The sequence below is a fragment of the Camelus bactrianus genome, chromosome 7, assembly GCF_048773025.1.
Source record: "Camelus bactrianus isolate YW-2024 breed Bactrian camel chromosome 7, ASM4877302v1, whole genome shotgun sequence".
NCBI classification, from domain to species: domain Eukaryota; kingdom Metazoa; phylum Chordata; class Mammalia; order Artiodactyla; family Camelidae; genus Camelus; species Camelus bactrianus.
This window is the reverse complement of record NC_133545.1, coordinates 13,885,068-14,024,157: the sequence shown is the minus strand read 5'-3', so window position 1 is coordinate 14,024,157 and position 139,090 is coordinate 13,885,068. Positions and strand designations below refer to the sequence as shown.

General features: G+C 36.9%; 1 protein-coding gene and 1 long non-coding RNA gene across 2 annotated transcripts; one reads left to right on the top strand and one right to left on the bottom strand.

The window, feature by feature from the left end:
- The first annotated feature begins 23,040 nt into the window (after positions 1-23,040).
- Positions 23,041-56,889, top strand: AKR1D1 (aldo-keto reductase family 1 member D1). Its single transcript, XM_010947490.3, has 9 exons — positions 23,041-23,199; positions 34,945-35,112; positions 36,389-36,505; positions 39,924-40,001; positions 43,532-43,654; positions 50,602-50,711; positions 51,436-51,601; positions 54,544-54,626; positions 55,539-56,889. Exons 1-9 carry the CDS (start codon positions 23,107-23,109, stop codon positions 55,579-55,581), a joined length of 981 nt encoding a protein of 326 aa, XP_010945792.2. The 5' UTR covers positions 23,041-23,106; the 3' UTR covers positions 55,582-56,889.
- Positions 56,890-57,019: 130 nt separating this feature from the next.
- LOC141578126 (uncharacterized) lies at positions 57,020-75,916 on the bottom strand. The gene is made up of 3 exons (XR_012508065.1): positions 65,210-75,916; positions 63,752-63,861; positions 57,020-63,210 (listed from the first exon to the last, which is right to left on the bottom strand). It is a non-coding gene; the product is annotated as an uncharacterized LOC141578126 (long non-coding RNA).
- Between the last annotated feature and the right edge of the window lie 63,174 nt (positions 75,917-139,090).

Genomic DNA, 139,090 nt, shown 5'->3' with positions numbered 1-139,090 from the left:
GACGTACGTTTATCGTATGAGAGCTGAAACGAGGTTGGAGCATGGCCTTGCTCAGCCTCACCAGAAACTTGCACACCAGGTGACTCAGATTTTCCACCACTGTGCAGCTCCATGAATGACCATGAAAATGCCATATTGATTTTGGGCTTATAAATAAATTTTAGCAAATAGGAAAATTCTCAAATACAGAATCCATGAATGATGAGAATTGATGGTATCTGTACTTTATTCTTTTAAATTACTCAGCAATATTCTGTTGTCTGTATATAGCACTATTTGTTTATCCATTCACCTATACATGGAATTTGGGATTGTTTTCTATTTAGGGCTTCTATGAATTAAGCTTTATGAACATTCTTCTACAAACTGTTTTGTGAAAATATTCATTTCTCTAGATAGCGTGTACCTTGGTGTGAAATTACTGTATATGTTCAGCTTTATTAGAAACTTTTTGTTTCCCAAAGTGGTTTACCATTTTATACTCTCATCAGCAACATGAGAGTTTCACTTGCTCCACATCTTCACCAACACCTGCTTTTGATAGTTTAAAATTGTATTCTGGTGGGTGTGTTCTGGTGATTTTAATTTGCATTTCCCCAGTGATGAATGATGTTGCATACCTTTTCATATACTTACTGACCATTTGGATATATTTCTTTGTGAAGAACTTTTTCAAGTCTTTTGTCTATTTTTAGTTGGGGTGTTTATCTTTTGTATTACTGCTTTATAGGAATTCTTCGTATATTCTACATGTAACTTCTTTGTCAAGGACTCGTATGTAGTATGTATTACAGTTACGTATTTACAATATATATAGTGTAATTATTTTCTCCCAGTGTGTGGTTTGTCTTCACTTACTTAATGGTGAGTGAGTTGTGATGAGCTGAAGTTTAAAATTTTAATTAAGTCCAACTTGTCGATTTTTCATTTATGGTTAGTGCTTTTTGTGTTCTGTCTAGGAACATTTTGCTTACCCCTAGTAATGGAGTCATTCTCCTATTTCTTCCAGAAGCTTTACTATTCTACATTTCACATTTAGGTCTATAATCCATCTGAAAATAAGTTTTTGTATAAAGTGAGGTAGGAATCAAGACTGACTTTTTTTCATATGGATATCCAATTACTCTAGTAGTGAATGAGTCTCCTTCTTGTGTAGAAGCTTGTGTTGTGCAAAATATGTGTATACTCACAGAAGATTTGCTTCTGTTCCAAAGTCTTCACCATGACTCCAAGCTACCACTATCTCCACTTGAGGGAGCTATTTTTGTTTCTAGTTTGTGGTTCCAGTGTTTCTCTTTCAAAATTTTTTCCTCAATTTGCATCTTACAGTCAAGGAATAATAGGATATCTGTGTCAAGCAATATACATTTTAGTTCTGTTGGCTTTTGAACATCCTAGACAGGACATCTTACTCTTTGTTGTTTTCTGAGGCTCTTTTTTCCTTATAGTACTGAGAATTGTGAATTTTGTTCTGTGTAGCTGCTATTTACTGAATTTCATTAAGGTGTGCTATTCCATTGTGTGAATATACCACAAATCATGTGTCTGTCTGTCATCGGCATTTGACTCTTTCCAGTGGTTTTCCTATTATGTATATACTTTTGTGAATATTCTTATTCATGTCTCCTAGCACATATGTGATCCTTCTACCTATTTAAACAACATGGAATTGCTAAAGAGAACAGTATGTAATGTTCCACTGTAGTAAAAATTGTAGAGAGAAACTTCCGGTTTCCAGTCTAGCATGTAAGGAGCCTAGAAGCCATCATTTCTATCCACACAAGAAAAAGTTTAACACATTGAAAATCAGCTCTTCTTAGAGCCTTCAAAGAATTGAAGTAACAGGGCAAACTGCTGTCCCCCAAATTGGGGAGATAGGCAGGTACAGACAACCACAAATGATCAGGGTAAAAACTTACACAGGATCCAGTACTGGGGAAGGAAAACCTAAACTGTAACTAATGAATTGCTGGATGGTCACTGTGGATAAGTTTGAGAATTAAAAACTCAAGGCTGGAGAGGAGTCTTAGGGGAATCCTCACACGTTTGTGAATTTTACCTCCAGAAGTTCAACCATGTTCTCCTACTGAAGATCAGAGGAAAATCTTCTCATGCTTCTGGCAGGGCAAAGGATAAAGTAGCCTGTTCTTCTTAGCAAGGCCTGATATCAGAAGAAACTATTTTATCAGAGCCTAATGACCAAGGTTTTACCAGAGTCTAACTGACCCAGGGAAAGGGAGAGACCCAACTCCAGCCCCCTCTAACCTTCCTGTCTCACCCAAGGAGGAGGAGGACTGAAAAGTACTTGTGAAGGTCAAATCCCAAGGGCACAGGCTCACTAAAACATAGAGACCTAATCATACGATTACAGATAGCATCTCTCCCCCAACACCTCATCCCCACATCAGTGAGGCTCCTGTATAATAATAACATTACGACTCCAAGAACTACAAGCCTCAGACCTTATTTAAGAAGACATATCTAGGGAACCCAAAAGACAGTATGTGAGGCAATTGATGAAGACACCAAAGAAATTTTAGCACCTGACAATTACAGGTAAAAAAATAGCAAGTGCATTCTGATCCCTAGCCAGATAAACCTAAAACCTCACTCTACAGGCCTGTTTACTTCAGTTCCTTTAGCCCAGCACATCATGTCTGGTTTTCAACAACAAATAATTACAAGGCATGCTAAAGACAAAAGACACACATTGAAGAGAGAGAGCATGCATCAGACCCAGATTCAGATATGGCAGAGATGTTGTAATGATCAAACTGGAAGTTTAAAACAACTATGGTTAGCATGCGAAAGGCTCTAGAGGAAAAAGTGGGAAAGAAGAAGAACAGGTGGATAATGTAAGCAGAGAAAGGGTGTTGAGAGTTTAGCTGAACTACTCCATAGTATCACTGCATCCAGTTTGTGTGGTCAAGCACACTGCAGGAGCTTTGAACTGACACTAGCCCCTCCTATGAGTGCATGCCTTAAGTAATAGCCTGCAGAATCACAAGTAAATTGAGTTCCTGATACGACTTCCCCAAACACCCTTGTAACAAGCACTTTCCCCTGCCTCTCAGTGCTTTCCCTTTGGTTGCCCCTTAGGTAGGATCCCTGTGGAGCTTACCAAATCTTGCTCTTTTAGGTCTGAATTGACCAATTTGGCCTTAGTCTGGGAACCCCAAAGCACTTCACTTACAGACCCTAATAAAAACGTGTGTCCCAGGTCCTGCCCTGCTGTCTTTACCTGCACCCTGCCTTGACCTCCCCATGTAGCCCCACTTCCCAAGGTGTGCCCCCTTGAGGTGTGCTGTGTTCCTCCTCCAAGGACCTGTGAGTAATAAACTTCTCTGTTTCACTTTTCCTTTTGGGATTTTGTGGAACCATGCATGTCTCACTCTCTCACATGCTGGGGCACGACTTAACAAATACTAATTTAACGAAGACACAACATACAGAAATTCAAAAATTAAAGAATCAAAGGAAATGCTAGAACTCAAAAACACTAACAGAAATGAAAAAATGCCTTAGATGGGTTCATCAATAGACTGGACACAGGTAAAGGAAACTCACTGAGCTTCAAGAAATGTCAATAGAAACTTTCAAAACTAAAACACAAAGTGGAAAAAAGAAGAAAACAGAATATTCAGAAACTGTAGAACAGTTACAGAAAGTGTAACACATGTATAATAAAAATACCAGAAGGAGACGAGATAAAGGAGCAGAAGAAATATTTGAAGCAATAATGTTTAATGTTTGTCTATCTCAAAGTTAATGATAGGCAACTAATTGTATACCCAGGAAGCAAAGTGGACATCAAGCAAGATATCAAAAAACTATGCTTAGGCATATCATATTCTAACTGCATAATATCAAGGACAAACAGAAAATCTCGAAACAAGCCAATGGCAAGGGGAGAAGAGGAAACCTACTTATAGAAAAGCAAGGGTAAGAATTGGACTTCTCTACAGAAACTATATAAATGAGAAGAGAACGAAGTGAAATATTGAAAGTATTGAAAGAAATAAAATACTAACCTAGAATTCTGTATCCAGTGAAGTTATCCTTCAAAAATGAAGGTGAAATAAAGACTTTCTCAGACAAACAAAAATTGAGAGTATTTGTCACCAGTAGACCTGCTTTGCAAGAAATGTTAAATTCTTCAAAAAGAAGGAAAATTATATAGGTCAGGGACTCAGAGCTACAGAAAAAAAAGAAGAGTGTTAGAGAAGGAATAAATGAAAAAATATCATGCTTAGTGAAAGACAACTACTGTGTGATTTCACTTATATGTAGAATCTAAAAAAGAAAACGAATGTATATAGCAAAACAGGAACAGACTCACAGATATAGTGAACAGTTGGAATTTAATTTAAAAAACACAATAACATTTACACTAGCAAAAAATGAAATACGTAAATATATATTTTTTAAAATGTGCAAGATCTATATGAGGGAAAACTATAAAACTGATTAATGAAATCAAAGGTCTAAATAAATAGAGATTTCAAGTACATAGGCAGAAAGACTCAATATTATCAAAATGTCAATTCTTCCCAACTTAATCTGTAGATTCAACACAATCCCAGTCAAAATCCTGGCAAGTTACTTTGTGGATATGGATATCCACAAACTAAATTTTATATGGAAAGGCAAAAGATCCAGAATAGCCAACACAACATTGAAAGAGAAGAAAAAAGTTAGAGGAAAGACCCAGAGTTGCCAACATAATATTGAAAGAGAGAAACAAAATTAGATGACTGCCACTATCTGACTTCAAGACTTACTCTAAAGCTACAGTAATGATGACAGTGTGGTATGAGCAAAAGAACAGACAAATAAATCAATGGAACAGAATAGAGAGCCCTGAGGTGACCCACATAGATTCAGTCAACTGATCTTTGACTTTTGACAAAGAAGCAAAGGCAATTCAGTAGAGAAAGGAGGACAAAACAAGCCTCAACAAATTTAAAAGGATAGAAATTATTTCAAGCATCTTTTCTGACCACAACAGCATTAAACTAGAAATCAATCACAGAAGGAGAAATTTAATGCAATTCCTATCAAAATATCCATGACAGTTTTCACAGAATTAGAACAAATTGCCAAAGCAATTTTGAGAAGAAAATAACAAAGCTGGCTGTATCACCCTCTGAGATCTCAGGCTATACTACAAAGCTACAGTCATCAAAACAGCATGGTACTAGCACAAAAATAGACACATAGATCAATAGAACATAATAGTGAGCCTAGAAATAAACCCATGCACCTATGATCAATTAATCTATGAACAAAAGAGGCAAGAATATACAATAGAGGAAAAATAATCTCTTCAACAAATGGTGCTGGGAAAACTGGACAGCTACATGTAAAACAATATGATTAGAAAATTCCCTTGCAGCATATACAAATAAATTCAAAATAGATTAAAGATATAAATCTGAGAACTGAAACCATAAAACTCCTAGAAGAGAATATAGGCAGAACACTCTGACAAATCATAGCAATTTTTTTTGGATCTGTTTCCTAAGGCAAGAAAAATAAAAGGAAAAAATAAACAAATGAGACCTAATTAACCTTAAAAGCTTTTGCACAGGAAAGGAGACCATTGACAAAATGAAGACAACCTATGGATGTGAGAAACTATTTGCAAATGACACAACCAACATGAGGTTAATATCCAAAATGTATAAATAGCTCATACTACTCAATACCAAAGAAACAAACACTCTAATCAAAAAATGGACAGAAGACCTGAATAGACATTTTTTCAAAAAGACTTACAGATGGCTAACAGGGACATGGAAAGATGCTCAACATCGCTAATTATTAGAGAAATGCAAATCGAAACAGTATCACCTCACACCCGTCAGAATGACTGTCATCAAAAGGTCTGCAAATAACAAATGTTGGAGAGGATGTGAAGAAAAGGAAACCCTTGTACACTGCTGGTAATGTAAACTGATGCAGCCACTATGGAAAACAATATGGATGTTCCCCCAAAACTAAAAATAGAACTGCCATAAGACCCAGCAATTCCACTCCTGGGTATATAGCCCACTATACAAAAACACTAATTTGAAAAGATATGTGCACCCCAATGTTCATAGCTGCACTATTTACAATAGCCAATACATGGAAGCAACCTAAATGTCCATCAACAGATAACTGGATTAAGAGGATGTAGTGTGTGTGTGTGTGTGTGTGTGTGTATACTCAGAATATTACTCAGCCATAAAAAAGAATGAAATTCTGCCATTTGCAGCAGATGTGGATGGACCTAGAGAATATTATGAGTAGTGAAATAAGTCAAAGACAAATGATATCAGTTATATGTGGAATCTAAAAAATAATACAAATGAACGTATATGCAAAACAGAGAAAGACTTATAGAAAACAAACTCTGGTTACTAGAGGGGAGAAGGATGGGGAAAGGGACAAAAAAGGAGTATGGGGTTATAGATACAAACTACTATGTATAAAATAGATAATCAACAAGCATATGCTGTACAGCACAGGGAATTATAGCCATGATCTTGTAATAGCATATAATGGAGTATAATCTGTGTTACCCTGTTAATGTTGCAGTATCTTTTCAAAGTTTATTCCAACTCTGCAATTCTAGGCTTTGTTATACAGAGGCTAGACCATCTATGTAAACTGAATTTCAACAAACCCTTTTTTCAGCCTGTGTTATATTATAGAAATAAATGCCAGTCATTAAGGATACAGAGTTTTCCAGACCATGTACCTCACCTCTAAGAGCTCGTTTCTAAGAAAGACACACACACACACACACACACACACACACTTATATATATATAATATATATATATATATATAATGAGTTGTAGTGGGTCATATTCGATAATGCATTTCCTTTTTCTTCTACAAAATTGCATTATTCAGCAGAGTTTATAGAAAATCTGCAAATTTACATTTAATCAGCTCCTTAACCCTTGGCCCCAGAGTCCTGGATTTACCCCCGGATCAATGCCATATATACTTAATAAACCTCATATAAAGCCAAAACAAAGGTAAATGCCCAGCTTTTCACAAGACGGGGTACAGATGCCAGCAACCACTGGAAGAAGAAAGAAATAGACTAAAATAACTCAATCATTGTAGCTAAAGCCAGGAAAGAGAAAGAAGAGTGGAAAGAAGGAAGTGGGAGGGAAAGAAAGACATGAGTTCCCCAGAATCAACCATTGGGTAAGTCTAAATAATCACTAACTAAAGATCAACACAAATTCATGGGGAGTGTCTAGCTAGTTGTATAGATGCTTAGAGAACAAACCTGTTACTTCTTAGTACCCAACAAGACAGCAACAGAAATTGCCCTATTCCCTGGAGGACTGTGTTGATTTCATTGGTGATAGATCGATTACACTGGATCCCTTCTAACAAAAAGGGGACAGTATTTGTCCTCACTGAAGTTGACACCTGCACAGATATGCCTTCCTTGCTCACAACATTTCTTCCAGAATATAAATATTTACAGAATCTTCATGTATTTTAATTACTTACCAAATAACAATTCCTCTGACCAAAGATCACATTTATTGGCAAAGAAAGTATATCAATAGATTTATGTCCATACAAGTCATGGTCCAGAAGCAGCTGGCTTATAAAACTGGAATAGACTACTGAAGACTCAGCCATGGGGCCAAGAAAACAGTCCTTGTCACGTGGTTCTTCTGAGTTTTTGCTAATATTTTGCCAACATGACTAAATTATGTGGCAAAAACTTTGTGCACACATACTTTTGTCTTTGCCAGTGTGTCTATGAATAGATCCTAGAACAAAGATTGCCAGATCAATGAGTAAACGTGTATGTGATTTACTAGATATTGCCAAATTTCCCTCCATAGGAGTGTACTATCTTGCATTCCCATTATTGAAGTGTGAGAGTGCCTGCTTCCACATAGCCTCTCCAATGGGGCAGATTTTTTCCAGTCTGATATGTGAAAAATAATTTCTCAGTTTAGTTTTAATTTGCATGTCTCTTGTTGTGAGAGAGGTTGAACGACTTTTAACATATTGAAGGGCCATTTTAAATTCTTTTAATCTGATTATGCAATGATTTGAGTAATGTGTTGGTGCTCTTCTCCATTTTTTTAGGAGCTGCTCATTAGTTAGCAACAACAATCCTGATGAATGTCCCAAATATATGACACACACACAGTTTTATTATTTTTGTCTTTGAATTTTGAACAGAGTTAGGAAATTTTTCTTCTATATTTGTAAGGTCACTTTTTTTTTCTTTTAACATTTTAAGACTAGCTCTCCTCATTTCTATTCTTGGAATGTTGTCCTGGCTATTCTTATTTGGATGTTTTTCCGTAAGATTTTTATAATCAACTTGTCCAGCTCCAGACCAAAAAAAATCATGACATTTTTGTTGTGCATGTATTAAACTTATAAACTAATTTAGGGTAAAATAGATGTACTTGTTTTAGTTTCCTTGAACTTATTTTGTAATATCAGTTTACACGTTTCAAATGTGGAGTGATCACAGTTTTATCTGGTCTGACTTTTGTATACGTTAGTATGTTATGCACTTCACTTTCACCTTTTCTTGTTTCCTTTCAACTTCTTTATTTGGGGTTTGAGTGCAGTCCTTTTCTGTTGTGCATATTTAAAGAAGATGTGTTTTCTTGTATTTTTGTCTGAGAAGGATTTTTGTATTTTATATATTTGTAGAGGGTGGGATAAGCCAGAATAGTTTTTCTAACTTTGCTGCTGTGGGGCTTCTGTTGTTACCATCAAGAATCCAAAAATATGACCTCCCCATGAAACCACTTCTACGGTTTTAAGATTTGCTTTCCTCTGGGCCCATTCTACCAGTAGCTGAAACTTTTTGCTCCCTTGCTCTTAGTATTTCTGCTCTACTCCCAATAGTCTTTTTCTCAAAACGTGTTTCTGTCGCTATTGCAGTGAGTTTTTCTTGCATATATCTGAGGTCCTTAAAAGAATTAGGCCACCTCAAGACTTGCTGGTCTTCCTGCAGCCCTTATGGGTACTAATAGGCTTTGTGCTCACCTGCATATGGATCCTCAGTTTCTCAATTTCACTGGTTATTTTCAGATCTGCTTCCTGAGCATTCCATTCAGATTTAGGTCCTCTCTTTGATGACTCAAGAGTTTTGGGGGAATTTCTGTGTTCTGCAGCTCTCTGGACATCAGAACTTCTCTGTCCACAACTTCTACAGAAGCTAAATCTGAGTTACAGAGGACCCTGCTTTTTCAGGTCATATAGCCCCACCCACTGGTATTCTAGGTTTCATGGAGGTTACTTTGTCACCAATTTCATTGTAGTTGTCTGTTGTCTTTTTTATCTTTCCCTCCTAGTTACTCTCTCTCTAGTCTGAAGGGCATTTGGAGAGATTCAAATACTAAACTGCCATGGTGGTCTTAGTCTTTCTAGAAGTCTCCCATAAAATGTTGAGTAAAGTGGCTAAAAAATTTCCAGAGCCCTGGATTACATAACGAGTGATCACTTATATGAGTGCATCACTCAAAATAAATTTACCTTTACCCCTAAATTTTGGCACCCAATTTAAGGATGGGACTACTCTCCACAAATATTCTGTTACACTGTAATTTTCAAAACATTGAAAATCTGCTGCATGTAAATAAAATATGAACAAATATCAAAGGTTTATTTCACCTATTAATAAGAACAGAACAGATGAAATGGTAAAGCTGGTTCCGAGAGGATTTTACAAACAAGTTTATATAATCCAATAGGAAAGGTGTTTTAAAAGTTTAGGGAAAAAAAAGTCTCTGGGTTAGGTACAAAACTGGTTAATGTATCACAGAGCAGTACAACCACAACTTTGGGGATTATCTTTCCTAACAGATGGAAGTCTACAGTTAATGTGTAAATTCAATGAGTAGATTTTTTTCAAGTAGCAAAGAGCCATCGAGAATTAAATAATCCTTGGAGAAACTTGTTAAACAGTACCTCCATATGATTTCCAAGTTTTAGGTAACTTTTCTTAATGCCTGGTGAAATTGTCAGGCTGCATTATCAGAATCAGCTGCATAAACATCACTTTTGCAATCATGTAGAATTACTTTTTGCCCTTGCTCTACCTGGAAATAAACCTGGAAGAAATTTTTGCTTATGGGTAACATCATACATAATGGGTTACTTCATATATAATGCAAATATATATTGTGAATCTTCCAAACCTTGTTCACATTTATATTGTCTACTAAAAAAGTTCCTGATTTGTTTTTGATCAAATTTCCTATATTTCGCATTTCTCTCCATATAAGTCACACTCTGTATAAGTATACACTTCCTTCTGGTCCATGTAGCAGTGAGAAGGGCTGGATCCTGGGAATGCCTGAATCATGGAGTACAAACACCACCAGGACATTACCATCACTTGTCATTGCTTTTCTTTGTTTGTCCGTTACATTCTCTCAGATTATCTTCTTCTTCATGGCAGTGACTCTGATTGACCCTGCCTACTTTATGTGCCTACCCTCTGAACCAGTTGACACTGGCCAGGAAGTAGGAAAGATACTATGATTAGCAGCCTCTATACTAACCACAGGACTAGACTAAGTAAAGAAGCAATTTTTAAAATGATGGAGGGAAGATTGCCTCCAGAAGATGGCAGGAGTGCTAGGCAGACAAAATACTAGATGCCCACCAGAAGTGGTCAGTCACATAATATTGACAAGTGATTTTATTATTGTTTCTTAGGCTTTGATGTAGAGGCAGTCCTTACAGGCTTAACAGTAGATATAGAAAAATACAAATATCAAAACAGGATAATAAGTATAATTTGTCAAATGAATTGTTGCACATGATTAAGATTTTAAACTCAATATAATAAGCATTTATTTAATATACTTATAAATTAATTATATATTAAGACTAAAATTAAAACCTTCACATGTATCATATACTTGTATATTTATATATCTTTGTATGTCTTAATACTTCCACATAAATACTTACATATTAATAAATCTGTTATAACAAACTATTGTATGAATAGTTAACTCATCAGTAATAGAATATTACATGATCCAAAGGAGAAAATTACAATTTGGGTTGTCTTTCTGTAAAATGACTCAGTTTTTTTGTGCCATAGTACCAAATAACTTTTCTTCAATTAAAAAATGCCTTTTTTATTGTCACAGTATTCTGTTAGCCCTCACTAATTCTGGCATGCTCTTAAATAATTTTAACAAGAAGTTCCTCATTGCTTAAAAGAGTTAAAAGTCTCTACTAATTATTGTTTCTGGTTGTGATGTCCTTTAAAAATAGTGCCTGGACAAAATAAAACATTCCATATAACTTGTGCTTGCCTCTAGAGACTTATGTCTTACGTTTATAACTTTTCTCCTCTGAACATTCTTGAGTTTGCCTTTCCAAAATTTAGACCCCAAATTCAGAAAAATAAAACAACATGGACGTCAGAATTGATCTACAGACACAATGGAAAAACTACCTTTATCTCTGGATCTCGTGGATGACATTTTTGACTCTTGGCCAAAAAAGGGCCAGTTTTATGGTCTGTTAGTTAAACAATAAAACTCCCCTGGAAATCAACTTTCCCCCAAGACCCATCTCTTTACTGATAGTGTGCAACTGACCCAGCCAGTTAAGTTAGCTGGCCAGAGTCAAACACCCATGCTGGGAATTTCAGTTTTGAGTTCCAGGCTAGGATGACACCTCACCTAGATCTTGGTGGTTCAACCAGGACACATGACTCTGTGTGTGAACATGTACCCTGGGAGGCCACCTCTCTGACCTGTCATTCTTGCCTGCTTTATTTGCTTGCTCTATCCTTTACCTCTAAATCAGAGCATCTCCTAACTCAGCTCTGTGGGGCCTCATGAATCCTTTCAAATGTCCCAAATTGGGAAAACTTTTCAAGTAAAATGTCTTTGGATGAATAAACTATCACTGAATTTCCTGGAAAGACCACTATGTACCACAAAAAATTATTTTTAAAGTAGGTAAAAATAATCAGGTTTCGTTGGCATTCTTCAAATTTTCATTAAGTTAAAACAATTGTACAAATTTTTTTGTTTATGAAATTTAAGATGAAAATAGGGGAAGCCTGCAAAAGTCAAAATAAAAAGTTATCTTCGCACGTTAATTATGTATAAATGACATATATTAATATGCATACATATCAATAATTATATACTTTTCAAGTTAAAAAAAAAACCTATGCTTAAGTAAAGGACTGGTAAAATAACTGTGTATTAAAAGATTTACCCCTCCTGGATTTTAGACTTAAATTTTCTTGTCAATTGGAAACAATTATAATACATTTTATGGGATAAATTAAAGGTCCTGGAGACAGGTTATTGTCCTCATCACTTCTCTGACACATATCACACTACCTACCCATAGCTGTAGCATTTTGAACCCAACAATTTTCCTTCCATGCCTAAGCAAGAAAAAGCCCTTGATTATTTAACCTGTGTTAGGAAATTACTCATGCCTTATCCAGACTTTTGAATATCCCCTTTGCGCTAATGTCTGTTGATCTGTTGATCTGAATTGGCCAAATGCTTAAATCCAGAACTGCCTGGAGCGTGATATCAATCCTTGGCAACACTAAGGGACGTATGAGTAAAGGTTCTGTAACCATTGATCTGTGAGTTATCTCGGGACAGATGTACCTTCCTGTCAACAACATTCAGTATTAATAATTGGATTTACAATTTGTAACTGGTTTGAGTAGAGTTGCCATGTCAGTTTGGTCATGTGGCTGGAATATGCCTGGGCCACCAGCTCACCTGGAATAGGCTTTGGACTTCCTGGCTCCAAGGTGCTTTATACACATGGCAGTGGAGGTTCAAAACCTGAAGACAAAGTATATCCTGAGCAACCCAGCGGAAGAAGAGTAAGGAAGACTGCACCTGAGATCTCTGGACCCCTCCCAATGCATATCCTTCTCCTGCTATTATTGCTATAATATATAATATGTGTAGTTATAATGTTGCTATATTTGTTGCCTGTAACATAAGTACAAATTGAGTCTTGTGAATCCTTTCAGTAATCAATCAAATATAATAATGCACTGTTTAGTAACCCTAATTTAATTTTGTTCCTTAGTAGTTCATACTTAAACACAAAAACTAGAGGTTGTCAAGCAAGTTATGCACCCAGATTCAAATTCACTCTTGGCATATGAGCCTTTTCTAGAAGAAAATTCACTTCAAATAACAGTTATCTGGGCCAGCCTGCCAGTTAGCATGAAATCAAAGAGCAAATATTGATCCAGTCATTATATTCTAGTATATTTTGATCATTCTTTGCTTATTTTTAAGGTAGATTAAGAATTTTTCTTGCCAGACTATTATTAAGACTAATGGGAATATCTTGAGATGTGGAATTTTAGTCTCTGAGAACTTTGACAATTTTTAGTTTCAGACTTCCTTGGTTTCTCTATATTTTTGTAAAGATTAAAGATAAGGACAATGAAATTTTTGAGTAAAAGGCAAAACCTTTCAAAGACCTTTAATAACAGTCTGGCTCTCCCTTTATGAGTCAATAACAGCCCACTTTGTGCATTTAGAAATTTCACTCTGGTCATATTCTTTGCCTTACTGCAAGCTGGTATGAGTAAATACTACTATTCTTATCATTAAACAGGTATGAGTGGCTTTTCCAAATTAACCACAGAAGCAATCTCTGAATGACCTGAAATCTGAAGATTGCGTCTTCTGGAAAAGAAAACAAAGGGAGATTTGCCTTGAACACCAACAAACAGGACCTTACCAGGTACTGTTGATAATTAATACAGTAGTAAAACTGTAATGTAGTGACCTTTGGATTCATATTTTCAATTAAAAAACAAACATCATTTTCTCTAAATCACTGGACTTCCATTTCATTAGTAGACCTCAAGCAGAGAGTCCTTTGAACTCTCCCAGAAGTGAATAATCTCCCCAAATAACAGTTGACTCAAAACCCTCAGCTGCAATTAATGATTACATGAAGTAGACAGTTTCTGCTCAGATCTCTGGAAGAAGATTCATTTTCAGAGAGCTCAACACTCTTTTTCTTTGGGTTTGTTTTTCTACTCATCTTGTCTAATAGCATACATTGAAGCTCCCTGGCAACTGATTAAAGGGTTCTCAGTATGCTCTTCTACAATTTCATTTCCTTCCTTCTAAATCCCTAGTCTTTTTGTGTCATTTAGAAGAGACAAAACATTCTCACGCATTTTTCTCAGACTATAGTCACTGCTGTAAATCTAACTGGTAGGTCAATACCCACTTGACCCTGCTGAAAAAAAAAAAGTGGTAAGTGTTTTAAAAAACATTTTCAGAATAGCTTTCCTTATGCAGATTTCTTCTGGTACTAAAAATTCCTCTCATGTTATGAATTCCAACCTTCAACCTTGTAAAAATTGGACATCCACATCAATCATTAAGCCCTGCTGACCAAACTCTGTTTACTGAGAAACAGAAGCCACCCTCACTGCAGTGGTCAGTTTGTTCTCTTCAGAATCACTATATCCTGTTTTACAGGTATTGTTTAACTTGACTTAAAATATGTCTGCCTATAGGGCCCAGTGATTGGTCCACTCCTATTAAGATAGGCAATATTTATATTCTCCATAGAGTGTGTGACCCCCACGAGTACAATTTCTTATGTGGATACTACCACCAGAGGCCCATCATACCAGTTTAAATTCATCACCCAGGGTATTTACAGTCACATAGAATAGCCCTTGATTTCTTCTTGACCAACCAAGAGTTTATGCCAGAAAAAACATACCATGATGCAAACGCACAAGGGCTAGAATAGAGCTAGCTGGATTTTTAAGCACACTTTTGAGACCTGGGTTTAGTCATCTAGGCCCCTTGATAGTTTCATACAAAACTAATAGTAATTTTTTTCCGGTAACTGCCTGAATTGCAGTTGGTCAGTACATCCTATCTAGACTCTTAAATGCAGCTGTGTAGCCACTTTCACATCGCGTGATTCAACAATTCATTCTGCAATGGAGAGACCAACTCTCGTCCAGCTTAGCGGTAACATTCCCTAGATAATCTAATCAGAAGAATACTGACAATGGGAAAGACCTGAACATCAAAGATTAGTATTGCATAGCCTGACTGTCTGTCCTTGCCCAAAAGTGGGGACTGAAAAAGGAAAAAAAAGTAGCCCTATTATACCTATCAGCAGGCAGCTAGTCTAGTTTCTACCACTAGGCAATACTTTCTTCTACATGATAAACATAGTAATTTCACAGATTATCAGCATCAAATGAGGACTCTTCATGACCATGATGGAATAAGAAAAAACTAAGTCCACTCCATTATTATGCATGAGTAAAGACACTAGGCAGCCACAAAAATTACCAAATATCTCATCTCTGGCTAATGAGTGGCTGCTACTTTTCCTCTTTTGGCAACTCTGGCCATGTTCTGTTCCTTCTGCCTCCTAGATAAAAGTTGTTAAAGTACTTAATCACTATATTGTCCTTGCTTTATGAAGGTGTGCACACACCACACCAGCATCCTCAAGCTGCACACCCACACACCAGTATCCTCAAGCCTTACCCTCAAATATACCCTAATATATGCCCAATTTCTACAATGAGCCTTTTCTTCCTAAAGCATCCCATGCTTCCCCACAGACTTCAAGTATTCTTGCTGCAGGAAGCTTATAAAACTAACTTTATTTGTTTACAGGGATGTTACTAGTAATGATTAACCAAATGGGACCATGTAAATCACCTGTCATAGGATAAACTCAAGAAATTTTTATTACCATTTTTGTTGTTATAATTATTATTTTTTTCCAGCTCTCCTCAAATTTTACTTTCTTTTTTTTTTTAACATTTTTTATTGATTTATAATCATTTTACAATGTTGTGTCAAATTCCAGTGTTCAGCACAATTTTTCAGTTATACCTGAACATATATATATTCATTGTCACATTTTTTTCTCTGTGAGCTACCATAAGATCTTGTGTATTTCCCTGTGCTTTACAGTATAATCTTGTTCATCTATTCTACAATTTTAAAATCCCGTCTATCCCTTCCCACCCTCCCTTGGCAACCACAAGTTTGTATTCTATGTCTATGAGTCTATTTCTGTTTTGTATTTATGCTTTGTTTTTTTGTTTTTGTTTTTTAGATTCCACATATGAGTGATCTCATATGGTATTTCTCTTTCTTTTTCTGGCTTACTTCACTTAGAATGACATTCTCTAGGAGCATCATGTTGCTGCAAATGGCATTATGTTGTTGGTTTTTATGGCTGAATAGTATTCCATTGTATAAATATACCACATCTTCTTTATCCAGTCATCCGTTGATGGACATTTAGGCTGTTTCCATGTCTTGGCTATTGTAAATAATGCTGCTATGAACATTGGGGTGCAGGTGTCATCCTGAAGTAGGGTTCCTTCTGGATATAAGCCCAAGAACGGGATTCCTGGGTCATACGGTAGTCTATTCCTAGTCTTTTGAGGAATCTCCATACTGTTTTCCATAGTGGCTGCACCAAACTGCATTCCCACCAGCAGTGTAGGAGGGTTCCCCTTTCTCCACAGCCTCTCCAGCATTTGTCATTTGTGGATTTTTGAATGATGGCCATTCTGACTGGTGTGAGGTGATACCTCATTGTAGTTTTGATTTGCATTTCTCTGATAATTAGTGATATTGAGCATTTTTTCATGTGCTTATTGATCATTTGTATGTCTTCCTTGGAGAATTGCTTGTTCAGGTCTTTTGCCCATTATAATTATTAAAGATATTAGCTAGCCAGTACAGATCAAATCAACTTTTACCTCTAATATGATCAAAAGTAAGGATTTTTCTATTAACAGACTATAGAGATAATAGTATCTAGTTGGCATTATAAGTACATTATATATGTGGAGGTCTCAACTTATTTTCACTTAACTACGATTTGTTTGAGTTAGTCATTTGCACAATCTCTTTAAAATACTTTTTGTGGCTGATTGATTTGTCAATTCTAATACAGTTCCATTAGATGACTAAAGGACATTAGACAAGAGCATGGACTCCGGAGTTAGACTGACAGTTCTGCCAATTCTTGAGCAGTTTTGACAAGTAACTTCTCTTGACCTCAAGACTCTTTCTATAATAATATTACGAACTACATTAGTTTCCATGGACTGCCATAACAGATTACCACAAACTGAGTGGCTTAAAACAAAAGAAATATATTCTTTCACATTTATGGAGTTTAAAAATCCAAAGTTAAGGTATCAGCATGGCTGTACTCCCCTGAAGGCTCTAGGTAAAAATCCACTTTTTCCTCTTCCTAGGTTCTGTTTTTTTGCCAGAAATCTTTGGTATTCTTTGACTTGTGGGTGTATATTCCAATCTTTGCATCTATTATCACATGACATTCTTTCCTAGGTGTCATGAGCTTTTGGGTGAACATGAGCTTTGGGGAGATTCTATACAACTCAGTACACCCACCACATAAAATTATGAAAATTAAATGAGATAATTCATGTAAAGGACATAGTGAATACTCTAAAATAATCATATTATTGTGACCATTAAAATTATTTCTGAATTTATATCAGCAAAGCAATTTACTGAATGAAAATGAGTTATTTTAAGTTAGGTCAATTTATTTTGAAAGTATCAATATATAAAGAGTAACTTCAGCCATTTCTCACAAGAAAACAATCCAAATACAAATTCACATCAATTTAGTCAACATGTATAATAAATTTAAAATTAAATTTAGAAATAGGTGACGGTTTTAGCTCCAGGTAAAATGGAGTAAGCATATTCTACCCTGACCTCCCACTGAATACAGCTATAAAACATGAACTAGTATATGGGGAAGTTATTTCAGGACTCTGAAAAGTAAATAGCAGCAGGTGGATTGGAAAAGAAGACTAGAAATCAGGTGCCACTGGGTCCTCTCAGTATCCCCTGCCAACCAGGGTGCAGACAAAGAGAACCTCAGGAGAAGGCTTCTAGTTCTGGCTTGAGAGGGAAACTCATAATACTTAGGAAATCTGAAAATTCCCCAGTTTTTGGCCTCTTTTTTTCCCCCTTTATTATCCTATCCTAGTTTCTATGAAATTCCATGGTAGGAACACAGGCCAGCAGGAGCCAAAACTGTGCAGAAAGGAAACCTTCCTCTCTTTTCAGTGGAATTGCAGGTCCGCAAGAATGGATCCAACCTCTGTTGCTTTTATACTGTCTCTATATTCTCTTGTCACATGGCCCTAGATTCAGGTGCTGCTGTGGAAGCACACAATAGAGTAGCAGGGTAATCAAAGCTTTCTAGATGGAGGACCAAAAAGAGAGCATTAAGGAACTAGAAAGTAACAAAGAAATTGCAGTGAGAGAGGGATTTGGGGAAGCGACCCCGTAAAGTTGTTTATGAACTACTCTGGGCTCACCCCTGAACTGTGTATGCTTGGATCTAATACTATTCAGTTTACCATACACTTTGGGAAATGAACTACCAGGTAGACCACTGCCTAGGTCTCAGATTTACCATCAGGTAGTGTATATGCAAGATAAATCCAAAGATCACTGCAAAATCTGAGAACAGAACAGTAGTGGAACCACAGTGCACAGAAAGAAGGAAAACCTTGTGGTCTCTCTACCTTCCTCTATCCCTCCTTCCCTCCCTCCCTTTCTTTTCCCCACCATGTGAAAATACAGCAAGAAAATGATTACCTGCAAGCCAGGATGAGAGCTCTCATCAGGAACTCAATTGTTAGTAAGTACCTCTGTTATCCTAAAAGATAAAGACCTTAGTTCTTGTCATACCCGAAAGACAAGTTTGCAGTCAGGAGATGGTGCGTTGTATAGTGAAAGATTTTAAAAGATTTAGTTAAAGGAAAGGAAAAGTACACCCCCAAGTATGGGAAGTGGGCTGATCCAAGGGAGGAAAAAATGATGGATTTTGTCTCCCCTTTCTCTTACACCCTCACTTAGATGTGGTCTTTTGATTGATTGATGGCTCTTATCCCTGGAATGCTTAGTCATGTTTGGGCCCTTTGCACATGTCCTTACCCACAGTGTATACAGAAAAACCCATGGTTGGTGGTGGGGTGGGGTCCTAAAGCACAATGTTAATTATAATACAATGAGCATTGGGTTGTGTCCTGGTAAGTCCTTTCTGCTACCGGGCATTCGTGTCTGTCGGAAGTAAAGTCCCTTCATGCTGGAGGTGGGCATAACACCATCTTCCAGGCCCTCCCCCTCTCCTCTACCTATCTGCCCAGTGTCCCCACTTACCTAACTACCTTATACCTTGATTGTGGATTTCTCAGTCTCCAGAACTGTGAGCAATAAATGGCTGTTGTTTAGGCCACACAGTCTATGGTATTTTGGTATAGGAACTCAAGCTGACTAAAACATCCAGGAAAAAACTTTTTAAAGTAAACAGAAAAAGAAACAAGATAGGAATCAGAACAGTAAACTAGAAAAAAAAATCACAGAACAAGGCAGTTGTGGAGGGATTGAGAAATAAAAATAGAATAAGACATACAGAAAACAAATAGCAAAATTGCAGAAGTAAATCCTTTCTTATCAATAATTACTTGAATTGTAAATGGATTAAACTCTCCAATTGAAAAGAAAAGATTGGAAGAATAGATGTTTAAAATGATACAAATATATGTTGTCTAAAAGAGACTCACTTTAGATCCAAGGACACAAGTAATTTGAAAGAAAAAGGGTGAAAAGAAATTCCATGCAACAAAAAACAAAAAACAAAAAAATGCCAAAAGAGACCTAGAATGGCTATACTGATACCAGGCAACATGGACTTGGAAGGCAGTAATTGTTAAAAGAAACAAAGACATTATGTGTTGACAAAAAGGTCAATATAACAAGATACCAATTATGAACATATATGCCTCTAACAAAATGTCCACAAAGTATTTGAAGCAAAAACTGACATAATTGAAAGGAGAAATAGATAGTTTTATAGTAGCAGTTGGAAACTTCAATATCCCACTCTCCAAGGAATAGATAAAACAACTAGACAGAAGATCAGTTTAAAAATAGAGGACTTGAATGATGAACCAACTAGATCTAAAACACACCTAGAGAACATCCTACTCAAAATAGCAGATTACATATTTTTCTCAAGTGCACATGGAATATCCTCCACAATAGACAGTATGTCAGACAACAAAAACAAATCAAGTCTCAATAAATTCAAAATGATTGAAGTCATAAAAAATCAATCCTATTTCTATGTATTAGCAATGTGTAGTTGGAAACAGGATTTTTAAAATGCCATTTACAATAGCTTTAAAAAATAAATTATTTATACATGTACTTGGGTATAAATCTAACAAAACAAATATAGGATGTGTATTTCGAAAACTTTAAAATGCTAAAGACCTAAATAAATGGAAAGAAATACTGTGTTCATGGATTCAAAGACTCAATGTAGTAAAGATACGAAATTGATCTATAGATTTAAGTCAATTAAAAATTTATTTATTTAATTATTTTTTTAAATGGAGGTATTGGGGATTGAACCTAGGACCTCGCGCATGCTAAGCATGCACTCTATCACTGAGCTATACCTTCCCCCCTGACCTTTGACTTTTAACAGTGGTGCAAAAGAAATTCAGTGAAGAAAGCAAAATTTTTTCAGCTAATGGAACTGGAATAATAGGATACACTTTGGTAAAACAGGACAAAGCACCTTTACCTAAATATGCTAGATTATATAAAAATTTACTCAAAATAGATTATTGGTTTAAATGGAAAACATGAAACTATATGAAACTTTTAGGAAAAAATAGAGTAAAACTTCTGTGACCTAGGGTTAGACAAAAAGTTCTTTGACATGAAACTCAAAATACAGGACAAACAAAATTAGAATCTTAATCAAAATTAAAATCTTTTGCTGCATGGGAGACAGTCAAGAGAATGAAAAGACAAGCTACATACAGGAGAAAAAAATTTTCAAGCCATATATTCAGTAAAGAACATGTATCAAGAATTTACCAAGAAATCTCAAAAGTCAACACTAAGAAGACAAACAAGTCCATTAAAAAATGGGCAAAAGACTTGAACAGGCACTTCACCAGGAAGAGACAGAGATAGCAAATAAGGCATGAAAAATTTTGAAAGTCATTAGCCACAATGCAAATTAAAATTAACAATGTATGACAAACCTATCAGGATGACTAAAATTAAAAAAATACTGACAATACCAAGTGCTGTCAAAGATGCAGAACAATAGCAATTTACATGCATTGCTAATAGGGATCAAAATGATATAATCATTCTGAAAAGCAGTTTGGTAGCTTCCTACCAAAGTTAAACACACCACATGACCCAGCAATCTCACTCCTGGGTATTTAGCCAAGAGAAATGAAAACTAATGTTCTTACAAAAACCTGTACACAGATATTTACAGAGCTCTATTTACAGTCATCAAAAACAGAAAACAAACAAATGTCCTTCAAAGAGAGAAACAATCTGTATATATGTGTGTGTGTGTGTATGTATATATATATAATGTACATATACATATATATATATATATATATATATATATATATATATATATATATATATATATATATATATATATATATTACTACTCAGCGATGAAAGATGAATAAGCTTTTGATACAGGCAACAGCCTGGATGAATTTCAAAGGCATTATGCTCAGTGAGAGAAGCTAGTCTCAGAAGATCACATACTGTATAATTCAATTCATATGATATTCTCAAGATATAAAACTATAGCAGTGGAAGACAGACAGTGATTTTTAGGGGTTGGTAGTAGGGGAGGGTATGATTATTAAGAGATACCATGAAAGAATTCTTTGGGTTATATAGTTTTTCAGTATCCCAATTGTGACAAATCTGTATGTGTGCTAAAATTCATAGTGCTAAATACCAAAATAGTCAATAATAAGAAAAACAAACATATACAGCCAACATCTTGGCACACAAAGGTACACAATAAATGTTGTACTGATTTACAACTGATGTTGAAGTCCACTACTGCCCATATTCCACCCTGTCTAGTTATAATTACTGTGTCCACTGTCTGATCACATATATGTAAGCAAGAATGAGTATCCTGGAGAAAAGTCAATTAGAGACAAACTTCAGGTCCCTTTCACTGTCATGGACACAGTTATCTTTAAGGTCACAACGTTTGGAACACTCATTTTTCACACAGCACAATCCTTTGGAGGAAGACTGATAAATATGTGCTAATTGTTTCACTAACTGCTACTTCTTTCCTTTTTCTTAACAATCTCTAGAATCTTCCCAGGTGGGATTAGCTCCAACTCCAAATTTAGAAATGGATTCCAATTATCTCAAGGCAATCAGTCCTTTATTTCCTTTGACTCCTGTGATTGACTTAGTGGTTGGATCCATGGACCAGAAAAGGCAGTCAAGGCCCCAAAGACCCTATATCTGGATTACTGTGTGAGCTGTGAAGTAAAATCCCTTTTTTGTTTGATTTGAACCTGGAACCATGTCACTCCAAGGACTGGTTACCATCTTTCAGTGATAAGAGGGGAGTCTGCTGAGAGAGCAAGGAAGCAGAGAAATGAACTGGACAGTGAGAAACTTGTTTCTGGCCATAGCATTTTTTCCTCTAGTCCAGTTTCCCACTTAACTAGGTGATAATAATTCCAGACTCCTTCCCAGTCCTGCTAGCTCAGAATCTCTAAGGAAGACCCAGGAAACTAGTCTTAACCTGAAGCAAGCCCTAATGTTGGAATTTTCGGGAATATAGACCAATAAATTTCCTTTATTATTTAAGAGAATTTGAGATAGTTCTGTTACTTGCCAACAAAAGCATTCCAGTTGATAGAAGCCGGCTAGATTTGTTTCCTTTTATTTTCTAAAAATCATTTCTTTGCAGAGAAGTAAGCATAAGAGCTCAATGGGTTACTATTTTCATGCCTCTGAGAAGTTCAAAGGACAACTTCAGTCAGGATTTCTAGAACAACCTGAAAAGAAAAAAAAAAAAAACTTCCCTCCACTGCTCCTCCCTCTGCTCCTCCCTCTGGCCCTCCTTTCTTTAATTAAATATGTATTAGGACAAGTTTTCAAAAAGGCTTTTCTGTGGTGGTCAGAATCATTTCTAGAACTTTGAAACCGTAGACTCTCTAAGATGTACCTCAGTGCTGCAAATCATCGCATACCTCTAAGTGATGGAAACAGCATTCCTATCATTGGACTTGGTACCTACTCAGAACCTAAATTGGTAAGCTTATCGTTCTCTCCCTCTTTTTTTTTTTTTTATTAACACATTCCTAAAGGATAAGCTGTAATTCATTTTGAATGGATTTCATTGATTTACTTTTTGTAATAATGAATGCAGCTTGCAAGGACTGCTATTTGGCTTAATGAGTATTGACTCAAAGTTTAAACTAGATCAGTTAATTATCTTAAAGTATCTTGGCTTAAAGAATGGGACTTTTCTGCTTCCTTTTCTAAAATTCAGCTGAATGCTGATTATTAGATTGAACTGATGCACATGAAATTTCTGAGTTTATGGTTTGTGATTTTTTTAAGTTCATATTTGAGATTTTTTAGTTCAGTCTAACAAACATTTAGTGAAAACCTACTATGTATGAAGCACTAGGCTATAGAAGCTTCAAATATGAAGAGAATGTATCTCCGCTGTCTACAGATCAAAAATCGAATAGAGAAGACAGATTCTTTAATAACTAATCATAGAACAGTGAAGAGTAAATGCTGTCCGAGAATCTGAAAACATAGGAAAGGGAATAAACTTGACCATGAGGACTGAAGTGTGTTTCCATTAAAACACAGAAAAGATTCTACTTGTAAGAAAAGTATCTCTCTGCTTTCTGCGTTGCAATTCGACATTTAATGCTGATTGCCAGAAAAAATGGTGGTATCTAGAAATGCTACTGAAATTTGAATGATCATGTATAAATGAACTGTGTAAAGCTGAGTCTGAATTAGTTAGAGAAAGAGAGCTGAGACAGGAATTTTAGTCAGAAAGAGAAGCATAGAGGCATAAGAATATGAATCTGATTATGTCACACCTCTGCTTAGTTATTTCAGTAGCTCCCTATCAGTTATAGGGTAGAGGCCACACTCCTTACTTGCACATTGGGCCTTAATGGTTCAGTCAAGACTTGTCAGTCCAGCAGCATCTACCACCATGCCTCCATCTCTATGTATAAAACATAGCTACCTGGGTTCCTTGAACATCTCTCCCATCTCCGTGTCTTTGGTTGTGCTGCCCTCTACCTGGAACACCCTTTCTCCTGATTTGTCCACTTGGCTAATTTTTATTAAACCTTCAAGACAACTCAAGGATACCTCTCCCTAGAAACTCATCTCCCAGCCACCACAACTTGCCCCTCCTTCATGTTCAGCTCTATTGTAGCCCCTTGTGCTCAATTCTATAGTGGCATTTATCACACTGTATTGTAACCATTGTTTCTCTGCTATCTTACCCACAAGATGTGAAATCCATTAGGAAAGAGACCATGTCTTATTCAGCTCCATATTCTCAGTATAGTGTCTGGTATGTGATGGGTCTGGTATGTGATGGGTGTTCAGCTAATGCTTGTCAAATGAGTGAATGAGTTTGTGAAAGGAGATGTGTGTGTATCTATATCTATATCTATATCTATATCTATATCTATATCTATGTGCACGAGAGGATATGGAGATGTAAATGGATACAATAATAATAGCTAAAATTTTCTTAACCATATGCCAGGATCTCTTTGTAAGTACTTTATAGTACATGCATTTTCTAATTTAATCCTCACAACATTATGAAAGAGATATCACTTTACCCCATTTTACAGATGAGAAAACTGAGGCATGGAAAGATTGAATGCCCCAAATTTATAATGCTAAGAAAGAGAGCTGGGATTTGAACCAATGTAGTTTGGGCCAAGATCCTATCCTGTGAATATATTGCCTGTTATAAATATGTGTCATGTCAATGAAGCTGCATGTTTCTGACTACAACTTTCTATATGTATTTCTATATATGAAAGTATCTAGGAATATATATCCAGAAAGTATCTAGGATGGATGGATGGATAGATTAGATACATAGACAGATAGATAGGCAGACAGACAGATAGAATGATAGATCTAGAGTGTGAATCTGATTATGTCACACCTCCGATTAATTCTTTCAATGGCTCCCTGTCAATTATATGGTTCCTTACTTGCATCTCTCTCTCTCCTGAAACTCAGTGGGGCTCAAAGTGCTGCATGTACCAATAAATATTATTAAATGCTTATTATGTGTCTAGTAATAGTAAATGCTACAGGTTGGAGACTTTCAAAAGCAGTCTTGTGTCATTTCCCGAAAAGAGTTGTAACTCACTTCAGAAGATAAGACATACACCAATTAGAGAATGTGGCATTAAAGGAATACTGTTAGAAATGAAGATTGTGCATGCACTAACCACATTTGTGATCAGAAATACGGAGTTAATGGTATGTCTCCCCAAATCAGACTCTAATGTGAAGAAAAATACCCACCATGGAGGATTTAGGGAAGGCAGACCTGGGTCGAGGGGGAGATGGGGAGCAGGGAGGGTAGAGTACCTCGGAGCACTCAGTGCTTTCTGATCCAAGCCACACAATTGACAACTCTCTCACCATCTGATGAGACAGACACTGGGAGGACCTGTGCTCAAGTCAGTCACGGTGAAATTAAAGTACCAAATTAGATTTAACTTCAAAATCTTGGTCCTAGAAGTGCAACCTGATGCCAAAATTTGGTCTTCTCTCCGTGGTGTGCCTGAGATTCTTCTCAAAACCTTTCATTCCTCAAGAGCTAGCACAACAGGCTGAGTAACTGGTGAACTGGAATTCCCTTGCGTGTTGTGTGTATTATCAAGCCAGTCCATATTTGTCCTGGGATCCTGTTCCATTTTGATACAGAAGTTAGAGTGCACAGGGTGCCAGGGGAAGATTTAGGTTTGTCTTCATAGGGAGGTGGGGTGGGAGCAGAGGTGGAAGGCTAAGATAGGATAAGGGAGACTAACCTGACCCTGCCCTCCGACTTCTGCCCTGTTTAGACTCTGTTGTAACACGTAGCAATAGGAACTGTGGGACAGCAGCTGGGAAGAACATTATTGTGGGGCTGTGTGAGGCTAACAAGCCCAGCTTCTCCTAACTTACAAAGGGTTTCTTTCTCTTAATATGCCCAATTTTCTTATAAAGCTGCTTCATACCTGTGGAGTCAAGGGAATTTGAGGTGGAACCAACATTTAGTAGCACCAAGCTCTCTGTGTATTTCCTCACTTGATTATCACTAACGAAAACTAAAATGTACAAATTGTATGTGTGACATTTCCCTATGATAGCTTCCCAGAATGTTTTCATTACAGGGAAAATAGTCTATGATAGCCTTCCACCAGATTTCCCTTCTTCCTGTCTCTCTCCCTACCCTATAGCTACATCTGAGAAAGCTAATAAGTGAGAATTTTGAACCTTGTTCCTTGTTTCTGATTTGATAGAAATTAATTTACTTTCTATGCATATCAGCCCATGAGTTAATAACTGATATTTATCAAAAACTTCAAGTAAAACTCAAGAATGTTACCAGGTGTGCAGATGACACAAATCCAGGTAAATATTTTGGAAAATGGGCAATAATTCATATATTCATTATTTGCCTACCATATGTGAGGCATTTTTCTGGTTAACACAGAGATTGAAACAATGGGCTAGAAACAAGGGATTTAAAATCTGTAAGTGGAGTGACTGAAGGCAGAAAAAATAAACATATGTGTTAACTAAAATATGAAGAAAAGCTGACGTGCCTGAAGAGAGAGAACTTTAGTTCAAAGATGAAAGTAACAATGAACAAATCCAGTCATGGGGTAGATCAGAAACTTCAGGCTATGGGGAAGGAGTGGCCTAGGAGGGTAGAATGGGGTTGTAATGGATCCAGTATTCCCTCCTGGGTGGCCCTGGTTGAGATTTCTGTAGCTGCAAACAGTTTTCACACTCTGAAGAGTGAGCCAAAGGCTTTGCATATGAGGGCAAAGGAGAGGTAAAGTCCAGGCTCTTGGTGAGTACCTAGGAGGAGCCTGAAGCATCAAGTTCATTCTGTCCCTAAGCTGGAGGAGGCGGGGGCACAAGGCTTTGGACCCCTTCTCAGGCATGTGCCATCTTTTAAATATTCCTTGGTTTTTCCTCAATGCCCATTTAATCCCCCTCCTCCTCTCTAACCAGGGAACCTTGCTTCACCTGGAGAAGGCAAAGCCTTGTTCTTACACCAAGTATTTTTTTTAATCTGCTTTTAATCTGAGGACAGGATGTTAAAGAACAGTAATTATTTAATGACACGTTAAAACATGATAAAGGAATCTTTATTCAAAGGGGAAACTGTTGTGATTGGTATAAGGGACCACTGATGGAATTTTGCAGTCAGGGAGAGAGACTGGTTTCAACTCTGAATACATGGGCAAGTGGGAATTCATAACCAAGGAGCAGGGTCTGAGTCAGTAGGTAGAAAATTACTAAGTAATTCTGGCTAAACCGACTTAACAGGATTCTTGTTGAAGACAGGGCTGGGCAACTAGGCATCATCTAGGTCACCATGGACGATGAGAAACCCGATTTGATAGCGAGAGTGGTCAGGTGTGGAGGGTGAGAGGTTGTGGTTAAACTGACTTAGCAGGATTCTTGCTAAGCTTGGACAGAGCAGAAATGAGCATGAAAGTCCGTGTTGGAAAAGAGTTCAAAGGAGCCTGATTAGAATTTGGTCACTGAAAGAATCTTTGTCAGGGTTGAGGGTGGTCTCACAATCTGCCTAAAGGGACCAGGGACTAGGTAGAAAGCATAAATACGTGGTCCTGGAGAGCCAAGTCTACTTCTCAGTTTTGTTCTGCTTTCCCCTTTTGATAGTACATATTAGAGCAAGAAAAGCTTTATTTTCTTCTTTGCTACAAGCAAAAAGAAAACACATGGAACCTTCACCCAGGAGACTATTGCCGATCAAAGACACAGTAAGCAGAGTACTGGCGATTCCACTCCCCATGCTAAATGAGGATAGCCGTTTCATCACGACAGCCAGTTGTCATACGTAAACCAAAGTCCAGTGTGGCCTGATCTTCTCACATTTTTCAGAGACTACTGTGAAGTAATTAATAATTTTTAAGTGATGGCAATTCATTTATATTTTTGTAAAATGCTATATGGGCTAAATATTTTAAGGGTCAAGGAACAAAGAAAATATTTCAGCTAATATTTGTTTTTCACTTTTAGTAGAGTATCTCCTGAGTTCTTTGCAGTACCTGTGACCCCTTCACACTCACACTCTTGTCAAGGAAACCTTGGCTTTTAGAAATCAAATATCAAGAACTGACTTCTGCATTTTGCTATGTCATTCCTCTCCAGAGGAATTAATGCTGCACATCAAGCTGCACAAAATGGTTTGGTGGTGGGGGTAGGTGGTAACAAAAAAATACCAGGAAGAAGAACGTAGGTTCATATTTTAAAACCATTAACCTGACAAAGTTAAAATGAATTAAAATGAAAAGAGACGGAATACATAGAGGTCAAGTGAGAAGAGTTCTGTAATAAATCAGGCAAAAAATAACAAGAACTTGAAACTGGTTAGTGGCTACAAGGAAAATAATTTGGATGGAGCCTAAAAGGAAATAACTTGGCTAAAGGCTACAAATCACTGGGGTAGACTCTACAAAGCTTAGCAAGCAATTGGATCCAGACAAAGGAGAACGAATGGTAGATCCAAGACCAAAAAATAATGTTTCAGGCCCACGTTACTATGTTCTTTGGATCTAAGGTTTTGAATTTATTTTAGTCACTTATCTTTTATTTTTGATCTACTTCCTTATTTTTTTTAATATTTAAATTTTAAAAGTATACAGAGGGATGAACACTTTTATTAAAGCTAAAATCTGAGTAACGACCAGCTAGACCCAAAGTTAGAATGTATCAAACCCCAGAAACCCACCATGTGTGCTTACTAGTCCAAAACCCTCCCTCCCTCCAGCAGTAATTGGTCTCTTAACTTTTACAGCAATTATATTTTTGCTTTTTTCTAATGGTTTCACAACTTGAACATGCATTTCTAACAATATAGTTCAATTTTTAAAGTCTATTTCGAGGATGTTTTCCCCCAGTTTTATTGAGATACAATTGACATATAGCACTGTGTAAGTTTAAGGTGTACAACACAGTGTTTTGACTTACATCATGAAATGATTACCACAGTAGGTTTAGTGAACATCCATCATCTCATATAAAAGCAATATAAAAGATATATAGATATAGAAAAAAATTTTTTCTTGTGATGAAAACTTAGGATTTACTCTCTTAACAACATTCATTTATAATGTACAGCAGTGCTAATTACCTTCATCATGTTGTACTTTACATCCCTAATACTTACTTTCTTATAACTGAAAGTTTGTACCTTTTGACTACCTTCATCTAAGTCCCCCTCCCCTCACCACTCTTGCCTCTAGTAGCCACAAATCTTGCCTCTTTTTCTATGAGTTTGTTCGTTTTTGTGTCATTGACCCACAACACTATGTTAGTTCCTGTGTTAAGGGACCAGGGTCTTACACCCTTGTATCATCCATAGAGGGAATGGATGTGAGTAATCAGCAGCCAGCACTCCTGACAGTTGAGGAAATGAGTGCTTCTCTGCTGTGGGATACACCATGACATTCACTACAGTCTATCCCTGGTGCCGACTGGACCTATTGGCTTTGTGTGCTAAGCTCGCCCCTGGGAAAATCTCGTCGAGAATTCTGTTTGGTCTCTTTCCTGGAAAAAATTTTAGAGGTAGCTCAGCAGAATGAGTACAAGCTTCTGCCACTAAAGCTGTCTTCAAGTTGCAACTTATACGTATCGTCTCCCTCTGAGACTACCCATCCTAGATTTCCCACACCCTTAGCCAGTATCTCCGCTGGTCTGGGTGGCTTACATAATATTATGTCCTAGATCTTCATCTCAGAGTTGTGTGAGTCCCTGGTCAACTTACCCTTTTCAGGTCATTTACTCAGTTCACTGTCCATTAACTATCAAAATTGGAAAGGGGTATATCATTAGATGGCCTAGGTGCCAAACATTTCCTTCCCTGTCCTATTGTGTAACTCTGGAGGAGCCCTGCCACCTCCAATTACAAAACTCACTTACCCCTGCCAGTATGGCAGATTTTTTCCTTGAATGCTGAACTCTGGAAATAAGGAGCCTAGTTTCCCCCTGGGAACTAGGACCTTTAGATCACAGGGCCTAAAATTCAGGGATGGGAAGCACACATGTTCAAATTGGGTCAACGGGAATGATGCTAAGCCTAGTGGGTTTTCAGATTCATGTGTTCTACTTATTGGTATACAACACCATGTAATGGTTGTTGACCTAGTGTGTATGCTGCATCCTGGAGGATGGCCCCTCATTTTCATAGGACTCCACCATCTCTTAAGTGGAGAAAAGGTGCCGTTGCCCAGTTCAGGAAACATAATTATTTTACTGAGATTGTTCTTAATTATGAAGTCAAATTTTTTGCATTTTAGATTCTCCTATCATATCACTTATTTGAGTCTCCAGACATAGTATTCTATTTGATCTTTCTGATCTTTTCCTAAAATGGAATTTCCCAATGAATCTGTCAGAATTTATATAGAATTTGCTTTTGCTACATTTAAAGTGTACAAAGAATTATTTTTCTCATGTCCACATTTCCAAATAGTTCCTCTATATTGATTAGAATTAAGTCCAAAATAGTAATTCACCTCATTGCTGATTTGGCCATCTAAGAGAATATTTTTAGCAAGTAAAGAGTATACTAGCTTTTTTAAAGAAAAAGCTCTTTAATAATAACTGAATAATTGAAGACTTTCACTACTTAACTTTATTACTATAATCTTTATTAAATAAAGCATCATCCATATATTACTCAGGCTGACAGTCAATACCAACTTCTTTCTGCCTTAGCCTTTGTCTTTTTTCCTTTCTTTATCCTAAATGCTCTCTCCCCTATGCTTTTTTTCTTGAGTTAACTTTGGAAAATACAGTCTGGGGCTGTATTTTCTGGGGCTCTTCCCCTTGTATTAAATTTATTTATTGGGGTATTTTTTTGGTTTGGTTTTTTAAAAATGGAGGTACTAGGGATTGAACCTAGGACCTTGTGCATACTAAATGTGCATTATCACTGAGCTATATCCACCTGGCCAAATTTATTTTAGCTCTGTACTTAAACTACCAGTTCCAGTCCACAAAATCTCAGTGATATTTCTGAGGTATATTTACTATCTCATATTGAGCTTTATTCTTTTCATTAGTACTATGTATACACCAGAGAAAGAAAACAGTATTTTAATTTTTCCTTTGTAAATTTCTTTTTTTATTCTCTTGTTGCTTTTTAATTTTTTTTTTTCAGTTTTTACACTGAAGTGTAATCAGTTTATAATGTATCAATTTCTGGTGTAACTCATAATGTTTCAGTCATACATATACATACATATGTTCCTTTTCATATTCTTTTTCATTATAGTTGACTACAAGATATTGAATATAGTTCCCTGTGACATACAGTATAAACTTGTTGTTTATCTATTTTATATATAGTAGTTAGTATCTGCAAATCTCGAACTCCCAATTTATCCCTTCCCACCCTCTTCCCCTACTCCCCCCAGTAACCATGTTTGTTTCCTATGTCTGTGAGTCCCCTGTAAATTTCCCCAACCCTTCTCTTTCCACTGTGCTTTTGTTGTCACACTTGTCATCCATAACATCTCATTTTACAATTTAGGGGGTTTTGCTTCAGTTTCTGTTCAAGCCTTATTGATCGTGTTAAGTAACCAAAGAGGTATTTCTGACATTCCTGGAAAGTGTGTCTCCCTTTCCCAGCTTTTTCACATTTGTGACTATGAATCCTATTTTCTAATACCATCTGTATAGCCATTCGGTTCATTTTTCATATCCTCTTATCTACTCAGTAGTAATGACTTTGAACTGAAATAGGGGAATACAATACAGTTTATGCTCCCAACACTCTATTTCCAGCCCAGGACTATAAAGTTCACTAGAAATACAAGAGGTTTCTTGTCTCGTTCATTCTACAACAAATCAATAGATACCTGACATGATTTTGTCAAGCATTTGGTTAGAACACAAAATATAGAAGCAAGCACAAGTAATTTTCAACATTTGTGAATGAGATGGGAATGATCATCATCTGAATATGAAGTCCATAAAAATCTACAAATAGAATCAAACCTCTCCCCAATATACAACCTAAAAGATGATTTGTGATTTTTATATGATGAGACTAGTTATCCTGATAAAAATCTCCATCAATTCTTCCATTTCTCATTAAGGAAAAAATGTAACTAAAATGAGGAACACACTTGTACATTTAAGTGTCATCATAACTAAAGAACAATAATTTATGTGCAGTTTGAAAACTGGAAAACTTACACCTCAAGTATAAGGAATCTGTCTGGTGTTTTGGTTCTGTTGATGTTCGGGGTCAGGATATTCTCATTCTTATGCTTCGTGTAGGTTAATGAAATGAACAAAGCTTTGGCTGCAAAATCTGATTAAAAAAATTTATTTTGAAAAATGTAACATGCTCCTGGCAATCTTTTTCCCGCCCAGCTTTACTGAGATAGAATTGACATACAAGAAACTGCACATATTTAAGTATACAATTTTATGAATTTGACAAGTATACACTTGTGAAGCCATCACCATAATCAAGATGGTGAATCTATCCATCACCACAGAAATTTCTTTGTACTCCCTTGTAATCCCTCCTGTCTCTCATGCCTGCATTCTCTACCCCTACCCAAGGCAATCACTGATCTGTTTCTGTTAGTATACATTAGTTTTCATTTTCTAGCATTTCACACAAATAGATTCATAAAGTATTTATTCTTTTTTGGTCTGGCTTCTTGTATAATTATTTTGATATTCATCCATGTTTCTGTGTGTATCTTTTTTATCACTGAGTATTATTCCATTCCATGGATATATCTAACTTTGCTTACCCAAACCTTTGATTTATAATTGAGCCACCTTCAAGGAACTTGTGCCCTCCTATAACAAGGCTACCATGAAATCTCTTGTCACTGGTAAAATTGATAAAGTTACAATTCTTTTTCTTTTTTGAAGTATAGTTGATTTACCATGATTGTTTCAGGTATACAGCAAAGTGATTCAGATACACACACACACACACACACATATATTTTTAGATTCTTTTCCATTACATGTTATTACACATTACATGTTATTACAAAATTGAATATAGTTCCCTGTACTATACAGTAGGTCCTTGTTGTTTATCTATTTTATTTTAACCTTTTTAAAATTGAAGTATAGTCGGTTTACAATGTTGTGTCAATTTCAGGTGCAGAGCATAATGTTTCAGTCATACATATACATATGTATATTACTTTTCATTGTTTATCTATTTTATATATAGTAATGTTTATCTGTTAATCCCAAACTCTTAATTTATCCTTCCCCTGCCCTTTCTCCTTTGGTAACCGTTGATTGTTTTCTATGTCATGGGTCTGTTTTTGGTTCGTAAATAAAATTTGTATCATTTTTTTTTCAGATTCCACATATAAGTGACGTCATATGACATTTGTCTTTCTCTGTCTGACTTACTTGACTTAATATGATAATCTTTAGGTTCATCCATGTTGGTGTATATGACATTATTTCAATCTTTTATATGGCTGAGTAATATTCCATTGTGTGTGTGTGTGTGTGTGTGTGTGTGTGTGTGTGTGTATTTGTTTTTTTTCTTTATCCAGTCATCTGTCAATGGACATTTATGTTGTTTCTATGTCTCAGATATTGTAAATAGTGCTGCTATGAACATTGGGGTGCATTAAAATTAGAGTTTTCTTTGGATATATGCCAAGGAGTGGGTTTGATGGATCACAGGGTAACTCTATTTTTAGCTTTTTGAAGAACCTCCATACTATTTTCCATAGTGGCTACACCAATTTACATTCCCACCAACAGTGTAGGTGGGTTTCCTTTTCTCCAGGCCCTCTCCAGTATTTATTATTTGTAGAGTTTTTAATGATGGCCATTCTGACTGGTATGAGGTGATACTTCATTGTAGTTTTGATTTGCATTTCTCTAATAATTAGTGATATTGAGCATCTTTTCATGTGCCTGTTGGCCAACTGTCTGTCTTCTTTGGAGAAATGTCTATTTAGGTCTTCCACCCATTTTTTGATTTTTTAAAAAGAAATTAAGCTGTATGAGCTATTTGTATATTTTGGAAATTAGTCCCTGGTCAGTCTCATCATTTGCAAATATTTTCTCCCATTCAGTAGGTTGTCTTTTCATTTTGTTTATGGTTTCCTTTGCTGTGCAAAAGCTTTTAAGTTTAATTAGGTCCCATTTGTTTATTTTTGCTTTCATTTCCATTACTCTAGGAGCTGCTTTGAAAAAAATATTGCTGCAATTTATATCCAAGAGTATTCTGCCTATGTTTTCCTCTAGGAGTTTTATAGTATCCAGTCTTACATTTAGGTCTTTAATCCATTTTGAGTTTATTTTTAAATATGATCTTAGAGAATGCTCTAAGATCAAGTTATATTTCTGAATCCTCAAAACTAAGGGCAAACCTGGGATGGATGAATCTCCCGTTGAGGGTGGGAAGCTCCCTAGGAGGTCTCTTTCTTGTCCTCAGATACCATCTTCCAATCACAACAGCATAGAATTGGGAATTTGTCATTTTCACTATAAAATGATGTAGGTGCCAAGTGTCCTGATTAAGAATGATTAGGAGGAGAGGGTATAGCTCAGTGGTAAAGCATGTGCTTAGCATGCCCAAAGTCCTGGGTTCAATCCCCAGTTCTTCCATTAAATAAACAAATAAATCTAATTACTCCCCCCCCCAAAAAACCCCAAGTATAAAAATTTTTTAAAAGAATGATTAAACTAAAGGAAAGACCCATTTTCTCTTCTCTCTTACCCCAACCTGTCATTTTAGACCCCTAAGGGGACCTGTGCAACATCAGTGAAAACTGCCATCGATGTGGGGTACCGACACTTTGATGGGGCCTACGTCTATCACAACGAACATGAAGTGGGAGAGGCCATCAGGGAGAAGATAGCAGAAGGAAAGGTGCGGAGGGAGGATGTTTTCTACTGTGGAAAGGTGAGCTCTTCTCTTCACCCGCCTTCTACTTACATACTTGGTGGATGTAACATCACTTTTCTCTGATACAGAATGTTGAACTCACCAAGAAGAGTGAGTTCTTAACTGACAAATTCCTCACTCTTGCCAAGAATCCAAGGACTAATTAGCCCCTTGAAAGTTAGGGCAAAGCTCTTTCCTCATACATGGGCGTTGATTTAAGTCAACATGGGAAGAGCCAAGTCTACAAAGCAGAAAAATTGAGGAATGGAGGGAAGTGGGGAGGTGGTTCATATGACAGAAGCATTTGCCATAACTTTCTTTAAGGGGGGCAGCCTTCTTTTTCTTTTGTATATGCCTTTAAGGTGTACAATGCATTATTTTGATACATTATATATTGCAAAATGATTACCATCCTGGTGTTAACTTACACCTTCATCACATTACATAATTGCCAGTTCTTTTTTTGTGATAAAACCATTTAAGATTTATTCTCTTAGCAACTTTTAAGTATATAATACAGTATTGTTAACTATAATCACCATGCTGTTTATGAGAGCTCCAGAACTTATAACTGGAAGTTTGTACCCTTTGACTAACATCTCCCTTTTTTTATTTGTGAATATCTGTTTTAATTGTTGATTTTTGTTGGAGGACTTGAGGCTGGAGTCCCCTATACCACCGTTTTGGTGACATCATCTGTTCCACGAGAGATTAATTCTTTAGTAAGAATTCGCAGAATTTTCCTGGGAAATGAGGAAATGGACCCAATGAAAACAAAGGATTAGTGAAAAGGAATTTAGACCTTTACAGTAATTTAAAATTTCACCAGCTTCTGCATCACCTGTCACAATGTGAAGGACCCAGTGAAGTCAACGCACACAAACATACTTCTTGCTCAGACGAAGCACACCTTTCATCCATGACGTGAAAATAAAATGCCAGGTCAGAACCACTAGTCAGATACGTGTTTCCTAATTACATACTGAGGAAAAATGAAAGTGCTGAGGGTCGATTAGAGGACGACTTTGTTGCTGAATTAGCTACTCTGTGGTTCAGGTGGATCTTTAAGTCTCTGGTACTATATTCAGATAAAGTTATACTCTGGGTGATACACTCAAGAGTTTTATCAGCTCAGTCTATACTCAGATGATACTGCAGCATAAACATATATTTGTGAAATGAAATGAGTGAATAAAATGTGTATGAGTATATATAAGGAATAAAGAGCTGCATTACTGTAAAAAAAAAAAAATAGTGTGGATGTTAGTTAACTATCTCCTTTTTACTCTTTCAGCTGTGGGCTACAAATCACATCCCAGAGATGGTCCGCCCAACTCTGGAGAGGACGCTCAAGGTCCTTCAGCTAGATTATGTGGATCTTTACATCATTGAAATACCCATGGCTTTTAAGGTGAGTTCACATGCCTAAAGGTTAAGCCTCTGCTCTTAGGCAACCATGAGCCGACAGCTTTGTGCATGAAGCTAGTTCATTACTTAACATCGTAGAATGTTATGGTGCTTTTGTTACCTTAGATTAGATAGTACTGACCTAGCTCAACAGATGCCCAGAAAGTTATGTATAGCCGACTCAGGCCTGGAACCCAAGTTTTTTGATTGATAATCCAATTCACTTTCTGTTGTATCATGTCTTTACAACTACACTTTAAATGCTCTCTATCAAACCAACATGCAGTCTCCTAACTGCTGTCCACATTTCAGTTGTCCAGTATCCAGACACACCCTTCTTCCCACTCACACAGTCACAAAAACATCCCTGGTCAGTGTAATGCAAAATACTAAATATGACTGAAAACTTACCCTCCACCCTCTCTGAAGGAGAAGAACCCAAAGAATAGTCAGGGCTTTGAAGCCAGCTCCAACATCAGGACTTCGATGTGATATCTGTTCTTTTAGTTCAAATCAATGTTCTCAATCCGTGGACTCTGTTAATTTAACCGCCACCAACACACCTAGTATACACGGCTGAAGAGCAGTAACCGCTTTAAAATTTCATTGAGGGAAGGAGAGATTGAAAACAAAGTTGGCCACCTGTCCATGACATAAATCAGATCCTGCTGGACAGGAAGAACGAGGACTCTGTGCTGCTGCAGTGGCCAGAACTTCTTTACATGGCCAAACTGGCTGCTCCTATTCTGTTCTGTGGAAGCACCTTCTTTATTGACTTGCCTCTATGGTCACATCCAAGATGTGACCTTAGCAGTTATGTATCCCAATAACTTCATTTCACAGAAGAGAAAGTTGAGACCACAAGTAATGAACTAGCTAACTCAGGTTTAAAAAAGTCCATCCAAACTGGGACTAGATCCTGAGTCCCCTAATGCCCACCCCGTACTTGTTCTCTTACACTGCACTGCCCCCGCCTTATCCCCACAAGCCTAATAATCCCAATACTCTGTGGACTACAGCGATTTTTGGATTTCAGGCTCTTGGGATTATGACCTCAGCCCTTCCCCTCACTCAGCTAACTTCAATTCTTGTTTAAATAGCAGATTTCTAAGATGAGTCTTACAGATTTGGAAAGAACCTGTATTTAAAAGTAAGAAAATGAAATTTACTTCTCTGTGGCTGACTAATGACTTGTAAAATCTTTTTGGAGAAGGTAAATTGAGAAATTCTATTTCTGTTCTTAAATAGGATCAAGGTTTAAGGACATAGGTAAGGTAAAACTTTTAACAGTGAGAAATTTCACATAATGACATTACCTCCCAACTGAACCTGTAATTCATATAATTGAGAAATCAATCTTTGAAACCAAAATATCACATGCTTTTTTGACTCATGATTTTTTTTAAAGAAAAACCTTTTTTGCTAAAATATTTTAGCACTTTATTATTTTTTAAACGCCAAGTTAACAAGCAGACACAATTTCAGGACAACAAAATACACAAAAAATGACATTTTAAAAAGGTGAAGTTATGCTGAACAGGAATGAGAGTCAATAGCATGGATTTTTAGAGGGTTGAATTATTCTGCTGATAATGCCTTATAGTCAGGAGCAGGAAAGAAGGAAAAAGACAATGCGCTTATCCAGATGAAGGGATTAGTAAAAAATAAGCACAGTGGAAGCTTAAGGGGACTTCACAGATGTATCTAAAATGGGTTCAGGTTTGATAAAGACCTCATTAAAATTTGGGGGAGTGAACACTTTTTAACGAAATTCATGACAGAGGCATAAAGCCATTTCAGAACAGAAGTAAAATTAGGAAATACAAAAGGCAAGAAATAAGGAGGAAGACTGGCTGGAGTGGAAGTAAGGGTCATAGATGTTGAGAAGGTTAAAGGGTTTAAAAATCAGAAACAGGCAGGGTAGTTAATATGAATGATTACATGGCTTTGAGGAGAAAGGAGTCCTTTTCCTGCTCTCAGTGAAACAGGAGAAGATTAAGATGAAATTATCTCTGCCAAAAAGGGCATAGAGAAAGTGTATCACTAGGTGAAAGTTTCATGTAGGTAAGATGGCAGAGGGAAAAATTAGGGGAAAAGTTAAAGAATATAGTGGATTTTGTCCAGTTGCTTGATTTTCAACAACAACAATAATCCTATTATCAAGGTCTGCAAAAATTTCTATGCTGCCAACCAAATCCAGTAGACACATTGTCCTCATATTGCTTGATCTCTTTCAGCACAGTTAACTACTACCTCCTTCTTTAAACATTCCCATCTTGTGAATTCCGTGATCTTACCCTCTCTTGATTCTGTGGCAGCTTCTTCTCTGCCAAATTCCATGTTATGCCCAGCACTCTGGCCTCAGTATTCTTATCTTACTGAGCCACACTCTCTGTCTAGGTGATTTCATCTAGTTGCGTGGGTTCAATGCCATTTTATATGCCAAGGACTCTCACATTTTATCTTCATCCATGACTTCTCTCTTAGCCACTCTCTGAGACGTCTCTGTTCATCTTAAATATCCGCTTGACTGTCTAATGGTCATTTCAAACTCAAAATATCCAATACAAAACTCTCAATTCCTTGACCAACCTCAGGAAATGATCACCACCATCCACCCAAGGAACCTAAGAATCATCTTTTATTTCTCTCCATCCCATTTCCAAGTCCATAAGAGATGTGTCCCATTTTTAAATGTAGCAAAAAAGGAGAAATCTGAAAGAGTATTCCATACCATAGTCAGTAGTCATTGAGAAAGTATCACCCAAAAGTTAGAGAAGGAGGTTTGACACTTAGTGTGTGAAGTAGAAAAGGCCCAAAAAGAAAAGAAAAGAACCAGAGACAGTTAGCCAGATCTGAGAAGTAACATGCTGTACATTTCCCTTATACTTAGGGAGCATTCACTGCATCAGCTATACTTTTCTTAGCTGAAGAATTTCCTCCTCTCACCCTTAGTGGTGACTTTTAGTTTATTATAAGAGTAAGAAACTTGCTGTTCTCAACTTTGGTAAGGATAGACTATAAAAACACTGAGTCTAAAAGTCCTAATTCTCAACTTTCACTTTTTAAAATGAGTAATCTTGTCATCAAAAGAAAACTTCATGGCTTAACAACAACAATAATCTATTAATAAGTAAAGGAATAATGAGGTAATGAGACTGATATGTTATATATGTTGGACAAATGTATTTCTGGGTAGTTCCATAGAGGAGGAAAAAAAATCTATTCCTCTCTCTCCCTCCCTCTCTCTCTCTCTGTATCTATCTATCTTGAATTGTTTCCCCAGGGCCAGGGTATATTGGAATATTGACACTGAAATTCCATCATTTCAATCCCTGGATATAAATAAAATGAATTACACTTGTTTTTTGGTTTGTTTGTTTGTTTGTTTGGGGTTTTTTGTTTTGTTTTTTTTTTTGCAGCCTGGAGATGAGATCTTTCCTAAAGATGAAAATGGCAAATGGTTATATAGCAAGTCAGATCTATGTGCCACTTGGGAGGTAAGTTCAAGTGGGCCTCTTATCTTAAAACACTACGTTTAAAAATTGTGATCTGATTGTTCTTGTTCGATTTATGGAGAATTCCAACCTTTACTCCCAATGAAAAATAATAGTCAAAACAGGTATTTCTAACCATGAGCAAAGATGTATAAAATATCCATCTTCTGGGTGCTGAGAAATGTTTGATTTTGTTTTGATGGAAGAGAAGAATGCCAAAGATAAGAGAGAGGTGTGGGAGGAAAAAGAAAGTAAAGGAAATAAGTTCTACTGTAACAGTAAATAAAAATATGTAAATGAGACAAACTCACAAATTTTTAAAGTTTCTCAAATCAAATTTTAAAAAATCAATAATATGTCTAAAAGAAACAAACTTAAGACAAAATAATACACAAAAAAACAGAAAAATAATTCTGGTTCCACTTCTGAACAAACTATGGGCTCCTTCCCCAAGATCACAGAGTGGGAAATTAGGGGAAAATCATGAGAAAACCCTTATAGATTCATAGTTGGGGGTAGGGGGTGTTAATAGATATTTTGAACTGGTTTATGAGGTAATATGGTAGCTTTCACCTAAAGTAGAAGGCAGCCCAGGAACCAGTAAGATGATAATATAGGAGAGGAACTGTTGAAGTTCTTTATACTCTTTCTATTCTCCTATTGTAGCCTTGGTACAGATACTGTCTGCTCCACACTTGGGACTCATGTTCAGATGTCTTTTAGGAAACTAAAATCCTGCACTTACGAGAAGTTGGGAAAAACATAAGTTACTACCTGAGCTCTGGCAGTAGTTCCCTTGCCTCTCCCAATCCAAACTCCAAAAGCTGGAAATTATACTCTAATGATTATCTCTTTCTAATAGAATTCCCCCCATATAGGTAACAGCTGAAAATCTGAACTGTGGATTGTTTTGAGGGTGAGGAGGCACTAACTGGGTTTTCTGGTGCCTGGCGCTCTCTACTTGAAAGACCATAAACTCACTCCTGACCTCACTGGAGCTGACTGGGACTGCCTGACAGTATAGCCAATATGCTTGGGAGAAAATGAGTTCAGAGCCCAAAATAACAAGGCATTTATCTCACAAAGAAACAACATATCTCAATTACCCATCCCAGCATAAACAGAACAGAGGCTGAAGAACTTTTTAATTAGCTAATTAATATATTAAAGGAAGTTAAAAAATATATATTAGCAATATGAAATAAAAACAAGAAAACAGTTTTAAAAGCAGGCAAAAATAATAATTAGGAAAAATAAAAAATGCAATAGATGGGATAAAAATAGAATGGATACAGATAAGGAAAAAAATTTAAGCTTGAAAGATCAGATTGAGGAAGTCTTCCAATAAGAAGGAAAGGACAAGAAAAAATTTTTAAATATGAAATATGTGGGTGGGGAATAGCTCAGTGGTAGAGTGCATGCCTACCATGCACCAGGTCCTGGGTGCAATCCCCAGTACTTCCATCAAAAAAACTTAAAAGTTAAAATATGAAAAGCTGAGAGATATAAATGATAAAATTAGAATTTCCAGTATCCATACAACAGGAGTCTTAGAAAAAAAGTAAGAAGAAATAAGAAAAAGAGGCAATAATTGAAGGGAAAAAATCCCCGAAATATTGAAAAGGTGTGGATTACCAATAAAGAAACCCATACTTAGGTGCTTTATAGTGAAACTTCAAAATATCAACATAAAAAGAAAATTAAAACTTCCAGAGTATAGTAAACAAGCCAATAAAGAAGACAAAATGAAATAATAAAAAATAATTAATCCAGGGAAAGGCAGGAAAGTAAGAAAAGGGGGAAAATGAATAGACGGGGAAAATAGAAAATAAATAGCAAGGTGGGACATTTAAATTCATTGGCATCAATAATCACAGTGTATGTAAATAGTCTAAACAACCCAGTCAAAATGCAGAGGTTGTCAGAATGGATAAAAAGCAAAACCCCACTATATTTTATATACAAGAAACTCATTTTAAATAATAAGACACAAATAGGTTGAAAGTAAAAGATTTTTAAAAAGTAAAAGGCTAGAATAAGATGTACTAGGCTGATAGTGGTCAGAAGAAAGCTGGAGTAGTTATTTTAGTATCAACAAAAACTTCAGAGCAGAGAGTATTATCAGAGATAAAGTTTGTTTTATAATAAAGGGGTCAATCCTCAACAGCTATGCATCTAATAACAGAACTCCAAAATACATGAACCAAAACTAAGAGAACTGAAAAGAGAAAAGAATAATCCACAATTATAGTCAGAGATTTCAAAATCTCTCTCTCAATGATTGAGATAATAAGTAGACAGAAAATCTGTACAATATAGATTTAAACATTATCAAACAACTTGACCTAATTGATATTTATAGAATACTTTGCCAAAATATAACAGAATGCTATTTTTAAGTACATATAGAACAATTCACAAAATAGTTCATTTTCTGAGATACAAAACAAATCTCAATACATTTAAAATATTCTTTATGCAAAGCAGGCTATCTAATGAAATTGAAATTAAATTTGAAGTTAATAACAAAAACTTATCTGAAAAATCATTAAATATTTGAAGACTAAGAAACATATATGTAAATAACCCATAAGATATAGAAGAAATAACAAAATCCGTATCTATATATAATCTATTTACTAGCAATACATAATTAGAAGTTGAATTTTTTAAAAACAGTATTAAATATTTAGAGATAAATTTAATAAAATATGTGCAAGACTTATATAGCAAAAACTACAATATTCCGCTGAGAGAATTTTTTTTAATCTAAATAAATGGAGAGCTATATCATGTTCTTTGATGGAAAGACTGAATACAGATAAGTTGTTAATTCTCTCCAGATTCATGGATAGAGTCGATGTAATCCCAATCAAAATCCCAAAAGAAATTGAAAAGCTAACTCTAAAATGTAAAGGGAAGTGCAAAAAACATAATGACAAAGATTTACTTAATTTACTAAGAAGATATACCAGTTTTAAACACATATATACCAAATAAAATATCTTCAAAATATATAAAGCAAAAATTGATAGACTAGAGAAAGACACTGATGAAATCACTATATAATGGGAGATTTCTGACATATTCCTTTAAATTATTGAAAAGCCAGGAAAAGCTTGACCTAATCTTCTATATAATGTGTGTATATGTGTATATACATACACATATGTATGAATGAGAAAAACAGAAAGATTTGTATCCAAAAATAGGAGAATATATATTTTCTACACATACCAGACATTTATAAGAATTTTCAGGTATCATGCCATAAAGAAAACCTCCACATATTTTAAGAAATAAGATCATTACTGTGTTGGTATACATTACGAAAATACAAAGGGAAGATACAATACGATATTTCCCCAAATCACTCAATTACAGAATTCTTGCCTTTCTCCTGCACCTTTTTTCACTTCATGGAGCCTATACCCAGGGACTTTCATTTTTAAAGAATTTATAGTCCCCCCATAAGTATTTATTCTTGCTTATTTGGAGGCTGCTTTCTTGACCTGTTGGCTTTTATGCTACAGGCTTTGGAAGCTTGCAAAGATGCTGGTTTGGTGAAATCCCTTGGAGTATCCAATTTTAACCGCAGGCAGCTGGAGCTCATCCTGCACAAACCAGGACTGAAGTATAAGCCAGTCAGCAACCAGGTACAGCTTGAGCAGGGGAGGGAGGTGAGGGGAAGTGGAGGTTTGGGGAGTGTGGGATAATCCATTACTTAACAGAAAGAAACCTGTACTAGGAGTCAGAAAGTCTTGCGGTCACTCTACGTATATCTTACCATTAGACCCTGGGCAAGTCAATTTATGTCTCTTAAGAAAAAAGAATTGAAAGTTCAAATCCAGGCAAAAGTAACCCCCAAAAATTTTTGAAGAAAAATAATGAGCGGGAACAAAACTTACCAGATATTGACACACACAGAGTATTTAAAATAATGCAAAATTAGTACAAGAACCAACATACAAAAAAATAGAAAATAAGAAATGTCTTAGAAATAGCCCCAAGTAAAATAAAAACTTAATGTAAAATAAAATGGCACAAACTAATGACAAAGGGTTTGATTTTTCAGTAAATAGTGTGGGGAAAATTGATAGTCAAATATAGACCTTTGCCTCATGTCATACTCCAAAATGTCCTTTTAATCAGGAGTTCAAGAAAAAACAGGAAATTATTTGTGAACACTACAGAAAAATTTTAGTTTTCTTGAGCTGTGGATAGAAAAGGAAGCCATGGGAAAATTACAAAGAAAACCAACGCATGTAATGGTGTAAGAATGTTAAACCCTAAAAATATTAGAAACAAAGAGCGAACAAAAATAGAGAATTATATATTTTAAAAATATAACAGAAAAGGGGGATCATATCCTTATTAATTAAAAGCCTAATAAAAATCAATGAGAAAAAATACTAAGGTTCAACAGAAAAATGGGAAAAAGAAATGAGCAGAAATTCACAGGAGATAAATTGCAAGGTTGGTAAACATGAAGAATGTTCAGCTGCACTAGTAATTATGAAATTTAAGTGTAACTTTGTATTGTGTATCAAATTAGCAAAGCTTTTGTTTTATTTTTTAGTATAATGTTTTATGAAAGCAAGTGGTGGAGTGCTGGCAAATGCAGATTGGTTCAACCTTACTGAAAAGCAATTTTGCAATAAGTATTAAGAGTCTTAAAAAATGTTCAATCTTCTATTTTTAGGAATCTATCCTTGTGAAAAAAATCAGAATGCCCATGTGTGTGTTTGTCACAGTGCTGTTTATAATGGCAAAAAAGGGGGGGGGTAACATAAATATGAAAAATTAGGAAAGTGTTTAAATAAACTTTAAAACATTCATAGTATGTGAAATCTTAACAAAAGATGTTCTTGAATCACTTTTGAGGAAAAGAGAAATGGCCAGGATATTAAATGGAATGGCCAGGATACAAAAGGTAATATAGCATGGAAGTGATTACATTATTTAAAAAGTGCAAATATTGGAAAGAAATAAATCAAAATACTGTGTTTATGTCTGGCTGTGAATTTTACAAGTAAATTCTGTTTTCTTCTTTATGCTTTACTGTATTTTTCAAGTCTTCTGCAGCAAGCTTATATTACTTTTATAATCACAACAAAATACTATTCTCTACCTTGTTAGATAGGGATTGTGATACCCTCTTCCCCCTACTTCATAAAACATTAAGAGGCTACACTAAAAAATGCTCTTGGATCTGGTAAATATTCACATATTGGGATTATGGTGGACTTGTTTGTTGAATTCATTGTTTTTAGAAAGTCAAAAGAGTCTGATACAAGTTTATAACAGAAGAAATGAATTATTACCTACATCATGACAACAGCCCACAGCTAAAACAGAAGTGTTGCTCTATTAGACACACAGCTTCCGAATTGACACCTCAGCTAGCAATATATCATATGCGCTCAGGAACAGAGCACAACAACCTTTGCCTTCCTAATTGATCTCAATCCATCCCTTTATTCCTAAGTATAGGGATTCTTAAGTATCTCTCACCAGCATATCTCTTAACATCTCCTTCCTGCACACCTAAGAACAATATTTTGTTATAAAAATGTTGAAATGACAAACTGGTTCCTTACAAATGTACAGCAACAGATGGTGATTTTTAAAAATTGAAGTGTAGTCAATTTATAATGTGTTAATTTCTGGTGTACAGCATAGTACTTCAGTTGTACATATATATTCCTTTTTATATTATTTTTCATTATAAGCTATTATAAGGTATTAAATATTTTTCCCTGTGCTATATAGTAGGACCTTATTATTTATCTACTTTATATATAGTAGTTAGTATCTGCAAATCCCAAACTCCCAATTTATCCCACTCCCATTCCCCCCTGGTAACCATAAGTTTGTTTTCTATGTCTGTGAGTCTGTCTGTTTTATAAATAAGTTCATTTGTGTCATTTTTTTAAATTCCACATATAAGTGATATCATATGGTATTTTTCTTTCTCTTTCTGACTTAACTTCACTTAGTATGACAATCTTCAGGTCCATCCATGTTGCTGCAAATGGTATTATTTTATTCTTTTTGTGGCTGAGTAGTATTCCATTGTATATATATACACTACAGTTTGTTTTAATCCAGTTGAGATGGAGTTTTTGACCTGAGAATGAAAAACAGAGTAAAAATATGACCATGTGTTCCCTCATGCCAAGGAGTAAATACTCTGATCTGTTGACGCAAGAATATCGATCAGCTTCATAAACATACCCTGAAAGAGAAACAAGGCGTGTTGGAGGATCATAGCCTGAGCCTATTCACGTGTTCTGTGGTGTTTGAAAGCAGAATACATCAAAACTCTAGCCATGGCACAGATCAAAGTGTGGGTCTCCTGGCAGCCAGCCACTACTCTGTGCCGTAGGTACATGCGTACCTACTCCAGAGATAAAAAATGAGCAGCTTTTAACCCAGGAATATGATGAGCACATTGTGTGCATTATACAGAGTGGACATATTTTATGTGCAAGGGATACATATATGAAGTCCTTGCATAACTCAAAATTCACATATTTAAAAACTAATTTTCCCATTAGACTAAATCTAACATAAGATTTACAAATTGTATTTTTCACTGGCTTCATGAACAAATTCACATACAATATAACCTCACTCTATACTCATTCTCAGAGCCTGAGCATCCCAGGATTCCTAACTACCCTCTACGATGTTCATCTGAAGAAACATGCCTCCAGGCTCCACTCCTGGCTTTGTCTGAAAGCCTTCCTAGTTTCCCCCAGTGCTCTCCCAGCCTAATTTCAAGAACACTGTGGATCTCCTCAAGCCATTTAATCTCACGCCAAGTTCCAACACCTAACTTTATGAATTAAGGACTGAAGGGGAGAAAGGAGGGAGGGAGGGAAAGGAAGAAGAGAAGGAATAAGGGAAGTTCCCAAATTCTTCAGTTTTTCCTGATCTTCTTCACTATGCCTAAGTCACAGGTATCCTGACACAAGAATCAGTAAATATTTGTTGAGGGATTTCATTAGTGAAATTAAAATTTAACAGTTTTTCATGGAAAGACAGAAGGGGTTGGGGTTAATTTATGAAAGGACTTTTGTTATTTTCCTTCATGGGTTCTGTCCAGCTTCTGAACTTCACCCTGTGAGATTCTGATATCTAAAACTACAGCATTACCAAAGAGTGTTGTGAAAGTCCCAGACACACCAAGACACTGACAAGTTACATCAGTTTTATATAGCAAACAAAAAAAGTAAAGAGCACAGCTCCACTGGCCCATTTACAAAAGGCTCTACCCAGTCCCTAGCAAAGAAGAAAGGCAAGTGTGCTTAGATACACTTTTCTTTGGAAATAAGGATGACATCAAGGCCCTGTAACATCAGAAACCATCACCACTCCTCTACCTTAAACTAGCATTTGGTCCCAACCTGAAATGTCCCCACTGGCTGCAGCCCTTATGAAGCCCAGCCTGCAATAGTTTGCAGCATCAAAAGTGATTTCCTAAGATTCTGGCTCTGTTCTCTCTGCATAATTATTGTTTTCACTCATTCAACAAATAGTCATCAAGCCTTGCCTTATGCCAGGCACTTTGCTAGGTTCTAGGCATGCAAAAATGACCAAAGATAAATGCAGTCCTTGCTCTCCTGGATCAGACATTAATCAAAAATCATGAAAGTTATTTGTAGTTAGAAGCTGAGATAAATTCTCTGAAGACAAGGAATGTGGTTCTCTGAGGTCATAGGCACTTGGATCATATTAGCTTATTCACTCTCACCCCCACCCCCACTTCCTTCCCCTCCCCATTGAAATTTCCTTCACTGAATGCTCCTTTAGTGATATGCCCTAAAGTCTTTTTTTAAATCTAAAAACTGTTTATGCAAAGATTTCTATTGTATTCATTATATTATATATTTGAGTTTATGTTAATTCAAAAGTTTTTATTGAATACATGTTTCTAATATGTTGCCCAATGCAACTTTCTTTAAACTCCCAAATTTGTTCAGTCACAGAATGGATATTCACATGCCTGTTTGTTCTGTTTTTTAAATTGTATTAGCCTTATTATGTATACCTTTTCCTATAAACCATATAAAATCTTTTTTTCAAAAAGTAGATTATAAAAATGTTCACTACATATACAAATACACATATACACAAGTATATACATACATACAGATATATACACATGTATATATACATATTTAATAGGCCAGAGACAGGTAACAGCACTGCAACCTGATTAGAAAGGAGTCCCTGAAAATATTTGCAAATGATGTGACTGACAAGGGACTAATTTCCAAAATATACAAACAGCTCATACACCTTAATATCAAGAAAAAAAAAAAAGAAACTCAACCAAAAAATGGGCAGAAGACCTAAGTAGATATCTTTTCAAAGAAGACAGACAGATGGCCAACAAGTACATGGAAAGATGCTCAACATCACTAATTGTTAGAGAAATGCAAATTAAAGCTACAATGAGATATCACCTCACACCAGCCAGAATGGCCATCATTAAAAAGTCTACAAAGGATAAATGCTGGAGAGGGTGTGGAGAAAAGGGAACCCTTCTACACTGTTGGTGGAAATGTAAATTGGTGCAGCCACTATCGAGAACAGTACGGAGGTTCTCAAAAAACTAAAAATAGACTTACCATATGATCCATCAATCTCACTCCTGGGCATATTCCCAGAGGAAAATATAATTCAGAAAGACACATGCACCCCAGTGTTCATAGCAGCACTATTTATAATAGGCAAGACATGGAAACAACTCAAACGTCCATCAACAGATGACTGGATAAAGAAGTTGTGATATATTTATACAATGGAATACTCCTCAGCCATAAAAAAGAATAAAATAATGCCATTTGCATCAACATGGATGGACCTGGAGATCGTCATTCTAAGTGAAGTAAGCCAGAAAGAAAAAGAAAAATGCAATATGATATCGCTTATATGTTGAATCTTAAAAAAAGACACAAATGAACTACTTATTATTTATAGCTTAGATGACTGATTTCTTGAAATGTGTAAGCACATTTGTCCTTTATGATCGCATTACCGCATTCTGTTGATTCTTATTTTGTGGTTGGCTTTATTCCTTTGATAACTATGTAAATTTAAAAAGCTAAAGCTCTAAACTGTTCTTAGAAACAATGAACAGTACACATATGTAAATTCTAAAATGGTTTTATCTATCAAGTTGCTCTTCCTAGAATAAACTTTGTTTACAAAAAAAAGGAGTCCCTGTAGGGAAAATTAAATGTGTTTGGAACAAGCAGGTAGGCATGAAATTAAGAAATTCATATTTAGTCTTTAAGCAATGGAGTGACATGATTAAAAATGTGTTTGGAAAGGTTAGTGTACCAATAATAAATAAGATGGAAAATGGAAAAGAGACTGAAGAGGGAGAGTAATGCTGGGAGTGGGAAAGGGTAGAAAGGGGAAGAAATACAGTCAGCCCTCTATATCCATGGATACAGAACGTGCAAACGCGGGGGGCCCACTGTACATTTTATAGAATGGACTTGAGCACCTGCAGGCCTCAGTATTTGCAGGAGATGGGGGGAGAAGGGGATGTTCCTGGAACCAATCCTCCGTGGATACTGAGGGACTACTATACTATGGACATTATGATTCCTAACCTATTTTAGTCTATGTGTCGCTTTTTAAAATTAAGAAATGTTCCCAAGTAGGGGAAGTAATTGAAGTGTCTTAGGGAAAAGGAGGGAGCGAGATTATGAGGGGGCAGGGGAAAGAAAAGAAACAGGAAAAACTGACATGGAAAAAAAAGGTTATCAAATTAGAAAGACCCACGTCTAAGGGCCCCACTTTACCTTTTCACTTCATCAATAGCATTTTCTTGTGCTTTCTAGAAATGTGACTTGTTAAATATTAAGTATTCCAGATAGTGAAAATAATAATTATACAATTAAAATATTTTAATTAAGCCTTGGTTGATTTTAATTAAAAAGAAAAAAAAACATGTAGGTCAAAAACTACCATAATGTTTAAGAAACTTTAAGAACTTTTGTTGACACAAGTATTTTTAGTGCAGGAATCTTGTCAATAAGACATAGAACAGGAAAGTAGGCCTAAATTTGGTGGTATAAAGAACTCTCCACCAAGACAAAATACATCTTTACATATAGTTCTGTACACACTCTATCTCTTGTGAAAATATTCTTAGGTGTTTGATAGCTAGGGACACAGAGCTTCTGCAACCTGTCACTTTCACTTAGCAAGACTGTAATCTGAACCTTGAGACTGTATGTTTATTATGGAAAATAGTATTTGCTAGAATATTTACTATAAATAACTGAGTCTGTTCGGTTCAAGTTTTAAACTCTGATAGCTGTAAAAATTGAATTTGTTCCCCAGTTATTTTAGAATTAACCCATGGGTGGTGACCTCACTAATCTTGTTTTAATTAATAATCACCCATATATAAACAATGTAACCTTCTTTATCAGAAAAAAATATTTAAGATTTGCCCAGCTATCCGTAATACTTTGCAATGGATTTTATTGAGGAACTTTAAAAAAATTATGTAAAATTGCATTCATCTACAAAGCCTTAATTTTGTGTTCCACTCTCTCTCCAATGCAACACATAGGTTGAGTGCCATCCATATTTCACCCAGCCAAAGCTCTTGAAATTTTGCCAACAACATGATATTGTCATTATTGCATACAGCCCTTTGGGGACCTCTAGGAATCCGACCTGGTAGGTAATGCTGTATGTCTCCTCCAGTACTTCCTTTGGTGTAGAGTGTGAATGTAAATTGCTTGATTGGAATGACTCTGTTCGGCTGTGTGACCATAAGTCTCTTCAAGTCATTCTCCACACACACAAAAATAGAGCTAATAAAACCTTCCTCACTGAGATTTTGTAACAATTGGTTATACTCTACCTGTGAAATGCCTAATGGTACCTGAAACACAGAAAATGCTCAATAAATCTTAGTTTGATTATTATTTGACAAAGAGTCTCTACGGCCATATTCTGAAGTTTTTGAATTTTTAAAATCTCTGTATTCAATGACAACACTTCTATTGTGATGTATTCCACAAACTTAAGTAGAAAATTTTCTACTCTGAGATGATCCCAAGAGTTGTACCTCTGTTTCTTCCATTTCAGCCTTCTTGCCTTTCCCTGTATGCCTACTTCCAACCCTATTCTTTCTATAAAACCTGTCAAAGAAATATTACTTACCCTCTGGAAGAGGCAGCTCTATAAATTTGCCTCTCTTGATCTTCCCATAGTAAGAGCAAATTGTCATTGAGTACTCTGCACTCAGAGAAGTTGGTTACAGGTGACCTCAAAATGTCCTGGATAGGTTAAAATGTGAATTGGGTGAGGAGGGGGGTGGCAGAGGGTGATGATAGATTAACCACTGGTTCTCATTACTCGAGCTAAGTATGATGCATATTCTTTTTTTTTTTTAAAGGGTGAATGTATCTCCCCCACCTTTGTTAGAGGATCCACTTCTAAACTCACTGGGGAAAAAGTACAGTAAGACAGCAGCTCAAGTTGTTTTGCGCTTCAACATCCAGCGAGGAGTGGTTGTCATTCCTAAAAGCTTTAACCCTGAAAGGATCAAAGAAAACTTTCAAGTAAGAGAACCACTTCTAGAAATGTAAAAAGTAGTTGTTTTTTTTATGGGAATTTTCTGTCCAGATTAATAAGAAACTTGCAATACTTTCATATGTTATTTTATAGACCAGCTCCCCAACCCACTCTGCCCATATCTAGATTTAATGTTAGCTGAATTTGAGACAATTCCTAGTAATTTGGGGATTGCTTTGCTCCTTGTATGTTATCTAGCTCCCTTATTTCTTCTGTTTCCTTACCTATTGACTCTGGACCCTACCTACGCACTTCTCTGCCTGCACAGCAGGAATAGAAGGTATAAAATTTGAAATTTATAATAGTCAACTTTCCACCTTCTTAATGGCTCTGGAAAAAGTTGGGGACAAATTGGGAAATTATTGAAGAGGCTCATTTAGACTTCATGAACCCCCTTTATTCCCTCTATAAGTAATCTGCAGTCAGCGTTATGACCTATGGGTGAGAGGAAAGAGGCCCCCAGACAATGGACTGATTAGTTTACTGTGATACTTCCAGAGACTACACTGCTAGGTAAGTGCAGCCATAGAAAAGTAGCATGTAAAGTTAATCAGTTACCCATCAGTTAATAATTTAAATTTCAAAAGTAAGATTTTTTTTAGTTTTACTCATAAAGATAAAAATGAGATAATATTTATCCCTTCAGATAGGAAAAGAATCAGAATGTTGACAGTATGTGGGAAAACAAGCACTTTCATAAAATGTTAGAAATATTAATTGGTTTAAGATTTGAAGGAGAAGGATGTCATTTTTCTATATCTACCAAAATTCAAATATACATATCCATCGACCCAACAATCTTTTCCTATAGATGTATTTGCATGCTCGTGCACACATACATAGGTGTTTATTACAGCATACTTTATCAGTTAAAAAAAACTGGGAACAATTTTCAATAGGATCTTATAAAACAAATTATGTTAATTTGTGCAATGAAATATTATATAGCCATTTTTATTTTTCTTTTTTAAATGAAATTTATTGAGATATAATTGAAATGCAATGAACTTACAATATTTAAAGTGTCAAGTTGGGTAATTTTTGACATATGTACACACCCATGAAACCATCACCATAATCAAGATAAAGAACATATTCATCACCTCCAAGAGTTTCCTCATTCCCCTTTGTAATCTATCCCTCCTGGTCCACAGCCACAAGCCAGCACTGATTTGCTTTCTATCCCTGTAGTTTAGTTTGCATTTGCTAGAATTTAATATAAATGAATTTACACAGTATGTGTACTTTTATACCCATTTTTAAATAATAAAGTGAAAATACAAGTACTGACATGGGAAGACATCCATGATATTAGACAATTTATCTTCAGAGCTTTTTGCTACCACATGAAAGACTGCAACTCAAATTTACCAAAGAAAAAGAGACACAATTTTTTGGCTTACAAAACTGGGAAGTCCATGGATAGATCAGTCATGACTGGACACAGGTATTCAAATGATTTATGAAAGGATTGAGTTCTCCCTACCCCGTCTTTCCATATGGTGGCACAAACAGTCCAGGTTAATCTAGTCCTCATATTGAATAAAGATGATCACAGATAAAGGCTTCTGTCAGGGTCTCTATCAATACCTGCTTGTCCCTTTGTGGGTCATTGGCTACTCCCATAATAATCACTGTCCAGTGAACAAGATACCTTGATTGCCCTTGGGCTACACCTTTATTCCTGTGCTGAAGGAGGTGAGGTCATGTGACAAATAGCCCCACTAGGTCAGGAAATGTGTTAAGCAAAAAAGAAATTTGTAAGGATTTATTTTATAAGTGATTGGTTCATTCATCACTGTTTTTATGTTATGCACACTTTAATTTCCTTATACAATCTCATAAACTCCAATACTTAGGTAATAAATAATCAAAGGAAAGAATTCCCTGAAAAGAGCAGCTACAAACGATCCTCAGGGGAATGACTAAATAAACTGTGTTACAACTGTACTATGGATGCAGTGGTTAAATGGATAAAGTCAGTCTATATATTTTGACAGAAAAGATCACCATAAGATAGTACGTAAATGAAATAAAGTTGCAGAATATAAAAATATGACACAATTTTTGCATTTTGCTCTTAGTGTACTGAATGTTTGGAAGGAATATATGGGAAGAGGAATAGGACTAGGGTAGTAAGTATCAGGAAGAACTTTCATTTTTCACTCCATATGTGTCCATGTACTTCTGTAGTGTTTCATTTCTTTACAAAGAGCATGTATTTATGTATTACTTATATATATAAATTTATAAGTGTAAATACTAAAATGAAAGTTAAGGGATAGAAATATAAAATAATAAAGTAAGAGAAAATAAATTATAAACACATAAACCAAGAGTTAAAAATATAAATAAGCTAAAATAAACTACTAAAATGTTAATAAAGGACAACTACAAAACCAGAGTATAAGCTGTACAAGCTAAGAAAAAACAAAACAATGAAAATGTATTTAGAATTAAAAGGCAGAAAAAGAAATACTAAAAATGATGAGAGAAAAGATTAATAGGATAAAGTAAAGAAAATTAAAAGTTTAAAAAATACATAAGCAAATTCAGAGACTAAGCAATATTTTTTTTTAAAGTTTACAAAGGCCATAGTCCAGAATCAAAAGTTCAGCATCTTATACAGAAATAATAAGAATTCTTCACTTTTAGAATTTCAGGAGATGTTCTGAACACATATTGTTTCAGAGCATTTGAAATTTCTTGCAAGATGTCCATGCTGGATTGTCTCAGAGACAAAGGGCAGAAAGAATTCCAGCCCCACATGAGTGGGGTGGCCCCCCAACACTAGCCCAACTCCTCTTAGACATTTGCAGAAATGTTCATAAACCTTTCAAGGGGTCCCGCTGCTGGCCCCACTCCTGTTCCCAAGTATGAGCCATATTCTACTATTGTAAATGTCTGCTTTTTATTTCTTTTTTTTCAGATCTTTGATTTTTCTCTCACTGAAGAAGAAATGAAGGACATTGAAGCCTTGAATACAAATGTCCGCTTCGTGGAATTGCTCATGTGAGTTCTGGGGGATCATTAATCAACGACTGCCCAGTGGTGTTGGATTGTCAAATGTCAGCCAACAGCCTTCTTATGAACTGGGACTGTGTCCACAGAAGGCACAGGGTAAAGGCCAGTGGGCAGCATGTTCTGAATTAGGTACTTCCTACAAACCTACCTTTTTACTTAAAAGAGTTCTGGCATTTATGACATTCCCATTGGTTAGGTAAAGGCATTGTAGGCTAAAGACTTTGAGAAGAATTAAGTCATAGTGTTTGCATGTTAATACAACAGCGGCACAGATATTCAAACAACGTATTTCTTTCTTTCTTAAAAATCAAAGTGGGCACAGATAAGCGCACATTTGTCAACAAGAACAATTCCTGGGAGAGAGGCATGAGAGTGCAGTAGAAAGAACACCAGGTTGGGAAGAACTTTGAGTTTTAAGACAAATGTTTGCCTATAAGATTTGGAGCTTCTGGCTTCGCCTGTTTGTCTGACTTCCCACAAACAAAATTCCTTACACACCTTCAAAGTGTTGAAAATTCAGCTATCAACAGAAGTAACCATGGGAGGCAGCTTATATCAAGAGAGAAGAAGGAGGGAAGGAATTGTGAATAGGCATGTAAAACAGGCAGGTACTGCTCACCTCTTTTGCTTTTGTTCTAAGCAAAATGTTAATGTGGAGGCAATCAGCCTTTCCCTACACACACACACACACACACACACACACGGTGCTGTCCAGAGCTTCAGTAAAAGGGGCTGGCTTGAGAGAAAACAGAGGAAGAGAGTCAGTGAAAAACAGAGGTGGAGTGAGTAAGAAAGAGAAAGAGGGAATGGTCAGTGAAATTATCAAAGGATGCTAGTAACACATACAGCTGTGCAATGTTTGAAGTGAACTTTTTCCCTTTGGGGGAATTGTTTTGGCAGGTGGTCTGACCATCCTGAATACCCATTTCATGATGAATACTGACTTCAGAGAACTCTGAAACAGATATTTTCCCTCCCATGTGTGCCAGGACTTTGGGCTGGGTAGTTCCCCCAGCTACAGAAATGAAATCCTCAGATGAAGTGGTGATGGAGACATGCTTAACTTTTGTGTACTGTGACTTTGACTTACCTATGTGGTGGTGGGGGATTTAAATCTGTTGAAATAACCATTGGAAATTATCTGCTAATATTTTATTAAATCATTGTCTTCTGAGCTTCAAACAGAAAAACATCAGGCTTTAGAAAAGACTTCAGAGGCAACATATGAAGATAAGTAAGTCATGAATCTGGGTGCTGCCATGGGTAATCTGAGTTCTCTAGCAGTTAACAGGGCAAGAAAGAGGATGGAGAGCTGGAACATGCCAGTGTGCTGGCGGTGGCCTTGATACTCTAGACCATTGACTGTAATACAGACACAGCCAAAATAAGATCCATACATGCATTATAAACATCAAAGTAATTTGCTGCACCTTGAGTAGGGAAGAGGGCTAAGTGTAGAAAAGTCTTAAAATAGAGCTAATTAAACACCACAGCAGTCAACTAAGCTGTACTGATTTGGTTGTTGTTTCCATCCAGTATGTGTTTCTGTAGCTTTTACCCAGCTTGAGAGATAAGTAATTGCTGGTTCTCTCTTGCATGTTTTAGGGCCTGAGCGTCACCATAACTAGTGGTCCATGCCAATACTGCCTGTCACTCTTACCTCCACTTATTGTATGACCACCATTGTGCAGAATGGCTTGAGACAACCAGCATACACAAATGAAGTCCTGCACTGTAAAATAGTCCATAGACAACTATTTTAAAAGAAAACATTTAAAAGGGAGGCTTGAGGAAACACATTGAAAGAAGAGGCTTTATAAAATCATTATACTTAAGACTTTGAAAGTTATTGAGATAACTGAATTTTCAGAAGGTAGCAAGTTCAAAAGAACTGTGAAGATTGTACTATATGCAAATTTTTTAAAAAGTTAATAAGAAGATTATTAGAATTCCATAGAAGAGATGTACCTATTTTCAATTCAACTAGAGCAATATATTTTATTCATCTACATTAAGTCACTCTCGGGTAAGAGAGCTCCTCAAAACTTCAAGGCAAATTTATATTTCTCCAAAACAAATTGCTTATAATTTTCAATGACCTGAAAACATACATTTCCAAGAAATTATCACTTTAATAAAACTGATCTCTACTCATTATTTCCACTAATTCTAATATTAATACTTACAATGCCATCTTTTGGAAAATATCTTGTTCACAAGAAATAATAAAATATGATGATTTATTCTACCACATGAATCTCCGTTTTGTTGCTTGAGGGGTTGGAAAATCATCTACATTCATTTAAAGACCTCTGATTGAATTCCTACCATACATTCAACACTGGGAAGATAGACAAAAAAAGGGAGAACCATAATGAAAGAACAAATTCAAGTCTCGATCCCTATTGCCAAAACCCTTCAAAATATTTCAGGGAGGCTTATGTGGAGCTGGTGTGGAGGAGGGGCTATACCTATCAAGTCATTTTTTTAAAGACAGGGAAAGAGTCCCATTATTTGTTAGAAAAAAAAATATATATATGTATTTCATTTTTAATTTTTAATTTTTTTAAGTTTTTTTTTTTTGGTGGGGTAATTAGGCTTATTTACTTATTTTTAGAGGAGGTACTGGAGATTGAACCCAGGACCTTGTGCAGGCTAAGCAAGAGCTCTATCACTTGAGCTATACCCTCCGCCCGATACATATTTCTAAAGACTGAAGGAGAAGAATTCTCTTTTAGTCATAACAGACACGGAGGAAAAAGAGTTGGAGACAGAAAACAAAAGTTCAGAAAGGGTGATGGTCTGCATGAGCTTCTGCATGTTACTTCTTCTTTCATGGTCACCCCTCTCAAGCTTCCCATCTATTTTGGGATAAACTGTATCCTCCCATAATTCCTATGTTGAAGTCCTAGCCCCCAGTACCTCAGAATATGACCTTATTTGGAAATAGAGTCATGGCATATGTGATTAGGTAAGATGAATTCACACTGGAGTGGGGTGGACCCTAATCTAATATGACTGGTATCCTCATAAAAAGGGGAAATGTGAACACAGACAACACACAGGGAGAACATGTGCAGACAGAGGTAGCGATCAGCTTGATGCTTTTACTAGTATAAGAACCCAAAGACATCCAGCAAACCACCAGAAGCTCGGGCAGAGGCACGGGCCAGATTCTCCCTTACAGCCCTCAGAAAGAATCAACCCTGCTGACACTTTGATTTCGGACTTCTGGACTTCAGAACTATGAGACAATAAATTTCTGTTGTTTAAGTCACCCAGTGTGTGGCACTTTGTTATAGCAGCCCTAGCAAACAAATACTCCATCCCTCAGTCAAGATTTCCAGTCTCTAAAACTGACATAAGCAGTAAAAATGACCATATTTTGTCAATGCTTTAACGAGCTCAGGTATTGATGATCGATAGTTTTTACCTTCTTGGGGACTTTTGAAACCTCAGAGATAATTGTTAACACAAATCAATCTTCCTCCTAATCGGAGACCTCTAATAGAGTATGGAGTAAGATATGTCAATAGTTACATAACCTGCCTGGAAAAGGTGAGCACACCCACTGATCCATAAAAACAAGTGGGCCGGAGCAGCAAGGTCTTTCTGCCCCCTGCAGAGTGTTTTTTGTTTGCCTACTGCTGACTGTTGTCCTTGGACCTTGGTCACTGCATTCCACAGACTGTGACACAGAGGTTACTGGTAGAGGCCATGAGAGTCACATAGGCAGTAATCCCATACCTGCAGGCTTCAGCACTGAGATATACATACTTCATGACTACTGTTATGGGAATTTTGAAAGTTGAGCTAAATTATATTTCCTAGGTTTGGTATTTCTCTGGAACTTCCTTAAAATTTCAAGCTTTCCCTGGCGACTTCAATTTCTGATCATTGCAGATGAGGGACTAAATCATGCCATCTTGTGGAGCCCTGGTCCTGGAATGTGCACCCTTTTTGAATCTGAACTGGAGCCACCATGTTTCTAATTTCAGATACTAAATCCCCAAGTTCTCACTTCTCTTGGCTGGGGCAGGAGGTGGGGATGGAAAAATAATCCCTTTTAGTTGTAATCTCCTTCTGGGCACTGGTATTTTAGCTACTTTGAGAGCTGAGATGCAGAGTATGGTGGGAGGGAATAGCAGTGGTCTTGCCCAAGGCACATGGACCTTTGTAGGGCCTCCTTTAAATCTTACAAAGGCTGTGGCATCCTTAGGAGCATGTGGGCCCCTTTAATCCTATCTTGGGAGTTGTCAGGAAGAGATAAAAAGGCCAAAGGACTTGGAGCTGAGTAGCCCTCACTTTAAGTCCTGCTGAGGACCACATGGAGGTCAGGGAGGAGCAGACTTACCAGGAGCTGGTAGAAATAATTGAACACTTTTTAAAAACTGTGTTGCTGTTTGATAACACACTATTGAGCATTTTTGTATTGACATTCATGTATGAAACTATTCTGTAGTTTTCTTTATGTACAGTTTTAAATTAATTTCTATTATCAAATTGTGCTCATTTCATTAATAAAAAGAGAAAGCGAGACTTTCTTTCACAATCTCCACTCTAGAACAAATTAAATTAAATTTAAATTATTTGTTTCTTAAAGTGTTGGTACAATTTACCTGAGAATTGCATCTCTGTCAATAGGAAGCCTGTACATTTTGTTTTGTCTCAGATCAAACTTGCGAATTTATCTTCTACTGAAATTTATCGATGTTATATAGTTTAACAAATGGAGATATATTTGTTCATTTAATCAACAAGGTTTTTTTGTGTAGTCTGGTTTTCTGGTAGGCTCTATCCTAAGCAGCTGGGGTATTTCAGTAAACAAAAGTCCCTCATACACACCTGTACTCTTCTAATTTCTTTAATTTTCCTAAATGTGTGGTTACTTCCCTCCTTCCATTCTTCTTTTGTATGTTTATGTTTTTGTTTTTTCCTATTAATTAGTGGTTTATCAAGTTATTTTTGTTTTTTTCTGAATTTCATTTAGAGCAATTTTTCTCCCAGAAGGAAAAGAAAATATATTGATTAGTTCTGCCGTTTTTCTGTTTCTTAATTCATTCATATCTCATTTTCTTTTATTGATCTCTGTCTTGTTTTTTATACCTCCTCCATAGACATCTAACTTCTTAGGTTGAATGCTTATTTCATTGATTTTTGTTTGTTTTTCTTGTGTAACAAAACAAACATTGAATATAATGAATTTTCCATTGAGCATTGTTTTTGAGCATTATTTTGAACACTGAGCATTTACGTTTCATGAGTCAATTTTGTTATTTTCTAGTTATTCTGAGTTTTGGTTTTGCTTTTCTTCTTTGATTAATAGTTGTTTACAAGAGTTTCTGTCTTACTTTAATTTCTAGTGTTAGAGCTTTTCCCCCTAACTTTTATATTCTACTTTTAATCACACTGAACTCAGATATCATCAGTTAGTGTTTTCAATATTTTATGGGATTGTAACAACATACATTCTGTTTTAAAGTAGAGTTGGATATAATGGGCATACAATCCCATGCTATACATTTTTATCACCCAATATTAGAAAAGCTATTTTGAGTAAGTGGTTCTCTCTTTTAAAACAGTGGTTCTTAATTGGGGCAGTTCTGTCCCACCCTCCCCAAGGGATATTTGGCAATTTCTGGAGACATTTTTGCTTGTTCCAACTAGTGGGGGTGGGAGAGGTAATATTGGCATGTCATAGGAAGAGGCCAGGGATTCTGCTAAACATCCTATAATGCACAGAATGGCCCCCACAACAAAGAATTATCTGGGCCAAAATGTCAATAGTATTGAGGCTGAGAAAACCCTACTAACACAAAAGTCTTTCTTGATAGATGTTAAAAATGTGCTAATTCTTAATACTATAATTTCATAATTTCAACTCATTGCATATAACTGAAAACTAATCCACTTAGGCTCATGTTTATAGTGCTTAAACTGCCCATCTTTTATCATTTATCCATGTTTTTTCTTATCTTTTTATATTATCTTATATATTTTATAATTTATATATATTTTATCTTATCTCAGATTGTTAAACTGCTAATGGGTTCCATGCTTTTAGTATTTGATTTTAAAACACATAGGCAAGCAAGTCCCAATGAAAATGAGTCAACATAGGAAACAGAAGTTATCAATTATCTCCTCAGCATGAGTCAAGAGAAAATTGCTCTAATAAATAACAGACTGCCACCAAAAGATAGAAGCAATCTGAGAGATTAGATTAAGCTGGTAATCTACTTGCCTTCCTGTCCCAAATTTCTTGAAATAACTAAGTAGAGACCCAATTAAATAGACCAAATCCATAGCAACTCTAAAATAAAGAAAGGGTACCATCACTGAACCAAAAGTCCTTAAGGAGAGAAAGCTGAAGTAATTAGACTGACAAAGAAATAAAAGTAGATAACTGTAGCCCAACATAATTGCAGGACACAACTGCAGGAAAGATAATAGCAATTTTAGATATGCTTCAGATTTGGAGTTTAAAAAAAAAGTAGAAGTTCCCATGACTTCCCATTCTTTTTTTTTTTTTTTTAAATTAGAGTTTTTTAATTATAGTTGACTTACAAATGTTGTGTTAGTTTTTGGTGTACAGCAAAGTGATTCAGTTATACATACAAATATATATTCTTTTTCATTTTCTTTTCCATTATGGTTTATTACAAGATATTGAATATAGTTCCCTATGCTATACAGTAGGTCCTTTTTTGTTTATTTATTTTATATATATGGTAGTTTGTATCTGCTAATCCCAAACTCCTAATTTATCAGCCCCTCAACCCCCTTTCCCCTTTGGTAACAGTAAGTTTGTTCTCTATGTCTGTGAATCTGTTTCTGTTTTGTAAATAAGTTCATTTGTATCATATTTTAGATTCCACATATAAGTGATAACATATGGTATTTGTCTTTCTCTTTCTGGCTTACTTCATTTAGTATGATAATTTCTAGGTCTGTCTATGTTGCTGCAGATGGCATTATTTTATTCTTTTTATGGCTGAGTAATATTCCATTCTGTATATTTAACACTTCTTCTTTATCCATTCATCTGTTGATGGCCATTTAGGTTGCTTCCATGTATTAGCTATTGTAAATAGTGCTGCTATGATCATTTAGGTGCATGTGTCTTTTCGAGTTAGAGTTTTCTCTGGATATGTGTCCAGGAGTGGGATTGCTGGATCATATGGTAAGTCTATTTTTAGTTTTTTGAGGAACCTCCATACTGTTTTCCATAGTAGCTGCACCAATTTACATTCCCATCAACAGTGTAGGAGGGTTCTCTTTTCTCCACACCCTCTCCAGCATTTATTATTTGTGGATTTTTTGATAATGGTCATTCTGACCAATCTGAGGTGATACCTCATTGTAGTTTTGATTTGCATTTCTCTAATAATCTTTTCATATGTCTTTTAGCCATCTGTATGTCTTCTTTGAAGAAATGTCTGTTTAGGTCTTCTGCCCATTTTTGATTGGGTTTTGTTTTTTTTTAAATTGAGTTATTTGTATATTTTGGAAATTAAGCCCTTCTCGGTTGCATCGTTTGCAGATATTTTCTCCTGGTCCATAGGTTGTCTTTTCATTTTGTTTATGGTTTCCCTTGCTGTGCAAAAGCTTACAAGTTTGATTAGGTCCCATTTGTTTAGTTTTTCTTTTATTTCTATTGCCTTGGGAGATTGACCTATGAAAACATTGCTACGATTTATGCCCATGACCTCACATTCTGACATGGCTATTCCTTCCGTATACACAGTTCTGAAAGGCTCCCACTTCTTTCTAATCAAAGTGAATACTATTCCAGAAGAGAGCAGGTAACACCATATTGAGACTGGAAAAACAGATCATAGCATGGGTAACTTCAAAAAACCACACAGAAGACAGGATTAAAAAAAGAAAAGCGTAAAGCTGATTTTGGCATTTAGTTCCAGGATGACGCTATGGAGTTGGGGAAGGGGAGAAGAAGTGACAATGGAAGGAGGAAACAGGAAGACATCTCAGGGTTAAAGGCTACCCTTGGCTGTGTAAGAACCAATGTATGATGACTAAGGGAAAACTGATTTTACCACCTCAAAATATTCCTCTTTGGCATAAGAATTATTGTGAGCCGAAGACAACTGAGAAGAAACAGATGCAGAGTTCTCTGCCTTCCCTCTATTTGCTTAAAAGGAGGACATGAATTTACAAAATGTCCCTCCTCCCCTCTCTACCAGGAAGGACAAAAGTTAATCATTAGAGACAACTTTAGATCCTTATCAGTCTGGAGATGGCGTCAGAGGAATTTACGTAACAAACTTTGCTCCCTAGACTTTATCTTCTGTTAGTCTTCTGTGTCAGCCCCCAATTTGCTGCCCCTGGAGACTAAAAGTCCTTTTCCTTTGTCTTGTCTCTTCTCTCAAAATGTATTCTTCCTTTGTTAAGAAGCTTTATAAGACCAAGTTCTAACCAAGCCTTTGAGTTACTCATTTCTGGGGACTCTCATGTGTTACAGGCATGAAACACATGTTTATAAACTTCTGTATGTTTTCTCTTTTTAATCTGTCTTTTGTCAGTCCAATTCACAGGGTCCCAGCTGGAGAACCTAAGGTAGGTAGAGTAAGAGATTTGTACATTTTCTTGGGTTTATTTTCTAATAAAAAAGCTAATTAATTTGAGTTTTCTAGATTTCCTCTACTGATATTATTTGTCAAACAGACCAATTCATAAAAGATTATAAAATATTAAAATTATGTGTCAAAATAAATTGAATTACAATTGATAGCTCTTTATAACAGGGATTCTTACAATGCTCTGAATCATGCAGACTTAATGTGTCAGCATAAATTATAATATCCAAATCCTTAGTTAGTTTTAAGAACTTAAACTAATATTAAATTGTGTTAATTATTGAAGTATCTTTGGGTACCTACCTGGAAAATTTCTAAATAAGATAAAGATAGAAAATATTGGTCACTAAACATCATATTAATTTACCCTTCTCTCTTATTTTTATAAAAATTATAGAATTACCATCAATGAGCAGATTAAAGGATGAAAATGCCTTTAAATGATAATATACATACATATTTTTACCAACTTAAAATTTAATAAGATGATAGTGTGGACATAAAATTTTTGCTCACCATTCGCCTCCACAAGATCAGTTGTAGGTCAGTAGCCACTGCAGTCACTGACTTTCGACACATCCTGAAAGGAGTTCAGGGCCGAGATCAGAAATGAAGCGCTCTGTGCTCTGGGAAGAATTGGCAGAACAGAGCTTTAGATAGTTAGATATTTTCAGGAGAAGATCTTATGAGCCCAACTTCTTGCATCTTTTCATATTTAGAAAAGCACTAAAATAATTAATGAAAACACCTGCTCATCATGATTAGCAGCAACATCTTTGTGACCAGCAGCAACATTCTGCCAAAATGTATGCTTGATTGCACGTATCCCCCTTCACTGAAATCTTATATACCCAGACCTCCCTCCTTACTCTTCAGAGCAGTTCCTCAGGGAGGTTGTCTGAGAGGCTGTCTCCCAGGCTACAGTCCTCATTTGGCCCCAAATAAAACTGAACTCACAACTCTCATGTTGTGCATCTTTCTTCAGCCGATGATAGATAGCTAGTACTCGTGGACAAACACAACTAGGTAGTTCTTGTTTCTCCTCATTTTAATTTTCTCTGCTGGTGGGATACAAAATGTGGTAACTATAGTTGAAGATCTCAAAATCTCTGTTGGAAGCCAAATCCTAAACAGACCTTCTTTTCTTAACAGGTATTATAGCAACAACCTCCAGTCTCTGAGCATTTCAGACTATGCTAAACCTCTTTCACTCTTAGTTTATAAAGTCAAAGTTAGGTTTCAGGGTAGTAACTCCAATTTAAAACCCTAAACTTTTCTCATTGTGATTTGTCTGATACTAAACTCTGATGGCAATCTAAATACGATTTTATTTGGTATTAAGAATAATTAAGATAATTTCTGAATATTTTATTTAAAATATTATGTTACTAACAAATCATTCCATTTGGATAACTCTGACCCAAGCATGCCACATTACCAGAGGCTTAAGAATTAACATCTATACATAACAGTAGACATTATTTCTTTAAAGTTGTTCGTGAATTTGCCATGCTATAAAAATAAAGGAGTTTTCTAACTTCTTCGTGAAGTCCAATAAAATTATTGGAGATAATCCAACATAAAAAAAAAGCCCCTCATTATTAAGCTTAAAACCAATGAAGAAAATGCATTTTCTGTTATTATGCAAACAAGTAACTCTTACTGGTTTGTATACAGAAGAGACATTTATAGTAAATAGAGTCATGTAATCTAGTTTCTAGAAGGAAAAAAAACTTACTCAATTATTGATAGAATCTTGTGTTATTCATAATTTTTATAAACCCTTAAGAACTGAATCTGTAGGGCAAGGACTAAAACCTTCTATCTAGTGAACCATTTAAACATTTACAAATCAATTTCATTTTACTGTTTCAAGCTTTGATATATATTTTAATAATCATTTATAAATAAATATTCTGGTTGAATTTAAGCAGTCTCTTGCCAAAAGACTAACATGCTGATACAGAAACTTACAGATTTTGTTTTCCTGGCTCGGAATATCTTCCATAATCAATCACGGTCAGTGCTCACTTTACAAGTAAAATGTTTTCTCAGTGTATGCAGAGTACTCACGTTTAACTGAAAAGTCCACATCATGCTAATGGTATTTGAAAGTCAATACTGCCCAGCTTCTAAAGAAGCTTGCTCTAACCCAAATGAGAGTGGGACCCATACCTCAAAATCTCCATAAACTCTCACTATATTAGATTTTTACTAAACTTCCCTTGAGACTTGGCTTGCATTCTCTGCTGACAGATTCCACCTAGATGAATCCTGATCTCAATGAGTATTATTATTTAACTAATTTATGTACCTAGTTATATACCTAGCAGCTCCCAGCCACACATCCAAAAGGGAAACCAGTTACAGACTAATGAGAAGTACTGCCACGTGGATGCACCTTGAGGGCACTATGCTAAGTGAAATGTCAGTTAGGAAAAGACAAATGTTGTGATTCCACTTGGAGGAGGTACCTAGAGTAGCCAACTCGCAGAAACTGAAGGTAGAAGGATGATTGCCAGGGAATGGGGACATGGAGAGATGAGGAATAGGGAGTTAGTGTTTAATGGATATGGAATTTTAGTTTGGGAGGATGAAAAGATGGATAGTGGTTGCACAACAATGTGAGTGTACTTAATGCCCTGACACTAAAGAGTGGTTGAAATGATAAAAAATCATTTTATATTTATTATACTACAAGAAAGAAGAGGAAAAGTCACGAGAACTTAAGATTCTACAACGTGGCCATACAAACCAGCTAGAGTCGTGACCCTGAGGCTTACTAAAAGGCCCCAGAAACAGACCACTACCAAAGCAGAGGGCTTCCCATGAAGTTTGTATTCCAGTTCTCTGACTCAGGGTGCCATTGGGTGTAGACACTGTCCCAAGGCCTTTAAGTCAAGACTCATAATCAGGGTGTAGGAGTCACATTTGAGCTTAGTTTTAATAATCATCTCACCTCCGTTTCCTTCCTTCTTTCCTTTCTTGTTAATCCTTTTTAGCATGGGCAACACTTTCAATTTCCAACTGTTGAATTTGTTGGAACCTTTCCAACCTTCCAAAGTATTTAAAACAAATTTGTTGGAACCTTTCCAACCTTCCAAAGTATTTAAAACAAATCCTGATATCAAAACTAATCAAAAAGGGTCTAAAACACTGGATTTCACTGGTTTCTGTGAGAATTCTACTCTGGTGAGAAGTTTCAAAACTACAATGTGTGACCTATAATTTATTTCTGATAATGAAGCAAATAACAGTTGTAATACTCTATTAACACAGGCACACCAAAAACAGCTTATTTAAACTTAATAAAGTTACTTTTCTTGCTAGGCTTTAGGTTCCCAATTTCCTCTTAATAATTCCCCCTTAATGTAGTTGTCCGCATCCCTTTGTGCCTTCCTCCACAACCTGATAGCCAGGTGCTAAAATGTTGTTATACAGCCATTTCATTATCTCAAGCTGACATTCAATTGATAAGACTGTTATCAAGAAGAGACTAACCCTTAAAGGCCAAACCTGCTCCATTTGGGGTCTCCTTTGACCAAATCAGTAAGTGGAGAAATTCCTAAGAGGGAAGTGATACAGTTGAAGGGAGTTGCTAACCGAAGGACCCAGGCGGATGTTACACAGAGACAGCTGTTGCACATACTCCATGACTAATCTCCCAAATGCTCCTGGAAAATCCATAAGCCATGAAGTCTTTAGATACCCATAGTCAGCCTTCTTAAGGAGAGAATGACCAGACTGACCTCAATACTTGCTGCCAACTAGCTATCTAATGGGGAAATGAAAGTATATTTTCATAAGGCTTTTATATTAAATATGAAGGTATTTGAGAATAGCCTATTTTAAGTTAAACATGCATGAGGGAAACTCTAGAGCAACTGTTAAAAAAAAAGTATAAAGCTATTAAGTCAATAGTGGAGATAAATGTAATCAAAAATATTCAGTAAAGTTAAAAGGTAGAGAAAGAAGAAAAAGCAATCACAGAATAAATGGAGCCAATAAAATAGTAAAGCAAGATGGGTGAATGCCAACCCAGTCAAATTCGTAATTATATCTAGTGTAATTCGTTTGAGAATTCAAAATAAAAGGTAGATGTTGTCAGACTAGATAAAAATGTAATAACTAATTATACGCTGTCTACAGGACACTCATTTTAAATATAAATTAGAAAACAAAGTAATGAGATCACTTTATACTTATTAACTTAGAAAAACTGGGGGATCCTGGCCTTAATGAACAGCTGCTGCAAGTGTGCTCTAGCAGTAGAGTCATTCCGGAGAGCAATCTGGCCCTTAGCCAAACTGTCTGCACATACCCCATGGTTCAGGTATTCCATATCCATATATTTATCCCAAAGAAGTTCCCACCCATGTCCACAAGGTTTCAAGCACAAAGATATTCATGGGAGCACTGTTTGTTGTAGTTAGGTGTTAGAAACAATCTGGATGCCCATGGCAGGGGAGAGGACGAGTGAAATATGGTAAATGTGTGGAGTACAAATGCAGCCAGAAGTAACAGGCTAATTGTAAACACAGCAATATGGACCTTTGAAACAGTGCTAAGAGAAAAAAAATTTCAGAATAAGAAACAGGGTGAGATTGATAATGATGCAATTTACATAATTAGAGATATGCATTCTAAACAGCATTACCCATGTTAGAGTAATACAGATGAAAAAATATGCATTGAAAATATTAGGATGGTTACTTACATATCTAGAGGAGTGAGAAAATAAAAAGGAATAAATAACAATACATAAGTGCATTTATAAAACATATATAATACATATATAAAAACAATACATATATAAAAACAAAAAAGAAGCCTCACACAAGCTAATAATACTAATGTGCCATAAACTGAGGCATGTGATTAATTCAAACCCCTGTACCTGAAGTCCCACCAAGAAACACATGTACAAAATAAAATGTCATATGGTTGAATCTGTCAGTATTTTCCTTTAAACATTCTGACTCTTTCATCCTGTCCTAAAATTACAGAAGTCATCTCTATTTTTCTAATCATTTCTAGTTGTTTTGTATATTTACATTTAGATCTTTAATTCATCTGAAAATACTTTTGCATTTGCTATGCACAAAAGCTGTAACTATATTTTTAATGGAAATCCAGTTGTCCCAATGTGTGTTCAAGGAGCCATCTTTTCCTCACTGATTTTAAATGTTCCATTTATCATATGCTTGACTCCATATGTACATGAGTCTATTTCTGTTTTTTTTAATTCCTCTGATCTAATTGTTTATTCTTCTACGCAAAATACTAACTAGTGTTGCTGTATATTTTAGTATCTGTTAGGTCCTCCCTCATTATTATCCTTTTCAACAATTTCTTGTTAGTTATCGCATCTGTTTTCTCTTCGTATCAAAATAGAAACTTTTCAAGATCTCCTGAAATGCCCTATTGGGATTTCGTTTGGAATTGCATACAATTTATATATTATTTGGAGAAACATTGACAGTTTATATTATATCTTCCCACCCAGAGGCATGATATGTCCCTGTATTCAGCTTTTGTTTTATGTCTTTCTGTAAAGTTGTATAGTTTTCCTCAGATAAGTGTTCCACCTTTCTTGTTTAATTTATACTTGGATAATTTAAAATTTGTTGCTACTGTAAATTTTTAAAAATTTCCATTTCTAACTGGGATGCTATTATGAAGAAAAGCTGTTGATTTTTGACTATTTACTTTGTAACTAGAGAACATCCTAAGTTATCTTTTTATATATAGTAGCATCTTTTAATATCTTGAATTTTCAATTTGCAGAAAATGATATGTGATTGGTAATTGTTTACCTTTCAGAGTGAGCAGAAGGAAAAAAATTTAGATTCAAATTGTTTCTCTTTTATTTTAGATACACACACACACTGGTGAGCAGATTGTTTACAATACTTTTTAAAAATTGGAAATTTTTAAAGCATTTAGTTTAGCAACATATAAGGTAAAGATTGTATCCAGAAGTAAATATAAACAAGTATAAACATAATGAAATGAGGTGTTCAGGAAAAAGAAAATATTTATTTATATATAAAACTAAGCAACTTCTGTGGGCCAGGCATGAGGCCAGTCACAACACAGAAGCTTGAAGTTTAATGTAGAAGAGTATTAATAAAATTGTTTTAGGTAAGATAAATGTACATAATTTTTACCAATAAGCAACATTATATTAACTACAGGCAACTCTCCTTTTGCATGTGAGACTTAAAAAAAAAGCATGTAAGCTAAAATTGCTCAAAGCAATCTTAATAATCAACAAAATAATTACAATTGTCTGTGATGTTTAAAGTTTTTGTCAAAATATTGAAAATTCTCTTATTATTAATTATAAATACATAATGAAATTAAAAAAAGAACAACTTTTATTTACTACGCCATAATTTAAAATTTTAGAAACGTTGAGAATTAAAGTGTTTTATGTCTTTGTTAAAAATCTCAATCAAGAGTAGTTTGAACAGTTTTTGCCTATTTCTCAGCTAACTTGTGTTACAGAGCAAACATCTTTCCTGTGTTTTGGAGAATTATCATATTCCTCTTCTAACTTTGGATCAGGTACCAACATTTCATCCTTTCTGCTTTCAATGTCAGGAGATAGCTCTGAGAACTTTTTTTTTTAATGTGCTATGTTCGATTGTTGGCCAATAATATGCTTGATCATTATACACTACACCCCACAACATCTTGTTATTTCTCTCAGTTCTACTGTGCTTGGTTTTTTCAGCACTTGGCTTTCCAAGCACCTGAGATTCGGGACATCTCAAAATTAGTATCAGAACTGAATGCCTGGTTTTCCCACTGGACCTCCTCTTTTAGGGTTCCTTTCCTTCTTGGTAAATAACTTCCAGTTCTCAGAGCGGAAACCTGGATTCTTCTTTCTCGTCCCAAACCGATTTCCAAACTATCCGCATAGCTCTACACTGATGCACTTTGATGAGAATCCAGCCTCCTTCCCTGCTATTGCCGTCATCCAAGTCACATGTCATCACCTATCAATGGGATCATGGACTAGCTCCCAGCTTGTCTCCCGCTTCTGCCCTCATGTGCCACAGCCTTTCTTTTATTTTTTTTAATTTTTTGGTGGGTAATTCGTTTTATTTGTTTATTTATTTAAACAGAGGTACTGAGAATTGAACCCAGGGCCTCCTGCATGCCAAGCACACACTCTACCATTAAGCTACACTCTCCTTCTCTGAGAACTCCTTTAATGTGAAGTTTTCACTGGTGTCACTTCCTCTGGGATGTCTTCATCCTTTTCCTCAGCACTTTGTTTATGTCAATAAACTCACCTTCACTAGGTCCCTCTGGCTGTATATTTAGAGGCTCTTAAATGGCAACAGTGTCCACATTCCCACAGTCAGTGATACCTTTTATAACTCCACTTATGCAAATTTCACTTCTAACATACCACTTTTAGTTTTATTGTTGGATTTTTGTCCTCTGTTCATCTTTGTTGGCCAATTCATTATTTTAATTATCCACTTTTGTAAAATGTCGTGTGAGCTTATCACCAGAAGGCAAGGAGTCAACACAACTACATGCTTTGCTGTCTGTGTGTGCTGCACAATGACCAGTCACTGACTGACTTTCATGATGATTGCTCTCTGATTATGCTGCACATCTGTTATCTGTGTAGTGATTTGTGGACTGAAGAACTAGCAGCAAAATGTGTACTTCATGCAATTAATCACAACTCATGTATACTGTGATAACCGTAATTTAGTCCATGTTGTTGGGGGATTGGTGCTGTCTGACTAAACTGTGTTAAGTGAAATTTTGTGCACTTCAGAAGTATGCAAAGCAAAGACAGCCTGTATATTTAGATCCACTCATGTTTTTCTATCAAAATACCTTTCCCATGGTGTTAAACCAAGTCAGAAAAACTCAAATGCATGGAGTATCAGTAAATCTCTGTTTAAAAATCTTATTGCATTCTCCTTGTGAAAATGACAAGCTGATTCTAAAATTCATAGGGAAATGCAAGGGACCTAGAATAGCCAAAACAATCTTGTAAGGGAACCACAAAGTTAAAGGACTCACAGTTCCTGATTTTTAAATTTGCTACCAAACTACAATAATCAAGAGGGTGTGGTACTGACAAGAAGATAGAGCCCTGGGATAGAATTGAGAGTTCAGAAAGAAATCCATGCATCTATGGCTGATTGATTTTCTACAATATGTCAAGACAATTCAATGGAGGAAGGTCTTTCAACAAATAATGCTGAAACAACTGAATATTGCATCCATATGCAAAAGAATGAAGTTGGAACCATATCTTATATCATATGCAAAAATTATATCATATGCAAAAATTAACTCAAAATGGATCAAAATGCTAAATGTAAGAGCTAAAACTATTAAACGTATAGAAGGAAATACAGGCATAAATATTCATCACCTTGTATTAGGGGGCTGGCTTTGATTATGGAGGCTAGCTAGGTAAGTCCAAAATCCATAGGGCAGGCCATAGGAAAGTCAGTGTTTTTTTAGTTATGAAACCTAAAGCACAAGCAATAAAAGAAAAGATTAATAAGTTGGACATCTTCAAAATTAAATACTTTTGTGTTTCAAAAGACAGCATGAAGAAAGTGAAAAGAAAACCCCAAAAATGGGAGAAAATTTTTGCAAATCATATATCTGATAAGGGACATGTATCTAGAGTATATAAAGATCTATTACAAAAAATGAAAAGACAAATAATCTAATTTTCTAGTGGGTAAATAATCTGAATATACATTTCTCCATAGAAGGTATACAAATGGCCAATAAGCATATGAAAAGATGTTTAACATTATTTATCATCAGGGAAATGCAAATTAAAACTACAATGAGACTAAAAAAGAATGAAATATTGCCATTTGCAGCAACATGAATGGACCTAGAGATTATCATACTAAGTAAAGTCAAAGACAAATGTTATATGATAGCATTAGATGTGGAATTTAAAAAATAACATGAATGAATCTATAAACAAAACAGAAACAGACTCACAGGCATAGAAAACAAATTTATGGTTACCAAACAGGAAAGGAGGGGGAGGGATAAATTATGAGTTTGGGATTAACAGATAACAAACTACTATATATAAAATAGATAAATAACAAGATCTTACTGTATAGCACAGGGAACTATATTCAATATCTTGTAATAACCTATAATGGAAAATAATCTGAAAAAATATATATAGCTGAATCACTTGGCTGTACACCTGAAACACAATAGTGTAAATCAACTATATTTCAATTAAAAAACCCAGAATGATAACCACCAGGATGGCTATCACCCACAAGGTAGAAAATAACACGCTGGCAAGGATGTGGAGAAATCAGAACCATCATACATGACTAGTGAGAATTAAAATGGTGCAGCTATTTTGGAAACAGTTCAGTGGTTCCTTAAAATGTTAAACACAGACTTACGGACCAGCAATTCTATTCCTAGGTGGATATACAAGAGAAGTGAAAACAAGTGTTCACATAAAAACTCATACATGTAATACATTATAAATCAACTGTACTTTAATTTTTTAAAAGTTAAAAAAAACCTCATACATGAATGTTCATAGAAACCATTATAAAACTAAAAAGTAGGGGAAAATCTCTTTAAGTCACAATTCCCCCACAGCAACAGAACCAGCATGTCTGTATGTTTATGAAGAGATTTATTGCAAGGCTGACTTGATTGTGGGGCTGGCTTGCGAAGCACAAAGCCTTAGGAGAATCTGTAAGGAATGACAGACTGGAAGCTCTCAGGCAGGAGCTCATGCTGTAGTCTACGTACAGAATTTTTCTTCCTCAGGAAAACCTCACATAATTGACCAACACACAACCCAAGTGTCCATCAACAGATGAAAGGATAAACAAATGTGGTATATCCATATAATGAAATATTATTTGGCCATAAAAAGGAAGGAATGAAGTACTGATTCATGCTACAACATGGACCAAACTTGAAAACAGTATGGAAGAAGCCAAGCACAAAAGACCATATATTGTTAACATACATTGTAAATCAACTATACTTCAGTAAAAAAAACCTAAAAATTAAAAACAGAGACCATACATTGTATGATTCCATTTATGTGAGATGTCCAGAATAGGCAAATCCATAAGCAGATTAGTGGCTGCCTAAATTTAGGAGATCTGGGGAAATGGGGAATGGCTGTTAGTAGAGTTTCTCTGGGGTTCGAGGGGGGTACGTGATTAAAACTTCTGGCTCTTCTACCTGAAACAGAAGCGAGGCCAAGTTTCCTGAAATTCCCTCAACTGATTTACCTACTGAGATGGGGTCAATTCTGTCCGTAAGGGTATTTAACTAGAGCCCTGACATTATCAAGTCTAGTGATTTTCAAATTTTCTTTTAGCAGCAGAACTCCTTTAAAAAAAATGGATTTGGGACCCTAATTTATGAGAAATAAAAGCTATTTTCAATTGACATAATGCAGTTTATAAATTCAAATTTATAATATTTATTATTATAAAGCATATTAATTAGATTAATGAAGCTGTTTTGATGACCCCCCCAAGTTTATAAGATAATAAATGTTATAGCAATCTCTAGATCAAATTTCTTTTTTTTTTAATTGCGTAGTATTAAAAATCCTGACATAATACATGAATAGTTACAGACAGTAACAGTTACTTTTTTTTCACATTTTCAACTACTTATTACATTGATAATTGCTTCCTCAACACTGGTAAAAATGACAGCAAAATAACATATATAATTTTGAATGCTCAAATCATTAATATAAAGTCAGTAATCACTTTTTAATAGCTCTTGAAACTAGAAAGAAGTATAACATAAAATATTTATTTCAGAGTTAAATCACTGGCAATAGCTCAACGTAATTGGTGTCTTTATCATAAATATAAAAATCAAACATGAAGTCTCCAAAACTTACTGGAAGGGCTGAAATTTTTGTATGATATTATCATTATAATAGTATGTTGTATATTTATATACTATTGCATGAGGACAGCTACCCAGTGACTATGAACATTCCCAGGGAATCCCAATACGTGCTAAGAATCTCTATTTTCTATTATGAAATAGTACAAAATATTATAGATTTATAATATATATTAGAAAGTTTTTCTATGTATATATAAATCTGACACAATTCAACATTAAAAGAAAGTCATTTAGCTATTATTTGCCATATAGCACTTTTAAAAGGAAATGTTACTAAAGATTCTGGATGCCTGAGAATTGGTATAATCTAATGTTCTGCAATAATTGTTTGAGTTTGTTGCTGTTGCAATATTGTATGACCTAGCAGATTTGGGGAACACATTTGCCCTGAAAAGAGGACAAAGACTGATCTTTGAGAATTCATGCCCATATAGCAGTGCTCTTTGAGAGAGAAAGAATTATTTTAAAAGGGGGAGGGAGTATGTCTGTTTCCTCTCCCCAACTGAATCCCTGCCTTAAGTGATAAGGCTGTAGCCCCCCAATCTTCTATCAATGGATCAAACAGTGCAAATACTACTTCACATGCAAAGCCAGTACTGTTTCCCTGAAGAACTGTGGCCATAGTTTCATCTCCAATCTAGGACACCACAGACCTGCTTTTTCAGGCTGAGAACACCAGGTGGCATATGGTGGCTGAATCAAAGCCTTGGTAACCATGGCAACCAGCTACCATTCCAGCTCTGCAGCTGCCATCTTTTATCCAAAGCCGTGTTTTGTGCACACTGGGGGTTTTGCTTTGAAATGGTTGTACTATAAGCTTTTCATTCCTCATAGAGTTAGGGTTTTTACTTCTGGAAAGGGAATTCCAGTGCCAGACATAGATAAATACCTCAGGTCAGTTGCATTAATTTTATTTTCTATGCATTATTCATTATGTCTGCATACAGCAGTCTATGATATTTGATATTTGAGAAGGCCACACCTTCCACAGCAGGCTTTCTCTAGGGAGGCTAGACTTCATTGAAGGGAAATGCATGATGGAGTGAGTGACTCTTCTCTGGATCAAGGTTAAAACAAACATAAATGCCCAATTCAACGCTTGAATCAGTTGTAGGTACAATGACCCTAAGAGCTGCCTGGACATAAGGGATGTCTGCTGTAACTATCACTGATCTGTAGACAGAAGATGTCTGTTTGCCAACCTCCTGGAAGGATGTATTTCACATAAATAGTATCTTCTTACAAAATGTGTCTTGTGTCTGTCATGCAATAATAAACCAAATATTTATAAATTGGAAAGTATCCCTGTCCTTTTTTATCAGTCAAAAGTAATGAGATTTTCTAAGTTAATCATCAGGCTTTGCCTCTGGTGATTGGCAGTGTATCACAAGCCAGGCTGCCAAAAGCCATTCTCTCTGCCATTGGGAAGAGAGCTGAAAGGAGTAATGTTATCCAAATGTCTTCTCTAAATTCCTGAAAGGTTCTGTGCTGAACAGGGACTCATTTACAAACACATCTATTGCAGCCCCGTGTTGTTTCTGGCTGTTAGATAGAGGGGCCATATCTTAAAGCACATTCTTTGGATGAAAGATCCTTCTTATAGAATTAAAATTCTGTCTAAAACATTATTTTATGTCATGTGAAAAATGAAAAATTTACACTGTTTATGTAATATAATAATAATCATAAAGGATAGAAGAAAGGAACCTCTGCTTCATGAATGACTGAAAAGAAATACAATAAATATTAACAGTTGTGAGACTTTGAATGGATTTTTTTTCTTTTTTGCACATTTATGCATTTTCCACCTTTTAAGCAAGGGAAATCACTACTATGTCATAGACATAAACACATTAAAATGTATTTTAGCATGTATTTTAATTTCATTAAAATGATCTCATTGTTTTTCACTTAATGTGTTACAAATGTAAAACATTTTTATTTGAAAAAAATCATTTGAAATCATGAACTTCCCAAACAAAATAATTCTAATTTATTTCAATTGCTAAATAAATTATAATATCTTGGATCTAATAGAAAACAAACTTTTTCAAAATTTATAAATAAAAAATACTGAAAACCATTTTTAATTAGTATCCTCTATAAATTAAAGTATTATTTAAGATATCAGAGGAGGGGAGTTATTACACTTGATTATATGTCAAACTCAGTTTCCCATTATTTTATGACAATATTGACAAGAAGGATGATATATATATTTATTGAGAAAGCTGCTTGTAATTTGAGAAAATTAGTCTTGAAATTTTCACACATTTACTGGTTTCATACTATTGCATGTTTTTCCATCTTCTCCTTAAAAAGAAGAAAAAGAAAAAAAATTTGATGAAACTGCACCAAGAGCAGGACTGGGTCAGGAGACAGGGGCACACCATGCAGGCTAATAATTTGGTGCCACTTCATAAATATTCCTCAAAAGTTTATTTAAAGGAGCTGTGTCACTGACTGGGGAAGGAAGGAGAAGGGCCCCTGATCAAAGTGGTCAGCTCACATTCCTCCAGACCAGTGCCATTGCAGTGTCTACAGCTTGTACCACACTCAGCACATTGGCATTCTGTGGGGCTATTAACAATTACGTCTAGAAACATATTTAGTAATATGAAAATATACTCAAATTATGTCATTAGGTGAGCAAAAATTATGATACTGAGATAGATGACAGATAGACACACCTTCCAAGTGATTAAGAACCATCATCTCTGTCATCATTTAATTAGTGCAATTGCAAGTAATTATTCTCTGATTTTTTTACACATTGCAAATATTTTCTGCCAGATTGTTGATTTTTAACATTTTTTTCTGACATCTTTTGTCTTACCTCAGTGTTTTCCCTTTATCTAATGAAATCTCTCAATCTTATATATTTTTTTGATTCTGGGTAGACTTCCCTACCCTAAGATTATTAAAATACCAGTTTCTTCTATAATTTTTTAAAGTGTCTATTTCTTTAATATATGTAGTATGTATTTTTTTTAAATATACTGAAAGGTAGAGTTAATTTTGCAATAAGAAAAAAGCTATTATTACTATTGAAGGGGTTCAGAATATGCCACCCAAAATTATGCCATTTTTGGCGTAGATTATTATGAACCAGGTAATCAAGAACTAGATTCAGGAAAAACTTTTTCTTAAAAACACCTTTATTGTGGTATGGTTCCTGTAGAGTAAACAAGGGAAAAACTCAAATTCTCCCTTAACTGCCTAGAAGAAAGTATAAATTTCCCCATTTGTGGAAAAAAAACTACATTAATAAAGGAAACTTTCATTAGAAGGAGTACCTACCAGGAAGAGAGCTACTATCAGAGAGAACTTTTTTCACCTGAGATTCTTATTTGCCTAAAAGGGCAAACTCTACTATACATTTCTTCCTGTCACCATCCTGTGAATTGCCTTCCCTCCACTTAAAACCACAGCCCCTTTCCTAAGCTCAGGATGGTATATACGTCTCAATTTTCTGGCCACATTTGACATCTCATATTTTAATGGGGTTTCTGTGTGTATGTCTATAGTTGTTTGTTTTCTTCTGTTAAACTGTTTTATGTCAATTTAATTCTTATACCACTGACAGAAGCTCGAAGGGTAGAAGGAAAATTCTTTTTCCTCTTCTATACTATTATTATACTATTATAATTATTATTTTATCAGACCTTCTCTAGATTTTGTTCTTTCTCTCCTAGTTCTGCCAGATTCCCTGAATCAGTTACATATATGTAAATTCTATTTGGTGCTATAAAGGAGTAATCCAAGAAAGAAGAAATGATTTTTAAAACAAATGCAAATATTACAGATGTTCACTGGGTCACTTGCATGCATTTGTGGCCAAAGACCATGAACGATAGAAGGAAGGGGCTGCAGTGCTCTTTCAAATGTGCCCCAGTCAGTTTGGTCACATTCTGTTACTAGTTGCCTTTTGTTAGATATCCATGCCTTTCAATAATTAGAAGCAGGTGACGACTGCAGGGACTTCACTTCCAGATGGTATGTTATAATGAAAACAAGTCTCAGAACTCCTTTGGCCACATGTATAAATAGTTAGCAAGCAGGCTCCAAACAATCGCACGACCTGCTCAGTGAGCTTGGCGAAGCCTCAGCCCTCTGGCCTCTTAGGTGCCCAACAGCATCAGAGGCAGGGAGAACGCGGTTCCAGCTTTGGAGCGGCACCGAGCTCTCAAATCAGAGTCGGGTGCAAGAGTCCTCCCATTACAGCCCAAGACACGGATTAGCATCCCAAGCATGGAGAGATCATCCAAACTGCATCAACTGTTAGGCTGGCTAGATTTATTTTTATGTGGTTTATGCAATGGCAAGACTCCTCCAAGTAGGTCCTACTGTATTGCACAGAGAACTATATTCAAACTTTGTAATAGCTTATAATGGAGAAATGTAGAAAGGAATATATAAATGTATAGCTGAATCACTATGCTGTACACCAGAAATTAACGCAACATTGTACACCAACTATACTTCAATTAGAAACAAAAACAATGCCACAATTCTTAAAAAAATACTCCTAATTTTCAGCCAATCCACACAAATGAAACTCATTTGAAACTCATCTCACCAATGAGAAATTATACTAATTAACAAGGCCCCCGGGACAGATATAAGATAAAGATTGCTGGAGACTGCAACCAAACCCCTCTGGATTGCGGCTTCTGAATTGAGAATTTCAAACGTTAACCTACCACCCCGCCCAGTGTGTTTTCCCAATTAGGGTTCTTCAAATGTCAAGTAACCAGTATTAAGAAGAGAATGAAATGAACTCAGCACATCATACCACGCTACCTATGCTGAAACGTCCTAAATTCACCATAAAGAGCATCTAATCACAGACGTACGTCTCGTGATTTCTTGTGGATACTCATATTTCCAGGTCTGATTTAAGGCTGTATTATTGACCCTCCTGAGTCGGTCACCAACAAGGGTCCTCCTGCCCAGTGTTGTTAGAGCCAGTAGGAGACGGAGTTAGGTTCTGAAGCAAAGTTTTATTCTTCGATTAAAGAATGGAAAGACTGAACTCACGCTCTGGAGTCCACACTCTCCCGGACAGGCGGTGGGCGGGGCTGCCTTACGGCGGCGTCAGCGTGGAGGGGCGGAGTTCTCTCCCAGCGGCGCAGCGTCTCTGCACCCAGCCCTCCGCCGCCATCTTGAGTTGAGTGTTCTGCGCACATCCTGAGCTGAGGCGTCCCTGCCGCCATTTCGCATGAGGAACTCTGGGCTAAAGTGCCGGGTTCGAGGACTCTCTACGCAGCACCCTATGAGCACGTGAAACGAGACGAAGCACAAAGTTAAAGGTTAGGCTTTATTTTATTACCTGATTCTATTTCTGTTCCCCGGGAATTGGTAATGGGCTTTGCTGGTGGCAAGTCGCTCCTGTCCTCTGTCCTGCTCCTCATTCTTGACGGGCGCTGAGAGGTGATGCTCTGTCTTTTGTAACTGCTTCCCCGCTGACTTTGGGCCTTCGCTGTCATCACCCCGAGTAGAGGAGCAAAAGTTGTGGCCTGCTGCCTTTAGATATGTTCGGTTGTCACCAGGCCTCAGCTCCAACTCTTTGTATCCCTGAGACACCACTATTTGGAGTTTTGTAAATTCTAACCTTTTGAGACAAAGGACACCAGACAATTTAGGATGTGTGGCCCAAATATTAGCAAGAGAATAATGGTCACTAAGGGTCATTAAACAAGTGGCTCTGTGGAGGGCTGTTACCCCTGCTCCACATTTGTTCCGCCAGATTGGCCCTCCTGGTTTCTGTGAGCCAAGTGGCTTTTCCCAGTGGTCTGTCTGCACTTCCTTCAGCCGGGTCACTTGCATTAAGGTAAAAGCAGCACCACGTGTTGGCCGGTGCACAGACCACTCACTCCCTGGTCAGCTACCAGATAATCTAGGGTAATTTGGTCACCCGTGGCCACACTGGCGAGTGAGTCAATGAACTTTCGACATAGCTTGAAGTTGAGGCCAGTCTCATTGGCCACTGTCACCATGGTATTACCTTGTTTTTGGTGACAGATTCCCCAACCAAGGTCACTAGCACCCCTACAAGAGCAATGATGTCCATTCTTTTGGAACACACTTGTGTTGTTTTTTGAAGCTTCAGGTCAGAGAGAGGTTCAGATGAGTAGTCAAGGGACTCCGTTGCCCCAGGTTGTCTCTCTGGAGGATGGGGCTCAGGGCCCTCTTCACTCAAGTGTGGTGTATCCATGGAGTGATTCCCTGCAGCTTCAGGGCAGATGGGTGGTGAGGATCGCCGTGTGGGGTCTGTTCCACTTAGGAGAGAGTTGGTCTTGCAGCTGGTTGTTTTCCAGGTTTTTAGATACACCCAGTCTCCTGGCTAGAAGGGTTAGAGGGCCAGGTCAGTGGGTGTGGGCTGCACTTGGTCACCATATTTCATGAGGGCTTTTATGGTTTCTCCTACCTGGAGAGCACTCTTAAGTTGTTCCATTGCAAGAGGGCCAAGGTGTCCCTTCTCTCAGTCTTGGGAATGGGTCTACACTGTATGTTAAGTTCAAACGCACTTAACTTGAACTTATCTCTTGGCTAACAGCATGTGGAGCAGGGTAATTGGGAGTAACTTAATCCAATTTTTTTTTTTTTTTGAGTCTCCTGGCATAGCTTGGCTAAGGTTTGTTTTAAAGTCTGATCAGAACTCTCTACTAGTTGGATGATTCCTTGATGACCTCAGCCTGGGGCCTCCATCCAGGCTGAGTGCAAAGTCCATTTCATGCCCAGGGCACTTGTTATCCCTTTTGCCATTTGAGACACGAATGCTGGACCATTATCACTTTGTAGGGATCCTGGGAGCTCAAGCCTGGGGATTATCTCTTTTAGTAACACTTTAGCCCCTTGGGCTGCTGTTTCAGTTCTAGTGGGGAACGCTCCTACCTATGCTGAAAATGTGTCCACTAGCACCAAGAGATACCTGAAATTGCCCAGTACCCTCAGTAGGACAGTGAAATCAATCTGCCAGTCTTCCCAAGGATGTGTCCCCCTGGTCTGAATGGGCCTGGTGTGGGGGAGCTGGTGTTAGGGTTGCTCATTGTGCAGCTAGAACTTGTCTCAACTGTCCAACTGATTATGCTTCTCATGCAGGAGTTACCATGACCTGGACTAACCAGTTGTACAGGGCTTCCCTCCTGCAGTGAGTTCCTTGATAAGTCTCTCTGATGGCTTGACAAGTTGCAGTCTGGAGAAAGAGGCATGGCCCAGGTTGGTTAGCTAGCCACCCACAGCCTCCTAGATCTCTGTTGGAGACCCATTTCTGGGCTTTGTCTGATTCTTCCTTTGTATAGACTGGGGAGTAACTGGATGGATCTGGCCTCTTAGGTCTAAGGGGTAATACCAAGCTACTGGTTCCAGGGCTGCCCTTTTGGCTGCTGCATCTGCTTTGTTGTTTCCCTATTATTACCTCTGTTCCCTTTCTGATGAGCCCACAATGAGTCACTGCCACCTTTTTTTGGGAGTTGCACTGTTTCAAGGAGTCTCAATATGTGTAAGCTGTTTCACCTGTTTATTCTCTGCAGTAAGCATACCTCTTTTCTTCCAAATAGTAGCCGTGTGTGTGTGTAGGATGGCATACACAACCCAGGAGTCTGTGTAAACATTTAAGATCTTCCCTGTCCTGAGCTCTAAGGCTCAGGTGAGAGTTATCAGTTTGACCTTTTGGGCTGAGGTCCCTGGGGTAGGCTTTGTGCCTCTCTGACTTTGGTCTGGGAGGTTTCCGCATATCCTGCCATCCTTCTTTCCCTCCACCTCTCTTATAAAACTGCTCCTGCCTGTGAATCATTCCTCTTTGGCATTTGGAAGAGGCTTACTTCCTAGGTCAGCGTGACTGGAATAGATCGTGTTCTACGCAATCATAACTCCAGAGGCCCCATTTCTGCAGGTAGTAGGGTGGCAGGATTTAGGCTATGACAAGTTTTTATGGTAACCATTCTGTTCCCCTAGAACTTACTAAAGTCTGAACCTGGTATAGAGTCCAGATAGTAACTGGCTGACCAGATGTTAACTTTTCAGCCTCCTTTAGCAGGATTGTAGTAGCTGCTACTGCCCATAGGCAAGGAGGCCATCCCTTAGCAGTCTGATCTGAGTGTTTAGAGAAACAAGCCACCACCCAAGTTAAGGGGTCCCAGTTTTTGAGCTAATACCCTAGGGGTGATTCCCCTTCTCTCATGAAAATAAAGGTCAAAGGGTTTAACTAAACCTGGGAGGGCCAGGGCAGGGACCTGAAGTAACTGCTTTCTCAATTCTTGGAAGGCCTCTTTGCATTCTGAATTCCATTCAAAAGGATCAGCATCCTTTCCTTTCAGCTTTTCATATAGAAGCTTAGCTATTGAACCAGTTAGGGATCCAGATACAGCAAAACTCGGCCATCCCCAGGAAGCCCCTAAGCTGTCTTCTAGTTTTAGGATGGGTGAGGCTGCAAATGGCTCCTGTTGTTTTCTAGAGTAGGCTTGTCTGACCTTCCATGAGAATAAGGACTAGGTAAGTCACTCTAGTTTGTGATATTTCAGTTTTTTCTTGGACATCTTATGTTCTTTATTAGCTGGGTGGTTTAGGGTGGTTACAGCATTTTAGTCAGAGGCCTCCTTAGTAGGGCTGCCAATCAGAATGCCATCTGGTTCCCTCCTCCAGATGTAGATCTTTTAGGTCTTTACCTGGAGTTTCCCCAAAAACAGTGGGAGAATTTTTGAACCCTTGTGGCAGGACTGTCTGACATTATTGTTTTTGTTGCATGTTTGGGTCCTGCCACTCAAAGCAAAAATTTCTTGTGACTCTGGGGCTAATGGAACACAGAAGAAGGCACCTTTTAATCTAATAAAGAATGCCAGGTCCTGGTGGATGATAGAGTGGCCGGCAGAGTGTAGGGATTAGGACTGTTGGACGTGTAACCTCACTGGCTTCATTGACTGCCCTGAGACGCTGTACCATCTATTATTCCCCACTGGCTTTCTTTATGGGGAGACTTGTGGGTATTACAGGCTGATTGGGATGTTTTAATAAGGCCTTGGTCAATTAGGCCCTGTATGACAGGGGCAGTGCCCAACAAGGCCTTCAGAGAGGGTACTGTTTTCTATTGGGCCACATATGTCTGGGTTTTAGATGGAGTATAGCAAGACTGGCTTTACAAGACAGCTCATCCCACCCATCCCTGGGCCCAGACCTTGGGATTTACTCCAGGCAGGTTGACTTGCCCTGTCCATGGAGATTTATCCTCAGCAATTAACATTGTGTCCTTGTCTAGGCAATGCCAGTCTCCAGTCTGTCTCCCATTAGGTGAATGGTAGCCCCCAATTTATGTAAGATGTCCCTTCCTAGCAGGGATACAGGGCATTCAGGAATGTATAGGAAGGAATGATGAGCTTCTAATGGCTCTATAAATGCCCACTCCTGTTCCTTCCCTTATACCCCTATAATTTTAAAACTCTTGTGATCAAGTTTGCCTGATCTGGTATTTAGAAATGAGTAACTGGCACTGGTATTGACTAAAAATTCAGCGGACTTCCCCCTTATGTACAGTGTCAGCTGGGGCTCCTTAGGGGTCAACTGGAGTACTAACTTAGGAGCTCCCTGGCACCATCATTCTTTATTTGAACCATCTGCCTTCAAGAGTAGTGGCTAGGATCTGCCTTTTCTGTCCCTCTTTGGGGGCAGTGAGGGGATTCTCCCTTCGGCTGTTGTTCTCATTTACATATGGCATACTGACTGCATCCCATTTCCTTGGCTGGCTGTCCCTTTTTGGGGTCTGGGAGTCACTTACCAGAGTTGAAAGTCTCCATGGGAAGTTAGTCCAGAATCCTATGCTGACCAGTTGACATTGGAGGGCAACAGCCAGTAGGTGGGCTTGCCTCCAGACCTTTTTATCTCTTGACTTTTCCTCTTTTATATCTCAGTTATTAAACACCTGGTTGGCAAACTCAACCAGGCTTGAGGTAGGGGTATCTGGTTCTATTTCCAGTTTCCAAAGTGTATGCCTAATGTCGAGGGCAATGGGAAATGAAATATAATCTGAGGATTGCATTCCCTTCCAGTGACTCAGGGTCAGGGGTAGTAGATCGGAGGCATTCCCTGAGGGCTCTAGGAATATTGGAGTGTTTTCTGTTGGCTCCTGATTGATTTCCTTTATCTTATTCCAATTGGTGGGTTTCTCTCCTGCTGCCTGGATTCCCTTAGGACCATATTTTTATAATGGGTCAACCTCTGTCTTCCACTCCCTTCTGTGGTCTCAGTTGGGTTTGTTATCTGGGACCACTTGGCTCTCTGTTCTGAAAATAGCATGAAATTCATTGTTTCTGTTCTGTCTGCTTCCTCTCAGGCTTTTGAAAAGATGGTGGCCTTTTCTTCCCTCGTTAGGAGTACACTGAGGAAACTCTGGATGTCAGCCCAGGGGGGGTCATGGGCTTGAAAGTTTCCCCTAATCAGATTCAGGAACCCTTCTGGATCTAACCTCAACTGTTTGCTATGATTTCTCCCATTACACAGATCAGAAGTGGTAAATTGTCATACCTGCATGAGCCCTCCTTCTCCTTCAGGGACCTGCCTGAAAAGGAACACTTTTCCTGGTGGGTTGTTGGCCCGTGGCTGGTGATTAGTCCCACTTTGCGCACTTGCTGGATTGGCTTTTTGGTGAAGGAATGGAGAGGGCCCTTTGGGCCTATGGCCCAAACTGGGACATATAAAGGAAAGGGGTGGAAGGGAGGAAAAGCAGTTGGGGGGGCAGGCTGGGGAGGAGATTAAGAAGGTCCTCTGGGGGAAGGTCAAGGATTGACGGAAGGCTCTTAGACTTTTTGGTATTACCTCAGTGGAGGAAAGCCCACATCCCTTTTGAAGGCCTTTGTTCTGATGTAAAACCATAAAAAACTGGAAATAGGGAATTTCATCCCATTTCTTTTGTCTCTAGCATAGCAGGTCTAATTGTAAAATGGTGTTGTAATTGAGAGACCCATTAATGGGCCAGCTTTCTCCATTTCCCAGCTGGTGTTGGTACTAGGCTGAATTACATAGGAAGATTAATTATTTTCAGGTCAGGGGATGATACCCAGTTAATTTCCAGTTCTGCAGGATGTGCCCTAATGGGCTATCCTTCAGTGTGGCGAACATTTGATTCGTATCAAACATACCTTAGATGTTCTGTTTTGGATTTGTTTCCAACTACTGAGTGGACAGTGGAGTGATTTGTTGGCACACAAATGCCACAAGATTTGACCCAAATAAGATTTCCAGTTCAGGAAATTTGGAACCAACACCAAACTGTTAATGGGTTCCTCAGAAGACTCAAATAGGAGGTGTCTAAGTGGTGTGGACTCTGATCCAACTGGGAGCCCCTCTTGAATTTGTAATGGCCTGTGCTTGAGACAGTCCCTCTTCAGTCAGAATGCCCCACAGGAGGTTAGATGGGACACCCCAGGGCTACAGCAGTTTAGCCTTTCTGGTCCTAGAGTGCCTAGCGAGCCCAGAGCTGAGTGGGTGGGTGCAAGTGGAAGCGCCACGGTCAGTCCCATCTGGATCACCAGAAATTGTTACCAGCCCTCCCAAATCAGTCCCCAACAAGGGTTCTCCTGCCCAGTGTTGTTCATGCCATAGAACAAGACCAAGTTTGGTTCAGAAGAAAAGGAAAACTTTATTCTTTGATCAAAGAATAGAGAGATATGAGCTTGCAATGTAGAGTACATGGTCTCCCTGAAAGGCTGTCGGTGGAGCTGCTCTATAAGGTTCTGGTCAGGGGAGGGGGACAGAGTTCTTGCTGGTCAGGCACAGCTGTGCTGCTCAGGTGCTCCAGATCAACGTGCCGGGTGCAGCATCTCTGCACACGTTACGCTGCCACCATCTTGAATTGCAGTGTGGTGTGCAGCACTTCTGCACACAGCCCACTGAGCTGAGATGTGGAGCACAGCCACTTCACACAAGGAACTCTGATCTGAAGTGCCAGGTACAAGGCATCTGCATGTGGTACCCTATGAACAAGCGAAACTAGACTAAGCACAAAGGGAAAAAAAATTTTAGACTTTATTTTATTACCCAGATCCTATTTTTATTCCCTGGGAATTGTTAATGGGCTTTGCTGGTGACACCAGTGCCAGTATTTGTCAATACAGAAGATAAGACTCATCACCTGCCTTTAAGAAGGACATCTGGTTCAGGCTTGGGAATCACCATAGGGGCCAAGTCCTCTTTTGTCTTAACTTTAGCTGTTATGAATAACACTCTCCTCTCAGTATTGTCCATCATTCTCAAGAGAAGGTGGGATACTGGGGAAGGACCCTACTCCAAGTTTGTCTTATCAGACTCTCCTAAGGGAAAGCCCACTCCATCCTCCCAGGAGGGAAAGTTACTCTTCATCTTCCCAAACCCAGCATTTTAAATTGCATTCCCATAGGACTCCTCTCTGGCGTCTGTATTTCACCATCCCCTTGACCTTAATCAGTAACAAAGACCTTTATAATACTTCCATAGCATTGCCCACCCCCTCCCATCCCCCAACTCCCCAGGTTTATAAACTCCTTAGCTCCTTTGCCTCTGGGCAGGTCTGTCTGTTGCATCTCACAAAATAAGAAAGAAAGAAAGTAGAAAAAAGAATGTCTAGCCCTAAGCTTTCTTTTGCATCTGTATGCTTGCTGGCCTCTGAATCCCAGAAGCAGTGAAAGGTAAATAAACCTCTGGTCTATTCTTCCTTTGTTCTCAGAACTGGGACTTCACTCCCGAGGAGATTTTCTTCTTAGATGAGATTTGGAGAGGTCTTTTTGGTTTGCTTAGATGATTTGAACTGATAATTTGCATCTACAAAGGGAGCTAAAAAAATACTGAATGGCTCTTAGAAGACGCTGTGGAGGCCCTCCTTAGGATAATCTTGCTTCCACTCTGAAAGAGAAGAGACCTCCAAGGGAATGGAAACTGAAAAGGAAAAATTTTAATGCCAAGTTTATTTTAATATTGTCTCTGGATAACTGTCTCTATGGTCAAACAGGTTTTAAGTCATGAACCTTAAAATCAGTACTCCCTCTCCCCACCCCAGGAAAAATGTAGATAATTTCAACAAAGATAAACAAATAAAAACATAGGATAAAAAACAAATTAACTTAGTATTACAAACATAAGTAACCAATATTACAAACAATAGAAGAGCAAGATTGCAAAGGCTCATGTGAAAATCTTATGTAACCCCACCTCCAATAGAGTTACTTCATAAAGCATAAGATTTTTAAATAAAATATACACAGTTTTTTCTCAGTGAGGTAGAGGAAAGTATTGCTTTCCTTTGTTAAACCAGAATGGACTTTCATAACAGAAATAATGTAACAAAACACAGCAGCTGAAATAAAATAGATAAAATAAAGAGACGACAATGAAAGGAAAGCAGGTATTACAAAAAAAAAAAAAGAATAAATGGAAGCAAAATCAAAGTTACAACACCGAAACATATTTCTGTCAACAAAAACCAGATAATGCATTGTGAGAAATCACCATGTAATGGGGGAGGGGGAGTTGTGAACAAAGAGCAATGCCCACACATCCCTTGGGAATAATTTTAAATTCCAAACACAAAGGCAGCAGGGACTCAGCCTGCAGCTTTCCACTGAAGAATTTATGAGGTTCTTTGGCCCCTTCATCCAGCACCTAATCACAGAGCCACCTTTACCTAAAACCTCTCCTGCTTCCCTTACACACAGCCATCAAACACACTATAGAAGCAGAGCTTTCGGCTTCTGGAAACACCAGACAATGACCGTTCTGTGGAAATCAGAGAATATCAGCTTTGATTTTATCAGACCGACAATAATGATAGAAATGTAAGTTAGTTGTATCTAATAAGAATCTTGATGAAATCCAAAATGCTGGGCTGACCATTATCTTTCTGCATACAAATGAGAAAGAGCTGGCTAAAGAATATTTACCTTCTGGTGATAACCATTAAAAAAAAAAAGAACTCGTGACAAGAATTCTCTCCTTGGCCAAACTTTAGTGAGGTTTTTCTGAGCCCTCATCTCGAGTACACCTGCTGTTCTTGGCTTTCAGTGTCCATCTTTGAATTGTCCAATTTTAGCAAGAATCTTCTGAAGTCAGTTTAACCAGAATCCTCACCCTTGATACCTAATTACCTTCTATATCTGCTCAAATTCCTCATCCCTCACCATACTCCAGATAATATCACCCTGGCCTGTCTTCAGCAAGAATCCTGTTAGGTCAGTTTAGTGAAGAATTACCCAGCCTTTTAATAATTTTCCATCCACTGACCCCTCCACCCTAATTCTGCTTCTTGTCTGTAAATCCCCACTTTTCTTTGTTGTATTCAGAGCTTAGCCCAATCTCTCTCCCTCACTGCAAAACTCTATTACAATAGTCCTTATGCTAATCAAGATAGTACTGAATAAGATAAGCTTCCGTGTCTTTAATAGGTGTTAAGTTAATTAAACAAGGAGGCCATGATCCAGGAAATTGGGGCACTAGAGGATGCCTGTTGTTGGGCAAGGCCCTGGGATGTGCTCCTCCAAAGGAGGATCCTTGGCTTTGTGCAGGAAAGAATTTCAGAACAAGCCACAGGAGAGTGAAAGTAGATTTATTCAGGGAGATATACACTGCATAGACAGAGTGCAGGCTGTCTCAGAAGGCCAGGGAGGCCACAAGGTGTGGGGGTGTTTAGTTTAAAGTGTAAGTAAGTACATACTCCATAGACAGAGTGCGGTCTCATTCAGAAGGGGGAGTGGCCACAAGGCATGGGGGCAGTTAGTTTTTATGGACTTGGTAACTTCATATACTAACAAATGGGAAGCTTATTCCAAGTACTTTGGAGAAGGGGTGGGGATTCCCAGGAATTAGGCCACTGCCCACTTTTCAGCCTTTTATGGTCAGCCTCAGAACTGTGGCAGCACCTGTGGGTACATTGTTTACCATGCTAATATATCACCGTGAAAGGATAATGAAGCTCAAGGTCTACTGGAAATCAAATCTACTGTCATCATGGGCCTCAAGGTCTACTGAAAGTTGAATCTTCAATTGCTGTGTCATTCTTTTAATGGTTGTGCCCTGCCCCCTTCCCTCCTGTCTCAGCTGTTAGACTAAGGTGGCTTGAATTCCTTAGTAGCTTACATAAACAAACCCAAACCTAAACCTAAAATGCCTCAAGGTTAAGAAATCAAAACCCACAGACAACTGATCACAAATAGCCACGTAGGTTTTCCCAAATATGCAAATGCTTAATATAGTCAATCAGATAACTTCTTGCTTTGCTTCCACATCTCCCTATACATGTCTTTTCCCTAGCACCTTCCAGTGGGGTGCTCCTAGCCACTTCAGTTCTTATACTGCCTAATTTTTTCCCCCACCTTTTTATTTTATTTAAAAAAATTTTATTAAGTTCTAGTTGATGTACAGTATTATATAAGTTATAGGTGTACAATAAAGTGATTCACAGGTTTTTAAAGGTTATACTCCATTTATAGTTATTATAAAATATTGGTTAAATTTCCTGTATTGTATGATATATCCTTGTAGTTTATTTTATACATAATAGTTTGTACCTCTTAATTCCCTCTCCCTATGTTACCCCTTTCCCCTTCCCTCTCTCTGGTGATAACCACTAGTTTGTTCTCTGTATCTGTGAGTCTGCTTCTTTTTTGTTATATTCATTAGTTTGTTGTATTTTTTAGATTCCACATATAAGTGATATCATATAGTATTTGTCTTCCTCTGTCTGACTTATTTCACTCAGGATAATACCCTCCAAGTCCATCTATGTTGTTGGAAATGGTATTTTTTCCCTCATTTTTATGGCTGAGTAGTTTTCCATTGTATATATAGACCACATCTTCCTTATCCATGTGTCTATTGATGGACACTAAGGTTGCTTCTGTACCTTGGCAATTGCAAATAATGCTGCTTTTGAACATTGGGGTGCATGTAACTTTACAAATTAGTACTTTTTTTTTTTTTTAAATATATATCCATGAGTAGAATTACTGGGTCATGTGGTAGTTCTATTTTTAGTTTTTTGAGAAATCTCCATACATTCCCACCAACAGTGTAGATGGGTTCCTTTTTTTTTTTTGCATCCAAATAAACATAAAAATTTAGTATGCTACAGTTTATCTTTTAACACAAATGTTATGAATAATTTTTTCTTTGACACCAGGTAGGGCAAAAATGTTTCTGATAAAATATGTGAACTGAATACATGTCTGCCTTTGCTCATCCAGAAACTTCACTGAATAATAGTAAAGTCCTATGAGTCATAAACCCCAAAAGGCAAAAAGAATAGGAAAGTAGGTAGAAAAATGTGTCAATCAAAATGTGGGAGGCAGAATGAAGGTGAAAGATTGGCTTACCAGACCAGAAAGGGACTGAAAGGTGGGCACATCGGTATGTGGAAGTGGGGTATAAGCAAGCTGATTCACAATGGTTTTTGTTTTATTTTGCTTTTTAAATTTAAGAGTTTATTTAAGCAAAAATAGATTCATATTGGGCAATGCTACACCAGATGTGGTTAGGAATGTTCCTGATTCACAAACAGTCTCAGGGATTTGAGGTACCAGTACCTGCCATAGGTGGGTTGCAGTTGGGTCTACAAGCAGGGGGAAAATCTGTTTTTAAAGTAGTTGGGTAAAAGCAGGAAAGTGGTAAAGCAGCAGCAATCCTATGTTTATAGAGTTTGCCTCAGATGTAAGCTGCAACACAGCCATGGCTCAGAGCTACCTGGCAGAGAACCATCATCTGATAGAGTGGTTACTTGGAGGTGAAGAGCCCTGAACTCCTATTTTGAGCTACCTGTGGATGACAGCATCTTGGAAGGCCATCCTTAAATGCACTCTGAGACCAAGCCCTACCAATGGTGACCTCAAAAGGAAATTGATAGGAAGATTTTATACAGAAAAATGCAAGCCTGTTTAGTTTCCATTCCAATATGTAAAGAGCTTGGAAGTCATCATTCTCATCCTCAAAATAAGAAAAAAGCTGTACAAACTGAAAAATCAATCATTCCTCTTAGACCCTTCTTAGTTGAGGTTACAGGATAAATTCCCACTCTGAAAACTGGAGAAACAGGTGGATCGCAGCTTACATGGAGAAGAAGCCACTGGAGATGAAGCCTGTAACAACACTTAAAATGTTATTGACTACTTACTGGAGATTGATGACTGGCTTGAGGGTTAAAAACTCTTAGGGGCCCATTCTTAGGGTGCCCACGGATACTTTCATAAGTTTATCTCTAGGAGCCCCATCAGGTTCTCATGATGAAAATCGCAGAAAAATCCTCTCATGCTTACAGTAGGGGGAGGAGAAAAGTAACCACTATTACTCACATTCAGAGAACTCTATACTCCATAAAAAAGAGCCTGCCCTCAGAGAAACTAGTGCTTTACCATAGCTTAACCTGACCTAGAGGAAGGGAAGTTAGACAGCCTTCCTGTCCTTCTCTAGTCTTCCTATCTCACATAAAAGGATGGGGAAGGGCTGTAAAAATTCTTCTGAAGGTTGCAATCCAGGAACACAGGCCTACTGGAAAATAAATAGAGAGAGAGAGAGAGAGAGAGAAAGAGAGAGAGAAAGAAAGAAAGAAAGCCCAAGATTCAATCATAAAATTATAGAATGCTTCTCTTCTGTAACACCTCAGCACCATTTAAACAGGATTTCAATATAACAATAGTGGATTACAACTAAAAGAGCTGCAAGAAAGAGCCTCCACCTAAGAAGGAGTTGCTAGGGAAGACCAAAGGCAGCAGGGAAGACAAAAACAAAAACACTAGGGAAAATTGAAGTCTCTGACACCTACAGCTACAGTAAGCATTAAACACAACCTAACACCCAGACAGACGTAAAACCTCATGCTGTAGACCATTTACGTCAGTTCCTGTTACTCAGTACATTATGTCCAGCTTTCAGCAAAAAATTAAAAGGCATGCTATAAGGCAAGAAAATATGCAGTCTAAAGAGACAAAGCAAGTGTCAAAACCAGACTCAGATATGGCAGAAATTTTGGAATTACCAGGCAAAAATTTTGAATAATTACGATTAATATGTAAAGGGCTCTAATAGAAAAGGTAAATGGAAATAACAGAAGAGAAAGAACTAAACCAAGAGCCTACAGTTTTGTATCCAGCAAAAATTTCCTTCAAACATGAAGGTAAAATAAAGACTTTCTCAGACAAACGGAATTTCTTGCCATAGATCTGCCTTTAAAGAAATGTTAAAAGAAATTCTTTATAGAAAAGGTTTATTTAGGTCAGAAACTCAGATTTACATAAAGGAAGAGCAGTAAAAAAGGAACAAATCAAGGGAAAAAATCTTTTTTTCTTTTAAAAAAATTTAAACCATTTTTAAATTGAAATATAGTTAATTTACAATGTTCTGTTAGTTTCAGGTACACAAGAAAGTGATCTAGTTTTATATATGTGTGTGTGTATATATAACACACAGATACATATACACACACACACATATATACATATATATAAAACATTCTTTTTTAGATGCTTTTCCATTATAGTTTATTATAAGATACTGAGTATAGTTCTCTGTGCCGTACAGTAGGACCTTGTTGTTTACCTATTTTATATGGAGTAGTGTGTATATGTTAACCCCAAACTCCTAATTTATCTCATCACCCTGACTTTCCCCTTTGGTAACTTTAAGTTTGTTTTCTATGCCTATGAACCTATTTATGTTTTGTAAATAAATTCATTTGTATCATTTTAAAAAATTCCATATATAAGTGATAGCATGTGATATTTGTCTTTCTCTGTCTGACTTCACTTAGATAATCTTTTTGTCCATTCATGTTGCTGCAAATGGCATTATTTCATTCTTTTTATGGCTGAGTAGTATTCCCTTGTATATGTACATACCAAATCTTTATTCATTCATCTGTCGATGGACATTTAGGCTGCTTCCATGTCATGGCTATTGTAAATAGTGCTGCTGTAAACATTGAGTGCATGTATCTTTTCGAATTAGAGTTTTCATCTTTTCTGGATATATGCTCAGGAGTGGGATTGCAGGATCATATGGTAAGTGTATTTTTAGTTTTTTAAGGAACCTCTATGCTGTTCTCCATGGTGGCTGTACCAATTTACATTCCCACCAACAGTGTAAGATGGTTCCTTTTCCTCCACACTCTCTCTAGCATTTATGATTTGTAGACTTTTTGATGATGGCCATTCTGAGTGGTATTATTCTTATTGATCTAATAGATCATTGTTCATTCAAATAAAAATAGCAACAGTGTATTAGGTGATTTTAGTATATGGTTAAATGAGAATGACAGCAGTGTTATAAGGGAAAGGAGAGAGAAATTGAGAATAATCTATTATAATGTATCTGTACTAGCTGTGATGTGGTGTAGTGCTCTTTGAAAGTGGTTGTAGATTAGTTGTAAAGGTATAGTGTAAACTCTAAGGCAAACACTGAAAAAATTTTAAAGAGAAGTATAATTGATATGCTGAGGGAGATAAAATGGAATTATATGAAATGCTTAATTAAAACCAGAGAAGGCAAAAAAGGAGGAAAGATAAAAAACAAAGAGAAAATGGAATGAATAGAAAACAGTTATAAATATGGTAAGTATTAATTTAACTATATCAATAATCACTTTATATACGAGTAATCTAAATACTCCAATTAAAAGACAGAGACTGAGAGAGTAAATAGAAAAATAAGACCCAACCATCTTATGAACCGAACACCCACTTTAAATATAGAGACACATATTAAAAATAAAGGAAAGGAGGGGGAGGAGGCCAAGATGGCGGAGTAGAAGGATGCTCGTAGCTCACCCTCTCTCACAAATACACGAAGACTCACATCCACAGACCCACTCAGCCAACCAGAGAGCACCTGTGGAACTCCAACAGAACATTGTCCTCTTCAAAAGATAGAGACGCCAAAAATCTAGTAGGAGAAAAGGAAAAAAGAAGGAGGAAAAGGTAAAACAGGGCAGGTTGGGTCCCGCAGGGAGGGAGCAGCAAAGGAGGACTGGTGCTCCTTTGCTGCATCTCCCCTCTCCATCTGAGAGGCCAGTGGAATGGAGGGGGAGCCTCCGAGGCTCGGATCTGTACAGAGCAGCCCTTGACCGGCAGAACTAAGTTAAATGGGCACAGAGGGTCCCCGTGATACCCAGCCTGAGATGCGGCCGGCAGCTGGGGGCAGGGCCAGGCTGCCTGAGCCGGGCGGAGGAAGGGGATGGCTGCACTGAGGCAGTCCTGGGGGACTGAAGGGGACTGCGAGCCGTGGCTGTGGGTGCACAGGGCAGAACAACCTTGGCCCTCCATAAAACAACATGGCTGATGTGCCCTGGGGGGAAGGGTGTATACCCCCATCTCTGAAAACCCATGGAAAGTTTTCAGGGGAAGAGAGGCGGGGCGCAGGCACAGCTGCCATATCCTGCAGCGCGTAGCACCCAGGCAGGGAGAGGGGCGAAACCTGCATCTGCACCTAAGGACTTAGCAGCCTCAAAGGCCAGATGGAGACTTGTCTACAGCCCGAGGCAGATAGGATCCTTCCATCCTGGTCCCTCAGGGAACTTGCTCCGCCAAGACAAACAAGGAGTTGGGTTTTGGCCCAGAGCAGGGACAGGGCTGTTCCTCCATCTTCCCTGAGCCTGCCTGCAGAGCACTGACCCGAGGCGGAGCGCGCAGTGGCACAGAGCAGCGGAGCTACCGGCACCGGGAGAGGGTGGGCGGCCCCCTGCCTTTCAGGCAGGAATGCAGCCCCTGACTGCAGTGTTGGGAGGGGGCGTGACCCACCCTCCTACCTGGCCAGTCTGCAACATCTGACTGTGGCATCGGGAGGGGCAGTGATCTGCCTGCCCACAGCAAAGGAGAGCTGCACCTGACCCAGTGTTGGGAGGAGGTGTGATCTGCTTGCTGACAGGCACTGGGAGCAGCACAGACGAGGGCGCCAACGGATGGCCTCTGGAAACAGCAACCTGAGCTTCCAAAACAGGACCAAGACAGAAAGACTTTTCGTTAAAAGCACGCAGTCTCCAGGAGAACACTGACCCCCTCCTTTTTTTTTTAAATCTGTTTTTACCTGTTCCATTTTCTATCACCCTTTTAATTTTTATTTCTTAAACAATTATATATACCCCCAGTTTTAATCACTTCAAAATTTTTAAAAAATATTTTTATTGTTACTATTTTTAAAAATCCACATCATTTTTATTTCTCTTGGTTTTGATGTCCTGTTATTGATTATACACAGGTTTCAAATACATCTTTTCTTTTTTTCTCCCTTTTTAAAGGTTTTTAAAGGATGTCTCAACCCGATTGCTATTCTGCTTTAACTTGCTCTTCTATTATTCATTATACACTTTCAAACTTTTTTTTCTCCCTTATTTAAAAATTTTTTTTTTCTAAGTTTTATTCCTACATAGACATTAGATAGATAAACTCCTCAAGGACCACAATAGATAACTGATACTCCATAAACCACAGTGTCAGAGAGGTATGAGCAAGATGAAGAAGCAGAGAAACCTTTCCCAATTAAAAGAACAAGAGAAATCCCCTGAAGGAATGATCAATGAAATAGACATCGATAGCTTACTAGGTCAAGATTTCAAAAAAGGAGTGATCAAAGTACTGAAGGAACTAAAAGAGATAGTTTTTAGAGATATAAAATATGTCAAAAATGAAATTGAAGCTATAAAGAAAAGCAAGTAGAATTGGTAAACTCATTGGCTGAGATGAGGAATGATCTAAAGGCTGTGCAAAGCAAACTAGATACTGCAGAGGAATGAACTAGTGACCTAAAAGACAGGACAATAGAAAGCACCCAATCAGAACAGCTACAAGATAAATAGAAACAAATGAAAATAGCATAAGGGACCTATGGGATAATATAAAGCATGCCAATCTTCGCATAATAGGGGTCCCAGAAAGGGAAGAAAGATCAAAGGGGATTGAAAAGTCTTTTGAAGATATCATGACTGAAAACTTCCCAAACTTAAAGAAGGAATCAGATATCCAAGTACAGGAAGCTCAGAGGGTCCCAAACAAGAAGAACCCAAATAGACCCACACCAAGACATATCATAATCAAGATGGCCAGATTCAAGGATAAAGAAATGATCCTAAAGGCAGCAAGATAAAAGCAAAGAGTGAGTTACAAGGGAACCCCCATAAGGCTCTCAGCTGATTTCTCTACACAAATACTACAGGCCAGAAGGGAGTAGCAAGATATATTCAAAGTCCTGAATGAAAAAAAGATGCAGCCTAGGATACTTTATGCAGCAAGGCTATCCTTTAGGATAGAAGGAGACAAAGAATTTCACAGACAAGAAAAAGCTACGAGAGTTTAGCAACACTAAACCCATGCTAAAAGAAATATTGAAAGCTCTACTCTAAATAGAAAAGCAGCAGGTTGCTATAGAAATGAGAATCACAGCTGGAAAGGTGATAACTCATGAATTACAAATAAACACGAAATTATAAAAGAAGACATACAAATCATTGAGAGTGGGATAGGGAGGCAGGAAAATACAGAATTTTTTTTCTTTCTTTTTAAAATTTTTTGTTTTCTGTAGGATGGGTTTGAGATCATGTTACTACCAGTTTAATAAAAACAGTTATTGTAGTGGGCTAATAGACTGACAAAAAAGGGTAACCACAAGCCAAAAACTTACAAGGGAGTCACAAAAACTAAATAAAATCCATGATAATACAAAGGAAAATTACCAAACCACAAAAGGAAGAAGAAAGGAACAAAGAAGAAATACCAAATCAACTGCAAAGATAAGTTCAAAATGGCAATAAACACACACCTATCATTAATTACTGTAAGTGTTAATGGACTAAATGCCCCAGTCAAAAGACATAGAGTGGCAGACTGGATAATAAAGCAAGAACCTTCAATATGCTGCATACAAGAGACCCACTTTATGGAGAAGGACACATACAGATTGAGAGTGAAAGGATGGAAAAGGATATTCTATGCAAATGGAAAACCCAAAAAAGCAGGTGTTGCAGTACTGATTTCAGACAAAATAGACTTTAAAACAAAGGCCATAAAGAAAGATAAAGAAGGACATTTTATAATGATTAAAGGAGTGATACAAGATGAGGATACTACACTCGTTAATATATATGCACCCAATATAGGAGCACCTAAGTACATAAAACAATTACTAACAGAGATAAAGAGGGATGTTGATGGGAATACAATCATAGTTGGAGATTTTAACACCACATTAACGTCACTAGACAGATCTTCCAGACAGAAGATAAATAAGGCAACAGAGAAATTAAATAATACAATAGAAAAATTAGATTTGGTGGATATTTTCAGAGCATTACACCCCCCAAAAATAAGATATACATTCCTTTCAAGTGCACATGGAACATTTTCCAGGATTGATCATGTACTTGGGCACAAAAGAAACCTCAACAATTTTAAGAAGATAGAAATTATCTCAAGCATCTTTACTGACACAATGCCATGAAACTAGAAATCAACAACAGAGAAACAAAGGAGAAAGAAAGGAAAGCATGGAGATTAAACAATATGCTATTAAAAAACCAATGGGTCAGTGAGGAAATAAAAGCTGAAATTAAAAAAATACCTTGAGACAAATGAAAATGAAAGCACAACCACACAAATTTATGGGACACAGCAAAGGCAGTGCTAAGAGTGAAGTTTATAGCAATACAGGCCTTCCTCAAAAAAGAAGAACAATCTCAAATAAACAATTTAACCCACCAGCTGAGAGAACTAGAAAAAGAAGAAGAAAAAACCCCAAAAGGCAGCAGAAGGAAGGAAATTAAAAAGATTAGGGAGGAAATAAATTAAATAGAGATTTAAAAAACCATAGAAAAAATCAATCAAACCAAACACTGGTGTTTTGAAAAAGTAAATAAAATTGACAAACCTCTGGCCAAACTCACAAAGAAGAAAAAAGAGCACAAATTAGCAAAATAAGAAAGGAAAATGGAGAAATTACAACAAATAAAATAGGAATACAGAATATCATACAAGAATATTATGAAAAACTGTATGGAACCAAACTGGATAACCTAGAGGAGATGGACAAGTTTCTGGAAACATACTGTCCACCAAGACTGAATCAAGAAGAAACTGACCACTTGAACAATCCGATCACTAGAAATAAAATTGAAATAGCAATAAAAAACCTTCCTATAAATAAAAGTTCAGGACCGGATGGCTTCACTGGGGAATTCTACCAAACATACAAAGAACTCATACCAGTCCTTCTCAAACTCTTCCAGAAGATTGAAAAGGAGGGAATACTCCCAAACTCATTCTATGAAGCCACCATCACCCTGATACCAAAACCAGGCAAAGACACTACCAAAAAAGAAAATTATAGGCCAATATCAGTGATGAACATAGATGCCAAAATCTTCACCAAAATATTAGCAAATAGAATCCAACAACACATAAAAAAGATTATACATCATGACCAAGTGGGGTTCATCCTAGGGACACAAGGGTGGTTCAACATATGCAAATCAATCAATGTAATACATCACATCAACAAGAGAAAGGACAAAAACCACATGATCATCTCAATAGATGCAGAAAAAGCATTTGATAAAGTTCAACACCCATTTATGATAAAAACTCTCACCAAAGTGTGTATAGAGGGAACATATCTCAACATAATAAAAGCTATATATGACAAACCTACAGCCAGCATAGTACTCAATGGTGAAAAACTCAAAAGCTTCCCACTAAAATCTGGGACAAGACAAGGATGCCCACTATCAGCACTCCTATTCAACATAGTCTTGGAAGTCCTAGCCACAGCAATCAGGCAAGAGAGAGAAATAAAAGGGATCCAAATTGGAAAAGAAGAGGTGAAAGTGTCACTATATGCCAACAACATGTTACTATGTATAGAAAATCCTAAAAGGTCCACACAAAAACTACTAGAGCTGATTGAAGAATTCAGCAAGGTGGAAGGTTACAAGATTGACGTTCAAAAATCAGTTGCATTTCTTTACACTAACAATGAATCAACAGAAAAAGAAAGTAAAGAAACAATCCCCTTTAAAATAGCACCCAAAGTAATAAAATACCTAGGAATAAATCTAACCAAGGAGGTGTAAGAATTATACACAGAAAACTATAAACCATTGATGAAGGAAATTAAAGAAGACTTTAAAAAAATGGAAAGATATCCCATGCTCTTGGATTGGAAGAATCAGTATTGTTAAAGTGGTCACACTGCCCAAGGCAATCTACAGATTTAATGCAATCCCTATCCAATTACCCAGGACATATTTCACAGAACTAGAACAAATCATAATAAAATTTATATGGACCCATCAAAGACCTAGAATTGCCAAAGCATTACTGAACAGAAAGAAAGAGGCTGGAGGAATAACTCTCCTAGACTTCAGACAATACTATACAGCTACAGTCATCAAGACAGCATGGTATTGGTAACAAAAACAGACATATAGACCAATGGAACAGAATAGAGAGCCCAGAAATGAACCCACAAACTTTTGGTCAACTCATCTTCGACAAAGGAGGCAAGAATGTATGATGGAATAAAGACAGTCTCTTCAGCAAAAGGCGTTGGGAAAACTGGACAGCAGAGTGTAAATCAGTGAAGCTAGAACACTCCCTTACACCATACACAAAAATTAACTCAAAATGGATCAAAGACTTAAACATAAGACAAGATACAATAAACCTCCTAGAGGAAAATATAGGCAGAACATTATCTGACATACATCTCAACAATGTTCTCCTAGAATAGTCTACTCAAGCAATAGAAACAAAAGCAAGAATAAACAAATGGGACCTAATGAAACTTACAACCTTCTGCACAGCAAAGGAAACCATAAGTAAAACAAAAAGATAACCTACAGAATGGGAGAAAATTTTTGCAAATGAAACCAACAAAGGCTTGATCTCCAGAATATATAAGCAGCTCATACAACTTAATAAGAAAAAAATAAGCAACCCAGCCCAAAAATGGGCAGAAGACCTAAACAAGCAATTCTCCAAGGAAGACATATAAATGATCAATAGGCACATGAAAAACGCTCAATATCACTAATTATCAGAGAAATGCAAATCAAAACTACAATGAGGTGTCACCTCACACCAGTCAGAATGGCCATCATTCAAAAATCCACAAATGACAAATGCTGGAGAGGCTGTGGAGAAAAGGGAACCCTCCCACACTGTTGGTGGGAATGCAGTTTGGTGCAGCCACTATGGAAAATGGTATGGAGATTCCTCAGAAGACTAGGAATAGACTTACTGTTTGACCCAGGAATCCCACTCCTGGGCATATATCCAGAAGGAACCCTACTTCAGGATGACACCTGCACACCAATGTTCATAGCAGCATTATCTACAATAGCCAAGACATGGAAACAGCCTAAATGTCCATCAACAGATGACTGGATAAAGAAGAAGTGGTATATTTATACAATGGACTACTACTTAGCCATAAAAACTGACAACATAATGCCATTTGCAGCAACATGGATGCTCCTGGAGAATGTCATTCTAAGTGAAGTAAGCCAGAAAGAGAAAGAAAAATACCATATGAGATCACTCATATGTGGAATCTAAAAAAAAATAAAAGAAAAGAAAGAAAAAGAAAAAAGCATAAATACAAAACAGAAATAGACTCACAGACATGGAATACAAACTTGTGATTGCCAAGGGGGCGGAGGGTGGGAAGAGATAGACTGGGATTTCAAAATTGTAGAATAGATAAACAAGATTGTACTGTATAGCACACTGAAATATATACAAGATCTTATGGTAGCTCACAGAGAAAAAAATGTGACAATGAATATATATGTGTTCATGTATGACTGAAAAATTGTGCTTTGCACTGGAATTTGACACAACATTGTAAAATGATTATAAGTCAATAAAAAAGTTAAAAAAATAAAGGAAAGGAAAAGATATACTATGCTAACACTAATCAAAATAAAGCTAAATAGCTATATTAACTTCAGACAAAGCAGGTTTCAGAACAAAAATTAACAGGGATAAAGAGGGGCATTACCTAATGATGAAGAAGTCAATTCTCTAAGAAGGCAGAACAATCCTTTATGTGTATGCATCTAGCAGCAGAACATCAAAACGTGTGAGACAGAACCTCTTAGAGTTTCAAGGAGAAACAGACAAATCCACTATTACAGTTGGAGACTTCAACCCCCCTTTATCAGTAATTGACAGAAAATCAGTCAGGACATAGTGGAAGTGAACAGCATCATTAATCTACTGAATCTAGTTGACATTTATAGACTACATCCACAGCAACAGAATACACGTTCTTCTTAAGCTCACATGGAACATTCACCAATAACTACTATATTATGGGCCACAAAACACACCTCAAGCAATTTAAAAGAATAGAAGTCATGTGAAGGGTAATCTCAGACCAAAATGAAATTAAACTAGAAATTAATAACAGAAAAGTAGCCGGAAAATCAAAAATATTTAGATATTAAGTAACACACTTCTAATAATAAATGGATCAAAGAAGTCTCAAGAGAAGTTAAAAGTATTTTGAACTAAATGAAAGTGAAAAAAGTATTTGGGTCTCTAGATGTCCTCCACACCCCAACAAAGCTGGGACTCTACCCGCCCCCCTCTTCCCTGCCAGAAGACTAGAAATTTACTCTCTGGAGATCTTGCTTTGAACTCTGGGCTCAGGACAACAGCCATAGCTGAGGATGCTGTCTTAATAAGGGGAACTAAGTAATACTCTACACACCATGTATCCACTCTACTTCCCAGCTTCCTTCTTCTTGCCTCACAGAATGACAGTAAACAGGAATATGCTCCTGTGGTAGGGAGAATAATGGTTCCCTGAAGATGTCCACACCCTAATCCATGGTACCTGTGAATATAGTATGTTACATGGTAAAAGGAAATTAAGGTTGCTAATTATCCTGAGTGGAAACTAAATAATAATATTGGAGATAGGGAAAGAAGACATTGGGCTACATAGGTGGAAGGATTCTAAGGGATAACACCTCTTTTGCCACAGTTGGAGGGTAATAATATAAATAATATCGTCTAAGTCAATAAATAGCATTCTGATCACTTAATTTAATTATTTTAAAATGTGGAAAAAACATTGAACAGCAATTGAATGAATTAAAATGGCTTCCTTTGAAGAGTGGGAATTAAAGGTAGAGCAGAAATAAGGCAGTGGATAACCGTTTTTTATTAAAAGATTTAAAGATTATTTAAGTGATGAAAATATATTTTTTAAAGATTACTGTTTGCACTCACTATTTCCTTAGATACAAAATCCTCCTCTTATGTTTACTGATAGTTATTGAGAAAGAAGATTTTCTTGTTATCAGACAATCTCAGATCCTGGATATAAGTGTTTTCTTCCCAAGTGCTGCAAAATGCAATTCAATCAAGAAATGTATCAGGGGATGGAGTGGGGGTGGGGGAAATGGGTGAAGGTAATCAAAGGGTACAAACTTCAGTTATAAGATGAATACGTTCTAGGGATCTAATGTACATCGTGACTGTAGTTAACAGTACTGTATTGGTTATATACCTGGAAGTTTGCTAAGAGTAAATCTTACAAGTTCTCACCACAAAAATAGATAAATAAATAAATGGTAGATGTGTGAGGTTATAGATGTGTTAACTAATATTATGGTAATCATTTTGTGATATATACATATATCAAATTATTACACTGTATACTTTAAACTTATGCAATGTCATATGTCAATTATATCTCAATAAAACTAGGAAAAAAAATGTATCTGACAGATCCAAGTATAAACACAGCATGAAGCTTCATTCCTTCATGGTTCTGAACCACTTCATTCAACCCTTTCCATGGAGTTTTTTCATCCTGGTTCTGACCCTCTGTATTAGCTTCCTGTTGTAACTAAGTGCTACAAACTGGGTGGTTGAAAGCCGTAGAAATGTATTGTCTCACAGAAAACAAGGAGGCTAGAAGGCCTAATTCAAGGTGTCAGCAAGGCTCCAGGGGAGGGTCTTTCCTCACCTCTTCCTAGTTTCTGGTCCTTGCTGGTAATCCTGGGCACTCCATGTCTTCTGTATGCATCAGTCCAATCTCTGCCTTCATCATCACATGGTGTTTTCTATCTCTTTGTCCAAATGTCCCTCTTTTTATAATAACATCAGTCATTGGATTGGGGCTGACCCTAACTGAGCATAATGTCATTTTATCTTGATTACATCTGCAAAGACCTTAGGTCCAAATAAGATCACATTCACAGGTATTGGGGTTAGGAATCGAATGTATCTTCTGGGGGGATGAAATTCAATCCACACCACCTTCCTAGGTATTGGTGCTATTTATTCTAGTGTTGTTTTCTTTCCCCTTCCCTCCAGACTTCACCTTAGCCCTACTTCTCTAAAGCCAAACTAAGCTTTTTTCAGTAATGTAACTGCTTAAGGAAACACCTCTTCTGAATGTGCCCCAACCCAAACCCACCTGTTCCAGGAAAATTGTACACGTCATTGGACTAATCTGGTTCCTCCAAGTGTAGAACCCCACAATACATAGTAGTTTCCAATTAGATTTGATATGCAAATGATACAGAGATCCCAGCATAAAAACAGAAGAAATACTGGTGTAATTGAAAGATACAGGGTGTGTAATCAGAAAACCTGAGTTCCAATTTTGATATAGATACTTTAAAAACCAGGAACAACTCAGGTCTAAATTTTAGTATAATGTTCTTTCCACCATTTTATGGCTAGAAGGCTCCACCTGTGACCCAAATTCAATTCCCACACCAAGGGCAGCCTTAGATGGCACTGAGTGTATCACCATCATTTAAGTGGAAACTCCCGAGGAGGAAGAAGAAAAAAGAACAGGAGAAAGAGGAGGAAGTAGCAAAATACAGTGCCCACGAAATCTCTTTTAATGATTGTTAAACAAATGGAGAAAATTTCCAAAGGCAAGCTGTCTCTTTGAGCTTCCTAAAGATGAATGAAAGAAGACCTTTGCTGTTGCCAGCATGTGCTTCATGCTATTTCAGTTAGTGGGTGAGTCATACATGCCTGGTAGTGAATTTCCCAGGCTTTCAAATTTAAATGGGAGTAGATAGTGCGAAGCATTCATTTTAGCATGGAGCATTTTCTCCTGATGTTCATAAAAAGAATCCATTGTGTTATGATTAGGTCATGCTTGACCCGCCTCAGGAATGTTTTCAGAGTGACAGAATATTTATTTCTCAGTGACATCACCAAGGTTCAAGAAGGTCTGATCAGCATACTCACAAAGCCTTGTGATCCTAAAAGGGCTGAAACAAATCCTCCCCCTCCTTTGTAGGTCGACTGCTATTGTTATTCCATCTGTGCTTGAGCAATGACGCCCACCTTTCCATTCTAAACATAGAAGAAGAGAGTAATTAATAGCTTAATCATACCAAAAGAAAATTCTGCTTTTTTAAAAAAAAAATCTTTCTTCAGAATAATTTAATTATGCTTCATATGTGTGTTCTGTGCAAAAATTTTAGATTAGAATTTAGCTTAATACTAGTAATAAAATGCCATTTTCCCCCTCAACCTATCATAATTACTCAATAGATGCATACATTTTAACTTACAAAATTACATCTAAGATTATTCATGCAAATGGATTACTCTTATGGACAGAATCACTGCAAGTGGTGATACCAAAAACCTTTGATGCCAAAACTTTCAAGGATTTGGCTTCTGAATGTTGGTAAATCCAGGCCAAAATTAGCAAGTCAGAAGCACTGAACTTGACCCAGTGCCTATGCAATCACAGTTTGGATTTGTAACTAACACAAAAGTTGATTATTTCTCCTTAGATTTGTTGCTCTGAAGGTACCTCAGATGAAAGACTTTGGATGTGACAAGCAGTCAGGTATCTCAGAGATTTTTAACTGAGTAAGATTAACTGGGCATTCTTCTCATGCAAGTATCAAATTACAAAAAAATAGAGATCTCTCTTGAAACAGCCAACAAAACTTAACCTTAAGGAAAATATAGGTTTAATGTCATTCATACACATTTTAATTTTTTTTTTATAATATTATGGGTTTTTTTTTTTTAAAGACAAGAAATGTAGTTAAATAACAAGACAATTGACCTAAAGAGAAACCTGTGTAGGATTCCTTTCTTTTAAAGTAAACTCTTCATCCTTTAAAGAAAGATTGCTCTACATATAGCAGCTACATACCAAAAGAAGTAATAACTTTGTTTCTTGCTTTATAGTAATCAATAAGAAAAATTTTAATTCTCCAATCAAATTCTCAATGATTGTTGCTGGAATCATTTTTATTACAGTGATTACAAAATAGCTCATTAGAATATAAAGTAAAAAGTTAACTGAGGGGGAGGGTATGGCTCAGAGGTCAGGCACATACTTAGCATAAATGAGGTTCTGGGTTCAATCTCCAGTACCTCCATTAAAAAAAAGTTGGTTTTTTTTTAAATTAATTAAGACATACCAATAATGGAAAAAGCAAGGCTTTTTTTTTTCCCCCCCAGTATCAGGCTTTTTTTTCCCTCCCACACATCTCCATTTGATTAAAGCACAACATTGGACATTTAGCTAAAAAAAGAAGGGGAATGGAGAAAGAGGCACTATGCCTGTCTACATACACCGATTTTCTATGTACATTAAAGGAATGGAGAATGGGACAATGAAAGACTTTAAAAAATTAGTCTGGAGCAGTCAGGATGTAGTAACAGGAAGGTAGTGTGTGTAAGGGGAGGGGACAAACTTGTTAATTGAGCATGTGCCATCCAAGGGAGCACAGTTTTGAAGCAGAGTAAGGCTCCCTTTGTAGTGGACACCTCCTGCCTCCTTCTGGGACACAGCTCCTCTCCATCTACCGTCTCCAGCTAGACAGGTGTGTCTCTTATATTGATTGCTCCCATCAATCTGTGTTATTCCTTATACCTGTTAACTAGTTAATGATTCTGTACTCAATTCTAGTGTGTGTGTTTGTGTCTGTACAAGGGAAGTGGGTTCCCACACCACCAAGCAATTCTGACACCAGCTGAGTGTCCTACAATTCAACTCAGTTCTGACACTATCCACCTGAATTTGACATCAGATCCCAGAGGTTAAGGGTTCACCCCTTAAACCCTTTAGACACCAGTTGCAAGTCCAGGTTGTCAGCTGTGCTTCTGACCAACGGGCTATATGTTGGAGTTTCCAACTACTGCTTCCTTGTGTTCAATTAATTTGCTGCAGTGGCTCACAGAACTCAGGAAAACAATTTACTTACTAGATTATCAGTTCATTATAAAAGGACATAACTCATGAACAGCCAGATGGAAGAGGTGCATAGGGGAAGGTATAGGGGAAAGGGAACAAAGCTGCCGTGCTCTCTCTGAATGCTCCACTCTCCCAGTACCTCCATGTGTTCACCAACCCAGAAGCTCTCCAAACCCTGTCCTTTTGAGGTTTTGTGGAGGTCTCATTACATAGGTGTAATTGATTAAATCATGGGCCACTAGTGATTGAACTCAATCTCCAGCTCTTCTCCCCTCCCCAGAGGTCAGGGGAGTGGGACTGACAGTTCCAATCCTCTAATCATGTGGTTGGTTCCCCTGGCAACCAACCTCCATCCTTGAGTGACCTAAGTGCTTTCCAAAAGCCACCTCGTTAACATAACAAAAATTAATAGTTTGTCACTTAGGAAATGCAAGAGTTTTAGATGCTCTGTGGCAGAAACAAAGACTAAATATGTATTTCGTATTATAAATCACAACGTCGTACTAGTTTACGTCATGGTATATGTTTCTTAATCTTTGATGGTACTACAGAACTGTCTTATCCCATGTTGGTTCTCCAATTGACTCCTTTCCGGGTGTGGGCCACATGTTTATGCCAGCCTGTAGCCCCTTGGGGTCCCAGGTGATTTTGGTCTTGTATATATGTTTCCATTTGATTATGGAACTTTATTGTGTCTCTCCAACTTTGTTGGTGGTTAATGTTGACCCAGTTTAGGATGGGCTGGTCAGGTCTCAATAACACCATAGACTCATGAGTCATGTATTGTCTCCACTAGTATCTAGTAACAATGCAGGAACTATTGCTCATCTATGTGGGTCCAGGGATGATGTAATCCAAGCAATGACCTCAGCTGGGTCATTAACCCCAAAAGATTTATAGGACAAGCTCAGTATGTCATTTTTTTAGGTACAATTTGGTATGCAACCCAAAGGAATATTCCAACTAGCTTTAAGGAGAAGCTTCTGACTATACGTAGTACACCCAACTTCACAAGAAAGAAGCACAGCACTTGGTGGGGCTATTTAGACACTGGAGACAACACATTCCACACCCCAGCACTCTACTTGCCCCACCAGTGCAGTTCACGCACAAAAACTCCACCTTAGAATTGAAACAGAGGCACACTGGAGGAAGTGCAATGTGAAGAACATCTAGCCTGCCCAGGGGCCATGTTGCCCCTCAGTCCTTCTGAATTGTAGGTCTCAGTAATGTTACTGAACCAAACTTGGATCTGCTTATCTGCTCCACAGCAAAATCAATCTACTGACACTGGGTTGTGGTGAAGGAAAGTACAGTGTTTATTGCAGGGTACCAAACAAGGAGAACAGGCAGCTCACACTCAAAAGACCCGAACTCCCTGATGGCTTTTGGGGAAGGGTTTTTAAAGGTAACATTTGAGGTGAGGGTTGCAGTTTGCAGACTTTCTTCTTATTGGTTGGTGACGAGATAATAGGGTGATGTCTCAGAAATCTTAACCATCAACCTGGTTCCAACTAGTCTGGAGTCTATATGCTTATGATCAGCACGTAATCACCTCCTCTACCTAGGTGGGGGTCTTAGTTTATGCAGAACAACTCAAAGATCTGCATCAGATTGTCATTATCTATCTATCTATCTATCTATCTATCTATCTATCTATCTATCTATCCATTCCTTCAGGAGGAGCTAGGTCTCTGTTTTATCACTGAACTATTATTTAAACTATTATCACTTTTTTTGCCTTTCCTTTGATTCTGCATTCCCTCACTTCTGTAATTAGTTAACTGCTCAAGTCTGCTCTTTGGAACCCAAGGAAGGCCCCGGAGACCAAAGCCTTTTTCTACAAAAAGAAACAGGGGACACAGAGGGGCTTTTGTACCCAGGAAGGCCCCACAGGGTCCTGCTCTGTTTCAGCACCACCCACCAGGTTGACTGGAGCCTATTCCAGAAAGAGCCTACCACTGGCATTGAATGGCCTATTAGATCTGGACTAGGAAATTCCAGCAACAGCCAGGTACTCTGCATTTGAATGACAGCTTCTTGAAGGACCCCAAACTAACACAATTATGCTTTATTTCCTTCTCTATATATGTATTCCAGTCGTCAGTATATATTTTTTTAATGTTTAGAACAGTCGTTGCAATCTGTATTGCAAATAAGAGTGAGAGGGAGACACATGATCTGGTGGCATATCTGTAGGAGCTGGTAGTGTTGCTGAAAAGTCCAGAAACCACTTCTGACCTCTCAGTTCACAATTTGGAGAATGTGGTAAATCACGCTCTACTGCCTAGCAATCATAAATGGTTTCTTTGTACTAAATTCTTGAAAAGAGGTCTTTTGTTTTTACAATCTTTACAGTGTCCCTGAGACAAAAAAAAAAAAAATACTGATATAGGTAAAAAGTTTCTGTAGGTGTAGGAAAGCAGAATTTGCTACCCTAAAATATGTCTCTTTGGCATATTAATTATTTTAAGCTTGTTATTTTCTAAGAAACAGTAGGCATGGGGAAAACTCTGGAAAATCAAGTAGGAGTTAGTTACCATTTTGTAAGAAACATTAACATTACAAGGGAAAACCACTTTTGTAAGGATATCTCCTTTACTGTACCTGAAGAGGAGGATGACCAAATCTCTGGAAACTTATCAGTGGAGAAGGCGCTGACTTAAATCTTCATAACAAACTTACCCTTGTTTATTGTACTTTTCCTGGTAACCTCCCATAACTGACTCTCCCCACCCCCAATATCCTGTTTTGTCTTTATCTGAAGGTGGTATTTAAGGTGAGGGCTTAGGTCATTTTGGTGAGTTATCCAGTTTCCCTGGATCTCCCCCATGAATACATGTTACTAACCTTAAAATTTTTTTTTTTCTCCTGTTAATCTATCACATGTCAATTTAATTCTTAAGCCAGTCAGAAGAACCTAGAAGGGTAGAGGAAAATTTCTTCCTCCCCAACACAAGTATTTGTCTAATGGTTCATTTCCACATGCACAGTCTCAGTTTTCCTAATGAGAATTATTGTATCATTGACCCCATTTGGGAGATAAGGAAACAAAGCCTCAAGGAGATTAAGTGATGCCACTTGCCGCTTGTCCCTAAGTGGAGTACCAGAAAGAGAACCAACTTTTTCCCTTACAGTCCTCAGTGTCTTTGCTTTCCCCCTTCACTCTACATTAATCTATGTTTCAATACCATTATATTTTAACACTAAATAGGGCTTTTGATGTAAAAGAACTTCCCAGGAATCTGGACTTCAGCCAACAGCTCATCTAAAGACAGTAGAGTCCCATCTTACTCTGGCTCTCTGTATACATACCAGACGTTGTCTAGACAAACTAAAAAGATCCACTAAACAAGGACAATTAAAAATAGCAATGAGCATTTTAAACATTTATTTATTTGTTGGTCCATTAGTTCATTCATATTCCTTTACCCAAATAGTTTTGAGTGAAGGAGAAAATCAAATAAGTATAATATTACACTGCCTGCCTTCAAGAAGTTTACAATCTACTCAGGGAGTTTATGTACATACAAAATTTACTAGTGGTCTCTTGAATTTTTAGAGTGTGTGATGTGGAATTTTATTTACATATGGATTATAATTTTTTAAAAACAGTATTATCAATGATATTTCTCAATGAGTGGTCTTGCGATGCTGCCTTAATCTTAAATTTGCCTCTATCTGAAGTTCATTCATTTTCATTTCTGTATGGTGTTCCATTGCATATAAATGTACCTCAATTTCTATATCTGTTCTATTCAGGATGAATATTTGGGTTGTTACAGTTTAAGGCTATTAGGATATAATTGACCCTTCGCCTTCTGTTGCAGCTGTGATGTTAGGGTGTGCTCTCCTCAAGGCTCCCTCATGGACATTATTCAATGTCTAAATGTAGACATTTCATGTTATTTTTGCCAGTTATAGTGTGGGCCCCTTAGAAGCAGAGCCCCTTGAATGGTCTGGTTCCCCTGCCCAGGCTCTCCCTTGCTGCCCAGAACACTGGTCACATTGGAAGAAAGCATGTAACCCATGAAAGACTGACCACAGGGCACTCTGAATCCAGAGTGTGGCCTGAGAGTGTGAGGAAGAACAAACCCACCTGAGCTGTTTTTTGCACCAGAAGATTGAAAACTTCTGGCAGTTGTCAGGGAAATCCCTGCCATGAACCTCTCCTAGCTGCTCTGAAGACAAACTCCAGGTTTCCCAGTTACATTAACCCTTAACATCAGTCTCCAGCACTTTCCCATAGGCTTTTATGTCACAACTCTGCATCCTCAGAGACTACAATATCTTCAGTGTCCCAGCCTAGTTCATTACCTAACCCAACTTGCCTCACCCAAAAATGCTTTCCTCTGGAAAATCTAGAGTCCTAGGCCCATTGGAGGATTCATTTAAAGGACCAGCTTAACCTTGGAGAAAACTAGATTGACTGCATTAGACTGAGTTATTGGAAAGGAAATAGTTTGGAACTGAAGATTTAAATTTGCCTTGACAGAAATAAAACACTTAGGTATAATGAGGATAATTGATTACAAAGGAATATTCTTTGATCTTCAATCAATTGCTATTCATAATGCACACCTGAAGAAAAATGTAAAGGGTAAAATAGTTTGAATTGATTATTACAGAATACATTTTAAATATACTGCACCAAATAATATATTGATTGAGGAGTATCATAAAATTAAAAACAAAATTCCCTATTGGTGCTAGAGCACTGGCTTGAGTTTCATATTGTTGTTCATATCATCAGCTATTTGTTGTACTAGAAAGGTATTATTGAGCTTCTAATTTAAATCTCTAAGTTCTTTCATTATGACACAAATCACTATGTAATAACTAACATTCACTTACTACTAAAAATTCACAAAGCAGTATTTCATAGACATAAATTAGAGATCACTAAATGATTACCCACTATATATTTTACAGGAAGTATTTCTTTAATTTTATGGAAATGTCATCATTATAAAAGTAACTGCTATTAATATTTAGAGTGTATGACATGTGTACAATTTTACATTTATTTTTAAATAATATCAGACTTACAAAGGAGTTGAAAAATAATGTAAAACATTTTCTGTATATACTTCGCCCACCTTTCCCTAATGTCAACATCTAATATAGCCATCATACAATGATCAAAAACAGGGAACTAACATTGATACAATGCTATTAACTAACCTAAAGACCTTATTCAGTATTTCCAGTTGTCCCACTAATGTCTTTTTCTGGTTCAGAATCCAATCCTAGGCCCCACAGTGCATTTAGTTATTATGCTCTGTCTTTTCCAATCTGGGACTCTTTTCTTTAGTTATTTTCATGACTTGGACAGTTTTGAAGAGCACTGACTAGTTATTTTGTGGAATGTCCCACAATTTGTGGTTGTGGTATAATAAAAAATATTTTTTGACTTTGTTCTCATTTCCTACCACTGAGCTCCTAAAACCCTAGAGATTTCATGAATGATAAAAATGTCTTCGTTATGCTAGTAATGTTACTCCTGACCCTAGATAGCATCATGATGGGGGCTGGTTGCCAAACAAACAAACAAACACAAAAAACAGAAAACCTAACCGTGTGGTTAGAAGAATAGAACTTTCAGCCTCTGTGAAGGGAAGAAGGGCTGGAGATAGAGTTTAGTCACCAATGGCCAAGGTTTAAATGTCAACTGGAAAAAAAAAGCACAACATGAGAGTTGTGAGTTAAGTTTTATTGGGGGCCAGATGAAGACTGTAGCCCAGGAGACAGCTTCTCATTTAGCTCTGAGGAACTGCTCTGAAGAGTAAGGGAGGAGGTCAGTATATATGAGATTTTAGTGAAGGTGGATACCTGCAATCAAGCATACCTTTTGGTAAAATGTTGCTGGTAATTACGAGGAGGTTGCTGCTAGTCACAATGAGCAGGTGTTTTCATTAATGATTTTAGTGCTTTTCTAGATATGAAAAGATCCAAGAAATTGGGCTCCTAAAATCTTCTTCTGAAAATGTCTAACTCTCTGGAGGCCTGTTCTTCCAGTTTTTCCCAGAGCACTGAGTGCCTCATTTCTGATCTCTACCCTGAACCCCTTTGTTGAAGGTTGGCAACTGTAGTGGCTAGTGATTTCACTCTTGGAGAACCAGTTGGCAAGGGATAATTTTTAGTTGGCATAATCCACTAAGCCTGTGTAATAAAGCCTGGATAGAAACTCTTAAACAACAAGATTCTGGGATTTTGGATTGGTGGACACATCCATGTGCTGGGAGGGTAGCCACCTGGAAAGGATGTGGAAGCTTTACAATCCCCAGTGCACCTTCAACATTTGTCCTATACATCTCTTCCATTTAGCTGTTCCTGAGTTGTATCCTTTATAATAAAACTGTAATTGTAAATATAGCACCTCCCTGAGTTCTGTGAGCCATTTTAGAGAATCATCAAAACTGAAGGGGGGTTTGTTATGGGAACCCCCAAACATGTGATTGGGTGGGCAGAAATGTGGTGCTTGGGGACATCCAAGAATTGCAGCTTGTGTCTGAAGAGGGGGCAGTCTTGTGGGACTAAGCCCCTTAACCTGTTACGGAAATGACAGGCCAGCCAAGAAACAAGCACCACTCGGAGGGTTGGAGTACTCAGATGTATTATGCCGGCGGGCTCAGAGGGGCTTCTCCTCCGAAGCTCTGAGCACCTCCAAGACGTGTGCATGAGGTTTTATAGGGTAAAGTACAAGCTTGGGGTATTCGGCCAATAGGCATGGAACAGCTTTAGCAGCATTATCATCACAAAGGTGGAGGCGGGGAGGCAGCAAACCAACATTCCAAAGCCAGATAAGTATCTTTGAAAACCCAGCTAGCTAGCAAAAACATGAACAGCAAACCAACACTAACTTAGATTTACAAGTTAGTCCAGCAGAACTCAGATCAGTATTCCAATACTTAGATTTGTGAGTTATCTTGTTAGCCCAGCCTGGCTTTTCCTTCACAAACCTACAGGGTCTGTGTTAATTTCAGGTAGTTAGTGTCAGGATTGAACTGAATTGTGGGACACTGAGCTGGTGTCACAAAATTGGTCTTGGAAAGTGTACAGTGTTATCTGATATCTCATGATAAATTTAGGTTAAGATTTTTGCTAAGAATACCACAGAAGTGCTGTTGAGCTCTTCTGAGTGCATCATGTTGATACTGAGCAGGACCCTGTGGGGTCCTACCTGGTACAAATCTTTCCATGTTCCCTGTTTCTTATTTGTAGAAAATAGGCTTCATTCATTCTCCTTGACCTTCCTTGAGTTCCAAAGGGCAGATTCAAACAGTTGCTAATCTGGGAAGGGAGGGAGTGCAGAGGTGGGGAAGGAACAGTCAAGAAACAATAGTGTAGCCTTGGGGCAGGATCCTGGTTCCTCCTCAACCACCCCACCCCATCCCCTGCCTCTTGTTTATGGCTGAGCAGAATCTTCAGAGTTGGTTTTTTAGGGGGGACACTGGGTTCACCAGATTGCCAGAATTCTGATTAAAAGCAAATTTCCTTTTTTGTTACCAAGGCTGTTGCCCCTAGGATCATACCCCTGCCCTTCCCTTGAATAGAAACCAATCACTCTTACCTAAGTCTCAGGAGGCAGCTGCAAAGAGAAGAAAGAAGAACTGGTTAGAACCAACTAAGCCCAAGATGGCAGAGGATTTGACTTCTAATGGGTATTGAGCATCATTATACGTTCATTATAACGTATTAGTATGCTAAATGACACACCCATCAGCACCATGACTGTTGATGATCTCCATGACAACAACCAGAAAAGCCCATACAAGGACTGATGGGCTCCAACACACCTGGAAGGAAGACATGTTGGCAGAAGCCTCCCATAAAAGTCCACATGGCTTAACCAGGCTGGAGCTATCTCTACGGGCCATTGTGGCTGACAGCTCCCTGCTGGAGTGCCTTTTCCTCTTTCCAGCACCTTTCTTTCCTTTTCCCCACTCAAGCACTTTTTTCCTTTTTCCCCTTCTAAATAGTAAAGCAGCCATTCACTTTGTCCCTCTGCCCCTGCTGTGAATTCTTTCACAGTCAGTAGCAAGGACCCACACTTTGGTGGGCCCCCTAATTAGGGCTCTCTCTATCCACTGACAGTGTCAGCAGGCACATGATGATGTTATGTCTCATAGCAGGAAGGAAGAAATTTTTCTCCACACTTCTAGGTTCTTCTGACTGCTCTAAGAATTAAATTGACATGAGACAGATTGACAAGAGAAAATCAAACAAAAGTTTAATAACATGTATACATTGGAGAGACCCAGAAAAACTGAGTGACTCACCAACATGGCAGAAGCCCTCGCCTTAAATACCACCTTCAGCTAAAAACAAAAGATAATGTTGGCGGTAGTGGTTTGGGGCTTCAAAGAGGAGGAAAGGCAATTTACATGAAAATGGAAAGCAAATGTTTTGTAAATGTATGTTTGCTGGGCAGTGCAGAGACAATGGGATACAGAGAGGAATTTTAACAGACAAACTTTGCCAAGTTCCCCCCTATCTACCATACCTTATTTGTACTGTAGTTATCAATGGTGATAGTTCCTTTCCTGGAATAGATCCTCTAATTACATTTTTTTAGGCACTTAGAGGGAAGGTCAATGTTTCTTCCTCAATCTTTTGGTCCTTGATTGTTTATAGCTCTAAATAGTCTGTGTGCCAAAGGATATTTTGGGGTGGCAAATTTTGTTCCTTTACACTCATTACTGGAATGTTAACTTTGATCATTTGGTTAAGGTGGTGTCTGCCAGGTTTCTATACTGTATAGTTATACTTCCCCTAAATCAAATATTTTTAAATGTCTCAGATTCTAAGATAAGGTATTGAGCTGCTCATCGCTTCTTCCCAGATGTCAAAAAGTTTTTTTTTTTTATTAACAGTATAAGAAAATAGAAATCCATTAGAGAAAATGAAAGAAATATATTTGTATAATTGAACAAATTTTTGGAGGAAATAAATGAAATACAGGAGGAAAAAGGAAAAGACCTTAGAGTTAAGAATTTCAACAGAATGTAGTGTTAGGCAGTTAGATAGAAATGAGCACTGGGCAGGGGGAGAGAAAGGGGCAGCGAGCAACCCAGAAAATAATAGTACACCTGCACTTGGGAAAAGGGCTCCAAAAACTTTTACTTTCTCTAAATGATGGCCAGCAAAGAAGCTGGCTAGGATCTAAAGCTGTGGCTGCACAATAGAGAGAAGGACCCAGCTTAACCTGACCCAATGCTCATTATAATGTAATTAACATTGCAGTTTGAGCCCCCTCCCTTAGGTTTCTCTGTGTGCATCATGTGTAAGAACCTGCACAAAAGGGATGGGTGTACCTGAGCACAAGGAACTGAGCCATAAATCAATCAATCACAAAAAAATGCCCCTAAGCCAGGATATAAGACTGGAGAAAAAAAGGAGTGGCACCATTTTTCCTCTCTTGGATTGGCCTGCTCCCAATTCTCGGGAGTGCACTATATTTTACTGCCTTTTTACTTTACTAATAAAATCTGTCTCTCATTAAAAATTTTTCTTTTGGGGTGACTAAGAATGGAGGTAACTTTTATTCCCCTCTTCCTGGTAACAGTAGCATTGAGATGTCACTGATTGGACAGGGTATGAATTTACCTTATATCTCCATTTCAGTCATAACTGATGAAGTTCCATTAAATTGGAAGAGAAAAAAACCAAAGGCTCCATTAAACCCAATGTACTTTTTGTGACTACAATTACACATCCACGTAACTTGAAAATTCAAAAGGAACTCTAGGTGATAATTGTCCACCTTAAGTTACAAATAATAAATTTTAGGGACCATTACACACAAATTTTTCCAAATGACAAAGCTCACTAGAGCTTCAACTTCAAGGTATCTGTATTTTGTCTCCATATCAAGTCACTGGAAGAAAAAAAAAAAAAAAAAAGACCAAAGATTGATAATAGGACAAAGTTAGGCAGCACTTATGACATGTTCTTAGTGAACATGAAGAAAATTAAGTGCATATCAACAACAGTGTTAGGTATTTAAAATTGAACAGTGATTTTTAAAATATAGATATAATTATTAATGCTACAAAACAAACTATATGAAAATAAGATAAAAATATCTTGTGCAATTGTTAAACACAGTATAGGTGATTTGGTTTTGGTGTGGCAATGCTAACATTCAGATCATCCAAGAACTTCACAGGCATAAAAAAATGGGAATTTTCTTCATCTGTCAGAAACCACAACAAATATTAACATTAAATGTAGAACATTCTCTTAGAACACAAACATCAACAACAAATCATCATTATTTGAATAAAGTAAGACGTGCTAAATATTACTCACCTGTTTTAGATACAACAGATAGATAGATAACAGATAATTATTTCCAATTTTTCGATTTCAAAAAGGCAAACAATGTCTATATGTAAACATTTTGTGGGAGTTTGATCAGTAAATGACATGACTAGAAGAAGACTGTATATATATTTTCTGATAATATTGGCTGTTGACTCCCCGCATGAAAACTATCAGAATAACCTGCTGGCCAAGCAAAGTCAAGTGTATTAGACTTACAGCAGCAAGGGAGAGCACCATCTTAACAGAGACTTAGCTTCTCAGCAGGGGAAAACTTTTGGATCTGCGCTCAGGTAATTTAAGGCAAGCTCTTCAAGATAGGGAACTAGTGAAGATTAGGCGAAGTTTACACTGTAATAGTTTAGGATTAGTGGCCACAGCAAGTCTTGAAACAAGTCTGAATAAACAAACTCTTGTCTTGATAAGAAAGCTGTTTGTCCAGGTGAACCACACAGTTTTCTTGATATGACTAGCTGTTTGCCACTGTGAGGTAACTGTTTGTCTTGGTAAGTTGGTTTGCAGAAATTTCCTGAAGAAAATGATGACATTTGTTATTTGCTGGTTAGCAATCTTATCTTCCTGGGCTAGAATTACCTGGGGAAAAGCAGTCAAGCTATATTGACACAGATACTATCAGTTCTCAGTAGAATGCCTACAAAAATAATCTAGACAAATCTACATTTGTCTAGACAAATAATAAACAAAATAGGCTAGACAAAATAATTTGAATGACCAGGGATTTGACAGTGCCACGTCTATACATCGAAAATATAAGGGATCATGGCAGCAAATCCTGAAAAAAATTATAAAACATTCTGTGTTCCTTTGTTTGAACTTGATAGAAAACATGCAACAACTTCTTTGGTATCAGTGTTGGAGTTTACTGCAAACCATTTTTAGGAAAGAAATTTGAAGCCTTTTTTTTTTTTTTTTTTAAATGGAGATACTGGGGATTGAACCCAGGACCTCATGCATGCTAAGCATGTGCTCTGCCACTGAGCTCTACCCCACCCGTCTTGAAGCCATTTTTGAAAAAAAAAGATGAGAAAGTAAATTGAAGCTATCATGACACTAGAAACCTAAAGGAAGAATGCAGTGCTCTGTTAGAAGTCATTGTGCTATTTTCATATTTTCTACAACACAGTCAGAGGTATAATTGAAAATAATTATTTTAACATTTGGTTAGTATTGACTTATTGTAATAGCATCAATAAAATAAAAAATGATGCAGGAACAAAAATTCAGTGTACACAACGCACTTAAAAGCATCAAAGGAATGAATACATTTCTGAAGACAAATAAAGCAATAATGTTTATAAAAAATATATTGATACTAAATAAATTACAGAATCTTGACATTGATGACAACTCTCCGAACATAGGCAATATCAAAAAAGGAGTAATTCAACTGAGAATCCCATTTATGATCCAAAACTAAATTTTAAATTCAATTTTCTTTTTTCTATATTAAATACAACAATTTCATTTTCAAAAGAGGGTTTTAAAATACTGAAAGAATATAATGGCATTTCAGTGTTATAGGTGGCAAATGTAATTTAAAGAATGAATTCCTACAACTATGTAAACACTAATAGCTGAAAATGCCTGCTGAACAAAGTAAGGAAAATGATGCTGATGGGAATTCAATGTATAAGGACTAAAATCCTAAGTTGATTTGTAATACTTACAATACTCCAGTTGAAGAAATGCAGTATTTTTGCAACAATAATTTACAGGACACATTTCCAATAACTTTTTGTGGCTCTCAGGATAAATTTAACCTTGCAGTTGCAATTGCCAATGGAGAGCTTTAAAACTTCATGAAAATAAAATTTATTAAAGATATACAATGTCACAAGAAAAACTACATTTCTTTAGAAAATATGACACAGAAAGAAGTAGGCATTGAAAGTATCAGTAAAAAAATTTTGCCATGATGAAAGCAAGATATATAATTATTTTATAACAATTTTAAAATCATAATTTCTTTAGTATTCTAGTGAGCTATCATGATTAAAAGTTGTACTTCTCTTATTGTGTGTCCAATAACTTAATTTGTAGATTTTAAAAATTATTATGTAAGTTTCAGATGTACAGCATTATAATTCAACAACTGTGTATGCTACAGAGTGATCACCACCAAAGGTCTAGTTACCATCCGTCACCATAAAGTTGACCCCCTTCACCTATTTCACCCATCCCCAAACCCCATTCCCTTCTCATAACTATCAGTCTGTTCTCTGCATCTATAAGTTTGTTTTTATTTTATGTTGATTGTTTTGCTTTTCTAGATTCCACATATGAGTGAAATCACATAATATTTGTCTTTCTCTGTCTGACTTAGTTCACTTGGCATAATACCTTCAAGGTTTATCCATGTTGTTGCAAGTGGCAAGATTTCATTCTTTTTTATGGCTGGATGGTATGTATCTACCTATCTCACATCATCTTTATCCATTCATTCACTGATGGGCACTTAGGATGTTTCCATATCTTGGCTATTGTAAATTATGCTGCAGTGAACATAGGGGTGTTAATTTGCAGAATTTATGTAGAATGACCTCAGGCTTACTGTAATTTTAATTATTAAGAGATAATATACTACCTTCTAAAAATTGTTCTTGAGGAAAATACAATTAATTACACTCAAGCAAAGGACACTTTTTTCTAATTCACACAAAGGCAGTGTGTGGGTGCCAAAGCATGGTCTCAAATGTTAAAAACAAAACTCTTAAATGGATAGTGAGCACATACCAGAGATTTATTAAACCTATTAATAAAGGAGCTGGCAGGATGATAAAACCAGGTCAAAGGAAAATTTAAGAAACTGGGGTTACAATAAACGGAAAGTTCATGCTGAAAATAAAATTGCTAAATTAGATAAAGATATACAATGGTTAAAATCCTACAAGGAAATAAAACCATAACCTTCAAGTTTATCTTTCCTACCAAACAAAAAAGAAAATCATTGCCCCAGATCAGCTTTCAGAATTATAAAAATCTCTGGGATCTAATGAATTGTACCAACAAGCTTAAGTTCCCAGAGTCAGATGACCCTGAGGTGGGTTTATTAGAAATTGCTTTTAGCCTGACTTATTTCCCAGTTTGGGAGAACTTTTCTTAACATGGGCCAGTGGCAGACATGCATATTCACATTGGAACTGGATTCAGCACTTGGTTATACCAAAAACAAAACACAGTCAAATCCACGAATCCCAGGAGTAAAGAACACTTTAACTGGAGATTTTTCAGCTAGTTGGAAGAGACAGCTACACTACTCATCTCACAGCAGAACCTCCTGTTTGAAATCCCATCAGATACCTACTCCCGGTGCTTCCCATCTAGCTCTGCTACCTACAGTCCTCCCCAGTGGCCCTCTCCCAACACTTGCCCTTCTTTTTTTCTAGAGCAAAGTGTTGGATGGTGGGGATATTGAGTAATATCCTCCAAACTGAGGAACTTTTGAGAAACAAGCAGGCAGCTCCATGAAGTGCAGTTATGAAGTTTATTGTGGGTAACTTACAGGTAGGATCCGGTGAAGATCCAGAGGGCTTGACAGCTGCGGTCCATGCTGTCGAAAGTGGGGCTGGGGTTTAAGGGGCCCAAGCTAAAAACAGAATCTGACTGCTAAAAGAAGAGTATGTCCATATGGGAACTGGGGTGGGGGAGGGGGTGAGGGGGCTCCCTTCCCTCCCCTCCCCCTCCCCTTGGTGAGGTGTTCCATGAGTGTTATGCCTGCAGGCCATTAACCACTTGCATCAGCGAAAGGCATTCTTGCAGTTTTCATATCAGATGAAGGCAAGGGTGAAGGCTGATAGGAAGCTTATCTGGCTCCAGTGCATTCCTTGCATATAGGCTAGAGCTCAGGCATGCAGGAGGGGAGCCTGAATGGAGCCGACAGTGGAGACGGTGTTGTTCAGTCACACACAGGGAATACAGCCTTCTGCAGTGTTGCCGCTTCACACCAGCAGGCTCTAAGCAACAACAAAAAAGAGCAAGCCATACTAACGGTGTTCAAAACATGCCTCCCCAAAATATGGTACCTTGGTATATTGAATATCTTGAACCGAAGGGGCATGAGAAAACAGCAAAAGCAGGAAGGTCACTCTGACCTCTCCCACCTCGCTTCTCTGAAATGTCAAAAATCTCCCACGTGAAGGTACTCTCTCTCTACCAGGAGGGAGGAAGGTGTCCTTACCAATAGAGACAGGAAACTGAGGTTGAGAAATCTGTATAATTAAACCTTGTTAAACGTACTCTTATCTTCCTAGTTACTTCTTTACCATTGACTACCTCTAGCTCAAACATGTCTGTCTTGTCAGTTCATCACAAATTTATTGCGTCTTTGTCTATAAAATATGAAAGCTCCTACTCTAATCACTTCTTTGGGTCTTCATTCTCTTGGAAAAGCTCCCATTACTTGTAACAATTCAACAAATTATGTATGCATGTTAGTTTAATTTTCAGACCCAACCAGGGACCCTACCAGCGTTGAAGAAAACTTTTTCCTCCACTACAGTACATTAAGATCCAAAATGAGTAACAAATTTCGGATCTTTTTTTTTTCTTTTTATTGTCACTGTTGGCCAAAACTGGCCAGCCTTGCCTCAAAAGAATATAAAAGATAAGCTGGCTTGTTTGTTTCCAGTTATTATTCCCTGAACACTGACCCTGTTTTCCACATTTTCATATCTCTCTTTTCAATTCTTACTATAAGGTTGCTTGACATTACTGTCACCTTTTAACAAATTAAACAACTGAGTTCAAAGAGGCTGACAGCAAGGCTCCAACTGAGATTCAGGTCTTCAGATTCCACATTCAGAGCGGATTCCTTATTGCCCAGCTCAGAAATTATACCCGTTTTGATTTGCTCATGTAAATAAATCCATGGGTTTGTGCTTAATCTAATGAATTTGTGCTGCTTAGGCTCTATTAACTGTTAATTTCTTCTACTCCAGGATTTCTCAACCTCAGTACTATCAACATTTTTCTTTTCTGCAAGAGGCTGTCCCGTGTACTGTAGGATGTTAAGTGGCATCCCTGCCTTCTACCCACTGAATGCCAGTAGCACCCACTCCCAGCCTTCCCTACCCCCAGTCATGACACAATCAAGTTGAGAATAACTATCACTCTATGCAGAATTCCTTTGGAATTTGCATCCTCTGTTCCCTTCAATCTGTGAGAACACATGGAGTCTTAGACCTGGTGTGCCAAGGTGGAAAACCTCCCTGCCTCTACCTATGCTGGGTCCCTCTGGATTTCCTGTAGGCCCCTCACCTCCAATGACTGACATCCTCACTGTGAACCTTTATCTGTTCTTGGAGGGTATCCAAAACCTACTTACATCTGCTTGATTCCATGCAAGCTCATCCAATCTACTTGATGCAGTCGCTATTCCAGACCAGGGGTTAAAATTGAATTGGCTGCCCCAAAATGATTTACTGGAGGCTCCTGGAAATGTCTCCCACAGCTGGATTAACTATTTTGATTAATTTGGCCTGTCACTTTTTTGGGAAGGAAGGGAATAGCCATTTAATTTATTTATTCACTTAATTTATTCAACTTAATGATTTATTTAGATTCATTCCTTTATTTAACCAATGCTGGGGCTGAAACGAGTTTTTTTCTTTTCACTAGACTGAACAGCTAAGATTATCAGATTAGTTGTGCCTTTAGACTCAATCTGAATGCAGCTTCTATCTCAGCACAAATTATTTCATATCCTTTATTCCCCAGAGAATGTAACTCAGTTAATAAGTAATCAATTTTTAGAGGCTGTTTCTAATCACTCTCTTTTCTTTTTATAGCAGAGAGAGTAGGATAATTTTTTTTTCATTAAATCTCAAAACTATTTAAAAAAATAAATATTTGAGGAACACTTGTGCTTATTTTATGATGCCTCTCCAGCAAGAGAGGGTGTTGATCACCAGTGTGTACATAGAACTCAGAACAATCAGTGTGTGTCATTGCATGTCCATGGTGGATTTCCTGTGTGATGGAGGGGAGAATGAGAGGAGACAGACCAGAGGGTTCACGTCACACTAGATTTCTTAGGAAACTCGTAAAAAGGATTTACTGTATTTTGATTAATCCATCCTTCATCCACCTTGAGTGTCTCCATGGCAACCAGATATTTGTTTCCCAAAGATGGGCTTTCAGGCTGTGGAAGGTTCATTCAGCTCCATACAAAACCCTCTGTATTCCTGAGGCCCACATCTTTGAAATTCCACATGCATAGACAACCACTCCCAAACCCTTGTTTGTGTTACCGATCCCAGAGCTAGTATCATTTTATCAATGACAAGACATGATCAATTGTTTGAAGCATTTTCTCAGAGCCAACAGAAACATCTGTTTCGCCTCTATTTCTCAAAAGCATGAAGAATTTTAAGCTCAGCCTAAAGGAAGCTAGCTAAATACTCATTATGGGGGCTTAAAAAAAAGATACAATGTCATATATTGGTTAGAGTATTTAGAGCATCCGCCAACTGAAGAGTCATGTAAATTAAAAAACCACCTTTTATCAGAAATTAATAATCCCTTTCTCAAAACTCAGTTATAAAGCAGAATCTAAGTCAAGGTATACACAAAGAACATACATTTTATAAGTGAGACTGGGATAATTTGCCCAAAGTGTCACACTAGTTAGAAATGGACCTGAAATGAGGATATGGAAATCCAAATTCCCAGCTCTCAGCTCTGTCTGCCCTGCAACAGGGCTGCCTTGCTTTGCCCACAGTGGATCCTGAACAGAGCCCTGATTTATGTGCTGTGTGTCTTTAACTCCATAGGAAGAGGAAACCCCTCTGTCCTGCCCCCTCTCCAACTCTCTACTTTTCAATATGAGAAAATGGCATGGATGGATGGGTGGAAAGCTCTATATTAAAAATCTGGAAAATATATAACCTTTTTTACACAAAGCTCCAAAAGGTATTATCTGGGGGAAATTCACTTTATATATCTTGTATTCTTTTCTTTTTCATAACCGTGAATGACTTTTATAATCAACAAAAACATAAAAGCATTTCCATTTTGGAAAAATCAAGAAAACAGAGATAAAAACAAAACAACAACAAAAATTATTCTTCAAAGTTCAAATTATACTCCAAAGTAAATGTATTTCTAATGTTAAAAAAAACAAAAACACTTGATCATTTATGCAACTGAGATACAGTAAGTGGGATTTGCATGATTTCCCTCATTCTTTTATTTTAAAAAAGGCATCACATTATTTGTAATGCTGTTATTAATGACCAAGGTAAGAAAATCAGGTTCTTTTACCTATATTATGGGACTAATAATTTCAACCTCTTTTTTTTCTGCCTAAAAGTAATATTGAATTAGTCTGACACACAGTTTAGAATCATAACTTGAATTATTGGAATTCATTCGGGAAGCCCAGCCTCACTTAAATTTGCTGCTGTCTGCAGTATAATAAACGTGATCGATGGCCTTCTGCAGCAAAGCAGCTCAGCTGCTCCTCCATTGCTGAGAGAGGTCTCTTTGTGTTGTGTCTGTGCAGATTTCTTCAACGTTCTGCAACTGTTTCTAACAGGAGCTAGTTTTGAGCCCCCTGTTCACGGTTATTTAAGGATAGACTGTTATTTTGTATTTACCATGGATCAATTTAGAATACCTGTAAGAAAAAGAATCTCTTTGAAGATTGATAACTTGTAAGAGTGAAAATATACACAGGGAGAGCCTTTATCAGTTCCACCTTACTTGGTTCTTTTGTCATTTTGAGCTAGAAGGAAAAATTGGTTTCTACTGTTAACTAGAACTTTCACATGATCATTAAATTAGGCAAATTAACACAAGAAGACTTAAATTAGTCTCATTGTTGCTCTTTAAGGAATAAATGTGAAATAAACTTCAAAACCAAAGTAAATTCAGCAGATTGTAGTCAATGGCCACCCCTCGAACATCTCTCCAACATTTCTGATCCCGCTCCCCTGAATTTCCTTCTTCCTTCCATTGTACTTACCACTTGAATTAATGATTTTAGGAACAAATTATTTGACACAACTCTTCAAATTGGTTACAACATGCCTGTATATTGGGATAGAGCAGAGAATTTAAGAAATACTGTATGCTACATTGTGAAATATTTAACTCATAAATCACTTCTCTCATTTAGGAAATTTATAAATATAAATAAATATCTGCAAAGAAAAACAACTGCCCAGGAGCTCTGTCAGGCTTTTCTCCTAAGTGCAATTGCAAAATCTTAAATCATGGACATTTTAATTTAGAAGAGGTCCAAATCTGTATTTCAAACATGGTGAGACTAAGGTGGGTTGAGGCTGAGTGATTTACTTAGTTTTACAGTGCAAGTTAGTAAGGGATCCAAATACTCCTTGAAATCTTCCTAACCTACTATTCTGCTTTTCCACAGAGGGTGGGGAAAAGAAAGGCACATACATGACCTTTCTCATTCAACACAACAATCTTGTGAGGTATATATTATCCTGATGAAAGAGATAAAGGAAATTCTTCTGAGACTCTGAGAAGTTACATAATTTGTCAAAGTCACACACCTACTGAGAGAAGTGAGATTTGAACCTCAAATTGTAACCTGAGTGGATTCTATGAGCAGCCTCTGTCCTTACCCACATCCAAGTTCAGGCTATTGATGAAAGGCATTGATAAAAGATTATTTCACTGAAGACTGAGGGGGGAAAGCCATTGAGGAAAATCCCTATCACATATTAAATTAGGCAAAAATTTAGTAAACTTATTCTCTAGATATTTGTTACTCCCCCTAAAAAGTTTCCTACCCTCAGAGGTTCCTGGTTTCTCTTCTGTGATGTTACAAGTGGCAATGCAAGTAATTGATAAAGATTCTATAATAAAGAATAGAAAAGAGTTTTATTCAAGCTACAATGAGGATTAAAAAAAAAGAAAAAAAGCTACGCTGAGGACTATAGCTGGGGAGACAGGTTCAAGAAACACCTGAATTGTATTCCGATGGTCCACAAAATGAAAAGATGCTCAATATCATTAATTATTAGAGAAATGCAAATAAAAACTACCATGAGGTATCACTTCACATCAGTCAGAATGGCCATCATTAAAAAGTGTACAAATAACGAATGCTGAAGAGGGTGTGGAGAAAAAGGAACCCTCCTATGTTGTTGGTGGAAATGCAAATTGGTGCAGCCACTATGGAGGACAGTACGGAGGTTTCTTAAAAAAAAAAAGACTTACCACATAATTCAGTAATCTCACTCGTGGGCATATATTAAGAGAAAACTCTAATTCAAAAAGATACATGCACCTCAGTGTCCATAGCAACACTATTTACAACAGCCAAGACATGGAAACAACCTAAATGTCCATTGACAGATGAATGGATAAAGAAGATGTGGTACACACACACACACACACTGGAATAACATTCAGCCATAAAAAAAGAATGAAATAATGCCATCTGCAGAATCATACTAAGTGTAGTAAGTCAGACAGAGAAAGACAAATATTATATGATATCACTTATATGTGGAATCTAAAAATAAAATGGTACAAATTCTATTTATAAACCAAAAACAGACTCATGACATAGAAAACAAACTATGATTACCAAAGGGGAAAGGGCAGGAGAGGTATAAATTAGGAGTTTGGGACTAACAGATACACATTACTATATATAAAATAGATAAACAACAAGGACCTACTGTATAGTGCAGGCAACTATATTCAATTTCTTGTAATAACATAATAGGAAAGAATCTGAAAAGAAAATATAAATATGTATGTGTATGTATAAATGAATTGCTTTGCTGTACACCTGAAACTAACATTATAAGTCAACTATACTTTAATAAAAAATAAAAATATTTTTAGGAAAAAAAAAAACTTGAATTCTGTTCCGATGTTCTACAAAATGAGGGAGGCATAAAACCATAAGATTACATAAATTGTCAATAATTAGGATTGGAGCTGGCAAGAAGTAAGGGTCCTTGTTAAGCAAGGATTCATTGGGGTCCAAAATAATTGCATAGATACAAGGGGAGAATTATTGAGACCATAAGCCTGCAGCTGCCATCTTGTAGCAGATAATGTTTTGAAAATGACTGGTGGTATCCTTTGATACAGTTCAGAAAATTCTTAAAAAAGAAAAAAATAGAGGGGAGAGGGAAAACATAGCGAAACTAAAAACCCCAAGATGCCAGAAAGAGTGAAAGTCTAGGCAGCATAAGGAGGCTGAGGCCAAAATGTCTCACAATTGAAAAGTATGACCCACAGAGGGGAGGGTAAAGCTCAGTGGTAGAGTGTATGCTTAGCATGCACAGGGTCCTAGGTTCAATTCCCAATACCTCCATTTAAAAAAAGAAAAAAAAAATCAGCCATAAAGCAAAATAGTAATGAACACAGTTATAATCAAGATGAATGATTTCTATTCAATGAAGGACGCCAGGGTGAAAGTTAATAGAGGAGAATATGTGAATGTATGTGTGATGTCTATGGGAAGGAAAGGGTTAAGCAGTAAGCCTGCAGCATCTTGTCTCCTCTGATTGGGGGCAGAAACAAGGCTGATGACTAGGCCTTATCTCCTTGTAAAAATGCTAATGAATACCTCCTAGCAAAAGAGCTAAAGGGATTTGCTAGCAGGGAGTCCTTAGCTATGGAATGCTTTCAACAGGAGGAACCTGGTTGGTTAAGATTGCTTCTGATAAACAAGCCAGGAATCTATGGATTTATAGGCAGAGCTCAAGGGAAGATGTTATATAATGGATAAAACCGTCTAAATATAAATCAGAGATGTTCATGACCTAGGTGACAAAATGTTGATTTATCCCATTTCTGATGAACTTAATTTGATCACACGGTTAAGATGGTATCTGCCAAATATCTTTTCATTATTATTTTTCCTTTTGTAATTGTGAACAAAGAACAAAAGAGCAGTTTTGCTCACCAGTCAGTTCTACAAAGATTCACCCTCGGCAGTCACTGACCAAGAGTGCACTTTATGCTTCAGAGGGAATTAAGGCCATAACAGGATGAGGCACTCTTGCTCCAGACAGAGGAAATGAAGATGAGAACGGGGTGCTTTGTGCTTGGGACAAGCAGGCCCGTTAGTTAGATGTATATCTCAGGAAGAACTCTAATAAAACGAGATTCTTGCATCTTCCCATTCATAGAAAAGCACTAAAATCATTAACTTGAGAGATGTATTCTTTTAACAAGCAGAAATCTTTTACCAAGATACATTCCTGTCTCTATTCCCTAGCCAAAAAAAAAAAAAAAATCACAGATAAATTAGCTTCTCCCTATGTCTCTTCAGAATAGCTTTCCCAGAGTTACTGAGCAGCTGTCTCCTGGGCTATTGTCCTCAGTAAGACCCTGAATAAACTTAAACTCACAGCTCCTATGTTGTATGCTTTCTTTTCAGTTGACATAATTAATAAGTATCATAAAGAGAGATACTTTGATACTACATAAATATCCTGTCTGTCATGAAACTTTTACCCATTGATTTTAGCCTCCCTTGATGATTCTCCCCTAAAATAATTATTCTATCTTGGTTGCCAAATGGCAATTTTCTAATTGAATCACTGGTTCTGCATTCATTGGTTGGCATTCTAATGTAAAGAAGACCTTTCCCTTCTTCCCCCATTTATTTATTCAATTTTTATTTATATCAGCATGGACTCACAGATTCTTACTTTATTCCTTGGGTTATGATCTAGTGTTATTATTTATTTTGCTATGCAACTTATCGCAGATTTGGCCAGCGGGGTGTCTTTGTTTTTTGTTTGTTTTTATAGTAGACATTGCTAAGGTGAAATTGGATAGAAGCTGAAAACAAGGGGAAAAAATAATGATATTCCTAGCATTATATTTTCAAAATGTATAAAGCAAAACCTAACAGAGTAACTAGAAAAATGCAAATAACCCAAAGCTATTGGGAGTTAAAAAAAAAAAAACACAAACCTCTTTCTGAATCTGATAGTTGAAACAGACCATTACTAAGGATATCAATGTGAATAACATAGCTAAGCAGATAATACATATAGAGAACTGCACCCAACATGTGGAAAATGCACATTCCTTTTGAAGAACTATGAAAAATTTTTATTTGGAAATAATTTAAAATATACAGTAAGTTAAATTGGGAAAGATAGAAATAGTACAAAGAACACCTATATAGCTTTTACTCAGATTAACCTGTTGTTAATATTTTCCCCTATTTGTTTAATCATTTTCTGTGTGTATGTAATATTTTTCCTGAATCATTTTAGTGTAAGTTACACACATTATGTTTATTTGCTGTTAAATACTTCAGTGTGTATATCTTAAAAATAGGAATATTCTCTAATATTACCAACATACAGCTATCAGCTTAAAAAATTTATATTGGTACTTTAACCTACTCTTTGTATTCCAGTTTTGTTAATTGACCTAATAATATCTTGTATAGCATTTTTTTCCCCTCTTGCATAGCATCTAGTTAGGGTTAGGTATTGAATTAAGTTGTCATTATTTTTGGCCTGTTGTGAAATTCTTTTTAAAATGACCAGATTTGACCACACTGTGGTAGTTTTCAACCTCAGAAAAAAAAATTGCACATGTATTTTGGAGAAAAAAAAAAAGCTATGATTTGAAAAGAAAATCAAAGTGAAAATTAACAATATTTTATACTGAAATCCAACAAGCCAAAAAAAATTGGATTTCAAATTTGTGAATTATACCAAGATAAATGTTATGAGGAATATTTATAACCTTACATGCACTAATTAGAAGACATGAAGGGTGAAAATAAATTAAGATTTCAACTCAAGATAATAAGAGAGTGGTAATAAACAAGAAAACAAACTAAAATAAAATGTGGAGAATGACAGAATAAAAATAAGCAAGAAAACTAATGAAATAGATAACAATAAAGGAGAGCTAGTCAATACAGCGCTAAAGTAGTCATTAAAAAAATAAATATAAAAGATAATGCTCTAGATAATCTGAGGAAGAATATAAGGAAGAAGCCATAAATACTGAATTAAAATTATGACATTTTTACAGGTATTTTAGAGATGCAAAAGAAAATAATAAAAATTTTAACCAGTAAATTTTAAACATTAGATACAATGGACAATTTTCTAAAAAATTGAAAAAATACAAATTACCAAATCTTACTTTAAAAAAATTAAAAGCTGAGTAAACTAATAAACATTAAAAAATTGAGAGAGTTGTCAAAATTTCCCCTCCCTTTTCCAAAGGACAATTTTTCAGGATTAAAATGTTTTATCAAGCTTTTAAAAAATACGTAATTCCTGTTTCATATGTTTCGGAGAATAAAAAGAGGAAAAGTCACCAAATTCAATTTACCTTAATATCAAAGAGAACAAGGACAGTAAAATTTCAGTTATGAGCACAGACGCTTTAATTCTGAATTTTAAAAATAACAAATCAAATTGTTTAGTACAGTCAATTCTCATTATTTATAGATTTCATATTTATGAATTGCCTATTTGTCAAAATGTATTTGTAACCCCAAAATCAGTACTCAAAGTGCTTTCATTCTTATTCAAAAACATATGCAGAGTTGAAAAAACATTTTTGACTTTCCTGACTCACAGGTTCCCAGCTATAGTCAAACAAAGCAACATTCTGCCTTCCTGTTTTCGTTCATTTACGGTAAACTTGTGTCCTTTTTGCAGCCTGTTGCCACATTTTTCACATCTTGGTGCTTTTTGTTGGTAATTTTGCTGTTTAAACTGGCCCTCAAGCCTGTGCTAAAGTGCCTTTTGTTTTTTTAAGCACAAAAGACTGTGGTGTGCATTACAGACAAAACACGTGTTAGATAAGCTGCTTTCTGGCATGAGTGATAGTGCTGCTGGTCATGAGTTCAGTGTTAACAAATCAACAATATACGTTAAATAAAATGCTTTTAAACAAAAGCACACATAAAACAAGACTTTATGTTGACCAGTTGACTAAAATGTGTCCATTTTAGCCTTACAGGAATCTAACTTTATATTTCCTCTAGGAACAATGATTCAATATTCATTAATTCCATGTTTGCTGCAACTTTATAGCCTGTAACTGTGGTGAATAATGAAAATTGACTGTATGTACAGTATAAGTGTGGCCTGTGTGTTTACAAAACTATCATGATCAGGTAAAGTTTCTCTCATCAGTACAAGGATGGTTAATATAAAATAATCAACATGATTTACCATGTTAGATTTAACAAGCAGAAAATCACTACAATTTTCTTCAATGGGATCGAGATAAAAACACTCAATAAAATTCAGTATTCATTTATGGTAAAAGCTTTTAGCAAAGTAGGAAAAGAAGGCAACATTTTTAAACTCATCAGTCGTTTTGTAAAAATTAATAAAGAGAAACCTCAGTTAAATAGAGCTGGGAAACCAGAAAGGGGAGCTTTCATGCCCTGCAATGATAATACAGCCCAACCCAAAAGGAAAAAGAAGACTCCTTTTTTTCTTGGCTGGTACTCAGCCAATGAAAAGCCATGGCTGTTTGTTTACTATAGTTCTCCCGTCTTCCTTTTCCTCCCTACAAAAAGGATTCTCCTTTTCTTGCCCTTCAGGAACTTGCAAATGGCTCACCATGATTACAGGCCCTAAACTGCAATAGTCTGTTGATCCCGAATAAATCTATCTTTGCTGGAGAAATACCGATTGTCTATTTATTTGTGTTTTTTTTTTTAATATAGAATACATTTTGATTTAATTTATTTTTTCTTTTAAATGGAGGTACTTGACTGAACCCAGGACCTAGTGCATGCTAAGCATGTGCTCTAGCACTGAGCTATACTGCAACCCCCTCTGGTTGTCTGTTTGTTTTAGGTCAACAGTTTGGTAAATACACATGAAAGAATAAAGTCTAAAATAATACTGAAAAATAAAAGAGGGCATACCTCAATTTGTTATAAAGCCATATAAATGAAGACACTATAATATAGACTAATAAATAAAAGACCCCAGAAGCACACACAACTACATATGAGGCCTTAATACGTTAGAGAGAGGTCAATACAAATTACTAGAAAAATAATGGACAAGTCAGTAAATGGTCCTGGGTCAGGTGGATTATTATATGGGAAAAAGTAAAAGTAGATTTCCATTTCATGAGAAGAATCCAAAAGAATTTTTAACTTGATTGTAAAAATAATTATTTAAAAATTTTAGAAGAAAATGTAGGAGAATATTTTTATAGCTTTGAGATAATGAAAGATTTCTTAACAACATAAACATTTTAAAAACAGAAGTCATAAAGAAAATAATGTATACATTTTGGTACATCAAAATTAAAACTTTCAAACAAAATCAATGCTATAAGCATTTGTTGAAAGACAAAACAAAAGGATTAGTATTCAGAATATAAAAAGAACAAATCAATGAAAAGAGGCAAAGAGAACCTCAATATTATATATACTTTAGGGCACAGAACTGAGCAGGCAGTTCACAAATGAAGAATAAGTAATGAGCATGTAGAAAAGTCTTCAACCTTGTTGGTAATCAGGGCAGTGTAGAATAAAATATAATGAGATATCTTATATTTATCAGATTGATAAAAATTTAAAAGTCTTATGGTATCAAATGTTTACAAGGATGTGAGGAAAATAGGAATTTATAAGTTACTAGAACTTGTTTGAAAAATTACTGGAGTACTAGTTATTAAGTTGAAATTAGCATAGCTTACGACCCAGAAATTTCACTTTTTTGGTATCTGTGACACATGTATCAAGAAGACTTAAACAAGTATGTTCCATTGTTGCTAACAAGAAAACAACTTCTTTTTAAACAACTCATTGCCAGTTGGGAGGTGGATAAGCAAATGTTCGCATGTTTACAGAGTAGAATACTATGTGGGTTACCATTTCAGTGAAAGAATCAATCTATACGGATCAATAGATCTTGTAAGATAATGCTAGGCAGTAGATGCAAGTTGCAAAATCGTGTGTAGTGTGATTCCATTACATAATTTTTAAAACACAAAATATAATCTGTAACTACAGAAAGTATCAAAAGATGGACTGGACTCCTTGTCAGATCCGTAATGTGGAGATGAAGAGGGTGGAAATAAAGTAGAATTCAACTATATCTGTAATATCCCATTTATTTATTAAAATTTTTGGAGAAAAATGAGAAAACATTAGCTTTGGTTAATTCTGAGTAATGAATAAAAAGATACTGGTTATATTATTGTCTGTAATCTTTAGTCTAAAAAAATTAATAAAACAATGAAAATTAAAGTCATAGATGTTTAACTGAAATTAAACATAATAAACATATACCATCATCAAACTCTAAAGCCCTTAATATTGCCCAGAAATTCCCTTTTGTTAAAATATCTAAAGTAGGCCCAGGATGGAGTTACTCATGCTAAACTAAAATTTAAATTTCTGTGCTCTGTTCACCCAGAGAAGGAAGGCCCAGGTCAACCAATCAGCACTTGGCTCCTCAGCACAGGGTACCTGACCAGCTCCAAGACTTACTGAGGCTACGTATAAGGAAAGTAACACTGCTTTAACCAATCAACAAATGCCCAGTATAATGTGCTTGTTCCTGCTCACTTTGGGCTATTAAAATCTCTTGCCTTGTACAGTTCTGTGGAGCTCATTTCTATCTGCCAGATTGGATTCTGCCCAGTTCATGAATCACTGAATAAAAGCCTAAGAGATGTATAAATTGTCTGTAGAAAATCTTTTTTTTTTTAACACTTTAAAACTTGATTTTTTTTAATGGTACAGCTACATGATAAGCTTTGTCAGTACTCAAAAACACTTTGATGGAACTATTAGTAATATGAAAAATGCTAATTTGTAATATTCAGTGAAGTAATGCAAAGAAGTTTTATGTATATTTAGTAAGTTACAATTTAGTAAAAATGCAAGTGTACAGACAAGAGGTTGGAAAGAAATACAGTTAAACCAAGGGTTATTTGTCTCATCGTTGGGTGATGTGATTCTCAAAGAGATTTTTTTCCTTTGTAATTTCTGCTTTCCAGTTTTTCTAAAGAGAAGATATTGCAGAATCAAAAAATGTTATCTTTAAGTTAAAAATGGTTTTTCATTAAAAAAACCTTTCAAGATAAAGATATTTTTATTAACAAGTGTATTGGTTTTCTATTTCTTTCATGACTAGCATTGAAATAGCATTTTATTTTTCCTGTATCGTGTAAATGATTTAAGAATTTAAATCAACCCCTACATAATATTTTGGATCAGTCCTCACTTGTGATTTGGAAACATTTAAAGCTTTCTAAATAGGAGTCTATTCCAGGGAGAATGACAGAACATCAGCCATTGCAAATATCTGCCTAATCTTGGGACCTTGAACCTGTTTACTGGTTTATAGAGTGGAAGGGAGAGCCAGAGCTCGACAATAATCCTACTACTCACTTGCTATGAGTAATGACCATCTGCTGGGGGATTGGGGAGGACCCAGCTCAGTCAATTTGGCTGCCTTGGTTTGCATGATAAAGGAAGGTCACAGAAAGTCAATACAATGGAGAGCAACTCCCCAGGTGGCAGAAAAGATCTGCAAGCAACTGGCAGAAATGGTTTGCACTTGAGGACTGCAGCTCAGAAAGGAATTTTCTCTCTTTGGAGGTTACAATTCTCCAAAAAGATGCTACTTACAGCATAAAAGTGAAATTCAAAAACTACATTCTTAGAAGGGCTTAGGTGTTTTTTTTGTTTGTTTCCTCCATTATTGTATGGCAGGAAATACATGGAATTTTTTTCTCCTTTTCGAATCTCAGGTACAAATAGAGTTTATCATATTCTTCAGTTCATAGTTCGCTATCTCCATAGATCCATGAATGGCTTTATTCTATTTAACTATAAAAATATTTTCTCCATTAGGCCCAAACTCAACTCCCACATCCCTCCTCCTTCCTGTTTTAATGTGTTGGATAAATGTTCTTAAATACAAGTGTTTTATGAATGAACAATGAACCAAGTCCTCCACTTTCTCATATGTTATTTTCCAGAAACAACTTTTTGAGAGTTTTTTTATAAATTAAGCATCTTCTGCTACTTGGATAAAGTAAATCATCCATCAGAAGGTTTTTCAGAATAACAGTCAGCATTACTGAAATACTTGGAAGTAAGTAGAGGTGGGAAAGCTCTGCTTACTCTGAGAAACAGCTGGCTTTTTGTCAAAGTTGCCAACAGAATGGCCAGTCAGACAAGAACAAACACAAGCACATCATTCATTCATTCAACAAATATTTACTGAGCGTGTGCTTTGTCAGGCACACAGGGCCTCGCAACCAATCACAAATCATAGTTGCAGTTCATGCTCTGCTGCTTATTAGCTGCATGAATTTGTGAAGTCACCTAATTCTTATATCTTAAGCTCCTCATTTGTAACGTGAGAAAAATAAACCCCACCCTATCTCCTTTGCAAGATTGTTTTGAGGATAAAATAAATGGGTGTTGAAGGGTAGCAGAGTATGCAACCCCAAAATATGCCTCTTGGGCATATGGATTATTTTGAGCTGGTTATTTTTGAGAGAAAGCAGACGTGATTTAGGAAAATCTCTAAAAACACTTTCTTTGTAAAGGAAATTTATATTTATAAGGAAAGTCTCCATTTGTATCTCCCTCTCTGTACCAAGAAAAGAAGTTTGACTCTAAATCACAGGAGAATCTTGTTGTCACTGGAGGAGACACCTACTTAAATCTCCATAACTAACCTTATCCTTCTTTCATGATAACCTCCCCTACCTAGACTGCTCCCTTCCTGAACTTCTTCCTTTTGTCTTCAGCTGAAGATGGTATTCAAGGTGGTGGCCTGAGCCATTTCAGGGACATTTACTCAGTCTTCCTAGATGTCTCTCATGTATAGAAGTATACATGTTTATTAAACTTGTTTATTTTTCTCTTGTTAATCAGTTCTTTTTAAAATTAATTAATTTTTAATTGAAGTGTAGTCAGTTACAATGTGTCAATTTCTGATATACAGCATAATGTCCCAGTCATATATATACATATATTCATTTTTGTATTCTTTTTCATTAAAGGGTATGACAAGATACTGAATATAGTTCCCTGTGCTATACAGAAGAAATTTATTTTTATCTATTTTTATATATAGTGGTTAACCTTTGTGAATATCAAACTCCTAAATTTATCCTTTCCCACCCCCTTACCCTTGGTAACCATAAAATTGTTTACTGTGTCTGTGAGTCTGTTTCTGTTTTGTAGATGACTTCATTAGTGTCCTCTTTCTTCTTTTTTTTTTTTCTTTTAAAGATTCCACACATGAGTGATATCATACAGTATTTTTTTTTCTCTTTCTGGCTTACTTTAGTTAGAATGACAATCTCCATGTCTGTCCATGTTGCTGCAAATGATATTATTTTATTCATTTTTATCAGTGAGTAGTATTCCATTGTATAAATATACCACAGCTTTTTTATCCGTTCATCTGTCGATGGACATTTAGGTTGCTTCCTTGTCTTGGCTATTGTAAATAGTGCTTCTATGAACATTGGGGTGGATGTATCTTTTTGTGTTAGAGTTATCTGTTCTTTATTACAGGGGCCAGGGTGGGGGACATCTTAGCCAAGAATTTATGTAGCTTCCTCTACACAAGTGTCAAAATTGTAGGGGTTCAGAACCAGCCTCCCCAGAATGTTCCAGTCTTGCATGAGGATTACTCTTGAGCTAAAGACAATGAAATTCTGAAGTTTCAAGAGGAATGAATACCCCTCCGTTAACTACCCAGAAGAATTTAAATTGGAGATTTTTCCCAGAAAAGAGTTATTACCAGAGATAAATTGTATCTAAGTGGCCCCATCTGTAGGACAGGGAAAACAGCTGATCACCGAACATCTGGGGTTATTCTTATTGCCCTGTGAATGACCCTCTTGTCCTTGGAAGCCCCAGGCCCCTATCCCATTCCTTAGCTCAGAGTGGCATATATACCTCATTTTATCTTTCTGTCTTTGAACCTCTTGGGTATGTGGTTCTCAGACCCTCTTCTGTATGTGGGGTTCTCATATGTATGAAATTAAATTTGATGTTCTCCTGTTAATCTCTTTCATGTCAATTTAATTCTTAGATCATCCAGAAGAACCTAGAAAGGTAGAGGAGAGTTTTCTTTCTTACCAACACTACTATTATTTTGTTGATGTTGCCAAAAGAGATAAAGAGAGCAGAGGCCAGAGTAAGCCAGCTGAGAGGAAGGAGGAAACAGCCATTGCTATGGCTGTGTTATTGAAAACTGATAGTAGAACACTTACAAGGAACTGAAGAACCTGAAGGGACGGTCACAGTCTTGGCCTTGACCACTGATAGAAAACTATGTCTGAATGTGAAATAAAACCAGAGGGCAATGAACAGCAGGAAATCCAAAATGTTCCCTTAGCCCCAATTCTAGATATTCCCTTCCCAGGTTTGGGGAGAAAGAACAGGATACCTAAAGAATAATGTCATCTGTTCCCCCCAGATGCAAAGTCAAGAACTCTTGTTACTCTGCTAAGTGTATGCAGACATCTCAGGAGCAGGGAAACCCGTGGAGTGGGATGGCGGGTGGACAGTAGAGTAAGGCCCCCATGCAAAGACCATACCATAAAAGTATTAGCCAAATCAATAGGAAGGAGAGAAGATGAGTAGGGTTTTTAAGCACTTACTCAATGTTATAAAAGATGTTCCAAGCAAAAATGAAAATAAAAAACATCATAGCACTGATTTATTTCTAAGTGGGTAGTAGACCAAACATTTCCCCCCATATTTAAAAAAAAAAAGTAAAAATGGAAATAAAAAGACTCATTGCAACCTCGAAAACATGATGTTGAGTGAAATAAGCCAGATATCCAAGGAAAAATATTGTATGATTCCACATGCAAAATAGCTAGAATAGGCAAATTCATAGAGACAGAAAGTAGATTAGAGGGGCTGAAAGGAGGGGGTTGGGGAGTTATTGCTTAATAGGTACAGAGTTTCTGTTTGGGGAGATGAAAATGTTTTGGAAATAGCAGTGGTGGTTGCAAATGTGTTTAATCCCATTGAATTGTACACTTAAAATAGTTGAAAGGCAACCTTTATGATATAGATATATACTTTACCACAATTTAAAATATGGAGGCAGTGGGAGGAAGTCTCATTGCACTGATTTATCTTGATGTGAATAGTAGACAAAATAGCTCATAAGGGTGTTTGGAGTCCAGAATTACAGCTGAAGGTGACACCGTTAAAGGGCACTGGTATCGAGCTGATGCAGCCTGAAGAACTGCCTTTCCCTAACATGGGGACATTTCTGTCTGAAGGACCAGCAGGAGCCTATGAAAACCCTGAGGAGGGGAGCCTTGTCTTATGAATCTTTTATCTTCCTGGTAACAGAATAGAATCTGGCACCCAGCTGATACTTAAAGGCTCTTGAATGGGTGATCCAGAATCAAAGCTGTCTTGTGCATCCATTGAAAACTATTTACTGTTCTTATGTACCGGGCAATGGTCTGGGTTCTGGGATGCCAAGGCAAACAGGATTCTCTGACTGCCCTCCAAGCTCACAGTCCACAGGGAGAGAGCTGGGCTATTAGGGGAACTAAGGCCGTGTGGAGGGTCTGAGAGGCTCTGGGAGAAGGCTTAGCTGGGGGCAGAAGAATGAGGCATTGGGTTTCTGCAGAGGATCTGAAGCAAAAGAGAGCAGGATGAAGAAGTGATGAAGGGAAAGAGCTCAATGTAGAGGATGTGAACTTTGTCTGAAGAGCAATTAAAAGGTATTAAAGGGCTTTGATTCAAAAAGTAGAATGAATATGTTTGTACTCTGAGAACCCTCTCTGTATTTACCAAAATACTAGTAAGATGTACCCAAATGTTACCCATGAGATTTCACTCAACTTTTACTTTAAAAAATTTTTCAACTATTCTGTTTGATTATTTTACAATAAGCATGCAAAACTTCTGTAATCAGAACAATCACTAGAGCTCTTTTCATTAAGAAGAAATAAGGAGATAAAGAGGAGGAGGCAAAGGAGGAAGAGGAAGATAGAATGGGAAGGACCATCTGGTTGCAGGTGAAGAGGTTCCGGAAGCCTTCTAAAACCTCTGTCGGATCCTGTTATTCTGCTCACACCCTCCCATGGCTTCCCGACACAATTGTATTGAAATCCGAGCCCCGGACAGCCTGCATCTCCTAGGGGGCCTGGTCCTGCCTATCTGGGGTCTCCTTACCCACCACTCTTCACTCTTCATTTGCCTCATCGAGCTCCAGCTATGCTCCAAATCTGCCTGCTTCACTTCTTCACTGCATTCAGGTCTCTAGTCAGATGTCACCATGGAGACTTCTAGCTACCACTCCCTCTTTTTCTCTGTCCTCCTCAACCTGATTTATCTTCCTTTGTCATGGAGGAGCAAATTTCCCTCTATATTCGTAGGTTTTTTTCTAAGAATTAAATTGACATGTGACAAATTAACAGGAGAATCAGACA

Excerpts from the sequence above, each read along its gene's own strand:
- AKR1D1 (XM_010947490.3), top strand. The coding sequence starts at position 23,107 with ATGTACCTCAGTGCTGCAAATCATCGCATACCTCTAAGTGATGGAAAC. Across the intron at positions 50,712-51,435 it reads ACCTCTAGGAATCCGACCTG|GGTGAATGTATCTCCCCCAC; the intron begins GTAGGTAATGCT and ends TTTTTTTTAAAG. Across the intron at positions 54,627-55,538 it reads CGCTTCGTGGAATTGCTCAT|GTGGTCTGACCATCCTGAAT; the intron begins GTGAGTTCTGGG and ends TTGTTTTGGCAG.